Here is a 139,146-nt window from a genome sequence, read left to right as displayed (position 1 = left end):
TCAAGGATAAAGAAAAGGAAAACATGAAAATAAAAATTATTTCATCATCTTAAGCACAAACTCACAACACAAGATGGAATAAGATATGACAGTAATAAATTAGAAGGGGAAGAGCAAAGGATGGAATCAGCATAGTCTAAGGAAATAAGAGGGAATCAGAAAATGGACTATCTCATTTTTGAGACTTTTTATACGAACCTAATGGTAATCACTAAACAAATAATTAGAACAGGGACATATATGATAAAAAGGGAGAAAATGAATAAAACCAACATAGAAAACTATGTAATGAAATCAATAGCCCAATATACATGGGACAAGAAATAAAGGATATGCAGAAGAACCGGAAAACATGCAATAAGATTGCAGTATCAAGCCCTCATATATCAATAATCACTCTAAATATAAATGGACTGAATTCTCCAATGAAAAGACACAGAGTGGCAGGTTGGATTAAAGAACAAGACCCAAGAATATGCTGCCTCCAGGAAACACATCCAGCTCTAAAGACAAACATAGGCTCAGAGTGAAGGGATGGAAGACAATACTCCAAGCTAATGGCAAGTAAAAGAAAGCAGGTGTTGCCATACTTACACCAGACAAAGTAGACTTCAATATAAAACAGGTAAAGAGACATAGAGGGGCAGTATTTAGTGATAAAAGGGAGTCTCCAGCAAGAAGACATAAAACTTATAAATATATATGCACCCAACACAGGAGCACCAACGTGCATAAAGCAACTATTAACAAACCTAACATGAGATACTATAAACAACACAATAAGAGTAGTGGACCTCAACACCCCACTTACTTCAATGGATAGAACTTCTAGACAAAAAGTCAACAAGGAGATAGTGGAATTAAATGAAAAACTAGACCAGATGAACTTAATAGATATACATAGAGTACTGCATCCAAAAACAGCAGAGTATACATTCTTCCCATGTGCATGGAACATTCTTAAGGATAGACCATATATTGGGGAACAAGGCAAAGCACAATACATTTAAGAAGATTGAAATCATATCTACTATGTTGTCTGACCATGATGCTATGAAACTAGAAATGAACTACAAGAAAAAAGCAGGAAAGGAACAAAAATGTGGAGACAAAACAACATGCTACTGAACAACAAATGGGTTGTCAAAGAAATAAAAGGATAACTCAAGAAAATATTTGAAGGCAAGTGAGAATGAAAACACACCATACCAATTCATATGGGATGTAGCAAAAGCAGTCCTAAGAGGGCAATTTATAGCAATATAGGCCCATGTTAACAAACAAGGAAAAGCTCAAATAAACAATCTTAAACTACACCTAACAGAATTAGAAAAAGAAGAACAAAGCCCAGACTCAGTAGAAGGAGGGAAATAATACAAATTAGAGAAGAAATAAGTGAAATTAAAACAAAAAAGACTGTACAAATGATCAATGAAACAAGGAGCTGGTTCTTTGAGAAGATAAACAAAATAGACAAACCTTAGCCAGAATGCTAACAAAAAGAGAGAGAAGGCTAAAATAAATAAAATTAGAAATGAAAGAGGAGAAATTACAACAGATACTACTGAAATACAAAAGATTATAAGAGAATATGATGAAAAACTATATGCCAACAAACTGGACAATCTAGAAGAAATGGATAAATTCTTAGACTCTTATAACCTCCCAAGACAGAATGAAGAAGAAATAGAGAATCTGAATAGGCCAATCAGAAGTAGAGACTGAAACAGTTATCAAAAATCTCCCCCAAAATACAAGTCCAGGACAAGATGGCTTGTCAGATGAATTCTACCAAACATTCAAAGAAGATTTATTACCCATTCTTCTCAAACTATTCCAAAAAATTGAGAAGGATGGAAATATTCCTAGCACATTCTGTGAGGCCAACATCACCTTGATACCAAAGCTAGATAAGGATAACACAAAGAAGGGAAATTACAGGCCAATATCACTGATGAATATAGATGCAAAAATCCTGAACAAAATATTGGCAAACTGAATACAGTATTAAAAAGATCATACACCATGACCAAGTGGGATTCATACCAGGGGCACAAGGATGGTTTAACATCCACAAATCCATCAATGTGATTTACCACATTAACAAAATGAGGAAGAAAAACCACATAATAATCTCCATAGATGCAGAGAAAGCATTTGACAAGATCCAACATCCATTCGTGATAAAAACTCTCAATAAAATGAGTATAGAAGGAAAGTACTTCAACATAATAAAGTCCACATATGACAAACCCACAGCCAACATCATACGCAATGGGAATAAACTGAAAGCCATCCCTCTGAGAACATGAACAAAACAAGGGTGCCCACTCTCAACACTCAATTATTCAACATGGTAATAGAGGTTTTGGCCAGAGCAATTAGGCAAGAAAAAGAAATAAAAGGGAGACTGGCCCAGTGGCTCAGTGGTTAAGGTCACGTGTTCTGCTTCTCGGCGGCCTGGGGTTCACCGGTTCAGATCCCGGGTGTGGACATGACACTGCTTGGCATAAGCCATGCTGTGGTAGGTGTCCCATATATAAAACAGAGGAAGATGGGCACAGACGTTAGCTCAGGGCCAGTCTTCCTCAGCAAAAAGAGGAGGATTGGCAGCAGTTAGCTCAAGGCTAATCTTCCTCAAAAGTATAAAAATTAAAAAGAAATAAAAGGAATCCAAGTAGGGAGTGAAGAAGTGAAACTCTCGCTGTTTGCAGATGACATGATTTTATATATGGAAAACCTTAAAGAATTCATCAGAAAACTATTAGAAATAATCAACAACTACAGCAAAGTTGCAGGGTACAATGTCAACTTACAAAAGTCAGTAACATTTCTATACTCTAATAATTAACTAACAGAACAAGAACTCGAGAATACAATTCCATTTACAATTGCAACAAAAAGAATAAAATATCTAGGAATAATTTAACCAATGAAGTGAAACACTTATACAAAGAAAACTATAAGACATTACTGAAAGAAATCAATAATGACATAAAGAAATAAAAATATATCCCTTATTCATGGATTGGAAGAATAAAGATAGTTAAAATGTCCATACTGCCTAAAGCAACCTACAGATTCAGTGCAATCCCAATCAGAATCCCAAGGACATTCTTCACGGAAATAGAACAAAGAAGCCTAAAATTCATCTGAGGCAAAAAAAGATCCTGAATAGCCAAAGCAAGACTGAAAAACAAGAACAAAGCTGGTGGCATTGCAATCCCTGACTTGAAAATATGTTGCGAAGCTATAGAAATCAAATCAGCATGGTAGTGGTACAAGAACAGATACACAGATCAATGGAACAGAATTGAAAGCCCAGAAATAAAACCACACATCTATGCACAACTATTCTTTGACAAAGGAGCCAAGAACATACACTGGAGTAAGGAAAGCCGCTTTAATAAATGCTGCTGGGAAAACTGGACAGCCACCTGCTAAAGAATGACAGTAGACCGTTATCTTTCCCCATGCACAAAAATAGACTCAAAATGGACCAAAGACTTGAAGGTAAGACCTGAAACCATAAAACTTCTGGAAGACAATATAGGCAGTGCACTCTTTGACATCAGACTTAAAAGGATCTTTTCGAATAACATGTCTATTCAGACAAGGGAAACACAAGAAAAAATAAACAAGTGGGACTTCATCAGACTAAAGAGTTTCTGGAAGGCAAAGGAAACCAAGATCAAAATTAAAAAGCAACCCACCAACTGGGAGAAAATATTTGCAAATCACATATCTGATAAGGGGTTAATCTCCATAAAATATAAAGAGCTTGCACAAATGAACTACAAAAAACCAAACAACTCAATCAAAAATTGGGCAGAAGGTATGAACAGACATTTTTCCAAAGACATACAGATGGCCAATAGGCACATGAAAAGATGCTCAACATCACTAATCATCAGGGAGATGCAAATCAAAACTACACTTAGATACCATCTTAAGAATGGCTATAACCACCAAGACAAAAACAACAAATGTTGGAGAGGATGTGCAGAACAGGGGACCCACATACACTGCTGGTGGGAATGCAGACTGGTGCAGCCACTGTGGAAAACAGTATGGAGATTTCTCAAAAAATTAAAAATAGGAATACCATATGACCCAGCTTTCCCACTACTGAGTATTTACTGAAATAACTAGAAATCAACCATTGAAAGAGACTTATGCACCCTGTTAGGCCACAAGCCCAGCTGGGCTAGGATGGCTAGGTATCGGGCCAGGAGACTGAAAAAAATGACCCAGAGACTGCGAACGAGATATATAATTTTATTGGGATTTACTAAGAGGGTGAGTGTCCAGTGGAGGCTGGCTGGACATAGATTTGCGCAGTGCTACCGCCCCGTGAGAGAAGCTTGCTTAAGTAGGCAGAGGAGCAAAGGCTCCATGCTTGCCAAGGGGCTGTCTTTGGTACAACCAGCTTTCCCAGGAACGGTAGCTCACATGGAGGGGCTCTGTGTCCCTGTAAGACACGATGTTCTTTACGTGAGATAAGGGAGGGTCCAGGCTGGCCAGGCATGGATTGTTACAAATCTCAGCAGCTGGGCAGCCTGCCCACAAGGAAGCCAGAGGGACACATGGTTGCAAAGGGCCTGGGGGCTTTTGCTGAGCAAGCAAGGCCCATGCTCTACACAGCCCTATGTTCAGTGCAGCGTTATTCACAATAGTCAAGACATGGAAGTAACCCACGTGCCCATCGATGGATGATTGGATAAAGAAGATGTGGTATATATATATACAACGGAGTACTACTCAGCCAGAAAAAAGACAAAATTGTCCCATTTACAACCACATGGATAAAGCTTGAGGGCATCAAGTTAAGCAAAATAAGCCAGAACAAGAAAGACAAATACCATATGATTTCACTTACATGTGGAATATGTACAAACTTACGGACAAAGAGAATAAATTAGTGGTTACTGGGGGAAGGGGGCTGGAGAGTGGGCACAAGGGGTGAAAGGGCATACTTATATGGTATATGACAAATAATAATGTACAACTGAAATCTCACTATGGTATAATCTATTATGACCACAATAAAAAAAATGAGAAAAAACAGAAGTTTTCCTGTGGAAACTTCCATTTCTGACTGAAATTAGTATCATTTTTAAATTAAAATTTTAGGTCCTCAGTTCCATATATGAAAGAGCTCCATATTTCAAGTACTAGTGGCTAGCATATTGGACAGTGAAATTCTATAGCATGATTTCCTAGGTGAATTGAAATGTGTGTAGATATTTGGTATTAATACATGTTGCCAGATTGCTTCTTAGAAAAACATATTGTCTTGCTTTTCATCTGCTTCGTGGTATAATCTTTCTGATGTGTTTTATTCATCTACTTCTGTGTGTATGTGTGATATTTTTAATGAAATATGTTCATGTAAGTCCCATGCTTATTTCGTGTTTTAACATTGTGTATCCTTGAGCCGAGGATGGGGTTACTATTCCTGAGCCATATGAGAGAAGACAGTGAGGGTAAGGACCCGATGAGTGAGCTGGTGAGCACTTTGGGCTTGTTGCCTCCAGAACCTTCTCAATGCCCTGTGAATGCTGTGAGTGGCTCTGGGCTAACTGGAAGTTTCCATCCTCCCAGTGAAACCACTTGATGGAGGTTTTTGGTGGTGGTGATGTCTTCACTCTTCTCTAGCAGACACAGAAGGTGGAAGGCTGCTTGCTCCCCCCAGTTCATCCTCCACCCACCCGCCCATCGTCTCCTAGGATGGCAAAGATGGAGGGTGTGTGTGTTTCCTGTTTGTTTCCTCGGATGTTGTCTGAGGTCACTCAGGGCTGACAGCATGTTGCTGTCCGTCTGTGTACCCTGACCGTGTTTCAAGCCAAGGCTGTGACCACTATTTTGAAGACTTCTGTTCTTTGTCTCGTGTGCCCATGACATTTGAAGCGCCTAGCCTTCTCTCTGTGTTTATCTTCACACTGGTACAGTTTTCACTAATCTGAAACCCTTTTTAAAACACAGCATTATGGGTCCAGATACGAATTTTTCCAAATTTCAATGAAGAAGGAAGTTTCTTTACTGCTTCTGTTCTCCTTGTTGTTCTCCACTGGTTTGCAAAAGGAGAGGGAGGTGGAAATGGCATTTCTCTCCCCAGTCCAGAAACCATGGTTATAAACAAATTCGCTGACCCTGCAGAGGCCTTAGGGTCTCAGCCAAGAATAGACTGGAGTCATGGGATGTGGAGAATTTTCTTTGACTTTTTTTCCATTGGTCAAATCAGCACATCCACACAGTTCGATCTGAGTGAGAAGGTCTCTGTAACTACACAGATCACCAACATGCATCCATTTTGCAAATGCCTCCAACTAATGGCTCCTCTATTTCTGTAGTCTAACTAGGCTGGTAGGCCACTGTAAAGAGCTGAAGACGCGGACTTGCCCAGTGAGGCTGACTTCCAATTACAGAGCAATTCCGAATCAGGCACGCTCATGAGGAAGGTGCTGCAGGACAGTGTGCCGGGAAGGGGTAAACTACCCGAGTGCGCTGGAGCAGGGGAAGGGAGGCAACCATGCTTGCTTCCCAGGCAATCTCACCCCCATCCTCCCACGTAAGCCTGATTGACTTTCTTTCCCCCAGAGATCAGTTCAGATAAATGGTTCAGAGAAAACTTCATAGAAATGGAGTCACGCATGCTTTCTTGTCTTGCGCTCTTTGCACTTAGACCAATGTGTTTAAGTTTTATCCAGTACGTCATTCTGTTTATATTGCTGAGCATTATCCCATCATATGAAGAAACACCATTTATGAGTCCATTCTACTCCTGAAGGACTTTTAGAGTGTGTTCAGTTTTTGCAGAATTGTTGTTTTTGAAAGAAGCTTCTATTTGCCGCCATTGTTTGGGTGTTTCAGAATATTTTGAGCTTCGGAAATGTAAACTGGAGCGTGAAGAAGGCGTGGTGCCCTCCCGGGGGCTGCTGCTTATTACCCTTTCTCTCCCTCCTCATCTTGCCGAGTCTCTTTACTTACATGTTATTCTTCACAGGGATTGTCAAGATCATTGGCCTCAGGCCACAGACTGGAAGATCAGTGATGCTGGAGCCTCAAAGCGAAGAGCAGGGAAGCTGGAGCACCATGAGGCCACTCTCAGTTGAACAGCACGTTGATGAGCCTGCTCCCCCACGATGCATAATGGCCCTTTCACTGTGCTGTGTTCTGAGAAAATCACTTTGCTTTTTTAAGTCTCCAATAAAAGTAAGAGTTACATTAGCATTTGACCCCACAGGGCTATAGAGCAGGAATGTGAATTTAAAAAATATAAGAAATGTGAAAAAGACCACCACTTTGTAGTTTGAAAGCAGCATAGGAAAGCCTGATGCGCATGCAAGGTGAGCTCTGATCATAACAGACTTGAAAGGTATAGAAGCATCCGTCAGCTGGGAACTTTGTCACTTAGGAGCTGTAATAAATTTAATCCTATTTACAGGAAAGATTGGCCAGTTCTTAAAAGCACTTGTGTGTAGTAGCAAAGACCCTAATTCTCATCAGAGTTCACCCATCAAAATTCAATCTGCCCTTTCTGAGAGGGACATCCCAAACAGTTGAGAGTTATTTGCTCTCTTGACCATCCATTCCTCAGTGTCTGGCCACGAAAAACAGCTGATCCAGAAAGTGAGGGTTTCTGCATCTACTCAAACCAGACGGAACCAAACAGAAGGAAACAATATATTTTGGAGGATTCAGGAAAGTCCTCCTGTCACAGTCTTGTTTTCATCCCAATAGAATCCAGAGTCCTCAAACAAGCACAATGTGGTCACGGAGGCTGCAGCTGAACCCATCAGATAGTTCTTTCCTAAAAGCTACTGGAGTATTCATAAAGAATTCAATCAACATTATGTCTAAAATTGGCAGAAGGTGATCATCTACGTGACCTGAAGATAAAGTGAATTTCTTAAATGCTTTCTCCTCTCTCTTACCAATAACATGCTTGAGGGGAATTTTATTGTGGTTATAGGTTTCTACAAGTGCCTCTGCTCAGGTGGATGGCACAGACATCGATAGCGAGGAACAGGGCAGACCCAGAGAGCTTCCCCAGAAACTGACCAGAGTCTGCATGGGCCTTGGGCAACAAGACAGGGGTCCAGGTTCCAGAGGGGGCTCCCTGCGTTGGCCGCCGTGACTGTACCAGAACAGGAGCTCAGAGGCATTCTTGTCTCTACCCTTCTCATAACAGCTTTTGTAAGATGCTTTACTGCAAAGGTATCAGTCATATTTGTTGTAGAAAAATATGCATAATCTTAAGAAAACAAAAACTAGACCCATCTCCATATCCATCATGTGTTGTGCAGCCATTCAATGTGTGTGTGTGGGCGCGTATATGTGTATAATACTTTTAAAATGAGATAACTATTGTGATTTATTTTGTGGCCAGCTTTTCCCCCTTTAATATATCATTAACATATTTTCAGGTTGTTAAATGTTCTTCTACATCATCATGTTTAAGTGGCTCCAGAGCATCTCATTGTGTGACTGTACCATAATTTATCCCATCTCCTATGGTTGGCTGTTATGGACATTTCCCATTTTTCATGATTACTAACACATCTGCAATAAACATTCTTGCATCCATATATTTACACAAATTCATGATTACTTCCTTATAAAATATACCAAAATGCTAGAGACAAGTAGAGATTTATCTCTCAACAGAATGTTTCCTATCTTATGCTAAGACTCAGGGTGAAGCCAAATGATCCATCTTTGCATGGACATTTCTCCATCACAAAGCCACTCTACCTATGATCAAACTCCTAGACTCTGCTAGCCATCAAGAAGGTGGTTGAAACACGACAGCAAGCCTTGGCTTTTGTGGGATTTCATATAAATCAGTGAAAACCACTTTGTAAAAATCCTTGGTAAAGGACGTACCAGGTTATCTTCATCTAATGAAAGATGCATTTTGTAGTTCCAGAGTTGGAACTAAGATTGATTTCTCTGTTTCTTCAGTGGGCTTTTATCCTGCCCACACAGATTCATTGATATGAATAAAGCAAAAGTAAGTCTGAATGCTAACTCCCGACCATTCTTAGACCCAGTGCAGGAGGAAAGAAGCGTTAGTTCACAGAGAATAATAAAGTATGGTCCCAGGCCTGGCCTCAAAGCCTAGTGATTAATTTTGGCACACTCCATCTTGGTGGCCCAGGTTTGCAGCTTTGGATCCCACGTGTGGACCTACACCACTCAACAGTCATGCTATGGTGGCAACACACATACAAAATTGTAGAAGACTGACACAGATGTTAGCTCAGGGTGAACTTTCATCAGCAAAAAAAAAAAAAAGAAGTATGGTCTCCACCAGCACAGTTGGATACAGGGCGTGCTGATGGCGGGGAAGGGGTGAGCACAGCATGGGTCCCTGAGGAACTGGGTCTGTTCACCCCATCAAGGGAGGGCTAGCAATTTCACCAGCAAAGGCAAGATCCACAATTGTGTGTCCCATCTCCTCAGGTTGCCCAGGAGAGCAGCTGTGGATTCCCCTTTGTGGAGAGAGGGGCTCGACTCCCTGTACTCATGGTTCACAAAGGGCAACCTACTGTACACTGTTCTGTATCTGGGCTTTTCACTTAATAATATGTCCTAGGGCTCTTTCTAAATCACTACATAAAAACTTCATTCTTTTGTACATATCATGTGGATTTACATCATATAACTTATTTTGTACTCTTCTATTTATGTTATACCCCGTGTTTTCTAGACAAACAAAAAAAGTGCTGCAGTAAACAGCCTCTACCTATGTCACTGCAGACATGTGTGAGGACACTTACAGGAGAAATTTCTAGAACTGGAATTGCTGAAATGTAGGCCATGTACATTTATGATTTTGGAAGATGTTGACAAATTGCCCTCCACAGAGCTTTGTTTGACTGATATTGTCACTAGCCAAACACAGTGCACTATCCTGTTAAACTTTTAGATTTTTTCAAATGCAAAGGAAACGGTCTCTCAGTGTTGCTGTAATTCACATTTCTCTTGTTTAACGAGGCTTAGGATCTGTCTGTGTATTTAAGAGCCATGTGCATTCTTCTTCTAGGAATAGTCTCTTCCTATCCTTCATCCATTTCTCTGTTGGGTAAGTTGTCTTTTCCTCAGACATTTGTAGGTGCCATTTGTCTATTAGGCAGCATAACCCTATGTCTGTGATATGAATTGAAAATATTTTTCCCATATTGTCATTTGTATTTTTACTTTTTGGGTGCTTTTTTCCATACAGACGTTGTCCCAACATCACTTCTCAAATACTGATAATTTCTATTTTCCCCATTTACTTGAGATGCCACTTTTATCCCATCCTAAAGCTTCATTTATTTGGGTGCATGTGGACTTTCTGTTCTGTTCTGTTATCTGTCTATCTGCTCCAGTGAGGATCAGTTTGTTGCTCTTGAGGGGATCAAAGTGTGCTGCCCTAAAAGATGTTGCTTTGGTGTAAGGATTGTTTTGAGCTGAAAGCACTTAGGTCTTTACTCTCCCCCTTACTCACTGGAGATGACTCATCAAAGGAGAAGGCACCAACTGGAGTCTGTACGACACACCTTACTGCATAATTCTCTTCCTATCGTTCCCTCATACATTTACCTTCCCACAATTTACTGTCCCTAGGAGCCTGGAAGCACAATCTACTTCCTACCATTTACCCCATTACTTTGTCCAGTTATGTCACAATTTATCAATGCTTGTTAAAATGGTATATAAGTCCCCCGGTCTAGTCATTTCTTTGAGTTTTCATTTCTTTCCTGGGAAGCTCCCATATACATGTGAAATAAACCTTTTCTTCTGCTAACCTGTCTTATCAGTTTAATTCGTGGGTCCCAGTCACAAACCTAAAAGGGTAAGAAAAAGATCCCTTCCCTCTCCCTCAGTCTCTAAAAAGGAGATTATAATATCTACCCCAGAGAATGAGCCTCAAGAATTAAATGAACATGGAATGTTTTGCCCACAAATTCCAGCAATTATGATGAAGAGAAGGAGAATACTACCTACTCCACTCTTGTGCAAAGAAATGCAGGTACCCAGAAGGCTAACAGAAAATGACGGTTCAAGGATTAGCCTTTCCATTACCCTCTGAACTAACGACTTCTCTACATGCAGAAAGTGATGTTCTCAATGATTTTCATAATGGGTTTGAGAGGACCTTAGTGAATTTTTCACTAACCCAGTTTGAAAGGGAATCCCTGGGCTGTTGTTTCCCTGAAACTGGCCTGCGGAGGCGAAATGTCAGATAAGAGCAGACTTGAACTCCAGTTTAGCCGCTCGTCTCTGAGCCTCTGTTTCCTTCCCGTCAGAAGAGGGATAATCCTGCCTCCTCCTCCTTCTGACAGGTAACGAGATGGTAACATCACAACAGTGGCCAGCACTGCGCCTGTGACATAATGTGTGTTCTAAATGTTAGCTATTCTCATTGTTATCATCACCGCATTCTTTGCTGTAATCATTAAAGACGATGGCTTCGGGTGGCTGAGGACAAATAAAAGGAGGGTAATAAACACCAGAATTGGAAGGAAAGAAAGAGGGAAATAACAATCAGAATATTAAAAGCAAAGGTATCCAGAAAAATGAGATGTATTCATGGAGGGACAGAGGGACACACAAATGGACAGCATGTGATAAAGCAGATAAAATGAAATGCTAACAGTAGAATCTAAGCAGTGTGTTTCTTTCGAGTTTGTTGTGTATGTTTGAAAATTTTTTATAGTAAAATGTTGGGAAAAATTGAAGGCTACCAGCCCGCTCTCCTAACCCTCATTTTACCGTAACCCCCATAGATACTCACAGACAAAGGAGGATGGATTTTCCTGTCTTGATGTTTCTGTAGAGTCAAGACCTCGTAACTCCCCTCCAGGCCGAAACATCAAGCTGTCTCTGTGACTGGGAGTCACTCCTCTCCCCTCAGATCCGTGCTTCTTATTTCCTGCTGGTCCAGCTGACAGCTCCAACTGACACACGTGCCACCAATATCACTCAGGTCCCAGGACCCCCCGCTCATCCTCTTTCTCTCAGGCCCCAACTCCCCGAGTCCACACAGCTTCCCACCCAGAAAACCACAGAGAAGTCAGGGCCTGGGACTGAAGCCCTGTTTCCAGGCACTTGGAACTCGGGAGACAACACCAGCTTCTCCTGTCGCCACGACACAGGCGACCCTGTAGAGGGGCCAGCCTGCACACTGACAGATGGGGACCAGTGTGCGCTGGTTGTCATGGTGAGCAGGGTTTAAGGGTGGTTTTTCCAGGCCCTTGGCGCCAGGCACGTCAGGTGCCCCAAGCTGCCAGACAGCTAGTTGGCCTCCTCAAATCCTTAACATTTAGGCAGGACGGCTGCTGTGCGCTATTGGTCTGAGGTCCTGCTCCACAAAAGAGAGTGTGACAGGGAGGAGAACTGCCGGACCCTCAGAAACCTGGAAAATTAGGTATCCAAAGCAAACGCTGTATTCTTTTAAATAACTTGTTCATGTTCTTTTTCAAAAGAAAGTTTAATTAAATCCATTTTTTTTTTTTAAGTATTGGTACCTGAGTTAACAACTGTTGCAAGCTTCTTTAATTTTTTCCCTTCTTCTTTTCCCTAAAGCCTCTCAGTACACAGTTGTATATTCTAGTTGCAGGTCCTTCTACTTGTGCTATGTGGGACGCCGCCTCAGCATGGCCTGATGAATGGTGCTTTGTCGGCGTCCAGGATCCGAACCAGCGAAACGCTGGACCTCCAAAGGGGAGTACGTGAGCTTAACCACTCAGCCACAGGCCTGGGCCCCTAACTCCATTTCTAAATGTTTCTCTTTAGGCAATCAGCATCCTCTAGTCCAGTATCTGTCAAAATGCTGTTCCCTGAGCTATGGAATCAGAATCTTGGGGGTGGGGCCCAGGTCACTGCAGTTTTAACCACGTCCCTAAGGTCCTGGGCAAACTGAAGTTTGAAAGTACAGCTCCAGTGGAGCTATAGAACTATAAAGTCTCCTGACAAACCGTTCTAGCCAGTACCTCCCAGCCTTCTCACTATTCCCGGTCTTTTTGTCACATCCTTCCGTCCCCATGGCACCTCAAGAGCCACATTCTTTGAAAGAGATTTGTCTCCCAGCAAATTGCATTCAGTGAATAATAATGATTTTCCCCTCTTTATCAAAAATTTATGTAATCCCCAACTGATTGGCAGAGAGAAGCAGTGTTAAGATGTTGTGTTGATAGAAAATTCACTTCAAATCAAGGAAAGTGGATCCGCCCTCACAGCCTCCGCCCCGGCGAGTGTATGTTGTTCCTCAGGCTTCAGAGATGCAGAGCTCGAGCTCACCAGGACCACCTCTGAGCATCCCAAGGTGGGAACGGTTAAGACCTCCATGGCCTCAGAGCCCGTTCTGATATTCAGACTCGTGTTAAACAGAATCAATAACAAGAGCCAGCCTCCTTCGAAGAATATAAACTTATTTATTCCTTCATTTACTTATCATCACCCCTCCCCCAGTATGGACAGAATTTAAAATAGCTCACAAAGATCCATAAAATAATCTAAATTACAAATAGAGGTACCACAGCCTGCTACTTGTTTCCGAATGGCCCATCTCCCCTTCCTCTACAGTATTAAGACTCCTCATTTTTAGCTAAAATACATAGCTGCCCACATTTCTGAGTCATGCTTATAGCTAGGTATAGTCATGTGACTAAGGCCTGGTCAATGGGATGCAAATGGATGTTGTGTGTGCAACTTCTAGGAAGTAATTTTCAAAGTGAGGCTTGGTTGGGCCCTTTTCTCTCCTATTATTCTTCCTGCTGACTGGATGCAGACATGATGGTGAGAGCTCAAGCAGCCATCTTGTACCATGAGCTGGAAGCTGTGTGTTGAGGATGGCAGAGTAACACATTAGAAGTCTGGGTTCCTGATGACCATGGAGCTGCCATTCCAAACTGGGACCACCTACCTAGAATTTTACCTGAGAGAAAATGAAGCCTCTATCCTGTTTAAGCCACTGGTATTTTGGGTTTTCCACTCCTCATAGCCAATCCTAATCCTTACAACTATTGCAAATGAGAAAAAAAATAGAAACATACAGCGTCAGAAATACACAACACTAAAAAATATATACCATAAAGTCATATATTTGCTATATAAGCTTCAAATTTAGCTCCAAGCTTTCTATTAGTTAATGCTATAGTAAAAATTTTATGGACACAATTCTCAGTGTCTTAAGGTTTATTTTTTTAATTTCCCAGGAGAAACACAACTGTTCCTGATGCTCAGAACAAATTAATTTATCCTAAGAGTCTTCATAAAGAGGACATCCATGATGTAATGCAATTTACAACAACTGCAACAACTTCTTACAGTACAAACAATGTGTTTCATGATGTTCTTCAATATAGACCAGGAGAATCTGAGTGTGGATAATCTGAAATTGCCCTGTCTACCGGTTTAAGGCACAGTCGTGAGCCGCATAACCATGTTTAGGTCGACAACAAACCTCATATACAATGGTGGTCCCATAAGATTTTAATTCAGCTGAAAAGTTCCTATCACCTAGCGACATCATAGCCGTCATAACATCATGGTGCAACACATTACTCCTGTGTTTGTGGTGACGCTGGTGTAAACAAATTACCACACTGCCAGTCATATAAAAATAGAACACATACAATTACAGTCATGACCCACACAACATTTCAGTCAACAATGGACCACATGTACAATGTTAGCCCCAAAATATTAGTACCACATGGCCGAGGTATGTAGTAGGCTATGTGATCTAGATTTGTGTAAGCACACACTATAATCTTTGCATGATGAAAAATTTGCCTAATGATCCATCTCAGAACATATCCCCGTCGTTGAGTGACCCATGGCTGTGGTCCACTAGATTGAATGCTTCCTTTCCCATCCTCAGACACACTAGCTAGGCAGGACTTAGAGAGGTAAGTGTTCAAGAATCAGAAGGTAGTTTATAAAGCCAAATTGTTACACACTGAACCCCCATCCAAGTTGTCTACCATCAGGACCAACACCATCCACGAGAAATGGGCAGAATTCATCCGCCCTCCCTTTTACATGCCCCATTCAACTTTTCTTCTTGTGACTTAATTTCTCCTTCAATACATGCTTGAACTAATTTGAATTTAAATTTTATAGGTTATTTCAAATCGAGTAAAAATTGTGTGCGTTTATTTGTGTGTACTGGGGGAGAAACTCAATGTGTGATTTTTCAACCTCTAGTCACTACATATCCCGAATATACAATACAAGTAGACAATGAATAAAATTCAGCTATGTAAGGCACTCATTTACCCATAAAACACAGGGACCAAAATGTAAATATTGAACTTATGAGTCACGTGTCCCAACTGTGAAGACAAAGAGGTGAATGTCAGCGATTTATATCTCACAGAGGAAACCACGGTGGTTTCCAGCACAGCCTTCCTTTGCCAGGGCAGCAAGGCGGGCACCCCTGAAGCCACAGGGACACGTTTTCAGACTCTCTAGTGAGATGCTTACCGATGGGTCCTCATGCCTGCGCCATTGATTCTATAGCATTTCAAGCAGGATCATGCCCTCCACAGACTTGCTGGTCAACCCCGGGTCTCTTTCTGGATTTACCCTGTTGAAGGGACGATTTATGAGAGCAGTGCGTGGGAAATGAGTGGTGAATGTGCGCTGCCTAAACCAGAGGATTACATATTTGCATCCAACATGGTCCCTTATAATGTATAGCTGGGTTTTGTTAAAGTACGCTTCCCTAAAACCCAATATTGGCTTTGAGAAAAGGATACATTGCTTTTTGTTTGCTTGGTTTCTACCATGAGTGTTACTATTTTTCAGGATGAAAATACTGCACTTACATTGTAAAATACAGATGAGGATATGCCTTCGGGAGACCCAGTCATTCCGAGTAACTCAAGTCTCACCAACACAGGACACAACATGAAGTTCTCTTTATCCCTTGGAGAGGGTCACTGAACACCTTTTCTTCTCCCTTTAATTTAAATTAACCTTCCCATTTACCTAACTGCAGACCAAAGTCTCAACACTTTATCACTCTGGTCTAGCTGTTGTCCCTCAATGGTCCAAAGCCACCTTTTCATTTATATATTGAATTCACAGACAAATTCATTTCCCACAAATGGGATCTCAAAGCTGCATTTGAAATTGTGCAGTAAATGGGAAAATGAGAAGATTAGAGAGCATCATTAATTAACAGCTGCAAATAACCCTTAAATCAATCTGGATATGTCTCTCCACAAAGCCGCTCTTCTCTTCCATTTAGGAAATAGAAAATTTTGGCCTGCCATTGGCAATAATCTCAGCAGCATGCATAATGATAGTAATAATGGTAATTTTTAAAAATGTCAACCCACATCTGGGTAGATCGTTTTCAGTACAAAATGCTTTCAGTTGCATTATCTTCTCCTTTGATCTTGCATCTGCTTTGTGTGTAGTAGAGGAGGTGTTTTTACTTCATTTCACAGACACAGGGCAGAAGGGTTTGTGGGTGAGTCAAGTTACTTGATTTGGGTCTCAGTTCTACCGTGTATCACCTGAGTGACTTTCAACTAGCTACTTAATGTCTCTGAACCTCAGTAAATCTATAAAATGAGGATAAAAATAGTATCTACCACAGATGGACGCTGTGATAAGCAGTAACAGACATGTGGTAACCCGGGGTAAAACACTCTGTTAGTGGAGGACAGAGGGGCGAGTCTATCTTCCCAAGGATGAACAGTTTAATCTGCAGACCCAGGAAGAACCTGGGGCTTACCTGAGGCGAGAATTGATTTAGGAGCAGAATCAAGATCGGACATTCCAAGCACTTAACCTTTCCCATTTCTGCCAGCCCCTCAGCAGGAGAGCGCTCTGAAAGAATGAGAGGATTGCTGACTCTCCTTTGGGGCTGGGATGCAACGCAAACATTTGATGATCAATAGAAGACTCTATAAATAATTAACAGAACCCACAGAATTCTGCTTGGACTCCAGAAGCCTGGAAATGCCTGCCACATGTTGCTTCTCCGCCCAGGCTCAGCCTAGGGTGGCCTGTGCACCTAGGGGACAATGCACAATGATCAAGTCTACAATTGGCCACAAGGGGGCAGGCGGTCACCTGCAAGGATGCTCAAGCCCAAACTTCAGGCTGGAGCAAATCAGGCCCCAGGAGCTGATGATGTCTGACGCTGAGACCACAAACTGAAGCATTCCAACCAACATCAACCCTAAACCTAAGTTAGTGCCCAAAGTTCTGCAGATGCCATTCTTCTGCCTAAAGCTCTCTGTCTCTTATTCAAGACAGCGAAATGGGCACCTCCTCAATCTTCACACACCAAAGGGAACCTCAAGGTGATCAAGAACTTATTCCAACACAAATGACTACTTTTGTTTGCAGAATTTCAAATGTAGAAAGCAGTTGAGAAACTTTAGGTGTCAGGAGCAGCTGTCCAGAATCCCCAGAATCCTCTTATTATAATTTTTTCTTGTAAAAATAACAATATGTAAAAAAGAAATTTTCAGATCTAAATTATTTCTATATAGCTCAGTTATGGTCAACATCTTAAGACCTGGATATTCCTAGCAAACTACTTTTTTCTGAGCTATCTTCTCTCTTTCACTCTCTACAAAACTGAATGTTTAAGGATTATACAATAATTTAAATAATAGCCTAATGATATACAAGGTTCTATATAGACGTACATTATTCTAGGGTCAATGGTAACAGGAGATCAGCTACTTTCATGCCCTCATTTTCCCAAGGAAGAAACTAGTATTGCCAAGAGTTAATGAACTTGCCCAAGGTAACACAGAGAATCAGTTCAGAACTGAGACCCGAACTTTTGTTGTCTGACTTTCAAGATAGTTTGGACTAATTTTAATCTTTTTTTCACTGTCCGGAAAGTCATGATTTTCCTTTACCCTATAGAATTGAAAAACCAATAACTAGGAGAGAAATACCAGTCCAGTGCCGTGCCGTGTGACTTCGGCAGCTCAGCGGGCTGCGTGTGAGAGAGTCAGCAGTGGTTAGGACAAAGCTGTCTGAGAAGCACTGTGATTACTACCATAGTAAAGCCCCAAAATAAAAAATAAAAGGCCTAATGGATGATCCAGGGGAAGTCTCTCTAGAACCTGAAAAGGAACCTGGCAGGGCACAGCCACTCAACTGTGACAGGAAACCAAATAAGACTCAGGCAGAAGAACAAAATATCTCCCCCAGGGCGCTGGCCTGGTGGCACAGTGGTTAAGTCTGCACCTTCTGCTTCAGTGACCCGGGGTAGCTCTCTTGTTTAAAAACCTCAGAAAACTTTTATGCAGTTTTACTTAAAGGGAGATTTTTGTTTTATTTTTATTGTTTTAATTAGCCATCTCCAAGTTATTCCTTGAAAAATCTAGCTCAAGAAGCAGAACCAGGGTGGGGCCAGGACTTTCCCCGTCGGGCTTAGCGCCATCAGCTAAAAGTCCGGGCTGGACACACAGTGTCCTCATTATCCGACCCAGCGCAGGGATCTGTCTTGAAGGACAGCCAGATGGGCGTGTCTGTCAGGGCAGGGACTCCAGGCTCTGCAGGGGCCGAAAGGATTGTTCCCTCCAGTGGTGCTGGGTGTGGTGACCAGAACCTGAGGGCCTGAGATTCCATGAATGCCGTGCTCTTCTGTCTTATGTTGTTGGCTTTAACCCCATTCTGTCTCCAGCAGGTGAAAATGACAGACTTTCAGGAGGGAAGGAGATGGAAGACTGCAAGCAGCACACTCTCCAGGACGCCTTCCCCACCCCACTTCCTCCAGACCTGGGACTGAGATGCCTCTCCCCAGGTTCGGGCTGGCTCTAGCTATGGAAAAAGTAAGGTTAGGACAGGCCAGGGGCACCCCAGTACCAAGCTGCTCAAAGCCCACACCCAGCCTTCTGTGTGATGTCTGGCCTGAGTGGAAGGAGGGAGAGAGAGAAGGAAGCCCTGCCTTTGTCTGCAGGCCTCAGCTCTCCTGGCCTGGACAGCAGCATATGCCCTCGGGGTCATGTGGGTGCTAAGTGCTCAGTTAACCCTGCTACTAATAGAGTAACTACTACCCTAAGGAAGACACCAATTTGGCACCAGCCGCATCACTCGGGAATCATTTAGGGAATGCCACAGTAATCCAGACTCTCAGTGCACAGAAGATTGAGCAGCGGATCTCAACTTGTGTTCTCTGGACCAGCAGTGTGAGCATCATCCAGGAACCTGTCAAAACTACAAATTACCAGCTCTCTTCCCCCAGGACCTACTGAATTAGGAACTCCAGGGATGCAGCCCCCCAGCTCATCTGTCTATTTGCATTACCTATCTGACTCTTGCACTTGTGAAACAGTTGGTATTTTTCTGAGCAAAATTCTTGGACACTATTTATTTAATCACATTTGCTCTTGGGATTACTTTGCAAGGGAAAAGGGAAGCCAAACGATGACAATATTGACAATGACATCAGGATATGTATTGTATGTGTATAAAACCAAAGGTTTTAGGAGCCCACATGCTGAAACTCATTGGTGGTGCCCTTGTAGGTGATTGTAAACGTGGTCAGAAAAGAGAGACCGTGGTACCCTACACATCAGGAAACGCTCGCAGAAATGACCCACAAAACCAGAGTTTATTGATTACGTGCCAATGCACATGCCAGCTTTATAAGTTGCGCCTAAGCTGCACGATGCTGCTTCCTTCTGCCCTTCGAGAGCCCTTGGAGTTGATACTTCCCTTGCAAAGCGCAGGCTTGCTGATAAGTAAAGGAAGAATATTCTCCAAGGCCCCTGGATTCAAAAGCGCACTCAGTGTCTTGGAAGGCCACAGGCCTCTATCTGCCTGTCGCTGGGTGTGGCTGCGGCCTACAGTATGGGCTCAGTCCCCGCAGGCACCGGTTAGTTCCTCTGGAACCAGAGTCAGGACTGCATCCCCAGCCGGTTCTGGCAGGCCTGCTGGTGGGTCCAAGTCTTGGGCCAAGGATGGACACGTGACTAAGAGTCCACATGTTCTGGGATGGTCAGTCCCAGGCACTCACCTTGATCCTGGAACAATGAAACCAAGTCTGCGCAGCAAAACACGAACACCACGTGTTTATACTTAAGGCCATTCCAGAAAGTCACCCTTACAAACTCAAAAAGTCCACTTTCCCCTAGGATTTTTGATGATACCCACTGCGTTTTGAACTGTCCCTCAGGCAAATTTGAAATTAAGAGCCCATGCCATCCACGCCACTACACCTGCCAAGGATGCGAGGAAACAAGCCTTCCAACTGCTCCTCCCGTGGAGCAGGTGAGGGAGTCTGGTGCTCGCTCGTCCTTCCTTGTTCAAACCTGTTCTCCCGCTGAAGCTTATTTGGTTTGACTTAGAGCTTCATCTCTGGGGACGAGGGGTTGAGATTAGACAGCTGTTCATTAGAGAGTGTGTACAACCTTGACATTTCTGCCTGTTGTCAGGACACAGGTTCACATTATTGTGGACACAGACTCGCGTCCCCTTAGGAGATGAGAGGGAAGCTAAGAGCTGTCTTTCCAGAGAAGGAGAAAGAAAGGGCAGGCAAACATGATGCAGACACGAGGTGGACAGTAAAGCTAAGATTGGTTGAGGTGAAAGTGAAAAGCTAGGGAATTAAGGCAGACACATTCAGTCTTTAGGAGAAATATCATAATAGAGGCTGTGTCAGCGTCTCCTCTGGCCTAAGCTACACCATTTAGAAGTTGTCAGAGCCCTGTGGGAACAAAGTGATCATCTCAAAACACAAATATGACCTTTTCTGTCCCAGTTTTAACAACTCTAAAAGTTTCTGCTGCCATTGGATTATATTCCATGATGTCAAATGTTCTCTGTGGTTTGACCCTTGACTCCTCTCCAGCATCCCTTCATACGCATGTCCCCCACTTTGCCTTTATGTGGGACAGACTCACATTTTATTTGAACTGCACAATAATTCTAAAATTTGAACCAAATTTACAAATTGGGAAATTTCATATAAAAACTTGGGTTTTTTGTTTCTCCTGAAAACTTGGAAGATCTGGCAACATGAGGCCTACATGCCCCAAATGTTTGACTGGAGACCAGAGGCAACTGCTTTCCATTTCTCCACAGTCTCCACCACCCCCATTTGTCTGCCTGATCTTGAGGCTGTCGGTTACCACCGTCATCATGGATTTTCCTGGTGGAAGAGAACTATTTGTCTTTATTCTTCTTGTAATAAAACCCAGAAAAACAAAGAACAAATTGAGTGTATCAGGTATTTGCAGAAAAATGGGAGATAATACATTTCTTTGAAAAATTAAAATTACTTTTTTGTGTTTCTCATGTAAGCAAAGTATATGTATGTCAAACCAGTCATTTTGGCTCTTTAAGTCTCTCCTTGTCTGTAGAAAGGGGAGCAGAGACAAGATGGCATGTGAAATCGTGTTCACACTTAAAACACACTCAATCTTCATGCATAGGACAAAATTAAGGAGTGGGTTGAATGCTAAACAAATGTCTAAAATGCTCTAGGCATCCCACAGCTACTTGGACAATCCACACAAAAATGCTTTGACCCTTCTTCTGTACTTTCTGTTTGCAAGTATGTGTCTAATCCATTATCTTCAAAAAATTCATTGTACCGCTCCCATGTACGAGTTCTATAAACAGTTGATGTGGAAAATGCAATAAATGATAACATGAAACTTGCTTCAAGGAGTTTACAGTCTGACAGAGGGGTGTGTCCTCATGTTATAAAACAAGAAAATATTAAAGACCAAATGATGGTGGGAATCCTACCGCAGGTCAGAGAGGAAACATGGCTTTCAGCCGTAGTGAGCAGAGGAGGCTTCCTGGAGAGGATGTCGCTGAGAAGCTCTGATTAGCAGGGTTCTCTCCTCCTAAGATCACGATGTCCCTAGGTCACGTGTTAGCACAGCTATCGTACAGCAGGCAGCGCTAAAGAAGACGACTGAATGATGGAGTTCCACATCAACAGGCTTTAACTGAAGGCTGGATCCTCTGGCTGGGGAGTCCCATCCACACACGTACGCCTCTCCCATCAGTAGGACTTTCCCTTTCTGAATAATTGTCATTTTGTTAAGATTCAGGTCCGAATCCTTTCGGAAATGCTGATCCCCAGCTATGTTGGTGAAGATTCACTCTAAATTCTCGTGCAGATTTATCCTCTACCAACCTGGACCCAGAGCTAATTTCTACCAATCACACCACAGCTACAGTAAGCAGAACGCTGAAGTAAACATCATTGAGTTTCTGTTCAGAGTCCCTGGGCCTTTCTTTCTTTCATCCCTTCCAGCAATCCTTTCAGCTCCTCCCTTCCTCCCTAATCCCTCCTTTCCTCCTGCAGACATCCAATGCCTTCACATCGGTCCACCTTCTCTCCTAACAAAACCAGCTGCCCAGAAATGCTCTGGAAACAGTTGATTACTCTTCAGTATAAATGAAGCCAATCTGACCCTCTTTGGGAGTTCCTTACATTTTAACTCTCATCTCATATTCTCACATGGAAGGGTTGGCACCTAACAAAAATATCAGCCCTTCTACCTGAACCAGCTTCTCCTGCAGATCATTACAATAATTCAAATTCTGAGACTCTGGGCAAATAGCCAAAAACTTATGCATGGTATTTAAACTGATGGGGTACCCAAATTATCAGCTAAAACTAAGTAAGCTGTCATACTACTCAGGCTATTGGAGATATGAGCAAGTCTTGGTGTAATCCTGGACCAAACCCATGGGAAAAGCTGGCCACGGTCAAGGCATCTAAGGGGCCTCCTTTTGCAGGGTCCTTGTATTTTAGATACTAAGACCCTTCCAATCTCTGCCCTTCAAATCCAAATGACAATACCCAAAGGGGTTAAATAATGAAGACACAGCTGAACAATAAAAACATGATTGGAGAACATTTCCTCTGATATCTGAAGCCATCATCATTAATTTTTATTTTAAGATTGTTGATCCAGTTGGATATGTTGGAAAAATATGATTATTGCCGAATATTAATTCACTCACTGACTCACTCACTCAATCATTCATCAGATGGGTATTTAGAGCTCGCTCTAGGCCAGGCTGCCCCTGGCCTCTGGAGCCTGAGTTGACGTCATGTGAGGGGTGGGGGAGGCACAGCAACTGCTGGATGGAGGAGAGGGGAGGACTCCCCCTGCTCTCCCTCAGATCTTCCCACTGACGTCTGAGATGTTTGCCCTCTGAAGGACAGGATCTTTTCTGAATGAGTCTTGGTGGAAATAGGCTGTCTAGGATTTCATAAATTGCCTGAGAAGAGCACAATTTGGAAGGTTGATCCTCCATGGGCTCCTAGATTCCAGGTTCCACCAGATCAGGGGTTTGTGCTCCACAGCACTGACCTTTAGCTGTAGATTCACCAAACGTTGTTGTGATTGCATCCCCCCAACACTCTCCTTGCCTTAGAGGATGATGTTCTAAGTCAAACTTGGAGACAGCAGACACTGTTCCCCACCTCTATGGAAGCCCTCTTTATTTTCTCTGTCCCACGGGAACCAGCAGACTTCTGGCATGAAATCACCAACAGAAGCTTCCTTCAGAGTGCAAAGTCCAAGGATGTGCTCTTTAAATCTTATTTGAACTAGGGCTTTAATTAAATAAGAAACGGTACGTTATACCATTGGAGAGTGCTGAGTTTATGAGTAGGAGACAGTCAACTGTGGGCAATTTCATGCAGTTCAATTTGATATTGTACTGACTTTGTGTTTCTGCACTTGCAACACGGGATTAGTGCTATCTTTACCCACAGACTCAGCAGCCTTGCATCTTGAAGATCAGCAGTTCTGGATGTTCATGTGGTAGATCACGTGATGAGTGAACACTGAACCCCAGTTGTTTTGGGCAACACAGATCAGCTGCTCTTCAGAGGCAGGGACACTTGAGAGACCTGATTCAGAGAAGACGTGTACCCTAAACACACACAGCACTAACAAAAACCCCAGGAGGGGGCGGGGTAGGAGACCTCTAGGTGCATCTATGTTCATCTCGCTGATCTATATATGTAACTGATTATAATCGTTTTCCACTAATTGTGATAGTTTGTAATTGATTAGAATTTTCCATTCCCTCCAGGAGCAAATTCCCATAGTCTCACTCTGGGGCTACTGCTGATTCTTGTAGAGTCCAATGTTGACAGAAGCTCAGGAACTTTCCAGAATGCATGTAAAGGGTCACAGGGGTGTGCTTGGTCTGCTGCTTCAGTAGGCTGTCATCATCGGAATCGGCAGCTGTACCAAAATTCAGGCCTTAGACAGTTAATAGAAGCGTGTGATTTTGACAACAGAATTCAGAATCAGTCTAAAAGATTTCTCTGTCATAAAAACATGTGTATCAGTGAGCATTTGTTTATTCTCATGGGATCTCTGCAGCCCCCAAGTCTGCGAGCTTCCACAGACACAGAAAGGAGCCATTGGGAAAGTCATGCACATTCTGACTTGAGTTATCCGCAGGGCGTGGTTCGTGCTTTTGCAGTGACAGCCCAGAGAGTAGTCACTGTTCTCTCAATATATAAAATATTGGAAAATGATTCCCTATTCAACTGCAAGTATATAGATATGTACTTTTCATTAAATCCATTCTTATGCTCCTGGTCCCCTAGGAGCCAAAGCACTCAGTTATATCTTTTTTAAATCAAATAAGCGGAATTAAACTAGCTTCATGGTTAATTAGGTACATTTTCCATCTTTTGGTTGGCCTCCATCTGTTCAGAACAGTATGGCTGGGAGCACTACCTGTACCAGGGAGAGAGTTGGAGAGCTGTCCAGTGGGCCAGCACCCTATGAGGGGCACTCCTGCCTGCCCTGCCCAGACAACTGTGAGCCTTGTCACATATCTGCAGGCAATGCATAGGTGGCCACCTCATAGTGCCCACCAACCACACCTGCCAGAAGTTAGAGTGTGGACGAAGTAAGGCTGCTCTGGGGCCACTGCCTTGTACTAGGAGCTGGCATGAGGAGCTGTACTCCTGATGCCCCGGGGATTAGAATTCTCTTCGTTACTTTAATGTCAGCATCTGGGATGACTTTGTGTGATTCTATATGTCAAGTGCGGACAGTGACAGCTACCCCTCTCTTCCCCTACACAATTTTTCTCTGGTTTCCCCAGACACAATCCAGGGACACAGGAATGCAGCTAGTCACATAGGAAGTGATCTTGAGTACAGGGTTTGTGGGCAGGGTGTAGTGGGAGGGAATTAGATTAAAATCAAAAGCCCTGGTCGACAATTTACTCCTTCCCAATTACTAGTTATGAGATCCTGGGCAAAATTAACTTAATTTCTCCATGCCTGGGTTTCTTCATTTGTGAAAGGGAGAGCATAGCACCAAGATGGTTGCTGTGAGAAGCCAATGAGAATCAGCCCACCTGTACTACTTGGAAATATTAAAATGTTCTGTGAATCATATGCGTTATTGTTATTCTCCAATTCTTTGGCATATATGGGAAGAGGGAGATTGAAAAACCTACAGTTTTTGTTCTCTTCCACGTAAGAATGCAGCAGACCTTTTCTGCTCCTTGTAAGAATTATGCCTGGTCTGATGCTGAAGAGAGCTCCAAGAGGTTTCTAGAATAATTAAGACAGTCATTCCTTTTTCTTCTTAGTGTTTACCAATGTAGCATAGGATCTAGAACTTTTTTTAAAAAAAGTGTTTAGGAAGACTGACGGAAAGAGACAGAACCTCAACATTTGTACTCAAGTCTATATTCCCAGAAGCAAAACTGACTTATTTAATGAATAAAATCTACCAGGTTGACTTCAAAACTAGTTGCATGGCTTATAGTTCAACTTTGTTCTATTTGTACCCAATCAAGCTGACCCAATCTGTTAAATTAATAGAAGGAGGTAAAAATGTGCGTGACACATATGTCTTCACGGATGATTTGGGTTTCATAATTGCTCTGTGAATTGCTTGAAAATAAGTGACACACCCACATATTTTCATAGCAATTAATGTGTCTTGGCTTAGTTAAAGTGGATTGTGTTTTTCACTCCTCTCGCTGTGTAGGTGGAGTCCAAGGCCCAGACTCTGAAGAGCACGTGCCTAGTGAAGAAGGATGTTTGGGATGCAGGTTGGGTATGCCATCATCCTCTATCAGTTAGAGTAGAAATAGCTTGTCCTTTTCCACATATCACCATGCTGTCATGGCTTCAGCAGGGAATCTTGTCATTGCTGTCACCATCAGTGTCATCATCAACATCCATTAAGTGGGCTCACTCCCATGCAAACAGGGTCACAGTGAGAGATGCTCCCATTTGAGGCAATGGATAATTCACTTGTTTTTGTGAAACTCAAGTTTAGGAAGGGACAGTGGCATCTTCTTTGGCTGTTGGCTAGTTGGCAGGGGAGACCTACAGCAAGCATGTTTCAGGGTGCCTGGGACTCAGCCACTCCTTCTTGAGGTGACAAATTTGAAGAAGATCAATGGTGGGATAGAAAAGAACTCAAGCAAAGAAACACCTAATGATTATAACTCACTCCGGATGTGAAACACAAAAGCTTGTCAGGAGCTTGGGGATCTTCTTTTCAAAGTGACTCTATTGCTTTGTCCTAAGACAATCCTTTGAGAATAAAGCAATGTGGTGACAGCAGAGTTTGAAATCCCATCGTACAAGGAAAAGCTCTTGTCAGTCTTCCACGTAATTCTCTAACTCAAATCATTGCCTCCTCCTTTCTCCCCACCTTGCACATGTGGCTCTCCTGTGGCTGTGGCAGGGGTGGTGGGGACACACAGCACCACTGGATTGGATGTAAAATAAACAATAGAGAGGCCACCAGGTTCCAAGAATGTATCTTAATGTAAATTTAGGTAAGACATTGAAAATAATTAGTACTTGGCTCTATGGATTTTTGGGAGGAAAGCTAACCTAAATTAAAGATGGATGCAATGATTTCTCTTCATTGAGTTTCCTTGAAGCCCTGTGATTGGTTAACTCATGCTTCTAAAACTTTAAAGTGCACACAAATAACATGGGGGACTTGTCAAAATGCAGATTCTGATTCAGGAGTCCAGGGCAGGGCCCCAGAATTTTCATTTCTAACCAGCTGCAGTGAAGCCAATGCTTCATGAAGCACTCACGAAGTTGAAAGGGGTTAGATTGTGCCAGGATTAAGCAGACTTTTTATTGACCTTACCTCATGGATTTCCTTAATTCTTAAGTATGATACATGAATCATAATTTATCTGAGGGTTGTCACTGTGTCTCTCTGCCTTAAACGGAAAAGAAGTATTTTCTACAATATCTGTAACAACAAAATAGTGTTTTTAGGAATTGAATACCACTGCCTCATGCCTTCCACTATGAATTGGGGCAGATATAACTGGAAAATAAAATAACGAAGTTGTACTTAAGAGGGTAACATTGAGAGTCAGAGACTTAAGGATAAAATGCTAATTTTCTGGGAGCAAAAATAGACCTAAAGAGAAGTAATAAAAGCACTAAAATTTAAAAGATTTAAATTTAAAATTTAAAAGAAAAAGCAAATGCCAGTGTCTCTTGTGAAGTGATAAAAGGTGGTTGGTCTTGCAGGGAGCGAGGATCAATGTTTTCACTCTCTTGATTTCCCTTTTTGCACATTTCAGATCATATTTGCCCATTAGGTTTCTCAACTCAGCTAATTTTTCTGGTCTCCTTTTGCACCTTTGCTATTGGGAGTTGTATGTCCATCTTTGTGCATCATGGAAATATGTGTGTGTGTCTGTAATATCTTAAACCTGAAATTTTGGTTCTCAGGTTTAATGGGATGTATGAATGTGTGTGGACTCATTCAGGATCAGCGAGGATCCTGGCATGGAGGTGGGGACACTGACACCAATCCTCACTGAGGATCTGCATTGTGCCCACCCTTCCCTTAGCTGACCAGGCTAAAGATGAGACCAAGGTAGAAAGAGGCACAAAGTTCAGTTGGCTCATAGGAGAGGTGACTAGAACATTCCAAATGCTGTTCATTTCTAATTGTAAATTCTAAAATTAAATTCTAAAATACCTTCAGTATTTTTGGATTGTCTTGGCTGAACTCAATTATCACCTTATTTCTGAAGCCTTTGTTGATCTCTAGTAGAATTAATTCTCTGTTCTTATTTCCCCTTGTTTGTAGGCCAATAATAATACTTTTTACAGCTGATTTGTGTAATATTTGGTACCTACTCATCTTTCTGCCTAGACACTAAACCACTTGAGAAGAAACTCTATGACTTTTCTGCTCTGCCTCCACAGGAACTAGCAGCATGCTGAGGACATAATCAAGGCACAATAAATGTATAAATGTTTGCTGAATTGAATTTGAGAGTTGCCCAAATTCAGGGCATGGATGCATGGCTCAGGATCTCTACATAATGTAACAATTAGTTGTTGGAAATAGTGAGTTTTCTAAGTCTTCTTCAGAAATTTAATATAGCCGAAGATTAAGTTCTTTTCCAGCCCACAAGGAAGAACTCAAATTCCAGATTGACTCTGACCTCATCTAGTTCCTGGCTCCAGCTATTTGTTATTCCAAAGAAAGACTATCAGAAAGGGGACAGAAAGGAAACACATGACCAAAAAGTGACAGTTTTATGGTGAGGAAAATATTGAATCCGATATTCTAAGATGAAACACGGGTATTTTTATTATTATGAGGTTAGATTTCTTTTCTTCTTGTTTTACTGAGATATGATTGACATATAACGTGATATAGTCAGGTACCAAGTAGGCTTCACTATCTAAATCTATGTAAATTCTTTAGGGGAGGAAGAATTTTTCCTCTACCCTTCTAGGTTCTTCTAACTGGCCTAAGAATTAAGTTGACGTAAGACTAATTAACAGGAGAAAAATAAACAAAAGTTTAATAACACATATACATGGGAGAAACCCAGAAAACCGTGTAACTGGCCAAAATCGCTGAAGCCCTCTCCTTAAATAAAATCCTCAACTAAAGGGAAAAGTAGTGTTGAGGGTGGTGGAGAGTCAGGGACTTCAAAGGGAAAGAATGCAATTCACACTCAACCTGTGCTCAAATTCCCCAAATGTGAATGAATTTGAGGCTCCAGTAGAAGAAAAGTCAGTCTTCCTTTAAGCGCTGGCTGCCACTGTCTTGGTGTCTGTAAGATACAGGTGGAGCTCCAGACCCACACAGCTTTGCATCACATATATTGATTTGGGCAGAAAGATTTCAACATAAAGTACTTTCAATTTAACTATTTAATGAAAGTGGCCATTTCTTCTCAAAGGAAATGCTTGTCTTCTGAAACAGAAGTAACGGTGAAATAAAGCATTAACAGAAGAGTTTTGTAATTGCAGGGAGAAGGCAGGAGGACAAATTGCTGGGCAGATCTGTGTGGAGAAGGCTGCTTTTAGCAAAGTGGCTCTCTGAAAAAAAATACCTTCTCACGTTGCCTCCCAGCTGCCTCCCGACAAGTTTCTGAGATTCACGTATTTCTGAGTTAGCAGTAGTCTTCAATACTTTTTCAGTCTATTTTGCTTGAATCCATTCCTTTCATTGCAGCATCTCATCTTACATCCACTGACTCCCTGATGAGAAGAGTCTGAAAAAGGATTCTTCGTGCTGCATCTTTTTAAATTCTGTAATGGAATTACTCATCTTCAGTGTCCAGAAACTATTCTATAGCGACCTTGGCCAGGCCTAGCATAGGAAATTCCCCAGAGGTCAACTGACATCACCTGGCCCGGCAACCCCAACCTCTAAACACAGAGTTGGTCCTCCTGATGTTACCAGTCCTCATCCTAAAGCTGCAGGGTGTGGCCAGCCCCACCCTGAGTCATTTTGTTAGCAGGGACTGTCCTGTGTGGTAGGAGGGCCTGCAATGGATAACACGAACCTTCCTACCACTTCAGGAGTTCTAAGAGTTTAGAAGTTAACAAGGGGAAAGGCCAGACCTCTCTTCATTCGAGGCCAAATTTCTCACTACAAACTTAGTAACAATGAGTCCACCAAATTCTCATTCAGGTAGAAGATGTGATGTGTTTGAGAATGCACTAAATTTCCTTAATTTCAAATTTCTCGAATTCAATCAAACTCTTGGTGAGGAAGTCATACATTTCTATCAACTGTCTTGTCAAATTCATTTTTAAGAGATTGATTTGCTTGGACAAAGCAGCAGTGTCTTTGTTCTTCGAGTGTTCTCCATCGCGGGCCCAAAGCTTAGGATGCCAATGTGTGAGGAAGCTTGGTCTTAGCTTTCATCTGGTTACTATTTACTTCCCGCTCTTCAACCTAAACTGCTCCCTTCTCAATTTTTCTGTCTTAAAACCACATTAGAAATGTGACTTTTATTCAATCTTGTCCTATTTCTTCCTGATCCACTCAATACAATTTGTTTACTGAACAAATAGAAGAAATTAATGACTGAAAGAATGATTAAATGGATGTGAATGAGTTAATTATTTAATACATGAAGTAAAGATGCTGTAGAGGAGAAGTCCCTTACTGGCTTTAGGGTTCGTAGAGGACTCTAGGAGATTGAGTTATTTGCTGCAATCATTCAACCTCCCTGCACCCCTGCCCTCTGCCTGTAACTTTGCAGCACCTCCCAGGAGAGGCAGAATGGCCTTCCCTGACCCTTGGCTGTAGGCTGGACTGTTTGATTTGCTTTAGCCAATGGGATGTTAGCAGGAGAGAAGCAGATTAAAATGTGTTGGCCATGTTGAACTTGCCCTCTTGTGCTTCTGTCACAGCTAAGAGAAGAACATACCCCAGTAGTCCCCTGTGCTGAGGGGATATAGGGACGTGAAGATCAGACCCAGTGTGCAGATTGCAGCCAGGCCTCCTTCCCCCAGAGCACATGCCTGAGTTCTTCCTGTACAAGGACAGGTGCCTCTCTGAGTGCAGGCTCAGCCTAGCTCTGCCAACCACAGACACACGAGTGACAATAAGTTTGGGGTGTTTTGTTACATAGCACTATTATGGCAATAGCTGATTAATAGAAAGATAAATGTATAAAACAATTGGACTAACTACCTATGACATCAGAAGTCCATTTTCTCTAAACTGGTTGATGACTGTCCTGCTTCTGCAAGCTCTTCTCTTCAGTTTTTCCCTCCAGAGAAACATTGTCTATACTGTCCTCATCTCCCAATTACATTGGAGAGAGCTGAGGTTTTTCGTATTTACTGTGTTCACACACCAGTGAGTGTTATCTATAGTATGATCTATAGTGTGACAGGTTAACCACTCAGGTACAACACACATACAGTCACCAGATTCCACCTGGAAGAAAGTCAATCACACAAACTCCACTGACAGGTGCTCCAGCTGTGGTTGATGCTGTATGCAAACGTTACATGCATGCTTGAAAGAAGACATCGGAGGCTGGGTCAGAGCATCCAGAAGCAGAAGTGGTTCCATTTCGCAGGGCATTAAACCTCTTGAGGCTTTTAATAATAATTTTCCTAATTTCTTAAATTAAAAATAGTTTTTTCATTAAAAATGTATTAAATGGAATAAAAAGTACTTTCTACTTTAAACAAAATAAGAAAAATTAAGAATGAAAATCAGGAGATAAAACAGGGAAATCAGAAGGTGACTAAACTAGATAGGAATTAACACGAGTTGTTTCCAAACAAACCGAATTCCCCAGGATGACCCCTGTCCCTTTCGTGTCATTTCTGCAGACGTGATCTCTGACCACACTTCCTCAGGAGATCCTCTGGTTCGTCTGGGTCGACAGCAGCAGCAGTTCATGTTCACAGCCCTGACTCTTTTGTCCCCAGGTGGGAATCTTCTCCCAGGGTGGGGGCTTCCCCAGTTGCTCTCTGCTCCCCACAGGGGCTTCTATGCAGAAGACGGCACCTGTGGACGCTGCAGCTCTCCTTGCAGAACATGTGGAGGAAATGCCACCAACGACCACTCTTGTGAAAGAGGCCTCATCCTGGACCAGGGAGGGGGACAGGAAATCTGCTCCAGGAGGCATGTGGCCATGGAGTGGGTGTGCAAGTGTTGCCCAGAGATGTGTCAGGACTACACCCACGAGAAAACATGCAGAGGTAGCTGGGAGCATCCCAGGGGAGAGCGTGGCTCTGCGGAGCCTCCCCAGCTGGGGGCTGACTCTCTGAGGGTGGGGTGTCTGAGCAGAACTGGGGGAACCCGTCTCCCTACCTTCACAGAAATGTGTCCATCACTGTGCACATCACTGAGGAAACTGAGGAGGAGAGAAAGCCTTCCATTGTGCACTCTGAAGATTAAGACAGACAAGAGCCCCTTTTCGCACTATTTCTTCCACACATGTGTGCTGAGCACTTAGGGGTGCCAAGCACTATCCCAAGTGCTGGGGGAAACTAAGACTCTGAGAACAGTACTCTGGCTAGGAACTTTCTCTCTGGAATTATCTCCCAAGAAAGGATGGCTAATTTCCTACCAAGGATAAGACTGACTCATAACTGGTGCTGTCTTATCCAAGGGATTCTCTTGGTCTAACCAAAGTCTTTTCTGGAATTCTCCCCGAAGTAAGAGAATGAACACAAAGAAAATATACCTACAATGCATTTATCATGCTAATCAACTATGTATATTTCATTGGTCTACCCTACCAGTGAATGAAAAATTAACTAATCCAAGAATTCCTAAACTGCTTTCCCTACTAAAAAGAGCCTAAGGGGCTCGGTACAACTTTAAAAATCTGTTACTGCTTCCTGGGATTTCAGAAGAATCCCTCCAGCATCTCAGCCCTCACTCATCTGCCACAGCACCACAAGTTGTGCATCTCCAAGGGGAAGATCATTTCAGGATGTAAACCCAGCACCATCCAGTCAGGCCACCATATGTCATCTCCTCTCCCAAAGCAGGGCCTGTGCCACACGGAGGACGAGCCCCAGCAGGGTGGGGATGGGGTAGATGCAGGTACACTCGGGTCCGATGAGCCAAAGTGGTGCGGATAGGCCAGCCCTCTGCAGAAGGAATGAATTCCTTTCTCCTGTCCCTCTGGGGGTCACTTGCTGCTCTCCCTTTCCCCAGAATGCATGCCTGGGTCCTTCCTGTGCAGAGATATGTGCCATCAGTCCTGTCCCCAACGCTCCTATGAAGATGCACGCCCATGTGTCCCCTGCCATGAAGACTGGAGGGCAGTGGCCCCTCAGCAGATGACTGTGACCTCTGTGCTGAGGCGTCCTCAGTTCTCTACGATGCAGGGTGTTTGGACTAGTGTGCCCCAGGATCTCACTATGCAAAAGAGACTAAGGACTGCAAAGGAAAGACTTCTGGGTGCACAGCTGAGCGCTGCATCCCAGGGAGCCTACGGGGATTAGGGTATTCAACTGAGAGAAAGCAGGTTCCGGGGTTTGCACAGCTCCCACCCCTGAGCTGTTGTCCCAACCTTTCCCTCCTGCTTACAGAAGCATATTGTGACGCTGCCCTGATTCATTATTTATTTTTAAAAGGTGTCATTCTTTAGCTTTGATCATGTACCTGTTATTACAATGGCTAATGCTGACCCTCCTCACAAAAGTGGCTGATCCAAAAGGATCCTTGTGTGAAGATTTACAACAGAGATAAGGAGCCTTCAAAAGCCCCCCAAAATAGAAGATTTTTCCCAAAATTTTAAGCGATTATACCATCCAGCAGCCTAAGGAAAGCTGAGCCACAGAGGATTTCTCAGGGCCCCTTGTCTCCCTTCACTGTTGCCTCCCTAAAGCTCCCTCTGTCCTCCTCACCTTCAGCTCTGCTGCCCTGGGTCCCTGTTCCACCCCACTTGGCACCTCAGTCCCTGCACAGTCAAGAGGGGTCTGCTCTTCTGGTGCCTCCTCATGTTTGAACTGGGCGTGAGTTCTTGCCTCTCACTAGGTATCAGGGAACAGAAAAGTTAGACAAATTGCCCATTACCAGAGGAATCCTCAAGCAAGCAAGAGAAGCATCCTGTGGAAGGGAACTTTCTCCACCCCCCACACCCACCCCAGTTTTAATGATATAAAACATTGTAAGTTCAAGGTGTACAACATGATGATTATATACACATAGATGTTGTGAAATGATGATCAGTTAGGCCAGTGAACACACCCATCACCTCACATGGTTACCCTTTGTTTTGGTGAGATCATTGAAGATCTACTCTCTTAGCACCGTGCATGTGTACAATCCTGTCCTGTTAACTACAGTCACAGCATCCACTCCAGCTCGGCACTCAGTGGTAATCTAACCCCTTGTGGCCTCCAACCAAACACGAGATAGACATACAGAGGCAGGCACCTAACCTCATCAAGAGCTTGAGGGTGACTCCCAGGGCAGGAGAGACCTTGGGCCACCCACGTGCTAGGAGGTCTCAGGGACATGTGTTGGTAGGACAGGAGGACGTAGGTTCCCTGGAAGCTTTCTGCTCTAGCCTGTGGGCGGGATCTACCTTTTTCTGTGTTTCATGTGAAGCTTCTTTAGTGTCACTGTCCCAGCTGACTAGCTGTGAAGAACATGGGCTTGGAGATGGGTGGCTGTGCCGTGTAGCAGAAGAGTGGAGGGAGCCCGGGCGGCAGGCTGTGGAGCTGGGCTCCGTTTCCACAAGAAGTTCAGAGACTGTCAAGGTCTGCAGGGCCGTCATGCTTGCACCAGGCTGGGAACTCGGACCAATTCCGGGCCCTTCTCTGGGGCTCAGTCACAGACGTAACTTGCCATCGAGAGAGCTTTACAGGTCTCAGAGGACGTTTCCCTAATTTCCTTAATTTGATTTTCCCATTGAGAAAGGCCCTGGGTCTCATCCCTGGTTACCCATTAGAGTCACCTGCCGAGCTTTAAAACCACAGATGCTGGGGCTCCCCTCAGACCCACCCAACGCTAGAAAGTGACTTGAGTCTGTCCCTGCAATGCTGTTGCCACTGCCACCAGTCCATGGGGAGGCTGAGGGAAGAAACATGGTGACCACTTGACTTTCTAGAGAGAAGAAACGAAGGACCTGACCAGAAAATTAACATTTGGGGGAGTGTGGAGAAGCACTTGGAACCAAGCCATCTCCAAGCAGGACCCCCTCTAAGAAACACAAGGACTGGGAATCCATTCTCATCACCCCAAATTATCCCCTACGAGACAGCAGAGACACCTCTAAGTGCCCCACAGCTCTCCCGAGGCACCAGGGCAGAAATAGCGAGAGCTCTTCTTAAGGTCCTGGGTTCAACCCGTGACCCTGCTCCATTCCGGGCAGGTGACCTAGTACCGCAGGCAGAAATTTCCTGATCCAGAAAAAATGAGATGATGACAATCACAATAATAACACCAGGGGTCTATTCATCCAATGAGTGCTTCCTGGGGGCCTCCTATGTGCCACGTGCTCCTCCAGGCACAGGAACATCAGGGGACAATACACAGAACCCTGTCCTCGTGGAGCTTGCATTCTACCATGAAAGGCAGACTCTACAGAAGATAAGTCAGAAGGAAAAATAAGGCAGGGCAGGGGGACAGGATGTTGGCCAAGATACAGCTGAAATTTGAGAAGGAGGCTGGAAGATGTCACTGAGAAGGGAGGGAACAAACCAGGCTATACCCCAGAGAAGAGAATTCTAGGCACAGGGAGCAGCAACTGCTAAAACCCTGATGGGGGCGTGAACGATTCTCACTCATTTGTCTGACAAACACTCACTGAGTGCCCGTCACATGCCAGGCCCTCCCATAGGTGCAGTGCATTCACAAACGAATGCAAAAGAGGGCTTTTTGTCAACAGGTAATTATAACATTTCGACAATGGTTACATTAGTGATAAGCGCAAGGCATTCTGGGAGGTCAGTGGAGGACGGCAGAACAGGAGGCACAGTGTGAGAAGGCCACCAACCAGAGTGTGGCCATGCTGCCACAGGGCCGCTTAGTGTGCTCTTGCTGCTTGCTGCTCGGGTAGTTACAGTGAGTCTTTTAATATTTCTGAGGGGCTGTTGCAGGAAGGGCCTCTATATATTACAGAGAATATGAAACACATTTTTTTGTTCTCATTTTGTCACAAGAATGCTCCACCCAGAGCCCAAGGGCTGTCCTTAACTCATGGCCCCACACCCTTGGCACAGAGCCTTTGGAAATCTCTGGAAGAAACGTGGAAGGCACGTGACATACTTTCCAGGAAACTGATTCCCTAGAGGGGCGCGTGACCTCTCCCACTCTGTCGGCTGCCTCATCCCACCCACAGATTGCCACAAAACCTGCCGGACCTGCTTGTGTCTGGGACCTGCACGGCCTGCCAGGATGGCTTGAGGCTGAACCACCATGGGGACTGGGTGCCCACCAGGAACGGGCCCCCTCTGAGTGCTGGGGTGAGGGTCTCTGGGATACAAGCCCTGTCCCGCCAAGTGCTCTGCTGCACGGGACCCTCAGAGGACCAGTGATACACCCTTCGGATGGGCAGCCTTCTTCCCAGTGAGTCGTTTTTCCTCAGAGGAGGGCTTTGTCCTTCCCTCCATCTGAGAAACGACCTTGCTTCATGCTTGGTGCCCAGCAGGTATTGGTGTTTTTCTTTTCTTTGTGTTTGGAAAACTTTCAAATCTACAGAAAAGACACAAGATTGAGAAGAGTACAGGCGCCGCTGGTGGTGTAGTGATTAAGTTTGTGTACTCTCTTTTGGTGGCCCACTGTTCATGGGTTTGGAGCCCTGGCCTGGACCTACACACCGTACATGATGCCACACTGTGGCCGTGTTCCACATACAAAATAGAGGGAGATGGGCACAGATGTTAGCTCAGGGACAATTCCTCTCCCCCCCCAAAAAAAGTGAGAACATTCAAAGAACAAGTACATGTGCCCTTTACCCCATCCCCACTGTTCACCTCTCACCCCTCTGCTTTATCCTGTGCTTGCTCTCGGTCTCTCACTCTCAATCTATATACAGACATAATACACAATATATTTCTTTTCAAAGAACTTTCAGATATGTTACAAACATCATCCCACTAATACTTTAGAATGTATTTCCTAAGAACAGAATGCTTTCTCACATAACCACAGCATGGTTGTCAACTTCAGTGAATTTACCATTGCTACAATACTTCAATATCCCATCTGTATTATAATTTTGTCAATTCCCGTTTAGGCCAGGGTCCAGTCCAAAGGTAGGTATTGCATTTAGGTGCTGTATCTCTTTAGCTTCATTTAATCTGCAATATTTCCACTGAATTTCATTGTCTTTTATAATATTAACGTTGTAGAGGAAGACACTCTGTACCCGTCCATGGGGGTCTGTGTGAATTGTCCCCACGAGTAGATGGAGATCATGCATTCTCAGACAGAATTCCTCACGGGTGATGTTCTGTCCTTCTGGAGACACGATGTTCACTTGCCTCTCGTCAGCCATGTTAATTGTGGTCATCTGTTGAGGGCGCTGTCCCATTTCTCCACTGCATCGTTACATTTTCCCCTGTGATTAATAAGAAGTCTGTGGAGAGACACTTTCTGGAAATGCAGGTAGTCAGCTCCTCATCAAAGTTTCCCTTGGTTTAGCAGCCGTTGATTAATAAATCTTCTTGAACAGAGTATGGCCCAGTCTCAGGTTGGCCACCTCCAGCAGATCCCATGTGGAGGTTCCTGCTAATGTGAGGCAGTGCCCTCAGGTCTCCAGGGATGCCATGATTAGTCTCAGCACAGGTAGGGGAGAAAGAAAACAAAACAAAACTCAACTCAACTGAAAGAAGGTGCGGTGGAGGGTGTAGGAGCGAGAGAAGGAAGGGCAAACATGCTGAAGACCTGGAAAGCGCCAGCTTTCATCTCCCCAGCCCAACAGAGAAGACCTAAGAAGTAAGACCCTCAGGGTAGAAATGTGTGGCCATTTTTCCTCTTCTTATTGAGGGGTAATCAGCTAGGACACCATTTGCCTGCGAAGACACAGGGATAGCTATCCTCCACACCATTCCTGGTCCCCTCCCAGTAGAAAACGCTCGAAGATCCTGGTCTTCTCTGTCCATCCATCTTAGCTCCTCTTACACAAATCTCAGTGACCTTCCTCCCCAGAAGCTGCTGCTTCATGAGAACATTCCCAATTTCCTGTATCATCTGACCCACAGACCTTCTTTTCTAATTATCCTAATCTAGAGTGTCACCAGTGACCCACTCAGGTGCCTTCAGACAGATAGGAAGACGTCATCACTACAAAGGTGGTCCTCCCTTAAACTAGGGATGTGAGGTAGACTAGAAGGAGACTTCAGTGCTGGTGCATAACACAGAGCCGTAGTCCCCCAAGGGCTGGGCACAGGATGTCTCAGGCCTGATCTTCTCACGTTCTCCCACCCTGCCCTTCACCACCACCCCACCAGGGTCGGCTAGTTATAAACTGGGTAATTCCTCTGGAGGCTGTGGTAGACTGAACAATGCAGCCCCTACAAATGTCCACATCCTAATGCCCAGACCCTGTGAATGTCACCTTACATGGCAAAAAGGATTTTGCAGGTGTGATGAAATTAATGGTCTTGATATGGGAGGATTATCCTGTATTATCAGACGGGTCCTCACAAGAGGGAGGCAGGAGGATCAGAGTTAGTAGTTGATGCCTACGTGATGACAGAGCAGAGGAACAAAGAGAGAAGATGGTGTGCTCTGGCTTTGAAGATGGATGAGGCAAGCACAAGCCAAGGAATGCAGGTGATCTCCAGATGCTGAAAAAGGCAAAGAAACAGATTGTCTCCCAGAACCACCAGAAGGAACACAGCCCAATAGAGCCGTTTTAGTCTTCTGACCTCCACAATCGTAAGATAAGAAATTTGTATTGTTTTAAGCCACTAGGTTTGTGGTAATTGATTACAACAGCAACTGGAAACTATTCAAGGGGTGTTTCATCTTGAGAAGATTGGGGCTCGCCGCTGGTTAACCAGACACATCAGCTGGACAATGAACCGTTGCCAACATTCGTCTTTAATACAAGAGGCACCGAACAAGCATTCACTGGAGCCCTGGCCTTTGCTGGGTGCTGGAACTCAGAGTGCACGACATGGCCCTGCCCTCAGGAGCTGAGAGAGTCTCCCAGCAGAGTTTGAGTCCACAGCACTTTCTGCAGCAGCTCTAATATCACTTAGCTTTTCCATCAGTGCCTGTGCTTAGTGCTCATTAGAGTCATGGACACAGCCTGGCTGCTGGTCTAGAGTTGACCAGCGGCTCACACTAGAAATGCAGGAGAGCCTGGCTTCCAGTCCACGAGGTTGAGCAGAAGCTGGGGAAGAAGTTGCCTCTAAAGACTGAGACCTAAACTGCAGAGCCAGCAAATCTCAGTTTGTTACTTTCTAATCAACCTGCCCTCACCTTCCAACCCTAAATTTTCCTAAGGAAGAAGGAAGAATCAGCGACTCCACTGGGGTGTGTGGATAAAGGAGTGGGGTGGTTCGGGGTTGAACAACTCGATTCCAGCTCACCTTGCTTTGCAGAGCAGAGAATTTAAGGTTTTCTTTTTAAAATTTCTTATTGAGGAGAATTTAGGGTTTTAGTCTAGTTTTTAAATACCTGGGAAAAACAGAGACTCACTGTCCATAGCACTTTCTGTCATGATGGAAACGTTCTATATCTGTGCTCACACAAGTGAGGAACTGAAGTTTTAATTTGAATTTGTTTTAATTTCAAGAGCCACACTGTGAGGGCAGCACAGCAGAACTGAGGTCAAAATCTTATCTTGGAGGGAACACATTCAAGGCTCGAAATAGAAAGTTGAAGTTGTGGGGACAGGTCATCACGTTGGCCCTGAAGTTTGTTTTTTTCAGTGGAGCCTTGACACTTGCTGCCCCAGCACTGCCTTAAGTGGACTCCCGCTCCTGGGACACCCCGTACATCCTCGGGCTCATGTTGACGGACTGTGGTTTCTGTTCTGCCCACCAAGGCCAGTCCACTCTGACTTCTGTTTCCTCTCAACTCCTGAAAGCTTTGTGGTCGATTCTATTTCCTGGACATTCATCTCAGCTCCCAAGGATATCCATCAGCTCACAGGGACATTGTCTCACTCCTCCTGCATCCTCCCTCCCCCGGTACACAGTGGGGAGCATATAGAGGAGGGTTGGGAAACCTGTCATACTTGACACCAAGACAGACACTTTTCCTCCCTTGCAGACATGACCTGCATGCAGGACTGTCCTGAGGGCTACTACGCCGTGAGGACAGCTACCGGTGCCCCTGCCACAGCTCTTGTAGGACACGTGAAGGAGACACAGCATGTACTCCCTCTCCTACCCATTGGGCTGGTTCCAGCTTGGAAAGGAGCGCCTGCTCCAGTGCAGGGAAGAGTAGGGTGCTCAACACAATTTTCCCTCATTTAATCCCATAACCACTCTGGATATCACTATTAGCAAACCCATTTTGCATATGAGGAGGCTAAGGCTCAGAATGCTTATATAACCAGAATGAAGTCTCATAGCAAGTAAGGAACAAAGATGAGTGTCCAACCCTGGTCTAATGGTCTCTAAAGGATTTCAGCCAGTTCACAGTAATGGCTGGAGGAAAGGAGGGGCAGAGCAACCTGGTGAGATAACACAAAGGGCAAATTGTCAAGTCAGACTCACGTGCCAAACCTCACTAACAATTCAAGGACTACAAATAATCTCAAGGCAGATGTGAAGCTTTCTTCCCTCAGAGAAGTCCAAGACTGTGGATGTACGTTCTTTCTCTTCTGCACTAGGATTTGTTCTGATCAGATTTAATATGTGAGGTCTAAGCAATGTATGTGGAGCATTGATTTTACAAAGTGAACAATTTCAGTTAAATATCTCCATTCATGCCCCACTAGTTCTCCAACCTGCCATGCCCCCTAAAATCCACAAATTCCACGTTTACTTTCCATGAGAAACCTAGACACAGATGCATCCTACTAAGCACATTTCACAGATAAGAACTCACTATTATTTTTCTGCTGGAAAAACTGTTAGTGTGCTTATCAGAAGGTCTGGTTATCAGCATATTTGGAAGAGGATTTGACTGGGTCATCCTTTTTTTGCCTCAGGCATCCCCAGTAAAGAGAAAGATTGACTACAGGCCTCTTGCTGACCTCCTTCCCAGTCAGTAGCCTAAGGCGCTGAGAGTTTCCAGACCAAGATTGAAGGGCCATAACCTTGGACTTTCCCCCAATATTTTTGCCCAAATCAGCACATCTCTTCTCTTCTCTTCAGATCTGTATCATTACTGCTTGTATCACTCACTGCAGAGCTACACACTGCCTCGTGTTCTGATTTACCTCATTCAATCATTCATCCAACACACGTTTGTTGGAGAGCACCTTGTATGTATAAGATGAGTAATACAAAGACCTTGACCTTCAAGAGCTTATTTTTCTTATTTATCTCTTCCCAAGAAAATGATAAGCTCCTGGAAGAAAAACACCTCTTATCTTTCATAGGTGTTACTACAACATTCAGCACTGAGCCACACTCATTAGCAGCCCTCAAAAAACACCAGCCATAGCGATCAATGAAGAAAGGGCCCTGCCAGACAAGAGAGGGGATGGGGCTACCTAGCATAGCCCTTCATCTTCATCCAATAAGGGCCTGAAAAGATCTGGATCCCACATAAAGAGTTTCCATCTTCCTAAAATCAATTCACTAAATACTTTTATGCACAAAAGAGGGTATAATCCTGTGATCTAAATATATTGCAGACTATGGAATTAAGAAGAATATCGTTTCATGGTGCCTGAAGTTATGCACTGGGAGGAGAGGTACAGGTTGCCAAGAATCTCTAATGGAAAATAAATGGGGTATTAATGAGGTATAAGTGGAGACATTTAACGGAACTAGTTCCTTTTGTAGAATCAATGTTCCACACACATTGCATAAACTTCGTACATTAAATCTCTTTGCCTTAGAAAGGCAGGTATATAATCCTCTGCACCCTGTTCCAGTGCACATGGTTATTTTGGTGTTTAACCTCAGAGCAGGTTCTTTAAGCTCCCAGGTACTATTTGTACTGATGCACGAGGTCCCCTTCAAGGCCATGAGGCCCAAGAGATTTCAGTCACCTCATGCACAGGAGTCGTCGAAGTCAGCAGTGGCATTGGACTCCTCTTCTTTTAATCTGATCCACTGAACTCTCCATGTCTTTCTTTTAGCATTATTTTTTGATAGTTTTTAAACCTGTTCGATATTGATAAGCTTCCTTCCCCACAATTCCTATTGATGCTTTTCACCTTGATAACAATCTATAAAAACATCAGTAAAGAAACTTTATGCTGCTTTAGAGTTGACAAAGTATTTCCTCTCACAAGGTATCTTTACACTATGATTTAATTCTATAACAATCTTATGAGATTCACATGATTCTTTACACTTTACAGATGAGGAAATTGAGGCTCAGAGAGCTTAAGTGACTTGCCCAAAGCTACCATGTACAGCTACTAATATGTGGTGGGGCCAAGACTAAAAATCAGATCTTCTGACATCAATCCTGTGTATTCCCTCTGTGGACAAGTGTGGTTTTCACTTCTCCATGTCGCTTTCTCCTTTGAGTCTTATGTGGTGTTTATCAACAATCAGGTCACGGCGGGTGCTTCCTCTTGTTCTCCTTTCATCTCCCTGTCTCTCAAGTACCTCCGAGTCTTCCTGACTGACTAGAGCAGTAACTGCTCCTCTCCTGACTGCAGAAGGTGAGATAGGCTTCACTTGCTGCAAGCTGGGCCACTGAGGGATGCATGTCCTCAGTCAGACCACTGCCAGGTGGCCAGGTAGAGGCAGGCCCAGCATCACCTAGCCCTGGCTCTCGTCTTCAACAACCTAGTGGAACTGAAATAAGCTTTAAAAAACACTATAGGGCCAATAGTTTTGTACCAGAGAAGCCAAGGCTGAGCCTTCAGTTTCTGGGGTTGTTTCAGGGCACTGATGTCCAGACACACCGAGAAGGGTCAGATGAGCTCTAGAAGTCCATCTTTGACAATGACTCCTCTTTGCTTTCCTACCTTACTTAAAAAGTTGTGTTGACCTTCAACTAATTCACTGCTTTGTTATAGTGGTATTTCACAGATAAGGTCAAATCACATCACCCCACTTCACTAGCTGTTTGAACTAGTATGTTTTCTAACTTCTCTAAGCCTCAGTTTTTACATATATAAAATAGTGATAATAATATCTAAATCATAAGGCTTGTTATGAGGATTATTCATACAGTTCATAATTGTCAATAACACATATTAATTATTTATAATGTTTTAGGCACTGTTCTAACAACTTTCTCAGGAATAACTTGTTTAATTTTAGCTATGAACATGAGCCCCATATTGCAGACCTGAGACACAGAGATGTTGTGTGATTGCCCAAAGTCACACCACTCATCAGCGGTATGACTGGGCTGTACCCCATGCTGTCTTGTTCTAGAGGACAAGTTCCTAATCTCTGTGCTCTAGTGTCTCATTTTTAGGTTCAAGTTGAAATAATGTTTTTGAAGTTCCTAGTGGACTATCAGGTAGATAACAGAAACCGAATGAATGGCAATTATTACTATATTTAGCATCAAAAAATCTTTTCAAAAGAGGTTACACCTACTATTACATAATCACCAACATCACTCACATCACTTCCTATTTCAAGATGTTTGGTTTATTTGTTTGTTTGTTTTGGTGAGGAAGATTGTCCCTGAGCTAACATCTGTGCCCATCTTCCTCTATTTTTGTAGGTGGGATGCCACCACAGCATGGCTTGATGCACAGTGTGTAGGTCCTTGCCCAGGATCCGAACATGCAAACCCTGGGCTGCCGAAGCAGAGTGCGTGAACTTAACCACTATGCAACCAGGCCAGCCCCTTGAGATGTTTTTTTAAATTCAGAAATTAGAAGAACCAGTCAGAGGTACATTTAAAATGTCTTCTATTTTCTGATCTCATTCAACACAACTTAAAGCTTGTGTAACAGTGGAGAAGCACATGGGTCTACAGAAGGCAGAGGCAGTGACAATTATTGTGGTGCTACTACTTGGGGCAAGAACTAGATCCTTTCAGGTGTGTTGTCAACTTAATCTTCACGGATAGCAGAGGAGGGATTGTCATGCCCAATTCACAAATAAGAAAACTGAGAATCGTTAGATTTATTAGTATAATTAGTAATGAATCTAATGAGTGAAGAGTCTAAAGTCACCCACCCTGTAAATAAACCCTTTCTGACTATGTTCTTTCCACTACATTCAACTTAGGGGCAAAGTAAATCCCTCCTTGATTTCAGAACTACACAGAAGGCTCCACCAGATGGTGTGAGAGGTGCAACAAGAGCTCCAAGTCCTGCCAGGCCCACAGCCCACAGGCTGCCTGTCTTGTGACCCATTTTTCTTTCTGCTCCACTCCAAGGGAGAGCGTCATCGCCCCTGCCCAGAGCGTTACTACGCAAATCAAAGCACACAGACCTGTGAAGATGCCATCCCATGCAATCAAGGCAAAGGTCAGGGCTTGTCTCATTTTGTGTGTGTGAATGGAAAAATGAAAAGTTTCCTTCCTGCTCAGCCCCTCTCTCCTTGTCACCATCTCTGGAGTTTCCTCTCACTTGCCAACCTCATATCCAGTCCCCTCCAGCATCCTCTGTTCTCCCTCAGCTCCTGCATCTCCCCTCTAACCTCGGCTTCTCCTGCACACACTGCTGTCTCTTCAGACACTCCCATCCTTCAAGGCCCAAATACAGCGTCCTCCTCCAGGAAGTGTCTTCCGCCTACTCTGTCTTCCTTCTCTGCCTGTTGAACTTGGAATCTGCCTAGAGAATGTTATTTTTACTACTTCAACAACTACTTAAGACATCTGCCTCAGACTCTCCCAAGCCCCATTCTCATTTTCCCAATACCTACTTCTTGTCCCAGAGACCCTTCAGATCAACACACCCCACAGTAAACACAATCTGAGTTTCCTCTGACAGTCACTCTTTCTGTTCGTGGACCCACTGTCCAATCAGTTACTCAGGTTTGGTACCTTGAAGTTCTCCTAGATTCTTCTCTTTCCCTTGCATCCTGCCCAACCCACCTACCTCCAATGAAGGTAAACTCGAGGTCAATTGATTCTCTCTCCTCAACATTTCTCTACTCAGATCTCTTTCCGCATCCTCAATATGCACGTTTGCCACTCTCAGCATCTCTTAGCAGACTTTTTTTGACGAAGACGAGCCCTGAGCTAACATCCACCACCAATCCTCCTCTTTTTGCTGAGGAAGATCGGCTGTGAGCTCACATCTGTGCCCACCTTCCTCTATTTTTCATGTGGGACGCCTGCCACAGCATGGCTTCGTCAGTGGTGAGTAGGTCTGTGACCGGAATCCGAAGTGGTGAAGCCCAGGCCGCAGAAGTGGGACATGAACTTAACTGCTGCGCCACTGGGCTGGTTCCTTGGCAGACTTTTTGAAGTTACCAGCACATCACCTCATGTCTGGCCTTGCCCTCTGCCCTACTCAAGTCATCCTGCAGGATAACGCCAGTGTGATCTTTCTAAACTTCAAACCTGATCATTTTCCTCCATAGCTTGCCATAGAAAGGTGATTACGGTGACCCCTTCTCAATATTCAAGAAAGAAATATCTTCTACAGTGTTTTACTTGTTAAAACTTATTAGATTAATGTTAATACCTGGTAGGAGACATACCTATTATCCTTTTCAAAATGATCTTTTCCCTAGCCTGTCTTCTACATAAATTTTATAATCAGTCACATTTCATTAAAAAACAATCTTTTGACTATTGATTGGCATTGCATTAAATTTATTTTGGGGGAAAATCCATTTTTATGACCCTGAGTCATCACATTTATGAACATGGTATCTCTCTCCAATCTATGCATTTACTTACTGTTCTTCAATAAACTTTCAATTCATGTTTTCTATTTTAAAAAGTGATTCCATTCTTTCCCCAGGCAGCCCTTTTAGCTTACATGTCTACTCTCCTTCCATGTACTCCAGAACCTAGACCCACCTGGAAACACTCAGCAGCCACCAAACACGTCGTGCTCTTTCATGCCTCCACGACAGTTGCCCATGCCCTTTCTTTTCCTGGAGAGCAATGCTCTAGGGAACTCTCAACTTGAAGACTAGCTTCAATGTCACCTCCTCTATGAAGCTTTTCTTAGTCCTCTCAGAAATGCTCTTGCTTCTTGATTCTGTAATGCACCGTTTCATCGTAGCTCTTTTTACATTACATTTTAATTAAACATGTGTATCTCTCCTACTAATTGTGGGCCCTCAGGGCAAGGATTGTACCACATTCATCTGTACCCCTGTTCCTAGTCTAGAGCGTAAAACACAGTGAGTGCTCATTGTTTGCTGAATGAAGGAAGGGATAGAAAACGAATGCATCCTAACGTCTTGTTGCAATTTGGAAAATTTTCAGCTATTCGATCTTCAAATGTTGCTTCCTCTCCTTCCCTCCAATCTCCTTTTCTGAAATTCCTTATTAAATGTATTTCAGAGTTTCTTATCTCTGATCTTACTCTTGCTCTCTATGTCTCCAACGTGCTCTTTCATATTTTTATCTCTTTGACTCTCTGTGGTTTATACTACATTAATTCTTCAGTACTTTACTCTGTTTCCCTAATTTGTTCTCTGACTGTGTTAACCTAAAGTCAGTTCACCTATTATTTTAGTTATTTGATGACTTATTTTTAAGATTTCTAATTGTTTCCTTTTCATTTCCATCTATTTTTGTTTCATATCTTCCTTTTTGTGTATCATAATTTATTATTTTTTAGGGATATTACGTCTTTACTTATTTCTTGAGCATTTTAAGCATGCTAATTTTTTAAAAATGTCAAACTTTCTATAAAATTAATATTATCTGAAGTAAATTCATGTTCTAGTTCTTAATTGTGTTTGCAATCGTTCTTAGCATTCATTTTGTCCACACACTTTAGAATTCTGGTCTTAAGCTCATTTCGAATGGGACGCTTTGTGTTCCAGTGTTCCTGGAGGTGAAACTGATGACAATACAGACCCCATCAGCAATCCAATCCACAGCTCAGAGTGTTCCTAATGCAGAAGTGATATCAATATGGGCAGAGAGCCCCACTCTGCCTCCTGTTTTAAAATCTAAGCCTGGATTTTGGCCCAGGTCTCATATGAAACACTTTCAGTTCTTGTTATGGTAGAAAAGTTGAACTCACAGCCACCATAGCCCTCATGTAGGCCCAGAGCAAAGGAGGTGGGTGGCTTGAATCTGACCTCTATTTTGCATTTATAGTTCCTTCCTGGTCCAAAGAGATTTCATCTTATTTTTGAGGCCACTTATCTCTTTTTTTGGTTGCCTCTATTTATATTTATTCTACCATTTCAGTATGTTCACAGTGAAAATGTTGCGTCAGAACCTGAACTTACATATGATTTTTGATGTATATGTGTTGCTAATGGATAATCAGGTATTTAGAAGAGCATTATGTCCTAAACTATTGCCCAGCCTCATTGCAATCCAAGTGCCTGGGGAGTGGGGTAGTATATTTTAGAGTTGGGTTTTTTCTTTTTTGTGGCCCTTAAGACTTTTGGATGAAACAAGCAAAGCCCATCCTCTTAGAGCCCACTTTTAATCTTGCTTCCTTTCCCTTTCATAATGATTCACCTTGGAGTAGTAAGTTGACCACATTGAAATGTCAGGGAGTGGGGATGACAAGATGAAAAATCAGTTCCTTCCCCACTCTGGGAGAAGACCATCAGCCACCTTTGTGTCTAGCTACTGAGCTGAACTGCCTGAGCACTATCTTGATGATATTTTAAAATGCCTTCTTCCCAAGTGCTCCCCAAGTACATATGAATATAGCTGTCTCCAGATTGAAGGTGGCTTCCATGATCACCTTGATGGTGATAATCAGTCTTGATGGCTTCAGATCTCCTTCTCTTTCCCGAATGGTTCTCCTGAGCTCTAGTTCTGTACATCGGATTGCCTGTTAATATCTCTAACTGGATGCCCAGTGGACACCTAAAACTTGAAATGCAATTCATTATTTTCCAGCCCACTTCACCCCATCCCTAGACCACTTTTTCCTATGCTCCCTATTTTGATGAATGACTCCACCAGCTACCCATCTGCCTGAGACAGTAACCTGGCCATTACCCTCTGCACCTCCTCTCTTGACCCCCACAGTCAATTTGTCCTCAAGTCCTGTCAAATCTACCCCCTAGATATCTCCTAATTCCATCTCCTTCTTGGCTTTCTAGTATCACTGCCTTAGTTTACACTCTTATCTTTCCTTGCCTGAATTATTTGCCAGCTCTCTAACTGGTCTTCTTGCCTCCAGTGTTAGTCACTCTATAACCAACTAGTCCTCCATTATGCTCTCAGATTCATCTTTCTACCTGACAAATGCCATAATGATGCTTCTCTGTTTAAAGATGACTCTCCAGTGATTTTAGGATAGAATCTTAACTTAGTAGTTTTGCATATGAGGCTCTTCATCCTGGGACTCTGTTCATATTCAGCCTCATCTCTCATCACCTACTCTGCCAGCCTCTAATCCAGGCATAATTGTTATGTAAACCTGAGCCAACCTTGCCCTTTCTCCTTCTGGAATACTTTCTCCAGCCTGCTTTGCCTGACCATTTTTCTGACCATTGGAGTCAGCATTTCCTCTAGAAAGCCTTCCCTAAGCCTCCATTCTGTGTTCCCTTAGTACTCTGCATTCATTCCTCTATTTATTTATTCATCAAGTATTTATCCAGCGGTATGGCCCAGGTATCGTAGATACAACTATGAATAAGACAGTCTAGGTCTCTGCAGCCCAGAGGGCCTATTTGAAACTGGTTACTTGTTCTTTGTCTCTCACTGGACTGAAGTTCTCAAAGGCAGAAATTAATGTGTCTACTAACCTTTGTATCTCCAGCACTTAGCTCTGTCACAGGGGCAGGTGGCAGTGGTGTTGGTCCCTTCAGGGGAGCCTGCACCAGCTGCCATTGGTGATGGCAGTGGGGAGGCCACATCTGCTGGGTCATCACAGGTGTCTACAAGCTAAGCCAGAGTGGCAGCAGCCTGGGACACAGGCAGAGCTCCACACCAGCCCAATGCCCAGGCTACGGCAGCAGGTACCGTGGTCCATGATGCCTCTGAAGCAGTGGGGCTCTCTCTTCTGTACAGGCTCCACCTCAAGCCCACCACAAAGATGACTCTCAGCCTGGCCCTCCCACAGCTGCAGCAGCCCAAGAGTCCATCTACACCTGGGAGGTGATGGAAAGGCTGAAGTTCACGGTGCACCATCACCAGCTCTCCATCCTCCCAGCTTCTGAGAGCACCATGGACAACATCTACCTCAAAGGTGAGGCGGAGAACAAGAGTCTGGTCAAGTCTTTCTTGGCCTGCCTTGGTGGCAAGACCATCCAGCTCAGCAGCTTCTCCGATGTACTCAAGGTACCCATAACCAAGGTCAAAATCTATTTCCCCACTTGCTGTGACTGGGACTACCTCTTCGTCAGGCAAATGATATGAATGACTGTTGCCAGGAGAGAAGCTGGACATGATTCACCTGGATGGGCCGCCCTCAAATGGTTCCCCTGAAGGAGTCAGGCTCAGAGAAGCCCAATGAAGAGGTTCTAGTCAAGGTGTTTGAGACGTTTAGGGAGATGTGCAAAGTGGACATCCCCATGCTGGACCCCTACGAGGAGGAGGTGACCTGCCAGAACTTGCACATCTTCAGTTTTGGGGGACACTTGAACTTCAAAGCATATGTCCAGTACCGTGGGTACGTGGGCTTTGTCCATGCTGTGTGTGCCTTGGGCAAGATGTAGCTCACGTATAAAGGTGAGGGTGGCAAGGCCGTGGCCTGCAACATCAAGGTTTCTTTTGATTCGATCACACATCTGAGTGATAGCTTAGTGAAGAAAGGGCAGCAAAGAGAAGAACAAAAGCACCAAGAGAAAGAGGCAGAGAATAGGGAGAGAGCGGAGGAAAGGAAACAGAAAGAGCTAGAAGAACTGGAGAGAGAAAGAAAAAGAAGTTTCACAAGAGGGAACGAAAACAGAGGGATCATGAATTCCATTGGAATCAGAAAAATCTCAAGAAGTTACATGAAGAGAAGCAGAAAAAGCTCAAAGAAAAAAATACAACTGGGGACCAGCCCAGTGGCGTAGTGGTTAAGTTCACACACTCTGTCCAAGAGTGGTCTCTCCAAAACATCCATTGAGCTGCTTGGTCTACACCAAAAAGGTCCCTGAAATTTAGTTCTGTCCAAAACATCCATAAAGACATTTGGTCCATTATTTGTTAAATAATACAAAAATTTAACTTTGTTAAAATTTTTCTATTTTTATTGTAATTCATAATAAATTTGATCTCACATTTATTCTTATTCATCCTCATCATGAAGTTTGGCAGGTTTACTCAAGTCAACGAGCAATTGCTCCCAAGTATGGATTGCCCTGATTATTGGCTGTATATCCCTACATCTGTTAACTTCTGTTATACAAATTTGATGCTGTTGGTGTTGGGAAGTTGGTCTGATCACCATTCAGTACTGATGGATAAATATTCCAAGTTTCTGGTGGAAATCTCGGAGCTTCTGTTCTTCTGCCTCTGCCACGCCTGCCACAGACAATCTCTCCACCTAACCCATTAGGCCATCTAAAGTTTTCTTCTGCGTTCTCCACAGTGTGCTCAAAAGTTTCCTTACATCTTCTAAAGGCACAAAGGGAAGTCCAGACAACATGGATACACATTTATGGGTGTTTCTTTCCGTTGTCATACACCCACGTGTTAGATCCAAAGAAGACATTTTTTGCCACAGTGAAAAGTGAAACCAGCATACTTTTATCTGTGCATTTGGTAGAAGTAGTCAAACTGCGTCATATTTGCAATCTCAAAATCCACCATGCACAATGAAGAGTTAAGGCCGAGATTTCTTTCCTGTGCAAATGCAAGTAGTTTCTTGTTTGTAGATCTGTAAGTGTCTTCTCACCTTTTCAGGGTTAGTGTGTAAATCAATGGCACACTACAGCCCTCACTCCAGTTTTTGAATTTAAGAAAGAAAGTAACCTGACACGGTATGAAGGACAGCGGTTAACAATAAGTCCCATTTTTGACTCTTTTGGAAAAGAGCTGTCATCAAATAAAATGAGGTAACATTGATTTATAACATTATAAAACTAGTGTTACCTCAATTAAATAAAAGGTTAAGGTGGTCAAAAATAAAAAAAGGATGACCTAGAGCAATGAGTGCTGTTCTGCAAAGCTTTCCAAAGTATTTTGTTACTGACATGAGCAGTGTGCAAAGTATTATTTATAAGATAATCTAATTTATATATTTTACAAGGGGTATTTATATACACTGATATCAGGTGCCTAATTTCCCACAAGGATCAGGCAAGGGTGGTTACCTCTGGGTAGTGGGAGTGAGACAGGGCAAAGCTGGAAAGAGATGGAGGAAGACCTGCTTTTTCATTTCATATTTTTCCTTAGTGTTTGAATATTTTTCCATGAGCTAGCATCACTTTTACGAAAATTAGAAGGGGCACCCAGGGGTGCACAGGTTCGCGGGTTTGTAGATTCAGATCCTGGGTATGGACTTACACACTGCTCATCAGCCATGCTGTGACAGCATCCTACATACAAAATAGAGGAAAATTGGTACAGATGTTAGCTCAGGGACGATCCTCTTCACCAAAAATACCCCAAAAATGAACATACAACTGGAACAGGGGACGCTGCTGCTGCCTCAGAGGAAGGTGCGGTGCATCAGGCTCATTTGAGAGCTGCTGGGTGGACCCAAGGCACCTGCAGGCATGGCGGGCTGGGCTTGATCTTCAGCACTGGACCTGCCTCCTCCTGCTCTGGGCTACGATCTGTGCGTTTCTCTCAAAATCAGGGCCAGTGTCTCTGCCCGCCCCCTCGGCTGGTTACAACCATAACCAAAAGAAATGTCTTAATACCCATGAAAAAGAATACACTGAAAAAAACCCTTAAAACTTGGAAAGAGTGCTCAGTAACAATTTTTTACTGTTTTAGAGTGACTCAGTAACATTAACAGGAAATTACTCTCAGCTAGAAAGTGCTTGGACTAGTGGACAATCTAAACTAACCTGCGAGTGGTGACGTGATCTTCAAAACTGAAGCGTCTATTCCAAATCAGCTAAGAGTACAGCTAAATCCTTCAGAGTAATAAAACCAATAAAGAGATAGTAAGAGCAACTTATACCTAATAAGACTGGCCTATTTAAAAGAAATCAAACACAGAAATCTGAACTCAGTAATTAAGTGTTTATCCTTTTTTTACCTAACATGGCAAGTTCACCATGGACACTTCAAATGATTCAGACCAAAGAAAGGAAGGAGATACTACACAAGACTTTCAGATTAAGATAAATTTTATTGTCTCTCTTAAAAAAATGAAATAACCTAGTCTTTCATAACCTTCTTGTTTTGTTAGGGTGAGGGACATAATCCTTTGAGGTGATTAAAATGGGATCTCTCCAGGTCTCCCCATGTAAAACTTTGCATGCAGCTTAAGGGACTTATACATTTTACAAAGTCCATTAAAAAAATAACCCTGATTTAAACAATTTAAAAGAAGAAAATACGGATTGTCGAAACAGGACTTTTCTTTATAACATAGCTCTTTTTAGAGCTTCGGTTTTGTTAGATTAATAAATCTAAAATTGCTTATAGAAGAGTGGAAATGACATACTATGCTAAATTCAAAGTTTTTAAGAGAAGCAGGGCAGGTCTGTAGTAAGAGCACTGAGCTAAGAATCAAGCCTGGGTCCACACTTGGTGAACGGCACACCTGGCCTCTCTGGGGCTCAGCTGTCTCAGCTGTAATTGAGAGGTCTGAGCAGAAGACATAAGGTGCCCATGGCTTTGCACTACACACCAATAATTTGACTTGCATTGTTTCTTTTCTGTAAAATTTTCAACAAAAAGGAAAGTAAGATATGTAAGAGCTCGACACTGACCTTTACAAAACATTATTGAGAGAAATGGTACAGATGTCTACTCTCCCTAAATTGATCTACAGATTCAAGGCTATCCCAACCAAAATCCTTGCAAGTTTCTTTTTATGATGGAAACTGACAAGTGATTCTAAAATTTGTGTGGAAATGCAAAAGGCCAAAGTCATCCAAGAAAATCTTGGAAACAAAACTGGAAGATTTATAATCAGATATCAAGCACTATCATAAAGGTATGGAAATTAAGACAATGTGGAAATGACCCCACAATAGACTAGGAGACCAAGTATGTATGAGTGTACTTTAGACTCTCATGCATACAAAGTGACTTGATTTATGACTAAGTTGACGCTGCAGTGCTGTCAGGAAGTAAACAGGCATGTGGGGAAAAGTTCATTTTGAGCCCTACCTTATACCATACTCGAAAATCAATTTGACGTGAAAAGTAAAGCAGTTTAGCTTTTAGAATAAATTCTCGATGAATAGCTTCATGACTTTGAAGTAGGCAAAAATTTCTTAAATGGAATATAAAAAGCACTAACTAACCACAAAAGAAAAATGATAAGGTGGATTATATTAAAATTAAGAAACTCTGTTATTCAAAACACCATACCATTAAGTGAATTTTTTTAAAAAAGCAACACAGTGGGAGCAGATATTTGCTATACAGAGATCCAACAAAGAAATTGGATCTAGGATATATTAAGAACTTCTTTAAGTCGATAAGACAGCCATTCCCTTGTTTAAAAAAGAGGAAAAGAACAAGCACATCATAGATATTTGTCATTGGCAAAGAAAAGGAAAAAGAAAAACTATGAAAAGTATGACCCTCCTACAATGGAAAGCTGAGCTTCTCCTGACTGTGGAAGGCCTTCCAAGGCGTTCCCTGATTGGCTCTGTAGTAACAGTTCTGTCATCTGAGTAGCTCACAAGGAGAAACTCCTCATGGGACATCCTCCCCTTCACGTCCTCCCTCGTTCCACAGAAAAATAATTCGTGTTCTTCCATCACTTCTTTCCTTATCTACTTCAGTAAATAATTTTCATGTCCTCAATACTCAAAAATAAGAGAACCTTTGAGCACAAAGTTAAGCAGTTCCAGGCCTCTCCTATTGCTTATACCACCAGCACTTAGCCCTGTGGTTTTCCAGCTGTGACACACTTTTCTTCTATGAACCCTTCAAAGAAGATGAAATTTAGATCAACCGTAACTCTGTTTTTGCCTCACACTTGAGCTAGTCTAAAGATTCAGCTGTGTATAGCAGATTAAGCACTTAAGCTGTGTGTGTCCTGTGAAAAGAGCAGAAGAACATAACCTCAAAGTGATTTAAAAGACAAAAAAAAAAAACACCTCGCAATTTCATCAGAAAGCACCATGCACGTGGTAAGCAGTTCTATCTTAACAAGGTGACCAAGTAATTAAAGGGTTAATGAACTGCGTTAACTGTGGCAAACTCAATTTTGTGAAACAGTATCTTAAACACTTCACTTTTATCGCCAGTAAAGGTAAATACATGGGCAGTTATAAAAATTAACATTATTGTAATTTTGGTTTATAACTCCATTTTTTATTTCCTACATGATTTAAAGGATAAATGCATAAAAATTATTAATCTATGTTACTGGGCACACAATGCATAAAAAAGTAATTTGTAAATGTTTGTATACTTAAAGTTAAAGCTGGTGTTAATTCAAATTAGACTTTTACAACCTTAGGATGTTAAATGCAACCCAGTAACCACAAAAAGTACCTATACAAAACACACAAAAAGAGAATGTGTCTAGCGCAGAAGAAAACCCGGCAGTGACCAACCTGCTGCTCTGGGGCCACAGCTGAGGGGCGGGGTTAGAACTGGGGGACAATGCTACAGCTGGGGGCGGGGCTACGGTGGGGCGAGGCCACAGCTGGGGGCGGGACCGCGGCGGGGAGGGGTACATCGGGGGCGGGGCCACAGTGGGGGGCGGGGCTACGGAGCCGGAGAAGCCCTTGGCGGAGGCCGAGCGCTGGGGCTGGAGGCGCCTGGGAGCTGTCACCTCTCCCAGGAGGCGTGGCTGTCGCCGTGCTCCCGCCCACGCCCGCACTCACTTCCACCGTCGCCGCAGGTCCCGGGACAGAGACTCAGCCTGTGATCGCCAGCAGCCTCGGTCGGCGGCGGCGTGAGGCCTCCTCGCGGCGTGTGGTCGGCGCCTCCGGCCGTCTGTGCGCGGGGCCGCCGAGCTCCGCGCGTGGCCCCCTGATGGGTCCGGGCACCGCCCGACGGCCACCCCCGCGCCCCAGCGGACGGCGCCTGAGGCCCGTGCGGGGCCCTGCGGCCGAGCGGTGCGGGGTTCCCCACAGCGAGCGCGGGGCGCGGAGCCCCCACCGGCCGGGTCGCATCGTGGGGCGGGGGCTCAGCCGGGGCTTGGCCGGTCGGGGCTGCGCAGAGGGGACCCCTCGCCCCCGCCCGGCACGCTCTGCGCGGCAGGGACCTGCGGTCGGGCTGCGGGAGCTCGTCCGCCCGGGGCCGACCCTGCGCGGGCTTGGGGGCGGGGGGCGGGGAGCTGAGAGTCTCTGCGATGCGTGGTGGAGGCCGCCGTGAATCCCTCTGCGCTGGTGCTCTGTTTTGGAAGGTTGTTATTGATTCAGTTTCTTTAATGGTTATAGGTTTATTCAGATATTCTGTTTCTTTCTGTGAGTTTTGACAGATGGTGTCGTTCCAGGTATGGGTCTGTTTCATCTAGGTTATCAAATTTGTCTGCGTAGAGTTGATAGCGTTGATAGCGTTCCTTTGTTATCCTTTTAATTTTCATGGGATCTGTCTGTAGTGCTGGCCTCTCATTTCTTAGTTAGCTTGGCTATGGGCTCATCGATTTTATTGATCTTTTCAAAGACTCAGTTTTTGGTTTTGTTGATTTCCTGTATTGACTTCCTGTTTTAATTACATCGATTTCTGCTCTGATTTTTATAATTTTTTCTGCTTACTTTGCATTTAATTTGCTTATTCTTGTTTCCTAAGGTGGAAGTTTAGATTATTGATTTCAGATCTTCTTTTCTGGTATGTGCATTCAATGCTATAAATTTCCTCTAAACGCTGCTGTCGCTGCATCCCACAAATTTTGATAAATTACATTTTCATTTCATTTCTTGCGGTTCCCAATATTTTAAAATTTGTCTTGAGATGTCTTTTTTGACAACGTGTTACTTGGAAGTGTGTTATATCTCCATGTATTTTGGGGTTTTCCAAATATCTTTTTGTTACTGATTTCTAGTTTAATTCTTTTGTGGTCTAATAGTAGACGTATGATTGCCATTCTTTTAAATTTGTTAAGGTGCATTTTATGGCCCAGAATGTGGTCTGCCTTGGTGAATCGTGCCCGTGAGCTTGAGAAGATGTGTGTCTGCTGTTGTTGCGTGGAGTCGTCTGTCGGTGTCCATTACCTCCGGTTGATTGATGGGGTTGCTGAGTTCAGCTGTGTTCTAATTGACTTTCCACCTGCTGGATCTGTCCATGTCTGATAGAGGAGTGTTTAGTCTCCAACTGTAATCGTGGATTCGTGTGTTTCTTTTTACAGTTCTCTCAGTTTTTGCCTCACGTATTTTGACGGTCTGTTGTTAGGCGCATACACAAAATGGGTGGTTAGGTCTTCTTGGAGGATTGCCCCCTTTATCATTGTGTAATGCTTCTCTTTATCCCTGATAGCTTTCCTTGGTCTGAAGTCTGCTCTGTTTGGAATTAATGCAATTATTCCTGCTTTCTTTTGGTTAGTGTTAGCATGCTTTATCTTTCTCCATTCACTTACTTTTAAGCTATATATTTTAAGACTATATATTTAGTTTTTTTAAGTAAAGTGGGTTGCTTGTGGGTCTTCTTTAAAATCTACTGTGACAATGTCTGGGTTTTAATTGGTGCATTTAGATCATTGACATTCAAAGCGATTATTGATAGAGTTTGATTACTATCTGTTATATTTGTTACCATTTTCTATTTGGTGCCCTTGTCCTTTGTTCCTTTTTTGGTCTTTCAATATTTTTCTGCCTTTTTAGGTTTTGATTGAGCATTTTCTATGGTTCCATTTTTTCATGCTTTGTAGCACATCAGGTGTACTTCTTTTTTTCCCCTTTTTTACTGATTTTCCTAGTGTTTGCAATATACATTTACAGTAAATCCAAGTCCATTTTCAGGAAACACTATACTGCTTCACGGGTGGTGCAAGTACTTCATAATAACAGAACACTCCTAATTTCTCCCTACTATCTCTTATGTCATTGCTGCCATTCATTTCACTTATATATAAGCACATATATACAATTTATTGTTTTTTCAACTGTTAGAACCAACCTGTGGATAAACACGGGTCAGTGCTTCAATTGCATGACAAAGTGTAAATGTTAGCAGCACAGACAAACAAAAGCAAATATATTATTGACAGAACGTGAGTCATGCGGGGAGAAAGGAAAAGCAGAGGAACTGTGGGGACACAAACAGTATCAGGCATAGAGGAAATCTTGCGATTAGGGTGAAAGTTGATAAAACAAGAAATTAATAATAATAGCTATTTCTTGGGAGCTTCTGTGTGTGGGACACTAAATGCATTATTATTTCTATCGTCAGAGCAACCCCATGGGAGAGGTATTATCCATTTCCTGGGTTTACAGGTGAGGAAACAGAGGCCCAGGAAGGTTTTGTGAATTACTCAGGGATGCAGAGCTAAGAAACTGAAGAACAAGGATCCAAGCCAGGGGTCCATCTCAGAAGCAGTGCTTTCAGCCCCTGTGCTGCCACTTCCCTTGTCACTAAAGGGAGCAAATTTACATGATGTCACAAGAGAGAAGCAGCAAATTGATGAGATGAATATGATGGACTGGGAAGGAAGAGGGAGGAAAAGCAGAGGGAGAGGGAGTTTGTCCTCCCCCTCATGTTAGGTGATGAAACTGTCTAAGTGGATCTGTCATGAGGCAGCAGGATCAGCACCATGTTTAAGGTTATGGGGGTAACATCGAAGTGGCGAGACACTGTCTCTGGAGAGGGGAATAGGGTGAGAAGGGTTGAATTTCAGTATTATTCGAGTTGCTATTGTGTTCATGTATTTTCATAAAAATAACAGAATGTTTCTGTTTATTTAGAAATCGTTTCAGCTGTGTAAGTGCATCAAAACGTGAAATTCAAAAATCATCTTACATCTGTGACACATCTGTTAAACATTTGTCTTATCAGGATTATTCTTTTTAGCTTGAAAGCATTTAAAAAAATGTCAAGAAGTATGAATTTTCAAAATTTCTCTCAATGACACTGCAGGCATGGCAGAGACAGGGCGTGGGACTGTAGGAGCAAACTGGGTTTCAGCCCTGCCTCTGAGAGGCGGCTCCATTGCAAAGGGCAGTGATGCTGTGAGCCAGGGAGCAGGGGCATGGCTCTCTGGACAGTGATTGACAGCTTAGAGTGAGTGATGGGCGGCAGGGGCCTGGAGGGGTCCAGTGGCCTCTCTCGGGGGAGCTATTTGCTTTACAGGGCTGCTCGCATCAGTGTGGTGCTAGGCTCAGTGCTGTGCATTCTTAGGCTCAGTTGTCATACTTTTCCATGTGTTTACTTCATAAAAGTCAGCGCTTCTATGCTCCCTTTAAAATGGGGATCAAAGCACTATTGCTCTACCTCTGTCCATCATCTCTGTACCTATTTATCATCTGCCTACCTACCTGTACTACTCTGCTCAGGCTGCTCTAACAAAATGTCATAGACTGAGGGCCTTAAACAACACACATTTGTTTCTCACAGTTCTGGAGGCTGGAAGTCCAAGATCAAGGCGGATTCTGTTCCTGGTGAGGTCCCTTTTTCTGCCTTGCAGACAGCCACCCCCTGCTGTGCCAACACATGTGGACAGAGAAAGCTTTGCCATCTCTTCCTCTTTTAACAGCTCTGATCCCATCGTGGCAGCTCCGCCTCATGCCTCTTCTCAACCTAATCACCCCAAAGGCCCCACCTCTAACACCATTGGGGCTGGGGGGTAGGGCTTCAACATATGAATTTGGGGGGCACAAAATTCAATCAATAACTCACTCCATCTATTTATATATAATTTATCTGTCTGTCTATCCCCCTATCGTTACGTATAGAACAATAAGAACATGGCTTATAAGTCACTTCCCTGCGTTACTTTATTTGATCCTTCCAAAACTCTCGCCAAGTAAACAGGCCACAGATTAAGCACCGAGTTCACTGAGACACTTGAAGGTTGAGTGTGATGTTTGTGATCAAACAACCAACAAATGGTGGTGCAGAGAGTTCAACCCACACCTTCTCTGTCCTCCCTCCCACTTACTGACTTTTCCAGCCACCTGAGTTACCGGCTCCCCCTGAGGACACTGGGCGTCCTTCCTCTGGGCCTTTGCCATGATTATTCCCACGCTCTGGGATGCTTTTCCCTCAGACATCTGACTCAGTCTGCTCGCTCTAGACTATTCAAGTCCCGCCTTCCCAGTGAGGCTCGTCCTGTCCACTGTTTAACTCTCTGCCCACAATCTGAGTCCTCCATCTGCCGCTTTATTCTCCAGAGCATCTCTTCCTGGCTCACCCACCAGATCATGTACATATGCTTGTTGTTTCTTTTCTCCCCTCCAACCAGAATGTGGGCTCCACAAGGTCAGGAATTTGCGTTTATTAAGTCTAAGGGAGACCCAGCAGAACTGTAGGGTCAGCCAGAGCTGGGTGCATCTATAATTCTTGTGATTTGGTATTTTAGTGGTTTAGATTAGAGCCAGGCCCATTACTAAAGATCTATTCTGATAATTTTAAGCAGCATGATAAGTTACTAAGTAAATTTACATTTTCAGTAGGTAAAGGGCAGGCATGAGCTCTTGCTTCCTCCAGATGCGAGAACCCGGATGCAAATCCATCCTCTCTGGGTGAAATGGGAATGTGTGAGGACAACTGGCCTAAGTGTAAAGTAAATAAAAAGATGCACAAAAAAGACATTGAAACATGTTAAAAACTAAAACCATAAAGTGTGGTTTCCTGTCACACACCAGGGATTATGTGGCCTCCAGTGAGTCAGAGTTGGGAGAGAAGAGAGCAGCGTGGAGGGAAGAGGCCAGGCTGAGTCCCCGTCTCTCCCTCCTCTGGACCTTCCTTCCTCCTGGAGTGTCACCTCACGCTCAAACCGAGAGTCCAGGGTCAGCACGTGCAGTCATGAAGTGTGGCTGCTTCTGCAACCCAGTCACTGGGACACAGAACATTTTGCGTAGTAAGTGTGGCTCAGCACACCACCACTCATCTATGTCCATTCTTCCCCTACAGCTGAGTAAAGAACACGAGCAGAGGGAGATTAACAAGAACAAGGTTATGTATATATATGTATATGTACATAATAAGGACCCACAGAGTCAAATGGGGAGGGGGAGAGGAAGCCCCTGTAAGCAGCAGTGGGCATCCTGCCAGTGCCCAGACTGGAGAGAACCGGCCCAGAGCCTGGGTCGGCCACGTTAACAGTCCAGCCGGGGACGGCACAGTTGGTGCTACATGCAGCTGCTTCTGTTCTCCACACTGGAGCTTCCCAAGTCTGGGGCAGTTCTGAAGTGGGCTCTGTGCCCCTCACCCTCCAGCACACACATGACACACACACCCTGCACATACAGAAACACACACAACACACACATACATACCCCATACTGCACGTATACACACAACCACACATGTGTCCCCTGAGTTGTGGTCCTCTGGCTGCTGTAGGAAGAGAGCAGGTTAAGCTTCCCTTGAAGGATCTGAGCCCATTTCCCATGGAGCAAAACCTGTTCCTGGTTACACACAGTCTGCATAGCAAGATCTCCTCCATATTTGTTGAGGTTTGTGTTAGAAGAAAGGAACTGTGGGTGGCTCCTATGAGGCCCTGGCAGGTGATGAGGGTGCCCCAGAGGCAATGGTACCACTGGCCGTGCCCTGAGCACAGGCACAGTTGCTCTGACCAGGAGCCTCCAGACACAGGGCTGGCTCCTCCACAGTCAGAGGGGCCTTCTGGTGTTTGGACTGAGCGTAGAGTTTTCTGTCTAAAATCATATGGTGCTGTCCACATGGCACCACCTGGGCTTTGCCAGGGCGGTCCCCGGGCTCTATATGAACAGGGAACCAGAGTGTATCCAGTCTCAGCAGGTGTTGTGCTGTCTACCATCACTCTGGATAGGTGGGCTCTAAGTGTTCTGATGGCAGTTGGTGACACAGGAGCCTCCCATCACAGGCAAGGAGTTGTTCCCTTTGACTGCACCTGCTCTCTTTTGGCCAGGTGGGCCCCAGGTACACTGATGGAAAGTGGGAATACCAGGTCCTCCAGTCATGGGAATGGTGTATCCCCTCCCTCTGTGCCACCTGGACTCTGGGTGGGTGGCCCCCGGTGCTCGGAATGAGGTGGAACTAGAAGTGGGTGCAAACACAGGGGTGGTGCTTGCCCTCCTACTGCAGCAGCTGTGCTGTGGCCAGATGGACCCCAGTTATCTGACCAAAAGGGAGACCAGAGGTGGTGCTGGTGCCCCTCAGTCCTGCCCCAAAGTTGAGAGCACTGGATACCTGTGACTGGGTGAGGCCTGGGGTGGACACACTGACCCCAAAGCTCCCACGTTCCACGGGGGCTGCAGGTCCCAGGAACACAAGTGGGCCTGGAGCCATATTGGCCAACAGTGAGCTACTGTCCCATATGCTGGGCATCCTGGTGGCAACTCCAAAGCCAGTAGTAGTAGATATGCCACTGGGGAGAACACCTCAGGTGTCACTCAGAGTCAGGTGGGTGCTGACAGTGGTGCCAAATGCGGAAGCTGGAGATGTCAAAACTGTAAAACCTGGTTGCATTATGCTGCCTCTGGGAGGCTGGGCTGCGGGAGGGGTGGGGCCTACGGCCTGTGCTAGGGCTGCCAGTTTTCCCAACAGGAAAGAGTCGTCAGGCTGCTGCCCACCACAGGCCCCAAATGTGGGCAGAGGGGTGATTCCCGGGTCAAAGAGAAGATTGGAAATTGCGGTCTGTCTGCTGACTGACTGTGCAGGTAAACAGGTGGAGATGTGGGCCGAGGCAGTGCTGTCACTGGGTGGTGTGTTCTCAGAACCAGGAAGCACCATGTAAAATGGGCAGTGGTTGTCCCTGGAGACAGGGGGACACTGGAAGGTGACAGCCTGGGAAGGAGGCGTGGGATCCAGAACATCTGTGTCAGAGGCATGCTTGAGGTTTGCAGAGGTGATGCCTCCTGGGGGAGTGTGGGGGACACAGGACCACAAGGGCTTGGCCAGTGAAAACAGGAGCACTGGGGAGAAGGGCTCTCTGCTGCTGCCCATCAGGGGCCCCACATGTGGACTGAGGGGCAATTTGGGGGCCAAGGGATAGATAAAAATTGGGGTGGGGAAGAGGAGCATCAGTGAAGGTGGGCTGTGGAGACTGGTCCCTTTGCAGGTCCCTCTGCTCCACACTGCAATGAACCTGGGGAAATGGGAGCGATCTCACACTGGAGCCCGCAGGAGACCAGAGAATGCCAGCCTGGGAAGGGAGAGCCGTGTCCATGTCAGTGATGCCAGGCTCTAAAGTAGGCTGGGAGGTCAGACCTGCAGATACTGTGGTTGTCACGGTGGAAGGGACTGCCACAGAAAGGATGGGCTGGCCTGTGAAAACAGGAGTCCTGGAGGAAGGGAGTGGAAGAGCAGTAGGTAAGAGAAAAGGAGGGGGGAAGCTAACACGTGGCTGTTGGGGATTCTTTTTGGCAAGAGGGCAGCTTGAAGGAGAAGGTGGCCATGCTTGGAGGTGTGAGGAGGCCAGAAATAGTAGCTGCTGTCGCTCTGACTGAATGAAAAGGGCCTCCATTCTCACTAAATGGAATTCCCAAAATGGAACTTGGTCTAAAAGGGGGAAGAGAATGGGCAGGAACAGCAGGAGGAGGAGAGTTCAGGACTGTGCATCTTGTTTCCTGATCAGTATTTGGGGTCTAGGGAGCTGGAGGGACAGACAGGATCCTGGGTCTGGCAGACAGGTCAACTGAGTCAGTGGGAGGAGCAGCGACCTGTGAAGGGTGAGTGTCGAGGGGCAGGGAGTCTGCAGTCTCCGAGGCAACTCGGAGGGGTGAAGGTGGGGAGAAGGAAGGGGCAGGCCAAGTGGCCCTGTGGTCTGCCATGCCCCCTGTTTTATACTCCAAGATCTTGTTCTGCTGACACTCACTGTTCTCTTACAAGGTGCCCGGGTTTTTGGCAATAGCTGTGCAAGGAAGCTGAGGAGGTGGGAGTGGCTCACCTGGGCCCCACAGCAGTGGCAGTGGCAGTGGCAGGGGGAGCACAAGTGGCATGATGATTCTCTGTTTGCAGGACCTACTGCTGGGAGATCCCTGGGGAGAAGAGCTCCTTGATGGGCTGTCTGCAGGCTTTCATCCCACATCTTCCCTGACATCAGTGAGCCTGGGGAGCTGGGCAGAGGGTCTTCACCTGGCACTTCCTTTGTTGACCTCTTGGGCAGCAGGGAGCAGCATGAGGTTGGGTCAGAGAGCACCATTGCATATGGATCAGGCTTCCAAGGAGGCAGGACATCTCCAGCAGGGCTGTGTGAGATGGTGATGACATGGCTTTCCCAGGAGGAGCTGATTGGAGACATCTGGGTGTTCTCACTCACGCTGTCTTCTGGGTGCTTGGGATGGAGGTCCGGAGGCCCAGGACTGCACTTGCGGGAAGTGAGGACTCTGTTGGTCTCCAGGGGACTAGGTGTCAATGTTACATCCCCACTGCTGTGTGGGCCCCTGTGCCCACCGTCTTGTCCTTTGTTCTCTATGTGATGCTCCTCCTTTTCCTTTCCTTCTCTGGGCTCTTCTTGGGCCTTCACCTCAGTCTCCTTTGGGCAAGGAAGTGAGAGGTGACTGGATGGTGCTGGCTTCATAGCCCTGACGACCTGCCCAGGTGGTGAACAGAGGAGAGTAAGTTTGCACCCTGGAGGAGGGATCCTTATGTTTCTCAAGTTTCCAGACATCATGGGATTACGAGCTCTAGCTCACCAAGGGGAGGATCCCCTGAGGGGAGCGCGTGGCCTGCTGGACTGGATACCACCTCTCCTGCGCCATGTAAAAGCCAGCCGATAAAGGCACTGGGTCCTGATTGGGACCCTCCAGACGGAGGGTTGGCATGAGAGCAGCGGGGTGGTCTCAGCCAGGTGGGGCAGCAGAGCAACCCCTGGGTCTCATCTGGTGTGAGGAGGCTTCACGTCCACAGCCTGGATTTTTATTTAAAACAATTTTGTGACGAGGATAAATAAAATGTTAGGTGTGTGAAGGCCCAGGAAACATTGCAACAAAGAGACATATTCAGCCTTAGCATGCTGGCCTCCCCAAAACCCCTCACTGACACCCTGATATTACTGGGGAGTCAAATGGGAATGAAATACGTTCTAACTTGTAAATTCCCTATTTAAATAGCTAAATCTTCCCTATATATTTCGTGTATCCTCATTTCTTCTTCATATGACAGCCAATATTTTAAGAAGGAAGGAATTCATCCTTTTTTTCACCCAGTTTATAACCCAAGAGAAAACCTCTCCCCGGATTTTGAAATCTGTAAATGCAAATCCAGAAGACAGCACAAGCATTCTCTGAGCAGCAAAGGATGGTGTGGCGGGTGAAGAAAGGAGGGCAGAAGAAATGAGTGTCCAGAATAGAGAGCTTCTAGCAGGGTTCCAGTCAAACACAGTAGGGGGAGGCACAAACGCTCAGGATGGCTTCTAGATTCACCCGAATATGCCCAGCGATCCCTGGAATACAGTCTCAGGGAGAACGTTGGTGAACGCTTTTTTTTAAAGACTTTTTTAGAGCAGTTTTAGGTTTACAGCAAAATTGAGAGGGAGGTACAGAGGTTTCTCACATGCCTTCTGCATCCGCACATGCACAGCCCCTCATTATCAACATCACTCCCAGAATGGTACATTTCTTAGCAGGGATGGACCTACACTGACACATCACAATCACTAAAGTCCACAGTTTACCTTAGGGCTCACTCTTGGTGGTGTACATTCAGTGGGTTGGGGCAAATGTATAATGACATATATCCATCGTTATAGTATCATCCAGAATGGTTTCACTGCCCTAAAAATCCTCTGTGCTGTGCTTATTCATCTGTGCCCCATGCCCCTCCACTAGTGACCACTGACCTTTTTATTGTCTCCATAGATTTGCCTTTTCTAGAATTTCCTATAGTTGGAATCATACGGTATGTAGCCTTTTCAGATTGGCTTCTTTCACTTAGTAATATGCATTCCAGTTTCCTCCGTGTCTTTCCATGGCTCAATAGCTCATATCTCTGTAGCAGTGAATAATATTCCACTGTCTGGGTGTATTGGTGAACTTTTGAGACTGGGAATGCTCAAAACCATGATCCTTAATTCACCTAGGAAATCTCAAACCCAATTAAAGAAATTTATAATTTTTCAAACTGCTTACAACATCACTCCTAATTTCTGCAATCCCCACAACAATCTTAAAAAGCTAGTGTTGTCCTGTTTTCATTGACTGACGTTAAGAGACATGAACTTACCTGATCTTGATTAGAAACCAACTGCCCCTGGCTCCCCCCCCCCCCAAAGCCCACTGCACTACACCAGGGGGTTGGGACTAGGGTTTTCCTGTTTAGCAAATTAAAATACAGTGTTTTATCTGGCGATCCTAGTTGGCATAAAGGGCCCAGACATCTAATAATGGTGGTATCAGAGATACCTTCAGTTTTTCAAAAACCCTAGTAGAAAGTCGATATGTACGATGGCATGGCCAATGACAATGCCAACTTTTGACCACTCTCCCACCCCACCCACTAGTCAATGTATTCTCTCCTTTGTTATCTTATCCTGATTAGAAGTTTTGAGCAGCAGCTATGTTTCCCTCTGAAATGAAAAAGAGACAATTAATGATTGCTTAAATGCAGTCTCTTTGGAAGGCTAATTCTTTCAAAGATGAGAGTCAATAGCAGATGGGTGAAGAGTGGGAACCAGTGTATGCTGGAATTGCAAGGACTGCCTGTAAGTGGTGGGAGGGACAAAGGTGGGCATCAATGGGGCTCTAAGAGCCGGGGTGTGCTCCAATCTGAGCAACCCTTCCCTGATTCATTTGCATAACAAGATTCAGCCTAAGATGGCATCTGAGGAAAATGGTCTCCTGCTAAAATACCACCTGAAGCCATTGTTCTACTTTAGAATGTGCTGTCCAGTACACAAGCCACTAACCCCCTGTGGCTGTTGAGCACTTGAATTGGGACTGGTCCAACTTGAGTTGTGCTATGAATGTAAGATACATCGGATTTCAAAGACTTAATACCATAAAAGAATGTATAATATCTCTAATTTCTATGTTGGGTACATGTCCAAAAGATGTTTTGTATATAGTCATTAAGTAAATATATTATTAAAATTAAGTTGACCTGCTTATTTTTTTCAATGCAACTGCTAAAAATTAAAATTGTATGTATGGCTTGTGTCATATTTCTGTTGGGTTATGCTGATACCCCGTGCTGGGAGATAGATCAAAGAAACTCTAGGACTGGTATGACTAGCACGTTCCCACGCGCAGCTTAGTTTAGATTGTCCACTAGTCTAAGCACGTTCTAGCTAAGAGTAATATCACGTTTGTGTTACTGAGAGTCACTCTAAAACAATAAAAAACTGTTACTGTGCACTCTCCAGGTTTTTCTTTTCCTGGTGTGTTTTTTCTCTCAGTATTAAGACTGACTTCTTTCAGTTACCGTGGCAAACAGCTGAGGAAGGCAGGCCCTGCCACTGGCTGTGTTCCAGAGACATGCACAGATAGCAGCCCAGAGCAGGAAGAGGCGGCTCCCTGCTGAAGGTCACCACCAGCCCTGCCTGGCCTGTCCTTGGCTCTGCCAGCAGCTCCGCAGTCAGCCTGATGGACCACAGGTTCCTCTGAGCCAGCAGCAGCTTCCGCTCTTCTAGTTTTGTTTTTTTTCTTGTAGCTTTCTCTGCTCTGCAGCTTGTAGCTTCTCAAGCTTTACCTGATTCCGACAGAGTTCATGGTCCCGCTGCTGTTTTTCCCTCTTGCATAGCTTCTCCTCTCTTTTCCTTTCTCCAATTCTCTGCTCTTTGCCTCCTTCTCTGCCATTTTGTTCTCCTCTTTGCTGCTATTTCTTAATTGAGGCATTATTCAGGTGCTTGGTTGAGTGAAAAGAAACCTTGGGGGCTGGCCCCATCTCCGAGTGGTTAAGTTCCTGCTCTCCACTTCGGCGGCCCAGGGTTTCGACGGTTCGGATCCTGGGCACGGACAAAGCACAGCTCATCAGGCCATGTCTAGGTGGTGTCCCACATGCCACAACTAGAAGGACCCACAACTAAAGTATACAACTATGTACTGGGGGGATTTGGGGAGAAAAAGCCAAAAAAAAAAAAAGATTTGCAACAGTTGTTAGCTCAGGTGCCAATCGTTAAAAAAAAAAAACAAAAAAAAGAAATGTTGGTGTTGCAGGTCACAGCCTCGCCGTCCTCGCCTGTAATGTGAGCTCTAGCCACCCAAGACGCTCAGGGCTTGGATGAAGCCCACGTAACCACGGTACTGGACATATGCCTTGAAGTTCAAGTGTCCCCTGAAACTGAAGGTGTGGAAGTTCAGGCAGGTCATCTCCTCCCCATAGGGGTCCAGCAAGGGGATGTCCACTTTCCCTATCTCCCTAAACTTCTCAAACGCCTTGACTAGAACCTCCTTGCTGGGCTTCTGTGAGCCTGCCTCCTTCAGGGTAACCATTTGCAGGGCAGCCCCTCCAGGCGAATCATGTCCAGCCTCTCCTGGAAGCATTCATTCATATCCACCTGTGGAAGAAGGCATCCCAGTTGTGGTACATGGCGAAGTCGATTTGAACTCAGTGGCCCGTACCTGGAGTGTGTCAAAGAAGCCCCTGAGCTGGATGATCTTGGCCGCCAAGGCAGGCCAGGAAAGACTTGACCAGACCTTGTTCTCCCCCTCGCCCTTGAAGTCCGGGGTGCTCTTAGAAATCCGGAGGATGGAGAACTAGTGATTGTGTACCATTCCCTTCAGCCTTTCCATCACCTCCCAGGTGGAGATGGACTCCCGGGCTGCTGCAGCTGTGTGAGGGCCAGGCTGATGGTCATTTTCACCATGGTCTTGACGTAGAGGCTGTACAGAAAGCAGAACTCCACTGCATGAGACATGTGGTGTACTGTGGTACCTGCTGCCATAGCTGGGGCATTGGTCTGGCAGAGGGCTTCAGCTGTGTTCCAAGCCACTGCCCATGTGGCCCAAGCTCGCTGCCTTCTCCCAAGGACCTCCACAGGCACAGCCTCCTCGTCAGGCATCACTAGTGTCAGCCAGAGGCTCGCCTGAAGGGATCCATACCTCTGTCACCCTCTTCCGTGATGGTGCTAAGTGCTGGAGATATGAAGGTAAGACATTAATTTCTGCCTTTGAGAACCTCGATCTAGAGAGAGACAAAGAATAAGTAGCCAGTTACAAATATGCCCTCTGGGCTAAAGGGAACTTGACTGTCTCATTCACAGTTGTATCGACAATGTCTGGGCCGTATGCTGGATAAATATTTGTTGAATAAATAGATGAATGAATGCAGAGCACTACGGGAACACAGAATGGAGGGTTAGGGAAGGCTTTCTAGAGGAATTGCTGACTCCAATGGTCAGAAAGAGGTAGCCCGGAAGAGCAGACTGGAGAAAGTATTCCAGAAGGAGAAACGGCAAGATTGGCTCAGGCGTACATAACAGTTATGCCTGGATTAGAGGCTGGCAGAGGAGATCATGAGAATATGAAGAGACTCCCATGATGAAGAGCCTCATATGCAAAACTACTAACTTAAGATTCTATCCTAAAATCAATGGAGAGTCAGCATTGAGCAGAGAAGCAACATTATGAAGTTTGTGATGTAGAAAGATGAACCTGAGAGCATAATGGAGGGCTGGTTTGTTATAGAGTGGCTAACACTGGAGGCAAGAAGACCAGTTAAAGAACTGGCAAATAATTCAGGCAAGGGAAGATAAGAGTGTAAGCTAAGGCAGTGATACTAGAAAGCCAAGGAGGAAATGGGATTAGGAGATATCTAGGGGGTAGATTTGACAGGACTTGAGGACAAACTGACTGTGGGGATTGAGAGAGGAGGAGCAGAGGATAATGGCCAGGTTACTGTCACAGGGAGATGGGTAGGTGGAGGAGGCGCTCCTTTCCCAGCTGGAACCAGCCCAGTGGGCAGGAGAGGCGCTGTGTGCTGTGTCTTCTTCACGTGTCCTACAAGAGCTGTGGCAGGGGCACCTCTACCTGTGCTCACGACATAGTAGCCCTTGGGGCAGTCCTGCATGCATGCCACATCTGCCAAGGGAAGAAAAGTGTCTGTCTTGGTATGAAGTATGACAGGTTTCCCAACCCTCCTCTATATACTCCCCACTGTGTACCCCTTGGTACACACTGTGTACCTGGTACAGTGTGTACCGGGGGAGACAGGATGCAGGAGGAGTGAGACAATGTCCCTGTGGGCTGATGGATATCCTTGGGAGCTGAGATGAATGTCCAGGAAATAGAATCGACCACAAAGCCTTTAGGAGTTGAGAGGAAACAGAGGTCAGAGTGGACTGGCCTTGGTGGGCAGGACAGAAACCACAGTCTGTCAATATGAGCCCGAGGATGTACGGGGCATCCCAGGAGTGGGAGTCCACATAAGGCAGTGCTGGGGCAGCAAGTGTCAAGGCTCCACTGAAAAAAACAAACTTCAGGGCCAACGTGATGACCTGTCCCCACAACTTCAACTTTCTATTTCGAGCCTTGAATGTGTTCCCTCCAAGATAAGATTTTGACCTCGATTCTGCTGTGCTGCCCACACTGTGTGGCTGTTGAAATTAAAATGAAAGGAAATTAAAACTTCAGTTCCTCATTTGTGTAAGCACAGATATAGAAAGTTTCCATCATGACAGAAAGTGCTATGGACAGTGACTCTGTTTTACCTGGGTGTTTAAAAAGTAGATCAAACCTTAAATTCTCTGCTCTACAAAGCAAGGTGAGCTGGAGTCGAGTTGTTCAGCCCCACACCACCCCAGTCCTTTCTCCACTCACCCCAGTGGAGTCTCTGATTCTTCCTTCTTCCTTAGGAACATTTAGGGGTGGAAGGTGAGGGCAGGTTGATTAGAAAGTAACAAACTGAGATTTGCTGGCTCTGCAGTTTAGGACTCAGTCCTTAGAGGCAACTTCTTCCCCAGCTTCTGCTCAACCTCGTGGACTGGCAGCCAGGCTCTCCTGCATTTCTAGTGTGAGCCACTGGTCAAGTCTAGACCAGCAGCCAGGCTGTGTCCATAACTCTAGTGAGCATTAAGCACAGGCGCTGATGGGAAAGCTAAGTGATATTAGGGCTGCTGCAGAAAGTGCTGTGGACTCAAACTCTGCTGGGAGACTCTCTGAGCTCCTGAGGACAGGGCCATGTCGTGCACTCTGAGTTCCAGCACCCAGCAAAGGCCAGGGCTCCAGTGAATGCTTGTTTGGTGGTTCTTGTGTTAAAGATGTATATTAGCAACAGTTCATTGTCCAGCTGATGTATCTGGTTAACCAGGGGGGAGCCCTAATCTCCTCAAGATGAAAAACCTCTGGATTAGTTTCCTATTGCTCTTGTAACAAATTACCACAAACCTAGTGGATGAAAACAATACAAATTTCTTATCTTACAGTTGTGGAGGTCAGAAGTCTAAAACAGCTCTACAGGGCTGTGTCCCTTTTGGAGGTTCTGGGAGACAATCTATTTCTTTGCCTTTTCCAGCATCTGGAGATCACCTGCATTCCTTGGCTTGTGGCTGCTTCCTGCATCTTCAAAGCCAGAGCACAGCATCTTCTCTCTTTGTTCCTCTGCTCTGTCATCACATAGGCATCAACTACTAACTCTGATCCTCCTACCTCCCTCTTGGGAGGACCCTTCTCAAAATGTAGGATAATTCTCCCATATAAAGACCATTAATTTAATCACACCTGCAAAACCCTTTTTGCCGTGTAAGTGACATTCACAGGATCTGGGGATTAGGATGTGGACATTTGTAGGGGCCACATTGTTCAGTCTACCACAACCTCCAGAGGAATTACCCAGTTTATAAAAACCAACCCTGGTGGGGTGGTGGTGAGGGGCAGGGTGGGAGAACGTGAGAAGATCAGGCCTGAGACATCCTGTGCCCAGCCCTTGGGGGACTACGGCTCTGTGTTATGCACCAGCACCGAAGTCTCATTCTAGTCTAACTCACATCCCTAGTTTAAGGGAGGACCACCTTGTAGTGATGACGTCTTCCTGTCTGTCTGAAGGCTCCTGAGAAGTTCACTGGAGGCACTCTAGATTCGGGCAATTAGGAAAGAAGGTCTGGGGTTGGGATGATATGGGAGATCTGGAATGTTCTCATGAAGCAGCAGCTTCTGGGGAGGATGGTCACTGAGATTTGTATAAGAGGAGCTGAGATGGATGGACAAAGAAGACTGGGATCTTCGATTGTTTTCTGCTGGAGGGGACCAGGAATGGTGAGGAGGATAGCTATCCCTGTGCCTTGCAGGGAAATGGTGTCCTAGCAAATGACTCCTCAACAAGAAGAGGAAAAATGGCCACACATTTCTACCCTGAGGGTCTTGCTTCTCAGGTCTACTCTGCTGGGCTGGGGAGATCAATGCTGGCACTTTCCTGGTCTTCAGCATGTTCGTCCTTCCTTCTCTCTCTCCTATACCCTCCACTGCTCCTTCTTTCAGTTGAGTTGAATTTTGTTTCATTTTCCTTCTCCCCTTCATGTGCTGAGACTAATCATGGCATCCCTGGAGACCTGAGGGCACTGCCCCACGTTAGCGGGAACCACTATGTGGGATCTGCTGGAGGCGGCCAACCTCAGAATGGGCCATACTCTGTTCAAGAAGATTCATTAAACAACAGATACTAAATTAAGGGGAAACTTTGATGAGGAGCTGACCACCTGCATTTCCAGAAAGCGTCTCTCCACAGACTGCTTATTTTTTTTTTTTTTAAAGATTTTATTTTTTCCTTTTTCTCCCCAAAGCCCCCCAGTACATAGTTGTGTATTCTTCGTTGTGGGTTCTTCTAGTTGTGGCATGTGGGACGCTGCCTCAGCGTGGTCTGATGAGCAGTGCCATGTCCGCGCCCAGGATTCGAACTGATGAAACACTGGGCCGCCTGCAGCGGAGCGCGCGAACTTAACCACTCGGCCACGGGGCCAGCCCCCACAGACTGCTTATTAATCACAAGGGAATTATAACTGTGCAGTGGAGAAATGGGACAGCGCCCTCAACAGATGACCACAATTAACATCACTGATGAGAGGCAGCTGCACATGTGGTGTCTCCATAATGACACAACATCACCCGTGAGGAATTCTGGCTGAGAATGCATTATCTCCATCTAATCGTGGGGAAACTTCACACAGACCCCCCATGGAGGGGTAGGGACTGTCTTCCTCTACAGTGTTAATACTATAAATGATGAAGACAGTCTGTGGATGTGTTTCAAATTAAAGGAGGCTAAAGCCACATGGTAACTAAATGCAATACCTGCCCCACGGCTGGACCCTGTCCTAAAGGGGAATTGACAAAATTATAATACAGATGGGATATTGAAATATTGTATCAATTGTAAATTCATTGGACTTGACAACTGGGCTGTGGTTATGTGAGAAAGTATGTTGTTCTTAGAAAATACATTCTAAAGTGTTCTTGGGAAAAGGGCGATGATGTATGTAACATGTCTGCAAATGGTTCTGAAAAAACTGTACCGTAGATTCTGTCTGCAGATACATTGAGAGCAGGGGACCAAGAGCAAGCACATGAGAAAGCAGAGGGGGGTCAGAGGTGAATGGTGGGGACGGGGTAAAGGGCACGTGTGCCTGTTCTTCGCACTGTTCTCACTCTTCCATTTTTTCTGTGGCTTTTTAAGTTTTCCAAACACACAGTAAACAATTAAAAGGAAAGACACCAATATCTACTGGGCACCAAGCATCGTGCAAGGTCATTTCTCAGATGGAGAGAAGGACAAAGCCCTTCTATGAGGAAAAGCAACTCACTGGGAAGAAGGCTGCCCCACAGGTGCATGTGACACTGGTCCTCCGAGGGCCCCATGCAGCAGAGCACTTGGCGGGACAGGGCTTGCATCCCAGAGCCCCTCACCCCAGCACTCGTTGGGGGTGCGTTCCTGGTGGGCACGCAGTCCATGTGGTGGTTCAGCCTCAAGCCGTCCTGGCAGGGCATGCAGGTCCCAGACACGGGCAGGTCCTGCAGGACTTGTGGCAATCTGTGGGTGGGATGGGGCTGCCGACAGAGTAGGAGAGGCCATGCGCCCCTCTAGGGAATCAGTTCACTGGAAAGTGTGGCATGAGCCTTCCTCGTTTCTTCCAGAGATTTCCAGGGCTCTGTGCCAAGGGTATGGGGCCATGAGTTGAGGACAGCCCTTGGGCTCTGAGTGGAGCATTCTTGTGACAAAAAGAGAAAAAATGTGTGTTTTGTATTCTCCGTAATATCTAGAGGCCCTTCCTGCAACAGCCCCTCAGAAATTTTAAGACTCATTGCAACTACCCAAGATGCAGCAAAGGAACACTAAGAGGCCTTGTGGCAGCATGGCCACACACTGGTTGGTGGCCTTTTCACACCGTGACTCCTGTTCTGCCGTCCTCCACTGACCTCCCAGAATGCCTTGCACTTATCATTAATGTAGCCATTGTCCAGATATGTTATAATTACCTGTTGAATGCACAGCACCTATGGGAGGGCCTGGCGTGTGACAGACAGTCAGTGAGTATTTGTCAGACAAATGAGTGAGAACCATTCACGCCCCCTCAGGGTTTTAGTAGTCACTGCTCCCTCTGCCTAGAATTCTCTTCTCCCAGGTATAGCCTGGTTTGTTCCCTCCCTTCTCAGAGACATCTTCCAGCCTCCTTCTCGAATTTCAGCTGCATCCTGCCCAACATCCTCTCCCCCTTCCCTGCCTTATTTTTCCTTCTGACTTATCTTCTGTAGAGTTGGCCTTGCCCAGTAGAATGCAAGCTCCATCAGGACAGGGTTCTGTGTGTATTGTTCCCTGCTGTTACCAGGCCTGGAGGAGCATGTGGCACATAGGAGGCCCCCAAGAAGCACTCACTGAATGAATAGACCCCTGGTGTTATCGTTGTGATTGTCATCATCTCATCTTATCTATCCAGGAAATTCCTTCTCAGGAAAGGCTGGAGGAGCTCAGTCACTTGGCTGAAAAGGGCAGAGTCACGAGTTGAACCCAGGACCTTAAGAAGAGCTCTCGCTATTTCTGCCCTCGTTCCCCGGGAGAGCTGTGGGACGCTTAGAGGTGTCTCTGCTGTCTCGTAGGGGATAATTTGGGGTGATGAGAATGGATTCCCAGTCCTTGTGTTTCTTAGAGGAAGTCCTGCTTGGAGATGGCTTGGTTCCAGGAGCTTCTCCACACCAGCCAAACCTTAATTTTCAGGTCAGGTCCTTTGTTACTTTTCCTCTCTGGAAAGTCAGGTGGTCACCCTGTTTCTTCCCTCAGCCTCCCTGTGGACTGGTGGAAGGGGCAACAGCATTGCAAGGACAGACTCAAGTCACTTTCCAGCATTGGGTGGGTCTGAGGAGAGCCCCGGCATCTGTGGTTTTAAAGCTCTGCAGGTGACTCTAATGGGCAGCCAGGGGTGAGATCCAGGGCCTTTCTCAATGGGAAAATCAAATCAAGTAAATTAAGGAACCATCCTCTGAGACCTGTAAAGCTCTCTCGATGGCAAGTTACGTCTGTGACTGAGCCCCAGAGAAGGGCCCGAAGTCAGTCCTGAGTTCCCAGCATGGTGCAGGCAAGATGGTCCTGCAGGCCTTGATGAGTCTCTGAACTTCTCGTGGAAACGGAGCCCAGCTCCACAGCCTGCCGCCCGGGCTCCCTCCGCCCTTTGCTGCACTGCACAGCCGCCTGTCTCCAAGCCCGTGTTCTTCACAGCTTGTCAGCTGGGACAGTGACACTAGAAGCTTCACATGAAACACAGAAAAAGGTAGATCCAGCCCACAGGCTAGAACAGATAGCCTTCCAGGGAACCTGTGTCCTCCTGTCCTCCCAACACATGTCCCTGAGATGTCCTAGCACGTGGGTGGCCCAAGGTCTCTCCTGCCCCGGGAGTCACCCTCAAGCTCTCGCTCAGGTTAAGGGCCTGCCTCTGGGTGTCTATCTCGTGTTTGGTTGGAGGCCACAAGGGGTTAGATTACCACTGAGTGCTGAGCTGGAGTGGATGCTGTGACTGTAGTTAACAGGACAGGATTGTACACGTGCACGGTGCTAAGAGAGTAGATCTTCAATGATCTCACCAAAACAAAGGGTAACCATGTGAGGTGATGGGTGTGTTCACTGGCCTTACTGTCGTCATCATTTCACAATATCCATGTGTATCAGATCATCATGTTGTACACCTTGAACTTACAATGTTCTACATCATTAAAACTGGGGTGGGGTTGGGAGTGGAGAAAATTCCCTTCCCCAGGATGCTTCTCTCACTTGCTGGAGAATTCCTCTGGTAATGGGCAATTTGTTTAATTTTTCTGTTCCCTGATACCTAGTGAGAGGCAAGAACTCACACCCAGTTCAAACATGAGGAGGCATCAGAAGAGCAGACCCCTCTTGACCGTGTAGGGACTGAGGTGCCAAGTGGGATGGAACAGGGACCCGGGGCAGCAGAGCTGAAGGTGAGGAGGATGGAGGAAGCTTTAGGGAGGCTACGGTGAAAGGGGACAAGGGACACCAAGAAAATCCTCTGTGGCTTGGCTTTCCTTAGGCTGCTGGAACCTATTATGGCTTAAAATTTTGGGAAAAATCTTCCATTTGGGGTGGGCTTTTGAAGGCTCCTCATCTCCGTTGTAAATCTTCACCTGAGGATCCTTTTGGATCAGCCACTTTTGTGAGGAGGGTCAGCATTAGCCATTGTAATAACAGTTACATGATCAAAGCTAAAGAATGATGCCTTTTAAAAATAAATAATGAATCAGGGCAGAGTCACAATATGCTTCCGTGAGCAGGAGGGAAAGGCTGGGACGACAGCTCGGGAGCGGGAACTGTGCGAACCCAGGAACCTGCTCTGTCTCAGCAGAATCCCATAATCCTGTTAGGATCCGTGGGATGCAGCGCTCAGCCCTGTGCCCAGAAGTCTTCCCCGTGCGGTCCTTAGTCTCTTTTTCATAGTAAGTTCCTGCTGCACACTCATCCAAACACCGCTCGTCGTGGAGAACTGAGGACGCCTCAGCACAGATGTCGCAGTCATCCGCTGAGGGGCCACTGCCCTCCAGTCTTCAAGGCAGAGGACACCCTGGCATGCATCTTTATAGGAGTGGTGGGGACAGGACTGATGGCACATATCCCTGCACAGGAAGGACCCAGGCATGCACTCTGGGGAAGGGGAGAGCAGCAAGCGACCCCCAGAGGGACAGGAGAAAGGAATTCATTCCTTCTGCAGAGGGCTGGCCTCTCCTCCCCACTTTGGCTCATCAGACATGAGTGTACCTGCATCTGCCCCTTCCCCACCCTGCTGGGGCTCCTCCTCCGCGTGGCACAGGCCTGCTTTGGGAGAGGAGACCACATATGGTGGCCCGATTGCATGGTGCTGGGTTTACATCCTGAAATGATCTTCCCCTTGGAGATGCACAACTTGTGGTGCTGTGGCAGATGAGTGAGGGCTGAGATGCTGGAGGGATTCTTCTGAAATCCCAAGAAGCAGTAACAGATTTTTAAAGTTGTACCGAGCCCCTTAGGCTCTTTTTAGTAGGGAAAGCAGTTTAGGAATTTTTGGATTAGTTAATTTTTCATTCACTGGTAGGGTAGACCAATGAAATATGCATAGTTGATTAGCATGATAAATGCATTGTAGGTATATTTTCTTTGTGTTCATTCTCTTATTTCGGGGAGAATTCCAGAAAACACTTTGGTTAGACCAAGAGAATCCCTTGGATAGGACAGCACCAGTTATGAGTCAGTCTTATCCTTGGTAGGAAATTAGCCATCCTTTCTTGGGAGATAATTCCAGAGAGAAAGTTCCTAGCCAGAGCACTATTCTCAGAGTCTTAGTTTCCCCCAGCACCTGGGATAGCGCTTGGCACCCCTAAGTGCTCAGTACACATGTGTGGAAGAAATCGTGCAAAAAGGGGCTCTTGTCTGTCTTAACCTGCAGAGTCCACAATGGAAAGGCTTTCTCTCCTCCTCAGCTTCCTCAGTGATGTACACAATGATGGACACATTTCTGTGAAGGTAGGGAGACTGGTTCCCCCAGTTCTGCTCGGACACCCCACCCTCAGAGAGTCAGCCCCCAGCTGGGGAGGCTCTGCAGAGCCACGCTTTCCCCTGGGATGCTCCCAGCTACCTCTGCATGTTTTCTCGTGGGTGCAGTCCTGACACATCTTTGAGCAACACTTGCACACCCCCTCCACAGCCACGTGACTGTTGAAGCAGGTTTCCTGTCCCCCTCCCTGGTCCAGGATGAGGCCCCCTTCACAAGAGTGGCTGTTGGTGGCATTTCCTCCACATGTTCTGCAAGGAGAGCTGCAGCATTCACAGGTGCCGTCTTCTGCATAGAAGCCCCTGTGGGGAGGAGACAGCAACTGGGGAAGCCTCCAGCCCAGGAGATGATTCCCACCTGGGGGCAAAGGAGTCAGGGCTGTGAGCACGAACTGCTGCTGCTGTCGACCCAGACGAACCACTGGATCTCCCGAGGAAGTGTGGTAAGAGATCACGTCTGCAGAAATCAAGAAAGGGACAGGTGTCATCCTGGGAAATTCGGTTTGTTTGGAAACAACTCGTGTTAATGCCTATCTAGTTTAGTCACCTTCTGATTTCCCTATTTTGTCTCTTGTTTTTCATTTTACTTTTTTTTTGGTTAAAGTAGAAAATGCTTTTTATTCAATGTAATACTTTTATAATGAAAAATTTAACAAATTAGAAAAATTATTGTTAAAAGCCTCAAGAGGTTTAATGCCCTATAAAATGGGAACCTCTTTTGCTTCTTGATGCTCTGAGCCAGCGTCTGATGGCTTCTTTCAAACACACATGTAATGTTTACACACAGCATCAACCACATCTGGAGCACCTGTCAGTGGAGTTTGTATTTGTGTGACTGACTTTCTTCCAGGTGGAATGTGGGGACTGTATGTGTATTGACCTGTCACACTATAGATAACACTCCCTGCTGTGTGAACACAGTAAATATGAAAAAGCCCAGCCCTCTCAAATGTAATTGAAAGATGAGGGACATACAGACGATGTTTCTTTGGAGGGAAAACTGAAGAGAAGAGCTTGTTTGAAGCAGGACAGTCATAAACCAGTTTAGAGAAGATGGACTTCGGATATCATAGGTACCTAGTCCAAATGTTTTCTATCATTCTCCTTGTATTTCTCAGCTGTTGCCATAAGAGTGCTGTGCAAGAAAACACCCCAAACTCATTCTCACTCATGTATCTGTGGGTAGGCAGAACTAGGCTGAGCCTGCACTCAGAGAGGCACACGTCCTTGTACAGGAAGAACTCAGGCATGCGCTCTGGGGAAGGAGGCCTGACTGCAAGCTGCACACTGGGTCTGATCTTCACGTCCCTGTATCCTCTCGGCACAGAGGACCACTGGGGCATGTTCTTCTCTTAGCTGTGACAGAAGCACAAGAGGGCAAGTTCAACATGGCCAACACATTTTAATCTGCTTCTCTCCTGCTAACATCCCATTGGCTAAAGCAAATCAAACAGCCCAGCCCACAGCCAAGGGTCAGGGAAGGCCATTCCACCTCTCCTGGGAGGTGCTGCAAAGTTACAGGCAGAGGGCAGGGCTGCAGGGAGGGGTGAAGAATTGCAAGGAATAACTCAATCTCCTAGAGTCCTCTGTGAATCCTAGAGCCAGTACGGGGCTCCTCCTCTACGGCATCTGTACTTGATGTTTTAATCAACTCATTCACATCCATTTAACCGCTATTTCAGTCATTAATTTCTTGTGTTTATTCAGTAAACAAAAATGTATTGGATGCGTCAGGAAGAAATAGGACAGGGGTGAATAAAAGTCATATTTCTAATGTCATTTTAAGAAGGGAAAATTGAGGAAGAAGCAGTTTAGGTCGAAGAGGGGGAACTGAATAGTAACCAGATGAAAGCTAAGACCAAGCTTCCTCACACAATGGCATCCTTAGCTTTGGGACCACGATGGAGATCACTTGAAGAACAAAGACATTGCTACTTTGTCCAACCAATCTCTTAAAATGAATTTGACTTTCAGTTCTGTTCCATTGATCTGTGTGCCTGTTTTTGTACCAGTACCATGCTGTTTTGATCTCTCTGGGTTTGTAGTACATTTTGAAGTCAGGGATTGTGATACCTCCAGCTTTGTTCTTTTTTCTCAGGATTGCCTTAGCAATTCGGGGTCTTTGATTGCCCCCTATGAATTTTAGTATTCCTTGCTCTATTTCTGTGAAGAATGTCATTGGGATTCTGATTGGCATTGCATTGAATCTGTAGATTGCTTTGGGTAGTATGGCCATTTTAACAATATTAATTCTTGCACTCCATGAGCACAGTATATCTTTCTATTTATCTGTGTCCGCTTCACTTTCTTTCCTCAATGTGTTATAGTTTCCAATGTACAGGTCTTCCACCTCCTTAGTTAAATTTATTCCTAGGAATCTTATTCTTTTTGGTGTAATTATAAACAGGATTGTTTTCTTAATTTTTCTTTCTGATGGTTCATTGTTAGTGCAAAGAAATGCAAGCAATTTCTGTATATTTATTTTGTACCCTTCAAATAACTGAATTCAGTTATTAGCTAGATCTAATAATCTTTTGGTGGAGTCTTTAGGATTTTCTATATTTAGTATGGTGTCATCTGCAAACAATGACTGTTTTACTCCTTCCTTTGCAATTTGGATGCGTTTTATTTCTTATTCTTTCCTGATTACTGTAGCTAGGACTTCCAACACTATGTTGAAGAAGAGTGACAAGAATGAGCCTCCTTGTCTTTTTCCTGTTCTTAGAGGAAATGCTTTCAGGTTTTCACCACTGAGTATGATGTTAGCTGTGGATGTGTCATATATGGCATTTATCATGTTGAAGTATGTTCCCTCTATACTCAATTTGTTGAGGATTTTTATCAGAAATTGATATATAATTTTATCAAATGACTTTTCTGTATCTATGGAGATGATCATATGATTCTTATCCTTTGTTTTGTTAATGTGTATCATGTTGATTGATTTGTATATATTGAACCATCCTTGCATCCCTGGAATTAATCTCACTTGATCATGGTGTATGATCCTTTTATTGTATTGTTGAATTTGATTTGCTAATATTTTATTGAAGATTTTTGGATCTGTGTTCATCAGGGATATTGGGCTGTAGTTTTCTTATTTTGGAATGTCTTTGTCTAGTTTTGGTATCAGGGTCATGCTGGCCTCATAGAATGAGTTTGGGAGTGACCCTTTTCAATTTTTTAGAACAATTTGAGAAAGATGGGTATTAACTCTTTTTTAAATATTTGGTAGAATTCACCTGTGAAGCCATCTGGTCCTGGCCAGTTGTTTGTTGGGAGTTTTTTGATTGCTGTTTCAATTTCATTACTCATAATAAGTCTCTTCAAATTTTCTATTTTTTCATGATTCAGTTGTGGAAAATTGAATTTTTCTAGGAATTTATCCATTTCTTCTAGGTTGTTCAATTTGTTGGCGTATAATTGTTTGTAGTAATCTCTTATGGTCCTCTGTATTTCTGTCGTATTGGTTGTGATTTCTCCTCTTTCATTTCTGATTTTGTTAATTTGAGCCCTCTCTTTTTTCTGGATGAGTCTGGCTAATAGTTTACCTATATTGTTTATCTTTTCAAAGAATCAAATTTTAGTTTCATTGATCTTCTCTGATTTTTTTTTTTAGTTTCTATTTCTTTTATTTCCTCTTTGCTCTTTATTATTTCCTTCCTTCTGCTAACTTTGGTCTTTGTTCTTTTTCTACTTCCTTCAGGTATAAAGTTAGATTGGGTATTTGAGATTTTTCTTGCTTCTTGAGATAGGCCTGTATCACTATAAACTTCCCTCTTAGAAGTGATGTTGTTTTATCTCATAGATTTTGGGCGATAGTGTTTCTGTTTTCGTCTGTCTCAAAGTATTTTTTGACTTCCTCCTTGACTTATTGGTTCTTCAGTAGCATGTGGTTTAGTCTCCACATGTTTTGTGTTTTCTCCAATTTGCTTCTTGTAATTGAGTTCTAGTTTCATGCCATTGTGGTTGGAAAGGATGGTGGATATGATTTCAGCCTTCTTAAATTTACTGAGACTTGTTTTGCAGCCTAACATGTTATCTGTCCTGGAGGATGTTCCATGTGCATTCAAAAAGAATGTGTATTCTGAGGTTTTTGGGTGGAATGTTCTATATGTATCTATGAAATCTCTTGGTATAATGTGTCATTTAAGGGCAATGTTTCCTTGTTGATTTTGTCTGGATGATCCCTTGATGTAAATGGAGTTTTAATGTCCTCTACTATGTTTGTGTTACTGTCGATTTCTCTCTATGTGTCTGTTAATATTTGCTTTATGTATGTAGGTGCTTCTATGTTGGGCACATAGATATTTGCCAGTTTTTTTTCCTCTAGTTGGATTTTTTTCTTTATCATTGTGTAATACCTTTCTTTGTCTCTTGTTACAGTTTTTGTTTTAGTCTATTTTGACTAAAGTAAGTATTGCTACCTTAGCTTTCTTTTTGTTTACTTATGCATGGAATGTCTTTTCCATCCATTCACTTTCAATCTCTGAATGTCTTTAGATCTGAAATGTGTCTCTTATAGGCAGCATTTTTTTTTATCCATTCAGCAACCCTATGTCTTTTCAATGGACTTTTTCATCTATTTACATTTTAAGTAATAAGATATGTTCCTATTGACTTTTTTTTTAATAGATTTCTGGAAGTTTTTGTAGTTCTTTGCTGTTCCTTTCTTCTCTTGCCCTTTTCCATTGTGATTTAATAAGTTTCTTCAGCATTATGTTTGGATTCCTTCCTCTTTATTTTGTGTATTTATTAGAGTTTTGGTCAGTGGCTACCACAAGGTTCATATATAACAGCCTTAACATCTTATTGTAGAAAGAGTATAACATTCTTAGTTCTTATGTTAATGTAACATGTTAATAAAATATCCCTCTAATTCAAGAAAGTTGCTATTTCTGATGTTTTGTTTTATAGACAATAAAGCAATTAATTTGTTGAGCTGTTAAGTTGTTGCTCATGGGTTTTTTCTCCCCTAAATTTAGTACCAGAAATGAAGAAGGAAGTAACAGGTAGACTGTTTATCCACACTTAAATTCTCTACCTTAAGTTCTCTTGTTTCAGCTAATGCACTTTAAAAGAACAATGGAACCTCTAGAAATGTCAGGTACCCAGAGACCCTAACTTATTCTGTGGCCAAGTCAATTGGTAATTTCATCATACTTTTAGATAAGAAATATTTCTTTTCTTTTTTGTTTTGGTCTCTTGAAAGCCCATTTTTATTATAGGTCAGTATTTGGGTCTCTGTGTTTCTCCAGAGTGTGGCCACTGTGATAGGAACACGTGATGGGACTAGATCAATTCTTACAAACACCTTAAGTGAAGGTGCTCATATACATGACACAATGCATTGGTTTGGCCTCGGCCACCTCCTGTCATGCTCCCAACAAACTTTTTGGACATGTATTTCACAGGGTTGTAGGTCCATTGCTGGTTTTACAAGAAGAATGACAAGGCTGGTGTTTTCCCAAAATGCCTGTGTAGGGAAAGACACAACAAATCAGTCTCCTTTGAAGTGGTTCATGGTATTACAGTGTTGGATAAGGTCTTATGGGTAATCTGGGCTCCCTTCCTGCTCAAAATAGAATCTCTATAATTTTACATTAGCTAAATGTTGGTACCCACTCATTGCCTACTGTGTGCACTTCATTCATTTATTTTTTTCTCTTACTTCTTCATTTACAGTTGATTATCAAGACTTTCTTTGCAAACTTCTATTGACAAGATAGCTTGAAATACTAGGGGGATATGTTCTCTAACAAATCTTACATCTTTCATAGATTAAAAATGTGCGAGTGGGGGCCGGCCCCGTGCCCGAGTGGTTAAGTTCACATTCTCCACTTCAGTGGCCCAGGATTTCACTGGTTCAGATCCTGCGCATGGACATGGCACTGCTCATCAGGCCATGTTGAGGCAGCGTCCCACATGCCACAACTAGAAGGACCCACAACTAAAAAATTATGTACAACTATATACTGGGGGATTTCAAGAGAAAAAGCAGGAAATGAAAAAGAAGGTTTGCAACAGTTGTTAGCTCAGGTGCCAATCTTTAATAAATAAATAAATATATAACTATGTACCAGGGGTGCGGAGGGCTTTGGGGAGAAAAAGGAAAAAAAAATTCTTTAAATAAATAAATAAAAATGTGTGAGTGAGTGTTTGTGTGCTTGTGTGTATGCATGGATGGAAGAATTTTCACATCAAAAATGATCACTTATTTCCCAAGATTCTCAGATGACCACTTCTCTTCCCTCCAAAATGATGACTGAGAATTCATTGTGTCTTTTGTGAAGAAACATATCTTCTTTTTTGTGTCCTTTGGAACTAGATTTTATAATTGGTCAATGTTTTGGTCTCTGGGTTCTTCAGAGTAGGTACTGTGGAATACAACTGAAATTTATCTCATCTTAATTTGTCCCAAATCATCCTTAAACATCAACATAATGGAGCTACCCTTGAACTTTCTTATTCTTCAGGTGATAAGCAGGCCATCCCAGGTTAGTGATTATCAACCTGGGAAATATTAGAGCTGTTTCCCCTCTCTCTTTCTCTTCAAGAGCATTCGATGGGTAGACTTTTCCAGGAAGTCAGCAACTCCACGGGAAGCTTCCAAAGACACACATAACAGCCTCAGTGACATCACTTAATCAATACACATTGAGATCTTAACTAAATTTTATTAATTGCTCCGAATCAGTATGACTCACACAAGGGAAAATTAGAAAAGATGTAGCTCAGAATGTGTGATACGAATGACCCTGACACTCAGTCAGTTATCTTTGTTGGCATCTTACCATTCTCTTCTAATACCTCCTTCCTCCCTTGCCTTTCATTTCCTCCCTTCTCTCCCTGAGAGTCAGGCTGGCAGAGTTGGCTTGCTAGTCAGACCTGCCTTCAGACCCCAGCTGTGCTGCTTATAGGTAGGGTAACCACAGATACAGTAACTCTCAGAGTCCTGCTTTCCATGTCTCTACAGTGAGAGAAAATGATTCATCCCTTATGGGACTGGTGTGAAGACTAAATGAGAGGATGTGTGTAAAGTGCACACACAGTGGCTCAGTAAATGGCCATTCCTTCTGCTTCCTTTCTCTGCTCTCCCAATTTCCTCACTTGTTGCCATTCTACCCCATTTCTGAGGCTTTTGCTTTATTTTCCACTCTCTTTTCTCTCTGTTCCACACCTGGAGTGACACCAGGAAGTATTGCCTGGTTTCTGTGATGGCGCTCAAGTTAATAAGCCTTTGAGCCTTGCTGCAGAGAAAACTAGATTCAGAGGGAGGTAGACCTAGATCTCGATGATAGTGATAGAGATGAGTAGAGATGGACATAGAGAGAAGTGATTGTCCATCCTGCCGTGCTGGGTGGCAGTTTTCTTCCTAGTTTAGAGAGAAAAATCTTCTCTTGTTATCCTGTAGACTGACTGACTGATGTATTCATCCTGGGGGATATGATACAAACACAGTTAGCCTTGGCAGAGCAATGCTAGTCAGGGGATTGTCACAAAAGTGGTCTGCATGACACCTGACATGAGGGAGTCCTTCCCTGAAGGCCTTTTAAACCTGAGAAGTCCACTTAACCCAAGAGAGAAGGCAGCAGAGAGCTAAGCAACAAGTCTGTTGCCAACATCAGTCCTCACTAATCACCAGGGAAATGCAAGTCAAAACCACAATAAGACCTCACCTCATACCTCTCTGAATGGCTATTATCAAAAAGCAAGAGATAATACGTGCTGGCGTGGATGTGGAGAAAAGGGAACACTTGTGCTCTGTTGGCTGGAAGGTAAACTGCTGCAGCCACTATGGAAAACAGTATGGAGGTTCCTCAAAAAATTAAAAACAGAAATACCATTAATCCAGCAGTGTCACATCTGGGAATATATCTGTGGATATCTGAGCCCCCATGCTAACTGAAGCATTATTTACAAGAGCCACCTCATGGAAATAACCTAAGTGTCCATTGATGGATGAATGGATAAAGAAAATGTGTATATTCAATGCAATGGAATATTATCCAGCTATGAATAAAATGAAATCCTGTCATTTGTGACAACCTGGAGGAGGGTTAAATGCATTATGCTAGGGGAAATAAGTCAGACAGAGTAAGACAAATACTGCATGATCTCACTTATTTGTGGAATCTAAAAAAAAAACTAACTCATAGATTCAGAATAGATTGGTGGTTGCCAGGATTGAGGGTGGGGTGGGAGGTTGGGGAATGGGTGAACTTGGTCAAAGGGTACAAAATATAAAGTAACAACTAGTTGCCCCAGTCCATACAAAGTAGTTAATTCATCTTATCAGTGTCAATCAACAAGCAAGTAATTTCTCCAAGCCCAGTCCATTTTAAATCCCGACAAACTTGCTCTTCCCTTGTAGTACCCTGAAGGTATTCCAGGTCCTTATCACTCATTAAGTGGGAGAGGCAAAATTATTGTCTTTATTTTTTGGACCAGAAAATGAAGCTCAGAGAAGCGACTTGCCCAAGGTTCCTCAGCTAGAGTGGAACAAAGCTAACTTACAATTCAGCTTCTGATTCCTAGTGCAAGATTGTCTGGTACTCTACCATAACACCAAAGTATTTGCCAATATTCTAAATTCCTATTTAAATTTGATTTAATTCCTAAGTCTGAGGAACTTTGTTTTCATGTATCAGAAGATATCTCTGCAGTTGGTCAGAATTAGGATTGAACTCTCCTATCACATATACACCATCAAGAATACTTACCACCTCAGAAACCTGAGCTTAGTTTCATCCTTCACTTGACTTTCTGAGTCTCTAACGCTGGGGCCTGAGAGATTCTCTTGGGTGTCCAGAGGCACTCAGGTTTCACCAATGTCAATGGGATGGAAACAACCCCCACGGGATTGGGAGGTGTTCAGCCTAGAAAACCAAATGGCCAAGTGTCTATTTCTGCCTACTTTATTTTATGCAGTGTCAGCTTGCTGTATTGGACTACACACACTCCCTGCAATTAAGAAATCCCATACATCCACCCTAAAGCGCCCTATTAAATGTTGCCCTCACCACTGCTACTTGTTAACACTATGTCCACGACTGAGGATAATGCATCACCAGCCTTTCCTCAATTAGACCATGAAAAACTTAGTCTTTATTACACTAATATTCCTTCAATATCTTCTAGAATAGTGTTTCTAATTCTCAGTACAGATTCACACACGATAATGACAAAAGTTTCATGAAGTATACCTTCCATCACTCTGTGTGATACCCTCTGAGATGTCCTCTTCTCCCTTTTAATGAGGGTTATCATGCCCTGAGTAACTTCATAACCCACTAAGGGGTCCTAACCGACAGCTGTAAAATACTGTTCCAGAAAAGCAATGTATACTCCCATTGCATTTATCCAGTAATTCGACAAATGCCTGTCAAGCATCCTCAGTGTTCCACGTGCTGGTGCTGTAGGGTTCACACACATCCATTTTCCAGGAAGTTGTAGTCAGTAAAGTCTCCATAACAAAACGCAATCAGAGAAGACAGTAGGAAGAAAGTGCAGAAGATGCCTCCGCCTGAGCAGATGCAAGAAGGCGTCATAGAAAGCAAGAACTGAGCTGTGCCCTGAAACCTGAAGGGAGCTAAGACCTGGACATGTGGGCATGACTGTGGGAAGGAGGGGACCGGAGGCCTTAACCAAGGGCAGGGGTGGTCTGAGCTAGGGCCAGGGTCCTGTGAGGTCCTGCAGATTGAGAATCTTCTATATGGGATGAGAAGTGCTTGTTTTATAAATGCTGTCCAGTGGCCTGGAAGTGGCAATGGTTAAATGTGCAAGTAAACTCCTTCCATCCAGCCTCTAGCAGGAGAAGGAGAGGCTTCTGTTAGATGTGTCATTGAGCAAAGAGGCACCTGCAGGGAAGCCAGGTCTCAGAGCAGGTGTGGAGGGGACGAGGAGCATCCCAAGAGAAATAGAGGACAATCGTTGTGGGTACAGCCCTGTGGCCTCTCCATACTCACTTACTGGTGGACACCTTTCTTCCCGGAAGAAATGATCAGACGCAAACATTGCTCCCACACTACCTGTACAAATTGGCGACACAGATGGGACCTCTGTCCCCCTGTTCTTGCAAACATCCGTTTTCCAACAGATGGAGAACATGTTCACGATCCTGGAGGTTGAGCCTCAGTGGGAGGGACTCTCCTCTTTGTGTTGGTGCTGCCAGCCTGCCATTGCTTCCCCATCAGGAGACCCAGCAGCCACTCTGAGCATTTTGCTCCGAGAATCTCTTGATGGAGGTCAGTGGCACCAACCCCACAGCACAACTATAAGCATTATTTCTTTAAGTTGTCTCACAAAGTCAGCTGCCTCAACCTTGGGTTAAAAGCAGCCTCAGCCTTGGGTTCGAGTCCCAAGGTTTGTGTGTTGGAGCCTGGCTTCTGGGTTCAGGTCCTTGTCTGGAGGTGGCCTGGCTCAGGAAAGTGGAGTCCCAAAGTGGTTGGAAGGATTGTGCAACTTGGCCACCCCGGAAGAACCGATGCTCAGCTCTGGCCAACAGGAGCCATCCCTGCTAACTAGTCACTGGGCAGTGAGGGCTTGAAGCCCATTTGAGTTTGTCACTGCTGGGACTTGAAGCCCCTTTGAGGGCCCTTTGGTGTTTTGTATTTTGTGAGTGACAGAAGGAGTTGGTCTCTAGACTCACTGAGTCTTATCTTGTAACTGGAACAAGGCGGAGTTAGGTCCTTACAGTCTGAATGTTAACCTTTGAGCTGTGTGGAACAAAGTAGCTGGCCACACCCAGCAGAGGATCCTCATAACCCTCTGTTTCCTCAACAGACAGGCTTCCAGGCCTCTGGGATCTCTCTGTCTCAGTTTCCTTACCAGCCGTCCTTGGGGAAGCTCGATGCCCCTGTTCTTCTTTCCCCCTCACTTCCTGCTGGAGAGGTTCTGTCGGCCTCTCCTCTCCCAGGTTGGACCTTCCTGGGGTCCTTAGTCTCCTTAACCGTCCTCCTCGAGAGGGCAGCTTGGCTTTTGCTGGTGGAGGAAACAAGGCTCGGAACTTGAGAAGACCTCTGTGGTGAGTCACGGAACTCGTGCATGACAGGGGCCAAGGTACTTGCCCTCCTAGCACTTGGTCCGGTTTTTCTTTTACTGGATATTGGATCTGTCAGGGTTTTTTTGTTGTTTTTTGCTTTGCACTAACCTTTTCCAACAGGACCTGCTAAAAATGATGAGCTTTATTTAAAATGATTACATTTCTTTTGCCTAATTATATTTTAAATTAGACTGTGGGGATTGTGAGCACATATAAATCCACCCATCAGGCAATGCTAATTAACCATGGTAAGAGAGACCTCACCTTATATTGGCCAAAATGGGGCAAGCTCATTTGACTGAAGCTGGTGTATTTGCATATGTAATTAGAAACAAAGCGGGCCATGAAAAATTAAACAACCAATGGGAAGTCTATTTAAATTGTTTTTTTTTGGTGAGGGAGATTGTCCCTGAGCTAATATCTGTGCCAGTCTTCCTCTATTTCATATGCAGGATGCCACCACAGCATGGCTTAATAAGCAGTGTGTAGGTCCACACAGGGGATCTACACTCTCAAACCCCTGGCCACTAAAGGGGAGCATGTGACCTTAACCACTATGCCACCAGGCTGGCCGTGCCTATTTTGATTTTTGAGGCTTCTAAACAAGAAAAAAAATCCCATGCTGCCTCTTTAAGCAAAAGTAAATAAACAAATGTGCTGGGGAAAGAAGACCCAATCTGCTGCTCCTCCCTCCTCTCTTGCTGGGCCCCCCAACTTCAACTTCCGCAAAATTCCATATCTGAAACTAAGCAGTGAAAATAGGTAAACTTTTAAAATATTTTAAAATTGTAATGGCTATTTTGGGAAAATTTTGTTCCAGAAAATTCCACCTTAAAAGCGAGGATTCCAAACCTCTTACAATGGCATGCATTCTTTGATTAATACACAGAAGCAGCTAAAAGAGAAAATGACCTTAAAACCAGCTGTAAAAAAGGATCCTTAGAGCAAAAAGAAAAAAATCTTTAAGACAAATCTTTAGCCATCTGAAGAGGTCACAATTTGGATCCAGCATTTTTTATATTTTGTTCCTGAGACATGGCTGAAATTTTTAAAGTTCTGTTTCTGATTGTCCAAATGTCTCTGTCTGTGTGTCTGGATTGTGTCATTTCTAAAGGAGGTGTATTTAATTGACTTAAAATAAGCACTTACGTAAATTATTTCTAAATGTGATAAAAACTAGCCCAGATGTCTTTCCAGTTAACATGATCTAAAATGATCTTTGGTAAATAAAAACTTGTTTAAGTCTATTGGTTTCATTAAAAGAGACATGTCCACAAGTTATCAACATAGGATGTCATATAAACATACATCCTTTATGAGTCAAAGAAACTCATGTTGTCTCTCTTACAGAATTTGTCAACAAAACTAATAACTTAAAATAATAGCTAATTTTGTCTAATTCATAAGGTTTTTATAGGCAATCTAAATATTCATTGGAAACAGGTAAAATAAATAGATGTAAAATGGTAAAAGCTTTGGGGAGAACTTTTAACAATAATGGTGATTTAATATACGTACATACAACAACTTAAAATGATGGTGAACTGCTCTGGTGTCACATAGAGACTTTGTGAGTAATCTGGACATGATTGTTAAAAACAAATGGCTTAAATGTAAGTGAGGTAAGAGTTTATGGATAGAATTTTAATAATAATTATATTTTATAACATATGTATTTAGAATAGTTCCAAAATCTTTTTTGTAAGTTAAAACTTTGAGGTTTTACTCGATTAAATTAAATGATAAAAAATTCATTAAATAGCAAGATAATTTCTAAAAGAGATAAAATGTCAGATAAAGGTTAATCTACTTTTGCCTTCTTATTACAAAACAACTAAAAGATCTTCAGGTCTATTAGTAAACACGTCTTATGTTATAAAAGATTATACTATGAAGTATCATGTTCCTAAATCTTATAAAAAGTATTTATAAATATGCCGACCTACAGAATACTAATGTAAAAGATAGTATATAATTACTTACTTCTTAGTTTTTGCAAACACAGTCAAAGTCCATAATTGCTAAAAGTTCTATTAATACATATGATTAAATTTGGGCCCAGCTTTGTGGCTGAGTTGTTAGAGTTCCACAAACTCCACTTTGCTGGTGCAGGTTCATGGGTTCAGATCCCAGGGGCAGACCTATTTTGCTCACCAGCCACACTGTGGAGGTGTCCCTCATATGAGAATATAGAGAAACATTGGCACAGATGTTAGCTCAGGGCAAATCTTCCTTGGCCAAAAAAAGAAAAAGCTACTAAAAGTTACTAAGGAAACTTCTTTGTATTCAAGGAAAGTAAAATGTATGTTTTCAGTAAAGAAGACATAAAGACTAGAGATATTTTTATTTGTTTTGTTAAAAAAGATAAATTTGTTCTACAGTACTGGAAAAAAAACGAAGGGAGACATAAAACAAATTCTAAATCTAAGAAGCAAGTGACAGAAAGTTTGTGAAAGTAAAAACTAGGATAAAAGAGTTTTATACATAGTTAAGACGACTAAGATTAAAATAAATTTGATTAAATAAACGAGTTTCTATATCAAAAGTAAGTTAAAACAATTAAACATTTGGCTTTCTCTCTCTTAAAAGGATAATCTTCTGAAAGTTTTGGTCTACTCTTGACAAAGAGATTATGAAAGGTTTTTTTTTTTGTTTATCTTTGAGTGAGTCTACTCACAAGACAGAAAATCTATGTTTCGTTAAAATAATTTCCTACGCTTAAGGAGGCTGAATTCCCTATTTTAGAGTCTTCTTTTTAGACTGTTCCACTCTGTCTGTGACAATTTCTGTTATCACCCTGATTAAATGGATAACTAAACATTATTTCCAATGTGACCAAGTGTTTTAAAACCTCTTGATGTTTTTTTGGCTAATTTCCCCAAGGTTCAAATCCTAAGTAAAGTCTTTTTGGGGGTTTCAGTGGGACTCTGAGACTTCTCAAAGAATTTGTTCTTTCTATAAAGTGGGAGATTTTAGACTAGTTAGGCTTATTGCGTGTATTAAATTACTTGCAAAATTATCAAATAAATAATAATAAACCTTTATAGGTTATATTATGTGGGTAAATGTCACTGATATAAGTAGTTCTTGATACCTGTTCACTTCTCAAAGTGCTCCAGATTTATCTGTAGGAAACTCCAAAAACTGACAATAGGGCCTGATACCAGTTCTGTGCAGTTAGTGGAGGTGGCCCTCAGGGTGCCCAACACCAGAAATATGATAGAAGAAATGAAAGATGACCAAGAGATGCAGAGGCAAGCTACTCTGCTTTGGTTGACCCTCCAGTCTGCTGGAGGTCACCTGAAGGAGAAGAAGAAGATGCTACTGGTGAGTGACCCTAGCCCCTACCATGGGACCAGAAGGCCAGCAATGAAGTTGGGGCCTAATCAGTGGCAAGTGCAGACAGGAGGGACATGGGGATTGTCCGAACCAACCCAAGAGAGGGAAGGGATCAGACAAGACCAAGCCATGGCAACTTCCCATGACTACAGATGATATGTGATGGGGCCATGGGGCTCCCCAGTTGGCTCCAGGCAACCAGTCCTCAGCTTCCCAGAAGGGCCCTGGGTAACCTTAGCAGTGGGAGGAGAGCATGTTGAATTTTCGCTCTATACTGGGGCCACACTCCTGGTGTTAAACACCCAACAAAGGAACCCTTTCAAAAAAGAAAGTGTGATATAAAAGGAGTATCAGTAGAGGAGAGACCAGAAGGTTTCTGGAGCCCTTGACCTGTGAAATAGGATCCAAAACATTAGGACGTGCTTTTCTATATCTGCCAGAATGCCCTGTTCCTCTCCTCGGAGGGACACATTATCAAAACTAGGGGCCTCAATAAACTCGGAACAAGTCAAAATAGAAATCCAAGTTCCCAAAAATCGGGAGGTCGAGCTCATGGCCTCGTTAGAAAACGCACCAGTACCTGAAAAGGAAGAAATTCCCCAAACATTCTAAGCTGAGTCAACTCAGAGGTATGGACACAAGGACAAATGGGACAGGCAGCTGGTGCCATACCTGTAGGGGTGGACTAAAAGTAGATAGACCACTGGCCTCTCACATAACAATGCCCCCTAACGTCAGAAGCCATATAATTCCTATAATTGAGAAACTTCTAAAACAAGGAATAATCGGGCCATGTAGCTACCCATGTAACACTCACATTTTACCCATTAAAAAGCCAGGAAAAGGGAAGTACAGATTTGTTCAAGACCTTAGGGCTGTCAACAAAACAGTCCAAGACCCACATCCTGTAGGACCTAATCCTTATACCTGCTGGCTAATCTCCCTGGGACAGCATGTTTCATACAGCGCTAGATTTAAAAGATGCTTTATTTTATGTCCCATTGGACCCTGAGTCCAAAGAGATTTTTGCCTTTGAATGGGAGGACCCAGACTCCCACCAGAATCAACAATACTGCTGGGCTGTCTTAGCCCAAGGATTTAAAAATTCCTTTACAATTTTTGAGGAAATCCTGGGCCAAGATTTAAGGGAATTAAAATTAAAACAAAGCACTGTCTTACAGTATGTGGATGGCATCCTAGCAGCTAGTCCTTCTAAGAAAATCTCTGATGAGAACACGGTGATCATTTTGAACTTCTTAGCCAGTAAGGGATATCAAGTGTCTAAGGGAAAAACTCTGGTATCTCAAGAGACTGTAAAGTATTTGGGGTTTATTATTTTGAAGGGGCAGTACCACCTTCCTCAGAGAGGCAAATGGTAATATATCAACTTCTCTACCAAGAACATGTAGTCCCCTATAAGAATTCGTGAGATGGCTGGGTTCTGCCACACATGGATCCCTAATTTGGGGTTGATTGCTAAGCCTCTCTATGACAAATTACAGGGGCCAGAAACGGACCCCTCTGAATGGGATGAGCTATGTGACCAAGCTTTCAATAAGCTTAGAAACTTACTAATAGAAGCACCTGCACTGGTCTTTCCAGACCTGAGCAAACCATCTGACTTGTACCTTCATGAAAGACAAGGGATAACTCTGGGAGGATTAGCACAAACATTGGGACCCTTAAAGAGAGTGATAGCCTGTTTCTCAAAGCAGCTAGAGACCGTGGCAAAAAGACAGCCTCCATGCCTGAGAGCTGTGACTGCCACCTCTCTGTTAGTTAGGGATATGAACAACTTAGAGCCATGCTGGTGACCCACAGAATTACCTTAGACCAGCGGGAAAAATTCTACTCCTCTACCAGCCCCTATGACAACGCCCATGCTCAGGAGGAAGTAATTACAGAATACGGACCTTTGACCCATGCCCTCAAGAGTGAGGAGCAGGGTAAAAGTAGAGGAGGGATTCTGTCACCAGCCACGGACTCGAACCCGCTTTTCTTGTCCTGCCTAAACTCTAATCTTTTGTGTTTGACCTGATTCTTTTGTCATCTTGAAAGTTACAGACATTCTTCTCTCCAAGAACTTTGGGGTCTTGAGCATATGTGGTTTCAGCTATGCACGAGGAAGAAGCTCTAAATGACAACCACCCTGGACCCAACCACTTTGAACTGGACCAGACCGGCGGAGACCGCAAGCACAGGAATTCCACCTATGCCAAGAGGCGAAGAGTTGTACTAAAGTAACCTGCTCTCATTTATATTGTAAATTCTCCTCTTGGAGGGGCAAAGCAGCCATTTTGAGATCATGCGATGCATGTAAAAGCAAGATTTCAAACCACGCATGTGTAAGCTTCTGCCCACCTCTACATGTGATGATAAAACTTCCCCTTTGAATATTCATCACCTACGCCAAATAAAAGTACCCACCTCCCCATACTCAGGGAATCATAACTTTTGTGAGTTATTCCCTATGGTCTCCATTTTCTTTCCTGCATGCCACAAACAAAATTTCTGCTTTGTGTGACAACTACTTCTGGTGTAGGTTGATTAACTTGCCAAGAAGGGGACACATGTTTTGTCCAGTAACATACCCACCATCCCATAACAAAACTCTGCACAGAAACAAAGACATGCTAACAATTCTAGAACTTTCTGGGAAAGCTATGTTACAACCTACTAGTTAATAGTTCTCAACTTTATGTTTCAAGTACCTAGTGAAGTCTGTCAGCCTCCCGCTAAAAAGTATGGTGAGCGAGGACAGGGAACCACCAGCTTACTCGAACTTTGTGGAAACAGAAGAGATGATAGTTCATTGGATTTTTACTTTTTTTTTTAAATCAACATTTAATAACAGTGTCTTAAAAGCTAATGGAGGCCCTCATAGTCCAGTGAGAAACACCCTTGTCCTATAATTTGCTTTCAGCTTTTGGTTAGTTCTCCATCTCCCTGCTCCATTTCACAGAGCACGTTTTCTCATCTCTGTAACCCCTCAAGGGCTGGCACATGCAATTCACCAAATCACATCCATTCAGCAAAGACGGATCCAATACATGGCTGATTTTAGTCTAAACTGAAATGAGTTTCCCATTTCTATATTGTAGGACACGCACTTCATGACTTTGGTCGTTTGCTTGCTTGATGTACAATGCCCCATCCAGCCTTAGCTGCCAGTTTATTTCATGATTTTGGTGTTGACTTCTGCCTGCCTTTTTGCTTTTGTCTTCTTTCAGGTATCTGGAAAGGAATTATGGTACAGTTCGGGATTTTTGTCAAAAACACAAAACCACCCTTCGGTACATCCTCTGGGGCACCTTATTAGCTGGTAAGTAGCAAAGGGGATGGGATCGAGTGTCTCTTTTCAAGGATTCCCAAAATAAGAGCTTTCTGTGGAAAGAAAAATAAGTCTTCCCACTGCCCTGGACTTCATGGAATCATCTAGAGAGGGAGAGAATCAATCAGGAAGCCCCTCGGGGGCGGTGGGGTGGGGTGGGGGGGCGTCTCAGCGTGGGACACCTGTTCAGAGGGGTTCCCTATCCAGCTTTTGTACCAGCAGCTAACTTTTTAGGTTCCCTACTGCTGTGGCCTTTGTGACTGTGGTGTGGATTTGAGGGCTGGTTCATCACATCCAGGTAAGTGGAAAACATGGTGATAATGACAAGGCAGAAACCTAAGAGTAGGGGAAATATAAGCAATTAATGCTCTACGCAAACACAACACGAGGGGGAGCCTGGGCCCAGGGAGCCCACTCCTCTTGCCTGAAGGCAGGACTGTACTGTCCTCACAGATGAACAGGTCCCCAGTTTTTCTCCCTCCCAAGCAAAGGGATCTGCAGCCCATTTTAAAGAGCACTCATGTCTATAAGGTGGGACCCTCCCACCCAAGTCCAGAGATGTTAACCCAAGACCGCTGCTCCCTGAGGTCAGTGGGACTGCTGGTGCTCACACTGCACGAACAGGGATCAGCCATAAACTATCTGTGTCCCAGGCCAGATGGTGTCTCAGGCTTTGCACGCAATATGGTGAAACCCACATAACTCTACCTTATGGGACAAAAGCACACAGACAGTGTGGCTGTGTCCCCATGAGACTTTATTTGTAGAAGACAGATACAAACATGCAAATACAGCTGTACTTGCCACCTATAAAGCATGTGGCAGCCAGATTTAACCTCGGACCATTATTGCTGACCTTTAACAGGAAACCTTGTTGTTCTTATCCTACAACCTCCTCTTCAAAAGCAGCCCCCTTGGTAGTTGCCCCACCCCGTTCCCTTTCCTGTAGAGATACCGGGACACTTAGAGATTGTTGGTGGGCCTGTTTTCCTGCTCAAGCTTAGGCCAAACCTGAGCTGCAAACCAGGAGAATCCATACCTCTAGTCAGTGGTTGCTTCAAATCCTGGCCTTTCTCTGACGGAAGCTCGCCTGCCGAGTCTGAATGCCAGAAAAAAGTGGTTAGTGCTGAGTGAGAGGCCCGGTGATGAAGTGTCAGGATTCGAGAACTCAGAAGTTTCTATGAGAGAAAAAGACCTAGCATGCTGTCCTCCTAGCGTTCATGGTGACACTGTGAGGGACTTGCTTGGAAAAACAACAGAAGCCCCCAAAATCCACTACTTATAGTCAGAGGAGCCCATAGCCCTATCATGAGCTCTCCCGCCATCAATGCTCCCTTGACTGAACCTCCCCTTGGCGGAGCCGATTGGTGCTGTGGCTGGTCTCCAGCTGGTGCTGATGGTCCCCACCTGTGTCTGCTTCCTGGCAGGTTACCTGGCTATGGTGATCGCCGCGTGTGGGCTCAACTTTCACCGAGCCCTTCCTCTCTTCGTGATCACTGTGGCTGCCATCTTCTTTGTGGTCTGGGATCACTTTATGGCCAAATATGATCATCGAATTGAAGAGCTCCTGTCTCCTGGCAGAAGGTTTCTGGACAGCCATTGGTTCTGGCTGAAGTGGTAAATGCAGTTGGTTCTCTTACTGCCGTTGAGAGGGATCTTTGACTTTTTGAACTCTCTTCCAAAACTGTGTTCTGAAATTGCTTCCTCATTTGTGGGATATTGAAGCTAGAGACAACCTAGGGAATAATCTGCTAAAATGCCTTCATTTTGCAAACAGGAATCAAGGCCTCAATAAGGTAATTACTCATTGGAGATATGTTCAAATGTCCCTACAAACTGCCTTAATTTCAAGTGCCGCTAAATTATAAGATCTTCTCCAAAGGATGGGATGGTTCTCACTTGGGGAGGTAACCCTCTGCTCTAGGCACAAAGCTGGCTTCCTTGGGAGGAAAGGTCTGTGAATTACTAAAGTCAACCCTCTCCTACAGGAGCCTGTGGCCTGCAGGTGACCACTCAGGGCTTTCTAGCAGTTTCTGTCTGTGGGACCTCCTCTCCTTCCAGGTGGCCCTGCTGGGTAGGACCCAGGACCCATTCTCCCCAGCATTGCCCAACTGGGATCTACCAGGAAACTTCACACATCCTTGGCCTAATAAACCAGGGTTGTGCCATCCCAACACAGCACCCTTTCTGGTTCTGCCATCCAAGCTGTGAATCAGCCTTGTCATGCCCACCTGATTCCTCAGGGAGTTGAATCCAATCTAAAGACCCACTTGACTCTCTGGGGCTCAGGTGAGGTCCCCCAACTGCAGAGAATGCATTTCAAGCTCTCCCTTAAAGGGAAGAAAGTAACGCCTCACCCATCTTCCAAACTGGAGATGAGGACTCTCCATAGATTTCTCAAAGAAATCATCAGACTTCTTTCCAAACATCCGTTCTTCTCTCTGACCCCTTTAGATGTCCTTGAAGGGCCCAAGGGTTGTGGAATGAGGGGGACACATTGCTTAATGTTTTGGCTATTTGCCTTTATAGCCACAACAAAAGAGGGTCTCTTGCAATTTCTAGAAGCATAACCTCCTGGTGCCAGAGTCTGTTACTCGTAATATTTTTTGCTTGTTAGTTGAAACCTGATTATGATTTTCAAGCTAGTACTTGAATGTGACAAATGTTGCCACAAATACAACAAATGATACCCCCTTTCTGGTTCTCTCAGGGTGATTTGGAGCTCTCTGATCCTGGGAGTTGTTTTCTGGCTGATCTTTGACACCGCCAAATTGGGGAAATGGCAGCTGGTGTCCTTCGGTGGACTCATAGTGTACGTTATCCTGCTATTTCTATTTTCCAAGCACCCAACCAAAGTAAGTATCAAATTGATATTTTTGGGTTTTTTCCCCCTTTTTTCTCATGTGTAAATTGCTCTAAATAATGAGTGTGAGAGAATTTAATTGTTATTCAGTATTTTTCTTACCTTGCTGTGATATTTTGAGTGGCTAGGGGGCCCTTCTTCCTGAACTTTCATAGAATTGTCACTTTCTTATTGTTCATTCTCAGTAATTTTCCAGTCACACGTTCAGTGAGATGTTCTGTCCGCCAAGTCCAATTTCTGCTCCTGTACCCTCCTCTCCCCGTCAAATACACATTCAAAGAAAACTCACCCATTTTCGTCCAGATTTCCCCCACCAGCAAATAATCTAATATTCTACCATTGGATCCTTCAGTTTATCAAATTTCCTTTTGCAATTTTGGCTGTTTTACTCCAAAACTTTGTCCTTAAACAGTTTTGTTCACATTAAATTCCCTTCTCATCCTTGTTCTGTCAGTCAGTAACCCAATACATGGGCAAAATTCTGAGACATTGATTGTTCACATATGAATCATAATGACAAATCCTGGAAGACTTACTGGCTGAAAGCTTCACCCCTCGAAACAAGGATTAGTCAGAGACCAAAGTCACCTAATGTGATCCAAATTCTTTGCCCTGTGAAGATCTCCGCTGTGTTCTATGCCTCCAATCCCATAGTTCTTTGCAGCAGGCTCCTCTCTGCACCAAAAATGAAAGAAGCTGATTGTCCATGACTCTGCTCTTCCTGGGTATGTGTTATAGATAATTGGTTGCTTTTACAGTGAAATGAGAACCCCTCGACAGGGTGGAATTTCTTTCACTTGATTCACTTACATTTTGTCAGATCAACAAACCTAGGATGCACAGAGAAGTCATATTTTGCCTCTCCATCTTCCAGAAGGGCAAATAATTATATGTATCAAATATTTACAGCATGACCATCAAGGCTAGATCCTTCCTGCTTATGGCCCTGCTAAGACTACTCTTTGGGTCTGAGTCATTTTACATAATGGTTCCATACTCCCCTGAGAGTGATGGCTTCAAACTCAGGTTTAGAAAGAGGGAATACAACCCTGAGATTTCTGCATATGAATCTATCAAGGGACTCTCTGATCAAGACTGCTTGGGCCTCCCAGATAAGGGGGGTCAAAGGCCACGTGTGAGAAGCTTCCAAGGAAACAGTGAGGCTCTGGGCGTTTATGCTCAGGTCAGCATTCATCCTCTAACAAGATACGTCTCTCTCCATCTTTCTCCATAGGTACACTGGAGGCCTGTCTTTTGGGGAATTGGGTTACAGTTTCTTCTTGGGCTCTTAATACTAAGGACTGGCCCTGGACTTAGGGCTTCTCAGTGGTTGGGCAAACAAGTTCACGTAAGTTGGGTTCAAAAGAACATCTTACTTTTATAGTGCTTTCAACATTTGAATATAATCCTCAATATATGTTGGAAATAGGTTTGTATGTCTGCTTGAGTTGACTCAAATTTTAATATCATGGCATGAGTTAGACAAACAATTTTATGTGAAAAATGTTAATCTGTCCAGTTTATTAATATTATTGTTGCCCCTCACCCATACCATCCACTGCATCACTCCCCCATCCCAGTTGCCCCCTTCATCCTGCCCAAGGGTGGCACACTTCTAAGGAGGTTCCACAAACAGAGACACAAGCTCTCTTTGCATCCAGTGGTCAGCAGTGACACCCATGTGCCACCTATTGCTTCTGGTGCAAATCACCACACCCAGCTTATTCTTTAGCACCCTGGAGTCACATTAAATGTTAGAAATGCCGGGAAATCTGTGCACAGTTCTAGTTCAAAAATACACTTCCAGGCCACCCACTGGAGGGAGAAAAGCTGAGAAAATTAAATCTCCAAGGCTATCCAACAAGTTTGCTGGGTCCTCACTCTCTGTAGAGCCTGATGGGTCCTGGGGACATTAACCACCGCTTCAGGGGTTATAATGGTCTCCTCTTGCCCTTCCTTTATGTCAGACCTTCTTGGAGCACACTGACGCTGGTGCTTCCTTTGTCTTTGGCGAGAACTACACAGACCACTACTTGGCATTTAAGGTAAAGCCAAACCCTTTTCTATGGAGTCACGTCCTTTTCAGTAACTTCTCAGTCTTCATGGATGTTCGGATGGAACCCAACAACCAGAAACCAGGCGTATAGCTGCTAGGCATGTGATAGGTGCACAGCACACCACTGTCCGTTCTCATTGCAATTTTATCTGAAGTCGGTGGATTGCAAACATATTGCTTTGTTACTATAGGATTAAGGGAAACATGTGGAGGAGTTTGAAATATTCAAATACCTTTGGAGGGCTTTAGTGCTGTATGAGATACTTATGAAAAGTCATATGGGGCAACAGTATCTGAGATTTCAGGGAAAAGAACGTTAGATACCTGGCCATGAACAGGCATATGGCCAATAATGGCTTCCAGGTCCAGGATCGGTGACAGGTCTGCACTCAGGAAACCCTCAATCTCAGGCCAGCCAGGACAGCTGGTCACCCACATCAGCCTCTGTTCTTCCAGAACCATCCTCGTGCTAAACCATTCCCATTTTCCTTCAGCACAGCCTTTGCCTAGGGAGGCCTGGGGGCTGGACCTTCTCCCAGCCAAAGAGGGATGTTATTTTGCAGAGGAAAGCCAAACTTGCCCCGTGCCTGGGCCTCATCAATTGCCCCCCTGAGGATCCCACAAACCCCAGGAAGTCACTGTCCTCTGGGAAGTCCCTACAGATGCCGGTCGATGAGTCAGAAAGATGCATTTGGCTTGTTCTTCAGCTTTCCTTTTTGAGGTGTATTATTGTTCCTACACTTCTAAACTGTCTTCCCACCTAGGTACTCCCAATTTACCTCCAAATTACCCCAGTTTCAGTTAGGCCAACTGATAGGCTGGATATTTTCTTAAACTGCTGTTTTGATGCCTTGGTGCTGAGATAACTAAGCCATCTCTGAAAGGTCAAGTGTTTACATATTGACCTGGAAATATGCTCATATTGTGATCTGAATCCTGAATTGGAAAAAACTAAAGTCACAAAGAAGGCGTGACTTGCTGCCCAGATTCCACCAGTGTCTTCAGACCCCCCTCCCACTCCCCCCAGGGCAGTAGCCTCCATCCTCTCTGCCAGCACAGAATCCCTGTGGGCACATTCGAGAGATGAGCCCCTTTGACTCCCTGATACTTTCAGGAAGGCTCCGCCTGCCTATTAAAGCCAAGAAAAGCACGTAAGTGCATGAGCTCTGAATGATGGCGCAGAAAGTCTTTTCACATATAGTGCTAATAGAGTTTCCTAAATTGGATCCTGTACAAATTGTCCTCCGTCATTCTGAGTCTCTGGTGGCAGCTTGTCCCTGGCCATTTAGCTGGGGAGCAGAGGGGAAGGGGTGTGGAGAGGTAGGGGTGGGGAGGGACTGAGACCACAGCTCTGTGTGGTTTCTGCAGGGGAGACACGGCTCCCTGTAGACACATAGCCTGCATTGAAGGCACCCAAAGAGCATCAGGAAAATAGTATCTAGGAAAGGATAAGTGGTGAAGCTAATGGCTGTTTAATATCAGAACAAGAACATCTGCCAGTGGCCTTCAGTTTAATAAGCCTAATTACTACAAATTCCTCCAAACCTTCACTCCTTCTCTGAGACACTAAAGGAAGAAAAGATGATTATAGCAGAGGGGGAAAAAATGTCATTTCTGATGAAATATACTCAAGCTTATCCAGAGCAAATTAGAGTAAGAGACTGTAGATGCAACAGCTGCCTGATAAAGTGTTGTTTAGTTCCAGAGGAGTTTCTAGTACTTTTATGAAGTTTCAGAGGGGAAAAGGAGGTAGAAAGAAGGAGACTGATCTGAAACCTACTAATACTCCTGAGGCCAACGGTAGCCCATGATTGCTTTCATCTCCCCCTCCAGTTCCTGCCAATGGTGGTTTTCTTCAGTGCCGTCACGTCCATGCTATACTACCTTGGACTGATGCAGTGGATCATTAGAAAGGTACGGGACCAGAGGGATGGGTGACAGCTGTAGAGCTGATTATTTCAGGGACAAAGTCCTAAATACCTTTTATTCAGGGTTTTCCAAAGTGCCTTATCTTCGTACCAAGACTCACCATCCTCCCCCAAGTTACTGGATTCATACCCAAAAATCCTACATGTGTCCCTAGAAGGAAGTCTATCTCAGGGACTTCTGACAGGGCTTTGACTTGCAACCCACTTACATCTTTATGAAACCTTAGCAATTGCTTCTTTAGCCACAGAATTGACTCCCACAGGTCCCACACCTGCCGGGGAAAACAGCATTGTCCTTAACCTTGGGAGCACCCTGTGCCTTATGCAGAGTCACTCTTTTCCACAGGAGGTTCCAAAAGGGGGCACTCTGGTCTGGATGCTGCTAGAGAATCAGAGCAACAAGGGGAAGCTGCTTTTCTCCCCTGAGGGAGTTTTATAAGCAAACTAAGTTCTTTTTAAATGTCTAAAAAGCCAAAATCATTTCTTCTGCTGCAGCAACCATCAGTCCTACAGTCATATATTAGATCAGAAACCTATTAAATTTTTAAGCTAATTTGAATGCGCGTGAGAGCAATACAGTGCACACAGGGTTTGGGAACATCTTTTGATCCCTGTCAATAAAGAAAATGGAGAGAGAGAGAGAAAGAACAGAAGACTGGTGGAATTCACAGTTTCAGCAAGAGCACCAGGGCCCATAATTTTCCAATTGTCTGTTTAAACATTCAGAATTACTGTGCTCATGTCTAAGGAGAGGGAATGTCACAGGAAGTCCCCATCCTGAGGTGGGCACCACAGTCTCCGGTTGGAGGGGCCACTGCAAAAGTGGGACCATAAACCATGTTCGAGTGAGTGTTAAGTAGAAAAGGCCAAATGCCAACTACACCCCACTACTTATTAGCTGGGTGTTTTTTGACAAAACAACTAAACTTCTGTGCCTTGGTTTCCTCTTCTATCAAATGGGTATAATTATAGGACCTCCCTCAAAGAAAGTTACTGTGCGGATTAAAGCATTACTCAGATCAAGGTCTCAAAACTGCCTGGAATGCAATAAGCCTGCTGTGACTGTTGGCAATTATTATAAACTATAACTCATCCACAACGTTTCAATATAAATTCATTTGCATGATGTTGAGAGTACGTACAATGACTCAGACTTAGCCCTCCCATAGGAGGGTGTGATTGGCCTGCTCTAAGGACTAGGTAAGATGTCCTCACAGTTAGCACATTGCTGGCGTGCCCACAGTTATTGAAGCCTCAGCGTTTTCCTGCAAAGATTTTGTCCCTACTGTGATGTTTTGTGTATATAAATAGCTCTTCACTGACTTTGTCCCTTGTCCCCGTCTAGATTGGATGGCTCATGCTGGTTACTATGGGATCATCTCCTGTTGAATCTGTAGTTGCTGCTGGCAATATATTCGTCGGATATGTAAGTTGTAATATCAAGAAAAAAAAACAAAACAAAACAGCTCTGAAATGGACTCTCTTTCCTCAAAGTAGAATAAAAATGTATGATGGTTTTATTTCTTTTAGTGTAGAGGACAGTATGGCAAAATAAGGAGCCCTCAGGATTGACAAAGTCCAGATTCCAGAGAAAAATAAAAGAGAGAAAGAGAGATCCCTTCCAAGAGTCTCAGTGCAAGAACGCGGCATTGGGGTTCTGGAAATTTGATGGAGAGGACGAAAGATTGAGTCATTTTGTCAAAGTATCGGACTTATGCATAGATGCTCAACCAATCCTTTCTGAGCTTATAGAGTTGTTGAGGCCTCTGGCCCACCCTTCAGAGGCGAGCAGCTCATTCACTCACATGGAGCTCACCACTATCTCGAGCCTGCAAACCCGTAGCAGGCAGCCTCACCTGCTGTAGTGTAAGGCTGGGGCGATGAAAGAGACCAGGAAAGGCTCCCACCGATGACCGTGCAGCTGTATAGATAGATACCTGAGTTCATTCTCAACTTGTCTGAACTGGCCAACAGTCTGTCTTTGCTGAGCCTGAAGAACAATGCTGACGAGCAAAAGCATTTTCACTCCCTGATCCATCCCATGGTTAGATGCTCTTTTGCCTGAAGTCCATTTAAGCAAAGAAATGTGATGCAAAAGGGGTGTCTCTCAAAACAGCCGCATTCCTAAGGGGCAGATGAGTGAGAAATAGTCATAATCATCCTCATCACTCCGCACATGGAGCTTCATGCAGAATGGAGTCACGTACCAAGGAAACCAAGTGTGACGGCTCGCTAGCATGGCTGCCCAAGGAAATTGGATTTGAAGCAAAAATAGTCGCCCCGAAAAACACATGGCCCCAGATCCCAGGCTTACGACTGGCTCCAGACAGCTGAGCCTTCTTATCGGCCAGCCCAGCTTGCTAACCTGGAGCACGGGCTTCAGAGCAGGGACCATGCTTCCTTCTGTAGGAGTTCAAATTGTTGTAATTACAGTCGTAAGATCTCTCCAGGCTAATTAGGGCACAATCTTGAGTTGATTCCTCCTACCTGTGGTATAAGAGGGCTCAAGTACTGAATTTCTATTCAGTCCAAAAATTGACGCTCAACACATTCACTCTTGTAGAACAATTAGAAATAATAGGGGAAAATTGTAAAATTGCACACATGCTCAATTTGATACCTAATATGCTAAAGTTCAGCTATTATTTATGAAGAGCCCCAGGCTGCAGGCCGCCTGCCCTACTTGAGGGGACTCAAGCCTTTAGAACAGCACTCTACCTGATTCCTTTACACTCAAAGGGGAAGAGTGAGTCTCAGTTAGGAAAAGGCCTCTGGACACCTGTCCTTGTTTGCTTTTTCTGCTCATGTCTCTATTTCCCTGTGGTGTCAGCAAAGAGGTTTAAGGTCTGTGGAGATGAAGCTGGAAGACAGGACATCACAGAGGCTTGGGAATCCCCAGTTCTCAAGGCCAGGCCACTGGGCAGAGTTACCTGGCCAATGGTGTTCCAACCTTAGAAAAGTGTCCCCAGCCAACAGAGTCCAGTCCCAGGCTAAGTGGGGGCCTTGTGTGAATCGGCCTTGCACACTCTGCAAACTTTATGCATGATTCTGCACACACACTCACCTAGAGTTCAAATGACACGGACAGCTAGGGTGTAGGCTTTCAAACTCCAGCATGCACCAGAACCACCTGGAAGGCTGTTAAAACAGGATTGCTGGCCCCACCCCCAGAGTTTCTGATTCAGTAAGTCTGAGAATTTGCATGTCTAAGGAGTTCCCAGGTGATGCTGATGGAGCTGGTCTCAGGTCTTCTCTTAGAAATACTGCTTTAGAGGGTGGAATTTTGAATAGATTGGCATACCCTCCTAAGACTTAAAAGGGAATGCTTAATCTGGTCACTCTGTGTTTCCAGACGGAGTCTCCACTGCTGGTCCAACCGTATATACAACATGCCACCAGGTCTGAACTCCATGCAATCATGACTGCTGGGTTCGCTACCATCGCTGGAAATGTCTTAGGCCCATACATTTCTTTTGGGGTGAGAATGTTTTGGTACCAATTTATGGGAAATACAACCTCTTCTTTCTTTGCTATTGTCATTTTTTTTCTTTACCATTGCTGCTGGATAAGGAGGCCAAAAGAGTGTCCTTTTTGCTATATGGTTGGTCACCGTTCCTTTGGCATTTGAATGGAGTGCCCAAAGGAGCTTTGGGGCTTCACTTTTATATCCCTGCCACCTAAATGTGAATCCTATCCGACCACAGCAGAATACAATCACATTGTGAGGCTACTTTGGCTGAAAATATATATCTGCAAAGAAACAACCTATTACTCTAGTAAAGGTAATCTAAACCAGAGATCAGCAAAGTATGGCTCATGGGCCAATTCCAGATAATTCCTCTTTTCTTATAACTGAAGTTACACTGAAAACCGGCTACTCCTATTTGTTTCTCTATGGCAGTTTTCATGCTACAAAGTTGAGTAAATGTAAGCCAAAAACCCAAAAATATTTACTCTCTGCTCTTTTACAGTAAATGTTTTCTGACCCTGATCTACAGCAGTGGTTCTCAAATCTTACTGCACATTAGAATCACCTGGGAGCCTTTAAAAGCCCAAATACCCAGGCCCATCCCCCAGAGTAATTAACCCAGAATCACTTGGGGTGAGACCCAGGCGTCAGCATTTTTTTAAAGCTCCTCAGATTCCAATGTACAGACCGTTGAGAGCTGGTGGTCAATAGCATAGGGATGGAGAGCCTATGGTAACTGGTGCATGTGCCCCAAGCACAGAGACAACAAGCCACACATAGATGTAACCCCCATGGGAGAAATGAGATCAGTAGCAGCCGGGTGACCCAGGCGACTGGGCATTCTTACAGGATAGGCGAGTTTCACTCCAGGACTTCACCTGGGCCTCGGACGTTGATGATCAGGAAGAGGGAAGAAGGAAAAGGGTGAAGGAGACCTCAGGAACAGCACTGTCACTGGATCCCCAGATGATCCACTCTGCCACCACTGTGGGAACACCACCTGCAGAAATGGGCTGGGTGGAATGGGCGTGGGGAGGGGGTGCTGATTCTGGAATTCTGAAAAGATAGGAAAGAGGATCCAGAACCAATAAGGGTGTGGGGTGAGGAGGACCTGCAGTGAGGAGAGCAGAGATGCTCACAGATCACAGGGACTCTGCGTAAATGAGTGTTACATAAAGGCACAAACTTTCAGCAGAGCACAAGGAAGACGGAGAGGGTTGTATCCATGCCTGCAGCCCCAGACATCCCCGTCTAAATCAATGATGTGATGAAATACGGGCTCTATGGACTGTTTGAACATTCCAAAGGACCACAGAGAGGTGGAGGGATCTGTGAAAGCTCCTACAGCAAAGGATCCTCTTCTGACATGATCTGACTTTGGTTTTGTGCTTCTCCCCAAGGATGTGGTCAATTCACAGATTCCTACCTCCTCCCTCTGAGTCTCATGGTGATGCCAGCTTGGCTCCCTGAGCTCCTCCAAGCCTCCAAAGAAACAGTGTTTTCTGGCATAGACGCAGTTCCTGCCCTTCTCTTCCCTAGTGAGGCTTTTGGGCCATTCTTCCTGAACACAACAGAAAAGCTAAACCTAAGTTGGCCTTCTTTCTCCTAAAATCACAGATTTCACCTGCCCACTTATTAACTGCTTCAGTTATGTCAGCGCCTGCGTCATTGGCTGTGGCTAAACTCTTTTGGCCTGAGACAGAAACACCTAAAACAACCCTGAAGGATGCCATGAAAATGGAAATGGGGTAAGTGAGACACATTCACCTCATTAATGACTATACAAGCTGAGGGGGGTGGGGAACAGGTCCAACTTCAAAGAACAGCAAAGAATTGACAAAGAGCACAGTGAATTATGGTATTACAGTGAATTTAATTCCCACTGACTATTAGACTTCACCCCAAAAAATCTTGTTTCAACCCTTGAAAACCATTTTTTATTGAAATATAGCTGATATACAGTGCTATTTTCCGGTGTACAACATGGTGATGGACCTTTATATACATTATTAAATGATGACTATAGCGAGTCTAGTAACCGTCTGTCACCATACAGTTATTACCATATTACTGACTGTATTCCTTATGCTGTACATTGCATCCCCATGACATTCATTTTATAACTAGAAGACTATACCTCTTAATACCCTTCACCTGTTTTGCCCACCCCCCTCCCCTCTAGTGACTATCACTTTGTTCTATATATCTATGAGTTTATTTCTGTTTTGCTGTTTACTCATTTGTTTTTTAGATGCTACATACAAATGAAATCATACAGTATTTGTTTTTCTCTGTCTGACATTTCACTTTGCATAACACCCTCTAGGTCCATCCATGTTGTTGCAAATGGCAAGATTTCATTTCTTAAGGCAGAATAATATTACACATCATTTTTATCCATTCATCTATCAATGGGCACTTAGGTTGCTTCCATATCATGGCTATTGTAACTAATACTATAAGGAACATAGGGTTGCATATATCTTTTTGAATTACTGTTTTCACTTTCTTTGAATAAACACCTAGAACTAGAATTGTTGAATTGGATAGTTCTTCTATTTTTAATTTTTTGTGGAATCTCAATACTGTTTTCCATAGTGACTGCACCAATTTATATTCCCAACAACAGGGTACAAGTGTTCACATCCTCGCCCACAGTTATGTCTTGTCTTTTTGATAATAGCCATTCTGACAGGTGTGAGGTGATAACTCATTATAGTTTTGATTTGCATTTCCCTGATGATTAGTGACGTTGAGCATCTTTTTCCATATCTGTTGACCCTCTGTATGTCTGCTTTGGAAAAATGTCTATTCAGGTTCTCTGCCAAGTTTTTAATTGGATTTTTTGTTTGTATCCTATTGAACTGTAGGAGTTCTTTATGTGTTTTGGATGTTAACCCTGAATTGGATATATCATTTGCATATATCTTCTCACATTCACTATGTTGCCTTTTGGTTTTGTTGATGGCTTCCTTCATTGTGCAAAAGCTTTTTAGTTTTATGTAGTTCCATTTGTTTATTTTTGTTATTATTACCTTTGCCTGAGGAGACGGATGATACATAAAAATATTGCTAAGACCAATGTCTAAGAGCTGACTGCCCAAGTTTTCTTTGAGGAGTTTTATGGCTTCAGGTCTTACATTCAAGTCTTTAATTCATTCTGAATTTATTTTTGTGTATGATGTAAGAAAGTGGCCTCATTTCAGTCTTTTGTGTGTAGTTGTCTAGTTTGCTCAACACCATTTGTTGAAGAGATTGTATTTTCCCCATTGTATATTCTTGTCTACTTTGTCATAGATTAATTGACCATGTAAGCAGGGCTTTATGTCTGTGCTCTCTATTCTGTTCCATTGATCTCTGTGTCTGTTTTTGTGCCAGTTCCATACTGTTTTGATTACTATAGATTTGTAGTATTGTTTGAAATTGGGGAATGTGATGCCCCCAGCTTTATTCTTCTTTCAAAAGATTGCTTTGGCTGAAAACCTTTCTAAATACCTGAATGTCATTACATTTCCTGGACTTCACTGAGATATTTTATTTTAAATATAGGGTGGTGTTCATTTAGCCTTGATTTAAGACTGTTGCAAAACCATTGGATGACTATTTCTGGAAGTGTCTTATATGATAGAGAAATAAGGTGTGATATAGGTATACTTAATCCCTCTTTAGTTCATTTTCTTTTGCCCTGTGCAGAAGAAAGAAGAAGGGTGGAAAAGACTAAGGGATTTAGGATGTTCAAAAGCGTTTCCTTAAATAACAGAAGCCATCAACAAACATGTTTCTGAGATTCACCTCTTGTTTATATGTGGGTAAAGTCATAACCATGAATGAAAAAGCAAGTTGTCAAAGAATATATATATATATATGTGGAATATGTATGATTCCGCTTATAAAGTTAGCAAATATGTGAACCTACATGACATATTATGTATGGATGCAGACATGTAGGGAAATTGAAAAGAAAGGGAATGAGAAGCAACTTCTAGGGAGCCAGTTACCTCAGATTAAAGAGGATGAGATTAAGGAAGGGCACTGAGGGGGAGGGGGCCCAAAGGTGAGGGTGACCTTCCATTTCTTAGGTGATGGATGTTCAGGCCTTCCTTGAATTATTAGAGCTTATACCATGAATATTTTATAAATATTCTCTGGTAGCTACTTTTAATTAAATATAATTTTAAAAACCTATAATATTTTATCTTTCCCCAACTTTTTAACTATAAGTGCCCCCAAATTAAAAGAGTAGTAAAACAGTTATATACCCAGAAGCCTATCACCTACACTCAGTAATTATACATCCCGTCATGATTTCATGGAATCCAGGTGAGGGCTTTGACCAAAGCGTGGGCCTGAGAGTTTGTCTCTCCATCCGAATGAGCTCTGATTACCCCATATCTGCACCTGTGATGTCCATCTGCTGACAGCTCCTTGGTAATTCTGCCATTGCTATTTTTTGATAAAGTGATTCGAGGAATCTCCTAGAAGCTGCATCATATGGAACATCGTCATCCATCTCCCTGGTGGCAAACATCGCTGTGAATATGATTGCCTTCCTGGCCCTGTTGTCTTTTGTCAATGCAGCTCTGTCCTGGTTTGGAAACATGTTTGACTATCCACAACTGAGTTTTGAGGTATATTCTATCACATTTTTTCTCCATCTTGTTTCTGTTCATCTTTGTTTAAAAACAAATTAGGTTTGGGTGTTCCTGGGAGCATACTGTTTAAGTTAACATGCTCTGCTTTAGTGGCCCAAGATTTGTGGGTTCAAATCCCAGGCATGGACCTACACACCACTCAAGAAGCCATGCTGTGGCAGCATCCCACATACAAAATAGAGGAAGACTGGTACAGACGTTAGTTCAGTGACAACCTTCCTCAAGCAAAAAAAAAGAGGAAGATTGGCAACAGATGTGAGTTCAGGGCCAATCTTCCTCACCAAAAGTAAATTTTAAAATTCATAAAATAGATTTGTGAATCACCTTCCCTAACTGCCTCTAGTGCACTCTTACACCAGCACAAACCTAACATGTGTCCCCTATCTTCCTACAGCTCTTTCTCTGTCTCCTGTCACCCTGCTTCCCCCAATGTACAGTCATTCTCTCCATCCCGAAAATCCAGGTTAAATCATATGACTAATTCCAACCTTGACTCCTAATGAACGAAGATGGACAAGGGCATGTGAAGGGATTTCAATGCCTGCAGGACACACAGAGGGGGTGGGAACAATCTCGTCAGGAGGGTGAGGCAGAAGAATGGGAGCAAATCACTACTTTAATAAAGTATCTATTTTTGGTTTTTGTAGCTAATATGTTCCTACATCTTCATGCCGTTTTCCTTCATGATGGGCGTAGACTGGCAAGACAGTTTTATGGTTGCCAAACTCATAGGTTATAAGACATTCTTCACTGAATTTGTGGCCTATGAGCGCCTCTCAAAATTGGTGGATTTAAGGAAAGAGGCTGGACCCAAATTTGTGGATGGTGTGCAGCAATATATGTCGGTGAGTAAATATTTTGATTTTTCAGTGCCCTTCTTTATCACATACACATACTCATCAAATAGTTACTGGTGCCTCTGTGTGAGGCCAGGCGCTTAGGATAAATCAAAGAACAAAACAGACCCCAAAACCTGGAGCTCATAATAAACATAGAACCTCATAATTTTCAATTATATTGAATTAATCATTGTGTGTGTGTGTGTGTGTGTGTGTGTAGAAGCACAGCTAATCTTTACCACTGCAATCATTTACTGTTGAGCACCCCGGATCCAAAGCCAAAGTCATGTGAACTGGGACTGGAATCAATCCATCAACAATTATCTAGTGCCTTCTGTGTGCAATGCACTAGGAACTGAGGCCACAGCATTGAACAAGTGATGAGGTCTCTGCCCTCGTGGGGCTCAGAGTCTAATGATCAGGAAGCTCTCTCCCTTTCAGCTTAAGGAATTCGATGGACTCTGAGAAACTGCCTAAAGGCAACCTAATGCCCGAACATCCTAACAAAGTAGTGAGACACAATCGCTGCTCTCCACAAAGATGAGGGAAGAGAAACAGCGCAGGATCTGTGGGCTGAACCTTTGAGACAAGCACCCTAGAACTATGTCAGGACTTCAGGTCAATAGCCTGCAAGGAGATGCTCATGTCCCCTTGGCCTTGGATGGGATAAGGGAGCTCAGGTGAGGCTCTTCCTAGGGCCATATTTGCAGCTGAGTCTCCAACTTCTATTTTCCTAAAGAACAGAATTGGCACACAGGGAAACTCCCAGGGAAATGGTGAACATTTCTGACCGCCACCATTATTCCTGGAGACAATCCATTTGGAATTAATGTCCTAGGCACATATTGGGCTTTAAAAGGAAAGGGGAGGGAAAGCATGCTGCCCACGCTTCTACCTGAGACGGCCCACCTATGAACAGCCCCCTCTCTCCAGCCTCCCAAAAACCAAACATGCACATTTACTCCCACGTGTTACACAAAATAACAGCATACCCAAGGACAGTGCTGATTTGTATGTTCTAATCAGGGCATTTGCCCCATGCATCTGATGTGCACAGTGGCTCTGTAGGTCTCCTTTTTCTCAAGTGTTCATTCTTCAGCTGACCACACAACGGGGTTTGGCCGAATGTCCTCATTGTCTGGATGCCACCACAAAGCAGATTGCTTCCCTGCCAAAAGTAAACTGTAGGTTCAATTAAGTGAAATGTTTTTCATTCCCAACTGCTGGTTGCCAGGAGAAAGTAGTTTTGTTAACAAGCAAAGCAGGCTCACAGGTCTGGCAATGCTGAGCAGATTTGTGAGCAGGTTAGTAAGAGGAGAGAGACAGGCCAAGAGCTGATTTGGGTTGGGGGTGAGCCCGACCAGGGGCAGGTGCACAGAGGACATTTAGGAATATGAGCTCAATGGCTTCTGTCATTGATGGCTTACAATAGAAAAGCATTTTGTTTGTCCACATTTTTATTTCTAATCAACAAAATGGAGATGAGTCCCTGCAATTTCTGTTTATCAACCAAGATTTGGTGGGGGTGTCCCCGTAGTCTCCTGGAAAAGGTACCACATGACTGAAGTCTAAGATCTGGATCCATGAGGCAAAAACCCCGTGTTATCCATTAAATTATGCTCAATGCTGACTCCATCTGATGTAAGGGTCAGATTGTATATGTCACACTTTATTACTCCAATTTTCTCTTTCTCTCTTAGAGTTAAGATAATACGTTGCATGTTTGCTCATTTGTTTATATGTAATATATTTCATGGCACAGAAATCAAAATGTACAAAAACGTATAGAGAGAAAAGTGAGTCATCCTCCCTATTTCTCTGGCACTTAGCTCTTCTCCCTGTGCCATATTATGCTCACTATTCTTAGCCTTGCTGTTTACTCTTAACAACATAGCTCAAATGCCTTTCCGTATCAGTGCCTGAGACATCGTATTCTATGTACAAGCACACCATAATTTATTTTAGCCAGTCTCATGTTGATGAACACTCATTAATTTTTTTCTATTGGAAGTAGTGCTACAATGACTGTCCCTGTACATATGGCATCTTTGCTCATGTGCAGGAGAGCTGTAGGATGTACTATTAATCTCCTAGTGCAGTTCTTTCCATCACGTAGTCTTGCACGTTTATGGGCAAAGACAAAGTGGAATCATCCCAGCCTCCTTTTCCTCTTCTTATAAAACCCTACGTGGCCCCATCTGTGTGCCCCCCTCCGCAGATCCCCAGAAAGGAGAAAGAGGACTCTCAAGCACTTCATGCCCTCTCCCTCCCGATGGTCCCCTAAAAAGTTGCCTGTTTTTGAAGCCAATTGAACTAAATGAAAAGCACTAGACAGAGCAGGGGACGAGGATGAGCTTTTCCAGAAACAGTGGACTGCTCAGATGCTTGAAAGATTTTTTTTTTCCCTGCCTGCTATATGCATGCTGATTGAAAACATCAACAAAGGAGTTCTCAGAAACCATGAAAATACGAGGGCCCTTACCAACAAAAACTTACTATGACCACTTGAGTCTTGAATGACAGCTTTAAAAAATCCAGTTAATGAAAGAAAAAAAAGACACCACCAGTTTTGCATGTAGCATTGGCCTGGTTTATCTTTTGAGCCAAATCATAGATTTTTCAGGATTTGGGGGAAAATACTTATTGCCTCAGTTGTGAGGGTGCCTTTGCCAGATTGGCTGTGCCTCCGGTGAATAGTGAAGTGCCCTGGCTCTTCCAAGCCTCTGGAGTCAGTCCTTCACCCTGAGAAAGAACCATCTGGCCTGAGCAGCACCTCTTGCCTTCAGAATAGAGACGGAGGGCCGTGCTCACATTTGGACGAATTCACCTTCCATCCTCTCGAGGCCCTGTGAGAGGACAGTCTGTTTTCCTACTTCCAAGGGGTACCTCATGTTCCTATGGGCTGCTCAGAGCTGAGGAGCAAAGAAAGGCAAGCACAGCCAGATGGAAGGGACTCCTGTGATAGCTGTAGAATCCTTTCTACTGATAGCATTCCTTTTACATTACATCATTTTTACTGAAGTATAATTTACATAGAAAACAGCCCATTTTTGATGTACATGTGAGTTTTGACGAATGTGTCACCTGTGTAACCACGACCACAATCAAGATGTAGAACATTTCCATCTCACCTAGAAAATCTTCCTCAGGGCCAGTTGTTGTCAACAGCCCCTACCCCTACCCCAACCCAGTCCCAGGCGGCCACTGATCTTTCTTTCACGATAGATTACCTTTGCTTCTTCTAGAATTTCCTATGAATGGACTCACTTAGCATTCATGTTGTTGCATGTATTAGTTCTTTTCCTTTTTATTGCAGAGTAGTATTCTATTTTATGGTTATCCACAATTTGTTTATCCATTTGTCTGTTGAAGAACATTTGGGTTGTTTCCAGCTTGGGACTGTTGGGAATAAATATTCATGTACAGTCTTCTTGTGGGCATAGGTCTTTATTTCTCCTGGGAAAATTCATTAGGAGTGGGACTGCTGGGTCATGCATGCAGTGGATGTTGACTTGATAAGAAACTGTCAAGTATGTATGTATTTTGCAAACAGGCTGTCAGGTTACATTCTCACCAACAATGTATGAGAGTTCCAGTTGCTCCACATCCTCACCAACACTTAGTATTGTCCATGTTTTCAGCCATTTTATTGGATGTGTAGTGGGATCTCATTGTTTTAACCTGCATTTCCCTGGTGACTAATATTATTGAACATCTACTCACGTGCTTATTGGCTATTTGCGTGTCCTTTGTGAAATCTTTTTATTTGTTTATTAGGCACTTTTCTTATTATTGAGTTACAACAGTTCTTATTGCATTTTGAATAAGTCCTTTGTGAAATAAATATGAATATTTTCTGGGGCCAATTTTGTGTCTTCAGCAGCTGGTCCTGTGCCTGGCACGTTGTAGCAGGTGTCCAGGTCACATTGAAGATTAAAAGTTGTCATTGAGCAGAAAGTAGCATTTGTAAAGGCCAAGATTACCAATTCCAAGTCCTTTATAGAGTCTCTGAATCCACACAGCCCCTCCCTCTCCATCTAAATTCAAGGGAAAACAGAAAAAAGGGTCTAGGAAGCAACAGGTCTTTGACACCATGCACTTAGCACTTATTTTTCCCTATTGATTCTGTCATCGGAATAGAAAAACAGGTTAGGATGTCAGATTTACTAAGCTGGTCACACCATGTATGAATCTGTGTGTTTATGCTTATTTACAGATTCGTTCTGAGACAATCGCCACTTACGCTCTCTGTGGCTTTGGCAATGTCAGTTTCCTAGGATTAGCAATCAGCACTCTCAGTAAGTAAAAAGAATATTCTTCAACAACAAATGTGATGTGAACATGCTTCAGATCTCCATGTTGCTCTGTCACATTATTCATGTCAGGAAAAGAAGGCGCTGCAAGAGCAGTAATCCTTTGGGGTCTATTTGTTATCCCTGCTCTGCAATGCAGTTCCCTGTTAGACCCAAGCTAACATCGGGAAGAATCTGCCCAAATGCACAGGTGCCTCTCCAGCCAGGGGTGACACATGGCTTTCACTTCACGTGCCAATTCCAGTAGACTTATAACAGCCACGTGGAGAAGGATTCTGAGGTCCAGTGGAAGTTAAGAGGGAAAACGCTGTGATTAGTGAGTGATGCCTGCCATAGGCACAGATGTGGATGGCAGATGAGTTGCAGATGTTTGGGATCCTCCCTTGTGTTGCATTTGCCTTGCTGTGCCCTCAATATGCTGTGTGCACCCTTTGAATGAACCTTAGGACTTGTTGCTTCTGTGGAGAATGGAAGCCTCTGGGCCTTTCAGTGTGGACAATCTTCTTTTCCTCCCACACCAGAGGACTTCTCTGGACATGGAACTCATCACTAAGCTCTTGAATCATGAATTTCTGAGCTAAGTTTAAAAAAAAGAAAAGTCAGCTGCTCTGAGAATCTAGTCCCAGAATAGTTATCAGAGGTGGGGAATTTGGAATTCTAATCAATAAGCCTCAACATTAACCTCATATCTGCTTCCATGTTTCCAGCATCCATGGCTCCTTCCAGGAAGCGTGACATCGCCGCAGGGGCAGTGAGAGCTCTGATTGCAGGGAACATCGCCTGCTTCATGACCGCCTGCATCACAGGTACTTCTTCTGTTCTTTGTGTCCTGTGTCCCTGTGCCCACAGCTCTCAGGGGGGCGGTGCCTCTAACCTGCACATTCAGCATATGCTGTGCAGAGAGCTGAGAGGCAGAGCCGTGTTAAGCATGTCATGAAGTGAAATGTGTGGAGCATGGTGGCGTGGCTAAGAACAGAAAGAGACTTCAGTGACCTCGTGAATTAATAAAATCCATGGCACTCTGTTCCACTTCTAGGCATCCTCTCCAGCACTCCTGTAGACATCACCTGCCATCACATTTTCGAGAACACCTTTGCCTCTGGCTTATCTCAAAACACAACTGACGTGGTGTCGTGTTGCCAGAGCCTACTGAGCAGGTATTATATTCTTGATCATAACTTCTTTGTATCCATCATTAATTTAAAAATTAGACCTAAAGACCCCTTCTACTTATTTTTAAACTTCATAACTCTTACTTTATTTAAATATGAGAACCTCTGTGGCAATCTAACCACCTTTCATTTTGACGTTTCTCGGCTGAGACTAGGACCCATAGCCATCTAGTGTCACTCAAGCATTTCACAGGACCCCACTGTGTGTTGGGCACTTGGTGTGAATTAGCTCGCTCACACCTTGCAGATACAGTGTAAGTTAGGTACTGTTGCTTTTTTAAGCATTATATAAGATCAGGGCTTGGGGAGGCTATGTCACTGACCCAAGCAAAATGAGCTCAAGCACAGTCAAGACAGAAAGACCCAAGAAAATCTGGGTCTTTTTGCTCACAGAGCCCATTCCCTTAACTAGTACTGTAGTACTCTAGTACTAGTTACTAGGTGCTGCCTCCCTTTCAAGGGGATCAAGCAATTCAGGCTGTCCTGACAACACAGTGATGGTGATGGGCCATGGTGGATGAGGGGCTGCCAGTGCCGCATGCTGGCCACCCCCTCCCTGTACAGTTTCTATTTGCAAAATCAATACCCCTAGCCCATCTGCCCTTCTTAACATGCAAGGGTTTTATAAGGATTAGTTCTAGCTTTATTTGTTTATTCTGGAGTATATAGGGAGAGTCCTTGAGGCCAAGAGGGTTTGAGAGTCAAAACTATTTCACTAGGGCCTCTGTCCTTAACCCACGCTAGCCAGAATGTGAGGGGGGAAGTCAGCTCCCTGTCCTATGCTATTTTTAATATGTCATCTTCTGCTCATCTACTGTTTCCATCTTCTAAGGCTCAGGTAACTGTTTCATTCCACTTTCTACCAGCACTGTTGCCGTGGGTCCCGGGGAGGTCATCCCAGGAGGGTACCACAGCCTGTCTTCTTTGAAGAACTGCTGTGAATTGTTGAAGCCATCAACACTGAACTGCACTTGGATCCCTGACGAACTCTGAGCTCAGCTACTTCTCCAACAGAACTCCAAGTACAGATGCTGAACTTTCTGCTTCTGGGAGAAAAATAAATGCTATTGTCCACAGATTGGTACTTCCATCATGGAGTCAGCTTTAACTGGAAAGAAGAAACACAGGAGTGCACCCTTCAGATCTAGAGCATCTTCCTCCCCTCCTCAGCCCTGTCCCCGCTTGAGAACTACTATAGTGTCCCAAAGTGAGGTGTTGTCTCCAGTCCCGCAAGTGTCTTCTGACCTTAGAATTTCAGGACATTTAACCAGAATGCAGGTACAAATGACAGCTGACAACAACTGGGCTGTGACTCTGCCATACTCAGTGTGAGTCTCTGAGTAATCCAGAGTGACCCACTTTAAGAACATCTCAGGTGAGGTCTCTGCTTTCACCCTGGCTGAGCTGAAATAGCCTTAACGTTAATCTCAGGTGGAGGAGGACCAGTCACATATCACCCACTCATCACCTGCCCTGAGGAAGTCCCACAGAAATCAGGAGTCCTTCAGGAGAGCGCCTAGACCATTCCAAAGCTAGGTTTTAAATGCCGTTTGCTTAGGTTATACCAGTCACCTTAAGCTGAACTATGCTGCAGTAACAAATGATTCAAAAATCTTGGTGGTTTACAAGTTTATTTTTTATTCATAGTATGTGTTTATTGAAGCCTAATTTTGGCCATATTCCATGTTGTCTTCATTTCCAAGACCCAGGCTAAAGGAGCAGCCCCTATGTGGGGCATGTTGGTCTTATGGGAGAGGGAAAAGAAAAATGAGGACCACCTTATGGTTCTTAAAACTTCTGCTAGGAAGTGACACCCTTCACTTCCACTACATTACATTACCCAAGGATAGTCATGTGACAAGCGTGAGTCAACGTCCACAGATGATTTATACTGTCGTGGGGAGGGATAGAGAATATTTTGAAGAAATAATATGACATTCCACATGCGTACATAATATCCATGTCTGCCTTTGAGAAGTCAACCTGGTATACAGCATAACTGTAAGCCTATTCATGCGGGAATTTGGTTACGTTCCTGGTGACAAGACTGGAAAATGGTGCTACTCATTAGTCAAGAAGCCATGTAAGGACCACTTGAAGAAGAAAACTTTCCATTGCTACCTCCAGAAGAGCATCAGCATCAACTTGCTTAATGGGTATCAAAGAAGAACCTTAACGGGTTATGAGACTTAGTGTGTTTTGGAAGAAAGTTCCAGAAACAATGGTGGGATGCCCTTTAATGCTCATCATCAATGCCCTTAAAAGCATAAAGAGCATATTTTGTGAGAAAACACATACAGTAATGACTGGGTTAAAAGGTGATTCACACAAAAGAATGCATGTGAGAAAGGTTTTGGAAACTCTTAAGTAATTTATTTATATTTTTCACTTTTGTTCATGCACAACAGTAATTTTTTTAAATCCATGTGTAAATAGTTGATTTCTGTTTTGTGATGGTGGTGGTGGTAGTGAAGGAGGAAGCTAAGGCCCAAAGATTTAGCTAAATCTCGGAAGTACATTGTACTAGGATATTTCTACTTATTGATCATTTGTATCAAAGTTTTCTTGGAACTCAATGTGTTCTTTCAGTATTTAGACTTTGTTTTAGGAAAATATATTTACCTGTCTTTCCCTCTGTTCTCAGTGCTCTGGCGTCAGCCTTCATTAAAGCCTGTGGCAGAGTGTGTCAGGGATGCCAGTTATTCACATATTGGATCTCCTTTGTCTTTTATCATTGTTATTTTTCTAACTCTTTCTTTCTCATTTTAACTCTTTGCTTTTTTCTACTCTGTTTTATTCCTAAAACTCTCTTTCTGAGAAAATCTCTTTGCTGTTTCTAGTGGGCCTCTCTGGCCAATTAATTTTCAAATTCTGTCTGTTGCCATTACTGTTCCTTGGATGTTTGTAGCTCTGCTCTGAGCTCTTTGTTTCTTTTTTTTTCCCAAGGAAAACTTAATTACTGCCCCCCCCTTTTTTTTTTTACTATTTTCTTCTTTTTCATCAAAAAGTAATGTCCATTTTTAATAAAAAGTAACAATGTTTTACACACACACCTTTCTCCCTACCCTGTTCACCTCAGTTCTTTCTAGTACCACACACCCCTAGATTATTATTATTAATTAGCAGGTGCATCTTTCTCCAAACTTATGTAAGAATATGAGGAATTTGTTGTTTCTACACAAATAGAATGAGCCTCTTTATGTACCACCTTCAACTTTTTTTCACTTGGCATTACACTTTGGAATTCCTATAAGTCGTTATATATAGTTCTAGCTCTATCCTTCCCTTCCTCCTAGAGAGTGTGTGTGTGTGTGTGTGTGCGCGTGTGCAATTCTACATAAATGAGACAATATACAAGCTGGGGATGGAGGGAGATAGACATTTTATTGTCCTTCTACTTGCTTCCCTCTTCCTCTCTCCTGCCTCTGGCCCACCACACAGGTAACCCAGGTTAAATAACTTGATGTTTTTTAAAGTCATTGCACTTTTTTTCTTTACTTTTTGGTGTTCAGGTGGTATTTTACACACATGTCGATCTATTGTGGATTGGGATGGTAGTTTTACAATACAGATCTACCCCAATTCACAATGGTGTTACATCCTGATAAACCCCTTGTAAGTTTCAAATATCATGTCAAAAATGCATTTAATGCTCCTAACCTACAGAACATTATAACAGCCTAGCCTACCTTAAACATGCTCAGAACAATTACGTTAGCCTACAGTTAGGAAAAATCACCTAGCACAAGGCCTATTTTATAATAAAGTATTGAATATCTCGTGTAATTTGTTGAATACTGTACTGAAAGTGAGACAGAGTGGTTTATGCACACAGAACGGTTGTATGTGTATCGGTGGTTTATCCTCGTGATCGCAGGGCTGACTGGGAGCTGCAGCTGCCCAGCATCACAAGAGAGTGTCGTACCACATAGAGTATCACTTGCCTGGGAAAAGATTAAGATTCAAAGTACGGTTTCTACTGAATGCCTATCAGTTTCACACCATCATAAAGCCAAAAAATCACAATTCGAACCATCGTTCAGTTGGAGGGCACCATCTGTCCTGGGATTACTCACATTTCTGTGCAGTTTACTTTTCTTCTATAATAATACTGTGTGGATAGTCAAGTCTGCTGGCAAAACTTTCTTCTTTTCAAAGTCTTCATAACAGCCCATGTGGTGTATGTATATGTGTGAGCCGGTCCTTTGTGCACAAGGATCCACTTTGTTTCCAGTTTGTTTTTGTTTTTTGGCTACTTTGAACAGTTTGTCCATTTACTGTACATACTGCTGCTTTGATTTTATTTAGCAGTGCTGTCTGATCAAAATATGTTGCAAGTCGCATGCAATTTAAAATTTTCTAGTAGCCTCATTAAAAAGTACAAAGAAACTGGTAGAGTTAATTTTAACAGTATATTTAACTCAATATATCCAAGATATCATTTCAATAAGATATTTTACATTCTATTTATTAAGTCTATAAAACCTAACATATTTTATACAAAGCATGTGTTGAGACTAACTTTTCATTGGCAATACTTGATTTTTATTTAGATTTCATAAAATTTACAGTCGAAAAATAAATTTACATATCCCAGTTGTTCCAAACATACTTAAAAGTTTTCCACTGGAAACTTCCATTTCCAACTAAAATGAGTATCACTTTTAGGTTAAAATTTGGGGTCCTTAGTTCCATATATGAAATAGATCCATATTTCAAGTATTAGTGGCTACCATATTGGGCGGTGAAATTCTACAGCATGATTTCCTAGGTGAATTGATATCTGTGTAGATATTTCATATTAATACATGTTGTCAGATTGCTTCTTAGAAAAATATGTTGTCTTAATTTTCATCTGCTTCCTGGTATAACCTTTCTGATGTGTTTTATTCACGTACCTCTGTGTGTATGTCTGATATTTTTAATGCAAAATGATCACCTAAGTCCCATGCTGATTTCTTTTTTTAGTTTTGTCCATCCTTGAGCCGAGGATGGTGTTACTATTCCTGAGCCATATATGAAAAGATAGTAAGGGTAAGGACCAAGTGAGTGAGCTGGTGAACACGTTGGGCTTGTGGCCTCCAGAACCTTCTCAATCCCCTGTGAATGTTGTGAGTGGCTCTGGGCTGGCTAGAAGTTTCCCTCTTCCCAGTGAAACCACCTGATAGAGGTTTTTGGTGGTGGTGATGTCTTCACTCTTCTCTAGCAGACACAGAAGGTGGAGGGCTGTTTCCTCCCCCAAGTTCATCCTCCACCCATGTGCCATCATCTCCTAGGATGGCAAAGATGGAGTGTGTGTGTGTTTCCTGTGTGTTTGCTTGGTTGTTGTCTGAGGTCGTCAGGGCTGACAGCAGGTTGCTGTCCATCTATGCACCCCGACCTTGTTTAAAGGCAAGGTTGTGACATCTATTTTGAAGAATTCTGTAATGTGTCTAGTCTGCCCATGACATTTGAAGCCCCCAGCCTTCTCTCTGTGTCTATATTCACACTGGTACAGTTTCCACTAATCTGAAAACCCTTTTTCAAACATAGTATTATGGGTCTAGATGCAATGTTTTCCAAATTTCAATGAAGAAGGAAGTTTCTTTACTGCCTCTGTTCTCCTTGTTGTTCTCCACTGGTTTGCAAAAGGAGAAGGAGGCAGAAGTGGCGTTTCTCTCCCAAATCCAGAAACCATAGTTATACACAAATTCTCTGACCCTGTAGGGACTCTAAGTCTCAGCCAAGAATAGACTTGAGTCATGGGATGTGGAGAATTTTCTTTGATTTTTTTTCTATTGGTCAAATCAGCACATCCACACAGTTAGATCTCTGTGAGAAGGTCTCTGTAACTACACACATCACTAACATGCATTCATTTTGCAAATGCCTCCAACTAATTGCTCCTCTATTTCTGTAGTCTAACTAGGCTGGTAGGCCACTGTGAAGAGCTTAACACGTGCAGTGAGGGCGACATACAAATACAGAGTAATTCAGAATCAGGCACGCTCATGAGGAAGGTGCTGCAGGACAGTGTGCCGGGAAGGGGTAAACTACCCGAGTGCACCAGAGCAGGGGAAGGGAGGCAACCACGCACGTTCAAACAGGCAGGAGCGCAGGACTTAAGGAAGAAACACCTGGTACGGGGCACCAAGAGGAGCTAATGACCCATATGGTCCTGAGAGAAGCTACTTTTTGCCACTGTTACTTAATTAAAAAAATAAAAGTTAAAAAAAAAACAAACCTTGTTTTATGCTAGAGCAGGAAGAAAAGTACACATTTACCCATTCTTCTTCCGGCTCTAAAGACAGCAGGAGCTTATGATAATAATTATCCTTTCATTTACATTACAAATGCAGTGTGACTGCCCCCTGGATGTAGGGGGACTGCTTTCAATCCTGGTTGTTGGTGGGCTACTTGGCAATTTCATTTCAAGAGACTCTAGAAAGTAAACAGAGTCTGCACAAAGCCCTCTTACGCATTATGCCTTTTGCAAAATGCGAAGACAGTGACTGATTTTAGGTGATAACCAACTGCTTCACAATGAGAAACTAGGATAAGGAAAAAAACTGATGACTTACAAGCTATGTCAACATGGAGAATCAGCCTTACATCTTCCGTGCTCTGGGCATGCTTCTGGAATACTCATGAAATAAAAGGATGGCAGAAACCTAGGTCATTCAGAAATGCTTCAGCTCCTCTCAACACCCAGTCATGTAGAGCCACCAAACCCATGGCTAACAGCAGAGCTGGGGCAGAGTCCCTGGGTCTAATCGGAATCCCTTCAACTGCAGAGCGCCTGCCTCCTTCCGTAATTGTCCATATGTCTGTCTCACCACTAGACTACTAACTGCTATCTGTCTCCAGTACCTAGGATCTGGCATCTGGTGGACATTCGGTAAATGATTACTCCGTGAATGAATGAGTGAATATTGCAATCTGGCCAACCTTCACACAAGCAGGAACAGTTACTTAGTGCACTGTTAAAAACTTTTTAAAACTTTCATCTAAAATGCATACTCATAATAAAAATTGCAAATAATATGCAAGCAAATAATTGAGAATTTGGAAACTTCCTTGCTCATCAATCTCATTCCCCGTAGTTGGCCACTGTTAACACTTTGGTGTCACTACTAATTTTTCTGTACATCTTATAAACAACACAGTAAGCTACAACTATCAAGCTGGAGTGGATGAGTCTTTTTTCCAGCCCAATGTCTCAATCACTTCCTCCTTCCATTTCTTGGCAACCTCAGCCATGTGATTTTGCTTGTCTATAACATTAACTGTGTTATACAGTGATCAGCAAACACAGTTCAGGAGACTGGCCTTCCTGATCGTCTATGAAGCCAGCCTGCAGTTTAGTAGTGTTGTCTATATCAAAGCTAAATAGAATCTTTAAAAGCATCCCACATCCGACATAAATAGGTGTATTTTAAATAACCAGAATTTTATGCTTATATGGGCAATTGTCTCATAACATTTGGGAAAGCTCTTAACAGGAAACAGGAAACCACAAGCTGGTGGCTACTTCTGGCATGTGTGGAAGTATAACTCAGCAGCTAAGAGTCCAGCTCTGGAGCTGAACTGTTAATGTTCAAATTCTCGCCCTAAACACCAGCTCCATCACCTTAGATATTTAGGTAACCTCTCTGTGCCTCAGTCTCCCCATTTGTAAAATGCAAATAAACATATCTCCTCTCCTATATTTCTGTGAGAATTAAATAAGTTAAATCATGCAGAGCACTTAGAACGCCTCACAGAGAAAGGCTGTAATGTGTACTCTTCATTGAGGTAAAATTTATACACAGTAAATGCACAGATTTTAAGTATACAGCTTGATCAGTTTTGACAAATGTATACACCTATGTCACCATCACCCCAACCAAGATGCAGCACATTCCCATCATTTTAGGAAGTCCCCTGTGCCCTTTGCAGGCTATCTCACCCCCCGTCCTCCCACGTAAGCCTGATTGACTTTCTTTCCCCCAGAGATCAGTTCAGATAAATGGTTCGGAGAAAACTTTATAGAAATGGAGTCACACGTGCTCTTTTGTCTCACTATCTTCTCACTCAGTACAAAGTGTTTAAGTTTTATCCAGTAGGTCGTTCTGTTTATATTGCTGAGTATTATCCCATTGTATGAAGAAATCACCATTTATGAATCCATTCTACTCTTGAAGGACTTTTAGAGAGTGTTAGTTTTTGCAGAATGTTTGCCTTTGAAAGAAGCTTCTATTTGCCGCCATTGTTTGGGTGTTTCAGAATATTTTGACCTTTGGAAATGTAAACTGGAACGTGAAGAAGGCATGGTGCCCTCATGGGGGCTGCTACTTATCCCCCTTTCTCTCCCTCATCATCTAGCCAAGTCTCTTCACTTACATATTGTTCTTCACAGGGATTTTCAAGATCATTCATTGGCTTCAGGCCACAAACCTGAAGATCAGTGACACTGGAACCTCAAAGGGAACACCAGGGAAGCTGGAGCACCATGACACCGCTCTTGGTTGACTAGCACGTTGATAGGCTTGCTCCCAGATGCTGCAAAAGGGCCCTTCCTCATGCTATGTTCTGAGAAAATCACTTGGCTTTTCTAAGTCTCCAATAAATTAAGAGTTACATTAGCATTTGACCCCATGGCGCTATAGAGCAGGAATATGAATTTAAAAAATACAAGAAATATAAAAAATCTCTTTTTAATTTGAAAGCAGCATAGGAAAGCATGATGCGCATGCAAGGTGAGCTCTGATCATAACAGACTTGCAAGGTATAGAAGCATCTGTCCGCTGGGAACTTTGTTGCTTAGGAGCTACAATAAATTTAATCCCATTTACAGGAAAGGTTGTCCAGTTCTTAAAAGCACTTGTGTCTAGTAGCAGAGATCCTAATTTTCATCAGAGTTCACCCATCAAAATTCAACCTGCCCTTTCTGAGAGGGACATCTCAAACAATTGAAAGTAATTTGCTCTCTTTGATCATCCATTCATCTATGTCTAGCTGTGGAAAACACAGTATCCATAAAGTGAGGGTTTCTGCATCTACTTAAACCAAATAGAACTAAACAGAATGAAACAGTATGTTTTGGGGGATTCAGGAAAGTCCTCCTGTCACAGTCTGACTTGTTTTCATAACAATACAGTCCAAAATCCTCAGACAAGCACAATGTGGTCCCAGAGGCTGCAGCTGGACCCTCAAGAAAGTTTTCTTAAAAGCTACTGAAGGGCAGTGATGTCAGCAACATGGCGGAGTGAGCAGTTTTGTTTGTCTCTCCCCCTTCGAACTACAACTAATTGGACATTCATCGGTCAACAAATCATATCCACACAGCATCTCAGGATGCCTGAGAGACCCATGCTGCTATACATTGGAAGGTGGATGGGCTGCCCTCTGGGAGGAGGTGGAGATAGGTGAAAACTCTCCCACCCCTGGACAGCCTAGTACCTGCAAGTGACTTTCTACCAGCTCACACGCTCATAGCATCACCACGGCACCAAGGGTGGGCATGTGCATGCATCAGTTTAGCAACGGTGGAAACAGGTGACTACAGCCCTACTTAAGCCCCCCATAATTGCTCCTTAGCCCAGTGGGAAAATCCACAGTCTCACAGCATCCACAGGGAAAGCCTCTACTTGGCCTTAGTGGAGAGGCCCCACCCAGCATTCAGAATGCTGGGAGACCCTGGGGCAGTGGAACCCAAGAGTTGCAACAACCTGCCAGCTGCCTCTGACACACAAAGTCCTGCTGTGCCCCAGAGGGGACAAGCAAGACCCAGAGGGAACGTGGGAGTGGGGTAGTGGTAGGTTGGAGTCCCAGCAAGCCTGCACGGTGGTCCAGGGGGAAAATCCATGGTCACACAGCAGCCACAGGGAATGCCTCTACTCAGGCTTAGAGGAGAGGCCCCACCCAGCATTCAGAATGCGGGGATGCCCCGGGGCAGGTGGAGCTCTACCCGGTGCAGCAACCCCCCAGCCGCCTCTAACACACAAAATCCTGCTGGGGCCCAGAGGGGGCAAGGGAGAGCCAGTGACTAGGCGGTGGCAGGTTGGAGCACCAGTGAGCCTGCTCCATGGTCCAGGGGGAAAATCCACAGTCCCACAGTAGCCACAGGGAAAGCCTCTACTCAGCCTTAGCTGAGAGGCCCTGCCTGGCAATCACAAGGCTGGAAGGCCCTGGGGCAGAAGGAGCACAGCTGGGTGAGCTAACCACAGACTGCAGTGGATACACATAGCTCTGCTGTGGCCCATAGTGGACAAGTGAGATCTTGTGGGCCCTGACAGTGGCAGAACTGTGAGTCTAGGTGAACAGGCTCCTGGCCACTGTGAAAGCCCATAACACCACTGCAGACCCTAAGGATGGAGAGCATCTAGGTGGTCTGTGACAGTAGGCACCAGCAACCTGAGGCCTCCTTGCAATTGTCCCCACAGCTGATGAGAGACCCCACAGGGCCACTGTGACCACGAGGAGGGTCCCAGGTCCAGTCAGCAACAGCTGACAGGGATCCTGGTCAGTGCAGATAATACAGCTGCTCCACCCACACTCCAGTAGAAGCAAGTGGAATCAGTAACTAAACTCTATGTCTGTGCAGAGGCACAAATCCACACCATCAAGCAGTATTCAAAATATATTAAATCTCCAGAACAGAAGGAAAGTGACAAGTACCCAGAAAAAATTCCCAAAGACACTGAAATCTATAACCTAAATGACAATCAATTCAAGATAGCCATCATTAAAAAACTCAATGAGTTAAAAGAGAATACAGACAGACAACTCAAAAGAGTTCAGGAGCTATGTCACAAAACAGCTTGATACTACAAAGAAGAACCAATCAGAAATGTAGGAGATGAAGAACACAATAGAGGAGATTAAGAAAAATCTGGACTCTCTGAACAGTAGGCTCAATAATATAGAAGATAGAACTAGGAATTTGGTGGATAGGAATGTAGAAATGCTGCAGATAGAGGAGGAGAGAGAACTAAGACTAAAAAGAAGTGAAGAAATTCTCCAAAAAATATCTGACTCAATTAGGAAATGCAACATAAGGATTATAGGTACCCCAGAGGGAGAAGAGAAGCAGAAGGGGGCAGAAAGCCCGTTCAAAGAAATAATGGCTGAGAACTTCCCAAGCCTGGGGAGAGAGATGGAACTCCATGTGATAGAAGCTAATAGATCTCCAAACTTTATCAATGTAAAAAGACCAACCCCAAGGCATATAGTAGTGAAGCTTGCAAAAGTCAATGACAAAGAGAAAATACTAAAGGCAGCAAGGCAGAAGAAAGTAACCTACAAAGGAACCCCATGAGGATGTCAGCATATTTCTCAGCAGATACCTTACAGGCTAGAAGAGGTGAAATGATATATTCAAAACTCTCAAGGACAAAAACTTGCAGCCAAGAATATTCTATCCAGCAAAAATAACCTTCAAATATGATGTAGAAATAAAAACTTTCCTAGATAAACAAAAGTTAGGGGAGTTCATTGCCATCAGACCTCCCCTAAAAGAAATGCTCAAGAAGACCCTCATGCCTGAAAAATCAAAAGAAGGAAAGGGGTTACAAAACCAAGAGGATGAATGTGGAATGTTTGGCCCATAAATTTCACCAATTATGATGAAGAGAAGGAGAATACTGCCTACTTCACTCTTGTGCAAAGAAATGCAGGTACCCAGAGGGTTAAAGATAATGACACTTCAAGGAATAGCCTCTCCATTACCCTCTGAAGTAAAGACTTCTCCACATGCAGAAAGTGATGTTCTCAATGATTTTCATAATGGGTTTGAGACAATCTTAGTGAATTTTTCACTAAGCCAGTTTGAAAGGGAATCTCTGGGCTGTCATTCCCCTGAAACTGGCCTGCGGAGGCGAAATGTCAGATGAGACCAGACTTGAACTCCAGTTTAGCCGCTTGTCTCTGAGCCTCTGTTTCCTTCTCATCAGAAGAGGGATAATCATGCCTCCTTCTCCTTTTGACAAGTAACGAGATGGTACCATCACAACAGTGGCCAGCACTGCGCCTGTGACATAATGTGTGTTCTAAACGTTAGCTACTCTCATTGTTATCATCACTACATTCTTTGTTGTAATCATTAAAGATGATGGCTATGATTGGCTGAGGACAAATAAAAGGAGGGTAATAAACACCAGAATTGGAAGGAAAGAAAGAGGGAAATAGCAATAAGAATATTAAAACCAAAGCTATCCAAAAAAATGAGACGTATTGGTGGAGGGACAGAGGGACACACAGATGGACAGCATGTGATAAAGTAGATAAAATAAAATGTTGACAGTAGAATCTAAGCAGTGTGTTTCTTTCAGGTATATTTGAAAAATTTTTCATAGTAAAATTTTGGGAAAAATTGAAGGCTACCAGCTCTCTCTCCTTCTAATCCTCATTTTACCATAACCCCCATAAACCCTCAAAGATGAAGGAGGATGGATTTTCCTGTCTTGACATTTCTGTAGAGTGAAGAACTTGTAACTCCCCTCCAGGCCTAAATATCAAGCTGTCTTTGTGACTGGGATTCACTCCCCTCCCTTCAGATCCGTGCTTCTTATTTCCTGCTGGTCCAGCTGAAAGCTCCAACTGACACACATGTGCCACCAACATCACTCATGTCCCAGGAGCCCCCGCTCATCCTCTTTCTCTCAGGCCCCAACTCCCAGGGTCCAAACAGCTTCCCACCCAAAAAAACGCAGAGAGAGAAGTCGGGGCCTGGGACTGAACCCTGTTTCCAGGCACTTGGAATATGGAAGACAACCACAGCTTCTCCTGTCGCTATGACACAGGTGACCCTGTAGAGGGGCCAGCCTGCACACTGACAGATGGGGACAGTGTGAGCTGGTTGTCATGGTGAGCGGGGACCTAAGGGTGGTTTTTCCAGGCCCCTGGTGCCTGGTGGGTCAGGTGCTCTGAGCTGCCAGAGAGCTAAAAGGCCTCCTCAAATCGTTAACATTTAGGCAGGAAGGCAGCTGTGCGCTATTGGTCAGAGGTCCTGCTCCACAAAAGAGAGTGTTGGACACTCCGAAACCTGGAAAATTAAGTATTTAAAGCAAACTCTGTAGGTTTTTTGAAATGACTTGTTCATGTTCTTTTTCAAAAGAAAGTTTAACTCCATTTTGAAATGTTTATCTTTGGGCAATCAGCATCCTCTAGTCCAGTATGTGTCAAAATGCGGTTCCCTGAGCTAGGGAAGCAGAATCTAGGGGGTGGAGCCCAGGTCACTGCAGTTTTAACCACCTCCCTAAGGTCCTGGGCAAACTGAAGTTTGAAAGTACAGCTCTAGTGGAGCTATAGAACTATAAAGTCTCCTGACAAACCGTTTTAGCCAGTACCTCCCAGCCTTCTCACTATTCTGGGTCTTTTAGTCACATCCTTCCATCCTGTGGCACCTCAAGAGCTGCATTCTTTGAGAGAGATTTGTCTACCAAGCAAATTGCCTTCATTGAATAATAATGATTTTCCCCTTTTTATCAAAAATTTATGTAATCCCCAACTGATTGGCAGAGAGAAGCAGTGTTAAGATGTTGCATTGATAGAAAATTCACTTCAAATCAAGGAAAGTGGATCCGCCCACACAGCCTCCACCCCGGTGAGTGTATGTTGCTCCTCAGGCTTCAGAGATGCAGAGCTCGAGCTCAGCAGGACCACCTCTGAGCATCCCAAGGTGGGAACGGTTAAGGCCTCCGTGGCCTCAGAGCCCGTTCTGAGATTTGGACTCGTGTTAGACAGAAACAATAACAAGAGCCATCCTCCTTCGAAGAATATAAACTTATTTATTCCTTCATTTACTTATAATAGCCCCTCCCCCAGTATGGACAGAATTTAAAATAGTTCACAAAGATTCATGAAATAAGCAAAATTACAAATAGATGTACCACAGCCTGCTACTTGTTTTTCAATGGCCCATCTCCTCTTCCTCTACAGTATTAAGACTCCTCATTTTTAGCTAAAATACATAGCTACCCACATTTCTGAGCCATGCTTATAGCTAGGTATAGACATGTGACTAAGGCCTGGTCAATGGGATGTAAATGGAAGTTGTGTGTGCAACTTCTAAGAAGTAATTTTCAAAGGGAGGCTTGAGTGTGTCCCTCTTTTCTCCCATTCTCCTTCCTGCTGACTGGATACAGACATGATGGGGAGAGCTCAAGCAGCCATCTTGTACCATGAGTTGAAAGCTGTGTGTTGAGGATGGCAGAACAGCACATTAGAAGTCTGGGTTCCTGATGGCCATGGAGCTGCCATCCCAAGCTGGGACCACCTACCTAGAATTTTACCTGAGAGAAAATGAAGCCTCTATCTTATTTAAGCCACTGGTATTTTGGGTTTTCCACTCCTCATAGCCAAACCTAATCCCTACTACTAACACAAGTGAGGAAAAAAAGATAGAAACATACAGAGTCAGAAATAAATTTAACACAAAAATATATACCACAAAGTCATACATTTGCTATGAATAAGTCGCAAATTTTGCTTCAAGCATTCTAGTGGTTAATGCTACAGTAAAAATTTAAGGACACAATTCTCATTGTCATAAAGTTTATTTTCTTAATTGCCCAGGAGAAACACAACTGTTCCTGATGCTAAGAACAAATTAATTTATCCTGAGTCTTCATAAAGAGGACATCCATGATGTAATGTAATTTAAAACAAATGCAACAAATTCTTACAGTACAATGTATTTCATGATGTTCTTCAGTATAGGCCAGGAAAATGGGAGTGTCCATAATCTGAAATTGCCCTGCCTACCAGTGTAACGTACAGTCGTGAGCTGCATAACCACGTTTAGGTCGACAACAAACCTCATATACAATGGTGATCCCATAAGATTTTAATGCAGCTGAAAACTTCCTATCACCTAGTGACATCATAGCTGTCATAACATCATGGTGCAACACATTACTCACGTGTTTGTGGTGACGCTGGTGTAAACAAATTACCACACTGGCAGTCATATAAAAATACAGTGCATACAATTACAGTCATGCACTGCACAACATTTCAGTCAACGATGGACCATATGTACAGTGTTAGCTCCATAATATTAGTACTATATGGCTGAGGTGTGTAGTAAGCTGTACCATCTAGGTTTGTGTAAGTACACTCTATGACATTCTCATGACAACAAAATCACCTAACGACACATTTCTCAGAACATATCCCCGTCGTTAAGTGATCCATGGCTGTGGTCCACTAGATTGACTGCTTCCTTTCCCATCCTCAGACACACTAGCTAGGCAGGACTTAGAGAGGCAAAAGGTTCAAGAATAAGAAGGTAGTTTAAAAAGCCAAATTGTTATACACTGAACCATATCCAAGTTGTCTACCACCAGCACCAACACCATCCACGAGAAATTAGCTGAATTCACCCATTCTCCCTTTCACCAGCCCATTCAACCTTTCTTTTTGTGACTTGTTTTCTCCTTCAATACATCCTTGAAGTTATCTGAATTTAAATTTTGTAAGTTATTTCAAACCTATTAAAGCTGTGTGTGTGTGTTGTGTGTATGTGTACATACTGGGGGAGGAATTCAATGTGTGATTTTTCCTATTCTAGTCCCTACGTATCTCCGAATATACAATACAGGTAGACAGCGAATAAAATTCAACTATGTATGGCCATCATTTACCTATAAAACACAGGGAACAAAAATGTAAATATTGAACCTATGGGTCATGTGTCCCAACTGTGAACACCAAGTGGTGAATGTCAGGGATTTATACGTCACAGAGGAAATCACAGTGGTTTCCAGCACAGCATTCCTGTGCTGGGGCAGCAAGGCCAGCACCCCTGAAGCCACAGGATACTTTTTCAGAATCCCTAGTGAGATGCTTACAGATAGATCCCCATGTCTGTGCCATTGATTCTACGGCGTTTCAGCAGGCCTCCAAAGACCTGCCAGTCAAACCCGTGTCTCTTTCTGGATTTACCTTGTTGAAGGAACAATTTGTGAGCTCCATGCATGGAAATGGGTGGTGAGTATGCAAAACCTAGGCCAGAGGATTACATATTTGCATCCCACATGGTCCCTTATACGTTACAGCTAGGTTTTATTAAAGTATACTTCTGTAAAACCCAATATTGGCTTTGACAAAAGAAGGATACGTTGTTTTTTGTTTGGCTGGGTTTTATCCCAGGCATTCCTTATTTTCATGATTAAAATACTGCACTTACATTGTGAGATATAGATGAGGATATGCCTTCGGGAGACCCAGTCCTTCCAAGTGACTCAAATCTCACGACACTGGACACAAAATGAAGTCCTCTTTATCCCTCAGAGAGAATCACTGAACACCTTTTCTTCTCCCTTTAATTTAAATTAAATTTAACTAACTACACACCAAAGTCTCAAAACTTTATCACCCTGATCTAGTTGTTGTCCCCCAATGGTCCAAAGCCACCTTTTCATTTATATATGGAATTCACAAATTCCATATATATGCACAAATAGGATCTCTAATTAGGATCAGCTGCATTTGAAACTGTGCAGCAAATGGGAAAATGAGAAGATTAGAGAGCATCATTAATTAACAACTGAAAATAACCCTTAAATCAATCTGGATATGTCTCTCCAAGAAGTTGCTCTTCTCTTCCATTTAGGAAATAGAAAATTTTGGCCTGCCATTGGCAATAATCTCAACAGCATGCATAATGATAGCCACAATGGTAATTTAAAAGAATGTCAACCACTCCACTCATAGGTGGAATTTAGTATATTGATATGGAGATCTGATCGGTGGTTACCAGGGAAAAGGGGGGGTGGGGGGAGGGCACAGAGGGGGAAGTGGTGTACCCACAACATGACTAACAAAAATGTACAACTGAAATCTCACAAGGTTGTAATCTATCATAACATTAATAAAAAAAAAAAAAAAAAAAGAATGTCAACCAACATCTGAGTAGGATCTTTTTCATTATCAATTCTTCCAGTTGCATTATCTTCTCCTTTGATCTTGCATCTGCTTTGTGTGCAGTACAGGAGGTGTTTTTACTTCATTTCACAGACACAGGGCAGAGGGGTTACCGGGGAAGTCAAGTTACTTAGTTTGGGTCTCAGTTCTACCATGTATCACCTGAGTGACCTTGGACTAATTACTTAATGTCTCTGAACTTCAGGAAATCTATAAAATGAGGATAAAAATAGTACCTACCACATCCGGATGCAGTGGTAAGCGGTGACAGACATGTGGTAACCCAGGTAAAATGCTGTAGCAGTTAGTTGAGGACAGAGGGGTGAGTCGATCTTCCCAAGGATGAACAGTTTAATCTGCAGACCCAGGAAGAACCTGGGCCTTACCTGAGGCAAGAATTGATTTAGGAGCAGAACCAAGATCGGACATTCCCAGCACTTAACCTTTCCCATTTCTGCCAGCCCCTCTGCAGGAGAGCGCTCTGAAAGAATGAGAGGATTACTGACTCTCCTTTGTGGCTGGGGTGCAACAGAAACATTTGATGATCAATAGAAGACTCTATAAATAATGAACAGAACCCACAGAACTGTGCTTGGACTCCTGAAGCCTGGAAATGCCTGCCACATATTGCGTCTCCGCCAAGACTCAGCCTAGGGTGGCCTGTGCATCTAGGGACAATGCACAATGCTGAAGCCCAAACTGGCCACAAAGGTGCAGGAGGTCCCCAGCAAGGATGCTCAAGCCCAAACCTCATGCTGGAGCAAATCAGGCTGGGGTGCTGATGACGTCTGATGCCCAAGACCAACTGAAACATTCCAACCAACATCAACCCTAAACCTCAGTTAGTGCCCAAAGTTCTGCAGATGCCATTTCTCTGCCTAAAGCTCTCTGTCTTTTATTCAAGACAGGGAAATGGGCACCTCCTCAATCTTCACACACAAAAAGCAACTGCAAGGTGATCACAAACTTATTCCAACACAAATGACTACTTCTGTTTGCATGAATCCCAATTTCAAATGTATAAAGGAATTGAGAAACTTTGGGGAGCAACACTCCAGAATCCCCTGAACCCTCTTATTACAATTTTTTCTTATAAAAATAAAAATATCTTTAAAAAAGGTGAAATCTAAATTATTTCTATATAACTCAATTATGATCAACATTTTAAAACCTCGATTTTCCTACCAACCTAAGTGTTTCTGAGCTATCTTCTCTCTTTCACTCTCTACAAAAGTGAATGTTTAAGGATTATAGAGTAATCTAAATAATTGCCTAATGATATAAAGGGTTTTCCATGGACATATATTGTTTTAGGGTCAATGGTAATGGGAGATCAGCTACTTTCATGCCCTCATTTTCCCGAAGAAGAAATTAGTATTGCCAGGAGTTAATGAACTTGCCCAGGGTAACACGGAGAATCAGTTCAGAACTGAGACCCGAACTTTTGTTATCTGACTTTCAGGATAATTTGGACTAATTTTGATGTTTTATTCACTGTCCAGAAAGTCATGATTTTCCCCTACCCTATTGAATAGTAAACCCACTAACTAGGAGAGAAATACCAGTCCAGTACCGTGCCGTGTGACTCCAGCAGCTCTGCTGGCTCTGCGTGAGAGATTCAGTAGTAGTTAGGACAAAAACTGCCTGAGAAGGACTGTGATTACTAAAAGTAAAGCCCAGAAATAAAAAATAAAAACCATAACAGATGATCCAGGAGAAGTCTCTACAAAACCTGGAAAAGAACCTGGCAGGTCACAGCTGCTCAGCTTGGATAAGAGACTGAATAAGACTCAGGCACAAGAACAACATACCTCTCCCGGGACTTTGGAGACCCTGAGGGCCATTTCACAAGGTGTGACTGTCACGTAAGGTGACTGATTTTAAAGGAGACACAACCAGAGCTCACATATCCCAGTGAGCCCCGTGTGCTGCAAAGCAGCCACTTCGGGAAGTTGCCTGTTCGTCCGAGATGCTGCAGCAGCTCCACCGTTCACTCTTCTCCAGGACTAGCCTTCAGAGCTTCAGCATGTTCTGCCAAATATCGACCATGAGTGTAGATCTTGGTCACTTGATGGTAGAATTTTTTCTGGAAAGCCTCCAGCATCAACCCTCAGCAATAAGGTGGGTGGTTAAGGCAGATAATAATATTCTGGGATGAAACTGAGTTGCATATAGTCAGTAGGTCGATTTCCCCTATAGCTTATAAATTGGACCACGTGGTTCATCTAGAGGAACAGATTCACTGCCATGTAGTCAGTCACGAAAAATCTTAAGGAATTCCTAACTTGTGCATTATTGACTTCAAAATAAAGGCTTCTTAATTGCAGGTCTTAATCATTTTACATCTATTGATGAGTTACTGTTCTGTCTCCCAACTCATGTCTAACCCCTCTAAGGGAAAGACCACTTATTAGGTTGAGTCTAATTGCTGCCATTTGACCATATTCGACCTACAAAAATCATATGGTTCAAGCTAACACATTTGACATCTTACTATTTTATCACGGTGGTGAAAAGGAGTTCACGGTGTTAAGTGCTATCACCATGCTGAGTCGGACGATCCTGAAGGTCAGTACTGAGTTGTCAGAGAATGCCCCAGCACATGATGCTGAACGACCTCACAAGAGGTAAACGTCAGTTTCTTCCATGACAGTTCTACTGTTTCCACATTTAGGTTTTTTCACTAACTAATTTAAACTGCACATCATAAGGGTGAAAAAGTCTACCAAGCGAATCAGCAATCAGCCTTTCACAAACAGGGCTGTTCTGTAATAAACATCAGTTTTCTCCCAGGTGATCATCTGCATGTCATGAACATAATCCACGCATGTGGGAGCAGCTTTGCTGACCCGGTCTCTCTGGGACCCGGAGTCAGCTAGACTTGCCAGATGATCTGAGTTGAACTTAACCAATTGGCTAAGGAACAGAGTGCACCCTGGGCCTTCCCACCCTGTCCCGCAGGGCAGACGTGACCATGCAAGTCCTGGTTGAAGTCATTGTACTGCAAGCCATCTCTCCCCTCTGGCTCTTCCTCGTCTGGATCTTGGTTTTGTTTTTCCTTATCCTACATTTACCATCAAAACATGATGAGAGAAGCCCCTCCCCTGTCCATTCATCTGAGTATTCAGGAGTCATCCAGCATCTCTAATCTGCCTGGGAGAAGGGGCCCATTGGTTTTAACAGAGAACTTTCTGGTTATTATTTCAGTGTAGAATATCATTTAATGTTTGAGGGAAAACTCTGTGCCATCCAGCTGCCTCTTACAGAATACTCCTCTCAGGAAAAGCTTTGAGCAAGGAAAATGTCACTGATAAAACCTGGCCCCGAGGTATTTGCCAGGTGATGGGCTAAGCTATCAAGACCTGTGTTGAAGGTGCTTCTGATTTAGAACAAAGCATGTCCAGCAGGAACAGCCTGGCTTCACTGCCTGCTCGACCCAGAAGCATGCCCTGTGCCTCCATCCCAACAGTTCCCTCCCCTCAAAAGTCATCATCAGTAGGAAGTCACTCCGCAAGTTCAATTATATTGTGACCAATTTTAAATCTTTCACTTGCACCTCAACATGAAACACGTGGGTGTTGGTGTGAAGATGAAGATGACAATGTAGGCAGACTCTGACCTCACCTCCTCCCATGCACACAACCAATCTACAACTACTCTTGGAACAATTACCCCTGAGAAAGAACTAAAACCTGGAGCAAAAGAACCCTCATGGCAAGGGACAGTCCTGATTGAGGTAGAAGAGGTGGAAATTTCATTCTGGAGATTAAAAAAAGCCACCTTGATGAGCTGCAGTGCTTCACGGCCAGCTGGGAGCAATTCCAAGATACACTGCCTTCTCTGGAGTAGTAGGGGACCAGAATGGAGTAGTGTTACTACTATATGCTTCCTTTGGACTCAGCACAACAGCAATGAGTCTCATAATATCTGGATTGCTGGGTATTAGCAACAATGGGGAATAAACCCAGAAAAGCCATTGGACATAATTGGAAAAAAAATCAGCTCTGCAAGGGCCCACACAAAAATCCACCTGTTTCAGAAAGCAAGCTAAAATCACCATAAAGAAAGGTGTACAGTCCTTTCTTGAAAAGAGACTCACCTGATAGCCTCTGGTTGCCTCTCCGTGAGAGGTGAGACCTCTCCAGGGACTAAGACATTGGTTCCAGTCATTATTGTGACCTAGTACAGGCATGCTGACATAGATGTTAGCAGACACCACTGGTGATCAGCTCCTGGCCTGTTATCTGGTGGTCTGTCCCACTCAATAGAGCGCTGATTTGATCCACATCAGCAGGCAGACAGCCTGCCTTAGTGACTGGCCTCACACAACAGCAAGCCCTCAGGCAAATTGTAGGCCCATATAGATGTGGTGCCTGGAACCTCTGGGTGGCAGGGTATGCACGAGGAACAGGTGGAGTGTGTGGGGAGTGATGGAGTGTATGGGGACTCTGGAATGGGGCCACTAGGTCTGCTTGAAGGGGGCAGGGCATACACATGGGACAGGAGTGTGTTGATGGTGTGTGTGGCCCTGTGGGCTGTCAGCTGTAGCAGATTTGTTCTTCTCAAATAGCCACATAAGGGATCAGCCCCATCTCCCAAAGCCTGAAATAATTGAGTACTCTCATACCAGGGTCCAACACAACTATAATCCTGAGACAGCTTAAAACAGCCTTACAGGCTGGAGGCCCACAGCAATTGTAAGCCCCTGAGCATAGCAACCAGCCACACTGGGAGCCTATAACTTAACAAAAACACTGCAGCAGGAATGTACTGTTAGATCTTGAAACCAACTGTGCTGGGGCTTCCCAAGCCAGAGAAAGTGACTGAAGGGTCCATAGCAGCCGCACAGAGCTGAGCATTGCACCAGCCAGCCAGGGGGACAGCCTAGCCTCCCTGGGAACCTGTAGCAAGAGCAACCCTGCCAAAGTAGAAGGACACAAGTAGCCCACACACAGCACAGCCCTGGGACATTTGGAACTGGTGATAAGAAGGATGCATGCTGCTGGGCCTTATAAGCATCTCTTACATAGGCCACCTCTTCAAGATCAGAAGATGTAGCTGACCTACCTAATACATAGATATAAGCACAGAGAAAGAGGCAAAATGAGCAGGCAATAGGATATGTTCCAAGTGAGGAAACAGGACAAAATCCCAGAGAAAGAACTAAATGAAATGGAGATGAGCAACCTACTTGACAAAGAGTTCAAACAAAAAGTCTTAAGGATGCTCACTGCTCTTGGGAGAAGAATAATGAACTCAGTGAGGACTTCAACAAATAAGAACCAAATCAGAAATGAAGAATACAATACTGGAAATAAAAAATTCACTATTGGGACTCAGTAGCAGAGTAGATGATAGAGAAGAATGGATAAGCAAGCTTGACAAATGACTAGAGGAAATCACCCAAGCTGAACAGAGAAAAGAAAAAGAACAAGGACACTCTAAAGTACCTCTAGGACATCAACCACACTGACATTTGTATTATAGGTGTCCAAGAAGGAGAAGACAGGGAAAAAGGGGCAGAGAATCTATTTGAAGAAATAATAGTTGAAAACTTTCCTAACCTAAGGAAGGAAACAGATATCCAGTTACAGGAAGCACAGAGATCATCAAACAAGATAAATCGGAAGAGGCCCACACCAAAACACATTATCAGTAAAATGTCAAGAATTAAAGATGAAGAGAAAATGCTAAAAGCTGTAAGAGAAAGGCAACAAGTAACATACAAAGGAAACCCCGTAAAGCTATCAGCTGACTTCTCAGAAGAAACCTTACAGGTGAGAACAAAGCGGCATGATATATTTAAAGTGCTGAAAGGAAAAGACCTACAGCAAAGAAAGCTCTACCTGGCAAGGTTGTCATTCAGAGTGGAAGGAGAGATAAAGAGTTTCCTAAACAAGCAAATATTAAAGGCATTTATCATGAAGAAACCAGTTTTATAAGAAATGCTAAAGGAACTTATTTAAGTGGGAAAGAGAAGAGCACAAATAGGAATAGGAACATCATCCCCCCCAAAAAGCAATAAAATCACTGATAAAGCCAAAAACATATTAAAGGTAGTGGATCAACCCTCTATGAAGATAACAGGAAGGTCAAAAGACAAAATTACTAAAATTATCTATTTCCAAGATAAGAGAGTAATGGATACACACACACACACAAAAGGCGTTAGGTATCATATCAAAAACGTAAAATGTGGGATGAGGGGAATGAAAGAAAAGAGCTTTTAGCAAGAAGTGAAACTAAAGAGATCGTCAACTTAATATAGATTGCTATATACATAGGTTGTTATACATGAATCTAGAATTAATATACAAAAAATTAAGAGAAA

The 139,146-nt window shown here is 43.8% G+C and overlaps 1 protein-coding gene and 2 pseudogenes across 3 annotated transcripts; 2 read left to right on the top strand and 1 right to left on the bottom strand.

Moving 5' to 3' along the window:
* Positions 1-48,912: 48,912 nt before the first annotated feature.
* LOC111772076 (A-kinase anchor protein 17A-like) lies at positions 48,913-81,871 on the top strand (annotated as a pseudogene).
* LOC100054171 (A-kinase anchor protein 17A pseudogene) lies at positions 67,069-67,851 on the bottom strand (annotated as a pseudogene).
* On the top strand, positions 77,234-119,714 carry LOC111772074 (solute carrier family 28 member 3-like). Of its 3 annotated transcripts, none has more exons than XM_023635011.2 (17): positions 77,234-77,365; positions 82,703-93,545; positions 94,536-94,627; positions 96,064-96,253; positions 97,347-97,491; positions 98,734-98,847; positions 99,467-99,544; positions 101,389-101,469; positions 102,829-102,909; positions 104,836-104,961; positions 106,570-106,700; positions 109,412-109,580; positions 110,252-110,449; positions 114,660-114,741; positions 115,464-115,562; positions 115,793-115,913; positions 116,795-119,714. In XM_023635011.2, exons 2-17 carry the CDS (start codon positions 93,421-93,423, stop codon positions 116,919-116,921), a joined length of 1,959 nt encoding a protein of 652 aa, XP_023490779.2. In that variant the 5' UTR covers positions 77,234-77,365; positions 82,703-93,420; the 3' UTR covers positions 116,922-119,714. The 3 variants fall into 3 exon arrangements, with proteins under 3 accessions (XP_023490779.2, XP_023490781.2, XP_023490780.2); XM_023635012.2 differs by lacking the exon at positions 77,234-77,365 and having other exon boundaries at positions 85,190-87,948; positions 93,364-93,545; XM_023635013.2 differs by lacking the exons at positions 77,234-77,365; positions 104,836-104,961 and having other exon boundaries at positions 83,196-93,545.
* Positions 119,715-139,146: the final 19,432 nt, after the last annotated feature.

This window comes from Equus caballus, chromosome 23, assembly GCF_041296265.1.
Source record: "Equus caballus isolate H_3958 breed thoroughbred chromosome 23, TB-T2T, whole genome shotgun sequence".
Classification (NCBI taxonomy): Eukaryota; Metazoa; Chordata; class Mammalia; order Perissodactyla; family Equidae; genus Equus; species Equus caballus.
Note: the sequence above shows the minus strand (reverse complement) of the source record. Positions and strands in the feature narration are given on the sequence as shown.

Coding starts and splice junctions, on each gene's coding strand:
- LOC111772074 (XM_023635011.2), top strand. CDS start 93,421: ATGCACGAGGAAGAAGCTCTAAATGACAACCACCCTGGACCCAACCAC. Junction 96,254..97,346: donor CATTGGTTCTGGCTGAAGTG/GTAAATGCAGTT, acceptor TGGTTCTCTCAG/GGTGATTTGGAGCTCTCTGA. Junction 109,581..110,251: donor ATCCACAACTGAGTTTTGAG/GTATATTCTATC, acceptor TGGTTTTTGTAG/CTAATATGTTCCTACATCTT.